Consider the following 140,304-nt stretch of genomic DNA (forward strand, 5'->3'; position numbering starts at 1 on the left):
TTGTCATTTAAACTGGTCGTTTGATTGACTTGAAGTGCAAATAAGTCGTTCAGATTTCATGTAAACACTGACCAACAAAGCAGCTGATATGCTAATCACCTAATTTACATGTCGCTTAACCAACTTGATAATGGACAATGGACTGCCTGGCTAGAACAATGGACTAGATTAAATGATTGATCAAACGACTTGTTGTTTGAACATCTATTAGTTGGACAAACTACTTATGCTGGGAATACACGGGTCGATCAGCCGCCAGATCGATTCCCGCTCGTCCCCGCCGGCGCTCATCACCCGCTCGCTTCGCGCTATTGTCCGCCTGCGGTGATCGAGCGTGGAATCGATCCCCACGGTGATCGGACGCGTCGGATATTATCAATCGAGCCATTAGGCTCGATTGATAATCCTCCCCTCGATGCCGAGTACGCCCAGCATAAAGGTCCATACACACGCCGGACTGCAGGAAACGACGGGTCTGTCGTCACCTCCTGCTGGGCGGGCATTCCAGCGACAGTCCGGCGTGTGTACAGTCTGTCGGCAGACTGCCAGGCGGATCGCTCAGCAACAGCCGTATCAGTCTGCCGACAGACTGTACACATGCCGGACTGTCTGCTGAAAACACGCCCAGCAGGAGGTGACGATGGACCCGTCGTTTCCTGCAGTCCGGCGTGTGTACGGACCTTAAGAGTCGTTTGTACACATGTACAGTCCTAATGCTAGGCATACACGGCGCCACTATGCCTTATCAATCGAGCCGCTGATGGCTCGAATTGATAATATCCGACAGGTCCAATGACCCGCCGGATAGATTCCCCGCTCGATCCCCACCAGCGGACAATAGCGGGGATTCGAGCGGCTGATAAGGAGCGCCAGCGGGAACGAGCCGGAATCAATCTGCGCGGACGAGCGGGGATGTGGCGGGAGTCGATCCGGTGGCTAATCGGCCACCGGATCGACCCGTGTAATCATAACAGTCATCTGAACGACAGTTGGTCCAACGAATCCGCTGAGCAGATCGGGCAAACCAGCTGTTATCAGTCGCTCGACTGCGCATACACACTTCCAACTTGTTGTTCAAACGACAAGTCAGAAGACAAAAGTTGGATGTGGGTACACACCTTTAGTAGTGAAAAAATTTGCACTGTGGGGCTTCAAATTTTTCTTGCAGAGCTGGCCATGTGTAGATACCTCTGGAGGTTACGAGATGCGTTATTTTGGTCAGGCCCTTGTCCTGCCACCAGGAAAATGCCGATGGGTTGTCCTAGCCTGGGGAGAAAAGAGGATTATAAATGATAGGCAGTAAGGGTAAATGGGGAGATTGTAGACTGGCTGAATATCGAATTGAATCCCAGACCTGGTGGGCATGCAACATGGGAGGGGGGCCTAAGTGCAGAGGGCCTTAAATTAGGGGGGAGCCAAAGGAGATTGCTGGGGAGGAGGGGGGCACACGTGGGCATTTCTAGAAATACCCCCTGGGAAGTATCTTGAGTTTGTGTAAGCTGGGTGATCCATGCAGCACGGTAGTACGGCGGGTCCAGTGGCTTTATATAGGACATGATCCCCACACATCGATTAGCCCAATCAGCTGTGACAGTGACAGGCATCCAATTGGGCCAATCGATGCCCTGGGTTCACATCCTAGAAAGTCACTGGACCCGCCGGGGCTGAGGGTGGGATGAGTGGAGCGGCCGTTAGTCACAAGGAGCACGCATAAGTTACCAGCACACGATACGCTGCACTACTGCAGTATAGCGTATGCTGAGCTCGCACTCCTCTCAGTAAGCTGCGCTGCTTGATGAATCAAAGCCATGCTTTGCAATTTTCACCCACTCCCATAGAGTACCACCTAAATGCAAGAAAACTATAGCAAGCACTGCAGTTGCATCCTCATGCAAAAAAACACATTTGTTTGTTTAGTATTCACTAAGATTTCACATACGCGGTAATATTTCGTTGATTTACCGAAAACATGGATTCATTTCATTAAAACCTACTTGGTAAATAATAGAAGTCTCAGCAGCTATGGAGTATGTATCTGTTCTGTGAAGGTAATGTTCTCCCACTTCTGTGCTGTGACAGCATTACAATAGTAAGAGGCATATCTTTAGATCAGCACTCAATTTCAGTGGCTCTCAATCTGTGTATAAATATTTGACATTTTTTTTCATAGCCTGAGTTTAGATTAACTTTTACTAAACATAAAACACACTATGCTTGGGTGATTTCACCAGTTGCTTTTCGGCATCTTGGAGCAGGAATCTAAAGGGTTACTGTCTCAAGGACAGCAGCAGAAACCTCTTCTGTGATAGCTCTCTTCTTTGCTGCCTGAGGGAGAGAAACTAGCCCCGCCCAGCAGTATATTAGCACCAATAGAGGGAGTAGCAGGACGGTAACTCCTATTGGCTGGCACCTTTGTTTGTAACATCTTATTGCAGGTCGGCCTGACATCATCGCCGGGGATCGGGAAGCTTCACAGGCGAACGGCTCACCGTGGAGCTGCAGCGAGGGACATGCTGGGAGCTTGGGGCTGGAGGAAGCCCCGGGTGAGTAGCACTTATTTTCCTTATAATAGCCTGATGACTTCTTTAATAACATTTCTGAGCAGCTTCTAGCATTATCAACATGGTAATAAGGCATGTAGTATTCACTAAACTGAGCAGACAGCTCAGAATGCTTCACTTTACATTGCAGTCTTTAATAACTCTCCACTTAAAGAGAGTCTGAAGCGAGAATAGATCTCGCTTCAGACCTCATATATAGCAGGGGCACTTGTGCCCCTGCTAAAATGCCGCCATCCCGCGGCTTAACAGGGGTCCCTGTCCCCCCAAATCCCCTCCGTAATGCGGGGGAGCGCTTCCGCATTGAGGCAGGGCTAGCCGCCTCAGCCCTGCCCCATGCGCGTCTGTCAGACGCGTATCTCCGCCTCTCCCCCGCCCCTCTCAGTCTTCCTTCACTGAGAGGGGCGGGGGAGAGGCGGTGATGCGCGTCTGATAGACGCGACTGGAGGCAGGGCTGCAGCCGTTAGCCCTGCCTCCGGGAAGGGCTAATCTACGACCAACCTAGCGACCAACTTTTGCGGGGGGTGGGTTGGGTGTGAAGGGACCCCCGTTTAGCCGCGGGATAGCGGCGTTTTAGCAGGGGCACACGTGCCCCTGCTATATATGAGAGCTGAAGCGAGATTTAGTCTTGCTTCAGTGTCTCTTTAAAGCGATCCTTAAGCCAAAAAATAAGTTTTACTCACCTGGGGCTTCCAATAGCCCCCTGCAGCTGTCCAGTGCCCTCGCAGTGTCCCTCCGATCCTCCTGTCCCCGCCGGCAGCCACTTCCGGTTACACCGTCAGGACCCGACAGGCTGGGAACGCAAGTGATTCTTCGCGTTCCCAGCCACAATAGCTCCCTGTATGCTGCTAGAGCTATTGTGGCTGGGAACGCGAAGAATCACTCGCGTTCCCAGCCTGACGGCGAAACCAGAAGTGGCCGCTGGCGGGGACAGGAGGATCGGAGGGACATGGCGAGGGCACCGGACAGCTGCAGGGGGCTATTGGAAGCCCCAGGTGAGTAAAACGCATTTTTTTTTTTGGCTTAAGGGTCACTTTAAAGTGTACCAGAGCTGAAAAAAAGTAAAAAGATTTATACATCCCTGGGGCTTCCTCCAGCCCCATCCGCTCAGGTTGCTCCAACCCCGCCATCCTCCTCTGTCCGCAGCTTTGGGAACTGGGTCCTGTCACTTATGTCAGTCGGAGCCAGTCTACGCAGGAGAAGTGCGCCCTCTACGTATCTCTCCTGCGGCTGCTAGAGAGATACGCAAATAGCGCACTTCTCCTGCGTAGACTGGCCCCAACTGACGTAAGTGATGGGAACCGGTTCCCGAAGCGGCAGGCAGAGGGGGACGGCAGCGTAGGAGTGATCCGAGTGTATCCATGATCATCCCCAATTAGTTTAGAGGGTCCAAGGAGTATGGGTAAAGTGAGCAAATCAAACAAAAATGTAGACTTCTTTTAATAAGCATTACTCAAAGTCTAAATAAATGGATAAAAACAACTTACATACGGGCCAGGGCCCGTCATTAAATGGATACCCCAGTAAAAAACCGTACTCAAAATGAGAAGTCCACAGGACAGGAAGCGGTAGAGGCACTGTCCTTCTATGGTAGAGGGCAGGTGGAACCTCTACGTCTTGTTGATGCAGTAGAGAGAAATAACTACCAGGGACTCTTCCTCAAAGAGGAACCATAACCAAGAATTGAACTCCATCCCAATCAGTAGCTGGTACCCCCTTTCCCATGAGAAATCTTTTCCTTTTCTCAAACGGATCATCTGGGGGCTCTGTATGGCTGATATTGTGTTGAAACCCCGCCTACAGCGTGATGTCAGCATCGGGGTGCTGACATCACACTGTGGGAGCCTTGTTGCATTGGGAAGTGCAACAAGGGGAAACAGCGGTTTCCAAATGCCAAAAATGCACCATCTCTTTCCACAGACATCAGCTGCCAGCAGTAAAGATGTCGCCATGTGATAAATGTCAGAATGTAAATCAGGGAGAGGAAACATTTTTACAATGGCCAAACATTTACTAAATCATTTATACATAATTATTGTAAAAATGAAGCACTTTGTCTTTCATTACGTTATTTTCACCGCAGGTGCTCTTTAAGAGAATTTGTGGCTTTATTTCCCAGATAACACAAAGCGATTACAGAGAGTGGGCAAAAAAGGAAAAACACAGATGCTTCCTATTTTTTTCATGTTTTTCATACAACAGAACAACAAGCCACAATAACACAACAAAAGTACACACAGCTTACGTTAAAAAGCAGGGGGGACCTAAAAACTTAAAACAGCTAAAAATGGACAATCCATACTATTTACTGAAGACGTTTGTTTATCTGTAGGTGAACCCCGTGAATGCTGTCATTTATTAGGATATGCATATTAAAGATTTTTTTGTTGACAGTATTTTTTTTCACATTTCCGAGAACAATCTTTCAACTTTTTTCATATTATCATATTTATACCTCCAAATGTTAGAACATAAAATCCTTGTTTGATCCTACACCCTCCTGGCCAACTCGGGCAGCCTTAAAGTGGATCCGAGATGAACATTTACTCATTGCATAATTGTGTTCCTTTCCTATTGTTTATAGGGCATTCCTCAAGTCAAATACTTTTTTGTTTTTGTTTTAATACTCTAATTCCCTATAAACTAAATAAACCACGCCCAAAGGTTTTCAGAGAGCCTTGGCAGTAGCAAAGGCTCATGGGAGCTCAGTCTAGGCAGGGGGAGTAGGAGGTGTTCCTAGTCATTGATTTCAGAGGCAGGGGGAGGAGGGGGGATTAGGTTTTTTCACAGTCTGAGTGCTAATGGTGCAGATAAGCCTGCCTCTGTGTAATGTTTACAAACAACATGGCTGCTGTCATTGTATCACAGGAAGAAATAATTATTTTCTATTAAATCTGTTTGCAGCTAGATTTATCTAAACTTTCGATAAGATATATAGACAAGTTACTTGTTATAGTTCGTGTTTCATCTCGGATCCGCTTTAAGGTGGCCATACACCTATAGATTGCCACCAGATCCACCATCAGATAGATCCCCCTCTGAATCTGATCAGATGTGAGGGATCTATTGGCTGCCCACACATTGCACACACATTTTCTATTGTTTTCAGCATGAAATCGATTGAAAATCTGTGGAGCCGCTACTTGCTGACTGCCCAGGTCTCCCCATCTGTGCTCCACTCAGCAGCAGAGTCCTCACCTGTCCCATCAGTGTGCCTCCTCCCGCGTCCGATGGTTTTACTTCATGCAGCGGGCCTCCTCTTTCCTGTGTCATGTGACAATAGCTATAGTTCAAACACTAGTGGTCTGGCAGCATACACGCTGGACCTCTAGTGTTTGAACTACAGCGTTTGTCACATGACAGGGAGAGAAAACACAGGGAGGAGGAGCTGCGTGGCATGAAGTAAAAACACCAGACACAGGAGGATGTGTGCTGGCGGGACAGTTCTGTGTCAGTCACCAATAATTGAGCGCGCTAGCGGTGCACTTTTTCAGTCCTGCACGATTGAACGAATCGATCTATTTCAGATGAATATCGATCAAGCATCATTTTTGGTTTTGATTACTAGCAGATCCGATCAGTAATATTGGTGTGTGAAATAGTCTAGTGCAGGCATGGGCAAACTTGGCCCTCCAGCTGTTACGAAACTACAAGTCCCACAATGCATTTGCCTTTATGAGTCATGACTGTGGCTGTCAGACTCCTGCAATGCATTGTGGGACTTGTAGTTCCGTAACAGCTGGAGGGCCAAGTTTGCCCATGCCTGGTCTAGTGTATGGCCACCTTTAAATCTGACCTGTTCTGATGCAATTACATTTTTTCCTATTCACAAAGCAAGACACACCCCAAAAAGAAAAAACAGGATCCCAGATGAGCCCCCAAAAATTAACTGGATAAGTAGTCTCAGCTTACCAAACCCTCAAATATAATACGAGGAATTAGAGATGACCAGCCTATTCTAAGGAATATGTCCTCTAGAAGAATGCACAAAAATGACACTGATCAGGTGATTCATTTGAAGTCTGATCTCACATCACTTCCTGCGCAACTTAAACAGGAAATTGAGACAAACCATGATCAAAGGATCACGACCAGCCAATCAGAGACTTACAGATAATTAGTCAAAATGATCACCTTGAAGAAAATTTCCATATAATACACGGATCATCTCTCCTACAGATCTCTAATAAGAACATAATGTGTAAGGGTAGGGGATTCATGACAACAGTTACTGAAATGAAAGACCCATAATGTAGTATTAGCTGCAGTGTCTAAAAAGTTCTACAGTGACCTCCAAAGAAGAAAACTGAAAAGCCTAGCTAAACCGAAAAGTAAACCAGGCAAATTCTTATAGCAGTTTTTTATGATAAGTGAATATAAACCATGTATGAGCCTAATGTGCTTCTCCCTGCAGTACAGCCTGCTTCCTCTCCTCTCAAGAGTCAGCTGGTGGGAGGGCCCATCAGGAGTGGCCACGTGACACCCAGTAGGATGTACAAAAATATACCAGGCTACATTACCCAGGATCCCAGCAATAAAGTCGACACAAAGGAAGTCGGATTTGTAGTTCACAAGAAATGATAGAAGTCTAATAAGATGGCTTTGAAAATTTAAATAGTTCAATTTTGCATTTTGTTGGGCTTCAAACAAATTAATGGGGCAAAATGACAGTCCAGCTGATAAGAGAATATAAACAGCAACTAGAATCAAAGTGGAGAAAATAATATGTTACATAGGCCAAACATGACCGGCTAAACCCTCATCCTCTCCCCTTTAAATGCAGCTGTTGCGCTAGAGGGCAGATCAATCAGGTGTGATCATGTGACACTCAAAGTAGAAACATCCAACAAATCCCAGAATTCCTTTCTCAGGGTATCTGCATTACAGTAAAAAAACAAAAAAAAAATAGCATACTCTAAAGGTCCGTACACACGTCGGACCGGGCGGATCGCTCAGAAACAGCCGTATCAGTCCGCCGACAGTGCGAACACACGCCGGACTGTCGTTGGAACACCCACCCAGCGGGAGGCAACGACGGACCCGTCGTTGCCTCCAGTCCGACGTGTGTACGGACCTTAAGTCCTCAGACTTGTAATCCACATGATGTAGGTTTTGAGCAATTGCAACCGTGATCTGCTCCATGGAAACCACTGACTCACTACTGGCCCTAAGCCTGCATGGAGAGAGGTGCACAGCTGTGGGCAAACACAGCTACACAATGGATCTTTGAACTGTTCAGATCCAAAAGCAATACTTAAAGGGAACCTGAGGCAAGAGTGATATGGAGGTTGCCATATTTATTTCCTTTTAAACAATACCAGTTGCCTGGCAGTCCTCCTGATCCTGTGTCTCTAATACTTTTACCCATAGACCCTGAACAAGTATATGCAGATCAGGTACTATGACTCAGCTGACTCGGGTTTTACTGGATTAGCCATATGCTTTTTCCAGGGTTTTAACTCAGACACTACGTATGGCAGAATAATAACAGAACTGCCAGGCAACTGGCATAGTTTACAAGGAAATACATATAGCAGTCTCCATATCCCTCTCACCTCGGGTTCCATTTAACACTAATCAACAAAACTGCTTTGAAAATTTGCTTTTTTTCAGTTTTCGGTTTAGTTGATTTCTGAAGAAACAAAATGAATGTTGTCCTTACTTTTTATACACCTATAATGCTTAGAAAAAAAAAAAGTCACAAAAAATGAAGTTATACAGTAATAATGATTTAAACAAAAATACTTTGACTAAACATGCAAATCACCCAGAACTAGCTAAATCCTGCTTACATAATAACTGAACACCACAACACTATCGTGAAGGGCTAGCTGATCCTAGATCCATGATTGACAAAGCAATCATGTACTTCTTCATCTCTTATTCCACAAGTCCGGCAAGGCTTATATTTAAATAGTCAGACTTTGACGATCGGAGTGGCACCTCTCAAAAGCGCCCATTAGGTGTGATTCCTCGCATAGTTCCTAAACGTTATTCATAGTAAAAGTACATTAGTTCATTCACGTCCGAACACACGCAAGACGGAGGTTGGGAAACCATTAGTGGATACGAGAAAACGGTTACGTAACATTCCTGCGAACAGCGTTCTCTCGAGAAAGCGGCACTCCATATCTTGCAAGTTTGTGAGAAAAAAAACACAAATTGATATAATTGCAAACACCTGTAATACTGCTGGTATTTTACATATATTTTCCTAGAAAATACTGGCAGATAATTGCACCGTGCACCACATTTTATAGAGCTCATCTACTTCAGGTAAAGTCTACAAAAGATAAAATCAGGGAGGTCCTCTTGGCTAAAGTAGTCTATCCTGATCACATTCCATTCTAGGAGAACTAACGACTCCCACATTCTTGATTCATCAGCACACATCGATATCAGTCTTATTATGTACGATTTCATAGTGTCTTTAGAACTCATCTGCTTCCCCGTATAAACTCTTCCAAACATGTCCACCTCCATGGGGGACTCTCTGGCCTTTGTCACCCATCTCCACATCTAGCCATTGTTAAGAGGAAGACTTGCGGCAAAGTTCAGGATAATATTCACAAAAGAAAAACTCGGAAATGACACGAAGGAGAGGAGAGGTAAATGGAGTCTTCATCATCTTCACAATGTCCATTACTATACAATAACCTCTCAGTGATGTTGGACTCCTAGTTGCCATTGGATATGTTGGGAGGGGTGTATACCTTCACTAAAATAAGTAACAAGGCTCCTCCCAAGTGTGAGATTTTGCCCAGGAAAATGACAGACCCCCAATTACCAAAGAGACTGGCTGAGTTTATAGCATCTCCCTAGTTTCATGAGTGTATGGGGGAGGGGGGGGGTGCAGACAGGACCCAACGGTTAGTGAAACTGGAGGAGTCTGCATAGACAGGGGCAACCTGAAGGGCTGCTTGTTGGCAGGACTTCCCTGTGATACTTAATGTGGGAGTTGAAGAAATATTCTAGGATGGGATCCACAGTGTTCTCTGTGTGGCAGCTAGAGGGCCGTTTGTGAACTGGGCTCCTCTGAGATCCTCTGTATGGGGGCTGGAGGGCTGTTTGTGAGAAGGGCCCCTCTGAAATTCTAACCATGGGGCTGCAGGGCTGTTTGTTAGCAGGGCCCCTTTTAAATTCTGTGTTTGGGGACTGGAGAGCTGTTTGTGGACAGAGTCCCTCCAGCTCAGGTTTGTGCTCAGTCCTCAGTCTCTCTCCGGGGATGGGGGGGCGACTTCAACTGTAGTCAGTGCTCATTCTGAAACTTGTCATTTCTGACAGCAAGGAAAGAGCATAGGGGCTGATTTATTAAACCTACCGCGCACAAGCAGCTAAGCTTGGTTCTGTCAGCGTAGTGTGCGCTGTTAACTTACGCGTGGTCCTTCTAACTGCAACAAACGCTGATAAAAAGAGTGGCACTCACTGGATACAGGGATAAGGGTGCCCAAGCCTCAAATGATCCTCACACCATCAGATCCAATCCATGTAATAAAAAGTGTTGGAGGCTGGCACTTCCAAAAGTAGAAAACGCTCTTTATTGAAGCATTAAAAACAGTGGTAACACAGCTGTGTTACCACTGTTTTTAATGCTTCAATAAAGAGCGTTTTCTACTTTTGGAAGTGCCAGCCTCCAACACTTTTTATTACAGTCCTTCTAACTGCAATGAGGTCGTAGAGCAACTGCGATACTTCACTATTACGGCCGCTACTACGTTAATTAGCGCTAAGAGCACATCACACAGCAGTGAGAAGAATCACATGTAAGTAAAGAGTGCATGCTACACTAAAGCATGCACGCGCTAATATTAATCTGCACTGTTTGAGCGCAGTAGGTTTTATAGACCAGCCCCATAGAGAGAAGAGAAAAATTCAGCAGGAGTAGCAACTCAACAATCATATAGAGGAGGAGTGGAGAGAGTCCTACAGACCTGCTTTCATAACCCATAAAACCAGACTAAGGGTATAAACACACTCAGGATTAGTCAGAGGGAATGGAGGTCAGGGCTAGTTAGAGGACAGGTAAATTGGTCAAGGTTAGTCAGAGGACAGGGAGAGAGGTCAGATTTAGTCAGAGGACAAGGGAGAGTGGTTAGGGTTAGAGGACGGTGAAAGGTCAGGGTTAGTCAAATGCAATGGAGAGGGGTCAAGGTTAGTAAGAGGTGAGGTAGAGAGAGATCAGGACTTGTCTTAGCACAGGGCGATAGATCAGTATTAGGTTAGGGGACAAGGTGAGAGGTCAGAATTAGGTTAGGGGACAAGGAGAGTGGTTAGGGTTAGGGGACAAGGAGAGTGGTTAGGGTTAGAGGACAGGGAGAGAGGTCAGAGTTAGGCAGAGGATGAGGAGGAGTGGTTGGGATTAAAGGACAGGGAGAGCTGTTAGGGTTAAGCAGAGGATGGGGGAGAGGTCAGGATTTGTCAGAGCACAGGGAGAGAGGTCAGAGCTAGGCAAAGTACAGAGAAAAAAGTCAGGGTTAGTCAGAGGACAAGGAGAGTGGTTAAACAAAAAGTCAAAGATCACAGAGTTTGGATGACACTAGATAAAATCATAATACAGGAGTTATAAATTTTTCCCTGCAATTAAAAACACATGCATCTCACCTCATATGAGCAGTATGGAAAGGATAGGGGGGGAGGGGGCACACAACTGCAGTGGTCTCTCTTCAGTCAGACATGTCTGATTCTGTGTGACCTCATGGACGTGAGCAAGTCAGGCTTCCCTACCCCAAATTTCTAATAACAGGGCAGCTAGCTAAACCGTGTTAAAATTAATTTCATCTAAAAACTTCAGTTACAAAAAGAAAACTGAACTCTCTTCTTTTTGTGGGTCAATTACGATGGTTTCTGGACATATTGTAGAGAATGGAAGGGAACATTCTGTGCAGGGGTCACCACTGAGAGCAGAACCGTCCAGAGTAGTCCAGGACAGAGCTAAGAAATGGCTGGGAGGAGCCTTTCACCACTGGAGATAAAAGACATCTTCAGGTGACTCCGCCCACCAGACTCCACTTGTAGATTAAATACAAAGAACACTTTCTTTGAGAAGACAAACGCCTCAACTCCTCCTCTCCATATTGTTTTCCTATTGACAGGGCAATTCTACTACATTAATGTCGCTGAATGAGAGCGCCAGCGTTTCCTCCAAGGAGCCAGGATTTTCTGAATATGGAAAAGGACCCTCCTCTGTCTGAGGTGTTGAGTGTAGGAGGGCAGCTTCCTGAATGGACTCTGAAATTAATTGGCGTTCACATACTTGATTTCGCTTGTGTTTGATATAGTGCCCCTTGTACATGAAGCATTTCCCACACTCAGAACAGGCAAACGGACGTTCGCCGGTGTGGATTCTTTGGTGCGTCAGGAGGTGCCCTTTGCACATGAAACACTTCCCACACTCTGTACAGGTAAAAGGACGCTCACCAGTATGAGTTCTCTGGTGCCTCTGGACACTTCCTTTCACAGTAAAACATTTCCCACACTCTGAACAAGAAAAAGGCCGCTCGCCTGTGTGGCTCCTCCAATGCGTGACAAGGTGTTCTTTCTTAATGAAGCACTTTCCACACTCTGTGCACAGGAAGGGACGTTCACCAGTGTGACTCCTGTGGTGCCTGAGAAGACTGCCTTTCACGCTAAAGCTTTTCCCGCACTCTGAACAAGTATAAGGCCGCTCGCCCGTATGAATTCTTTGATGCACGAGAAGGTGTTCTTTCTTAACGAAACATTTGCCGCAGTCTCCACAAGGATAAGGCCGCTCACCAGTGTGACTTCTCTGGTGTCTCATAAGCTGCCCTTTAGTAGTGTAACATTTCCCACACTCTGGACAGGAAAAGGGATGTTCGCCCGTGTGGCTTCTCTGGTGCGCTAGGAGGATCGATTTCATGGTGAAACATTTCCCACAAACGGAACATAAAAAGGGGAGCTTGCCGGCGTGCCTTTTCCTGTGTCGCACAAGGCTTCCTTTGGTGGAGAACCATTTCCTACACTCTGCACAATAGAACGGGGTTCGCTGATGGCGATTTCGAGTTTGGGGGTTTCCTGTGTGATACGGAGTGATGGCAATACCTTCAGAAGAGAAGATCTCTCCACCTTGGACGTAGCTTCCATCTGTTGGGAAAAGAACAATAACCAGTTCAGGCCCCTGGCAGTGATGACATTTCAGCCATGTGGCTAATGATACAACGTTCACTTTCATTGCTTAAAGGGAAGGTCCAAGCAAAAAAAAAAAATGAGTTTCACTTACCTGGGGCTTCTACCAGCCCCATGCAGCCATCCTGTGCCCTCATAGTCACTCACTGCTGCTCCAGTCCCCCGCTGGCAGCTTTCTGACCTCGGAGGTCAGGGCCGAATTGCGTACATTTTTACACTTTCCCGCTAGTGCAGGAAAATTAACACATACATTTTTAGGCGTTAGTGGTGCAACGCGTACATTTTTGTTCCTGCACTAGCTGGAATGCGTAAAAATGTACGCAATGCGGCCCTGACCTCCGAGGTCGGCAAGCTGCCAGCGGGGGACTGGAGCAGCAGTGAGTGACTATGAGGGCACAGGATGGCTGCATGGGGCTGGTAGAAGCCCCAGGTAAGTGAAACTCATTTTTTTTTTTTTTGCTTGGACCTTCCCTTTAAGTGATTCACACACTGGTTTTTTTTGGTTTTTTTTCCAGGAAAATCTCTGTTTTTAGAAAAATATACTTTTTTTTTCATTTTTCGGCATACCTTTATTTCACATGACAAGTGCCACTGCTATAAAACATTTTACGGTGTTATTATTGGTTCTTCCAAGTTAAAATGATGCCACACATGCCTTATTATTTGCTGGGCAGCTAGCAGAACATCATCCCCAGCCTGCGCACCTGTAGTAATCCAGGGGCCCCAATGCTGTACAGATGCAGATGAACAGTGATTCATCTGTACACCATCTACCACTTTTTTCAATGAGTTTTCTTCTAACTTTTGATTAATGATTGCTGCCTTTTGCTATAGCAGCAATCATTCACTTTTCAACGGGTGTACGAGCGCTGGCTTTGGGGGCATTCGGGTACAGAAGAATGCAGCAGCGCTTTTCATTCCTCGAAACAGAATCTACGTCCGAGGACGGGAAATGGTTTTTAACAGCACACTCGTCTCTTCATGAGTAGATGTCACAAGCAAAGAAATGACATCTTTCTACCTTGTTGAATTGTTTATTTTGTACGGTTATACCCTGTACGCTGTTGTAAAGCGCCACAGAAGATGCTGGCGCTATAAAAATCAATAATAATAATAATAATCTAATTTTTCATTTATCCAAACCTAATATAAAAAGCATCTGGTTTACATAAGCAAGCTCTAAAATTATTTAAATCTGACTTCAGTTGTAAAACAACAATAACCAACAGATTCCACTTGGTCATTATTATTATTTATTAGCGCCGACATCTTCCGCAACGATGTACAGAGTATATTGTCTTGCCACTTAACAAGGGGAACGAGGGGAGGATCAGACAACTCACACAGGTATTTGGACCCAGCATGAACATACCCCTTTGCTTACTTTAGGTAGTTTTGCCTCGGGTCAAGTGTGCTTTAAAGAGACACTGAAGCGAAAAAAAAATGATGATATAATGATTTGTATGTGTAGTACAGCTAAGAAATAAAACAATAGGATCAGAGGCATAAGTCTAATTGTTTCCAGTACAGGAAGAGTTAAGAAACTCCAGTTGTTATCGCTTTGCAAAAAAAGCCATTGAAGAGAACCCGAGGTGGGGTTCTAACAACGAAATCCCCATACAGAGGCTGGGTCTGCCTATAGAGCCCAGCCTCTGTTGCTATTCAGATTCCCCCTAAGCCCCCCCCCCTGCGCTCTGCGAGACCCCATAAATTACAGAAGCGCTGCCGACACAGAGCGGGCTGTGTTTACCTCCGTAATGCCAGTCTCGCCGCTTCCCCGCCTCCCGCATCGCTCCCGTCCCCGCCCACGTCCCTTCCCTCACCGCTGATTGGAGGGAAGGGACGCGGGCGGGGACCGGAGCGATGCAGGAGGCGGGGGGAGCGGCGAGACTGACAGGAGGAGGTAAACACAGCCCGCACAGCGCGGCTGTGATTTATGGGGTCTCGCAGAGCGCAGGGGGGGGGGGGGCTTAGGGGGAATCTGAATAGCAACAGAGGCTGGTCTCTATATGGGGATTTCGTTGTTAGAACCCCGCCTCGGGTTCTCTTTAAAGTGAACCTAAAGCCTGTTAAAAAAAATGAGATTAACTCACCTGGGGCTTCCCTCAGCCCCCTGCAGGCGATCGGTGCCCTCGCAGCTCCGCTCCGATGCCTCTGGACCCGCCGGCGACGACTTCCGGTTTCGCCGTCACCGGCCGACAGACATGGGAACGCGAGTGATTGTTCGCGTTCCCAGCCTGTATATCGCCCCCTATGCTGCTATTGCGGCCAGGAGGTCGCAATAGCAGCATAGGGGGCGATATACAGGCTGGGAACGCGAACAATCACTCGTGTTCCCATGCCTGTCGGCCGGTGACGGCCAAACCGGAAGTGTTCGCCGGCGGGTCCAGAAGCATCGGACCGGAGCTGCGAGGGCACTGATCGGCTTCAGGGGGCTGAGGGAAGCCCCAGGTGACTTCATCTCATTTTTTTTAACAGGCTTTAGGTTCACTTTAAGCTCTACACAAAGAGGGCTGTCTTCTGAAGTTTATCATTTCAATTGTCAGTGAAGAATTTTCTTTTTCTCTGCCAGAGGACAGGTCAATAGTTCACAAGACTGCTCTGAGAAAAATCATTTAGAATGCTGAGTAGTGTGTAAACTTCAGATATTAAAGAATGATGCAATGTTATAAAACACACTATATAACTGAAAATAAAAATAGGAGAATATTTTCTTTGTTACTAATCTTCTAGTAATTATCCGTACTACACAACCAATTCATTATATAATATTTTTTTTTTAGCTTCAGTGTCTCTAAGTACATATTTAGTTTAAGTGCAAAGCTGTTGAGGTCAAATTATTAACTTTTCAGATTCTAAATGATAAATCAAATACAAAACAAACCTGGGAGTCCATTTTAGTAAAAGCATAAGAAAATGCATGACAAACTTTTACACAGTGTTCCCAACTAAGGCAAGGGGGGGGAGGGGGGGGGAAATTCGAGAAATTCCTTATTTTTCAGACTATAAGAGGCTCCAGACTATAATACACACCTAGATTTAGAGGGCAAAAAGCAAGAAATACAATATGTTAAACCTGGTGGGCCCATGATCCAGGGGCGTCTTGTAGATATCCCCCCCCCCCCCCCCAATTATTGTGTCCTCATCCTGTCTCCATCGGTGTCCTCCTACTGTCCCCTCTTGGTATCCTCCTCCCATCCCCCCTCGGTGTCCTCCTCCTGTCCCCCCTCGGGGTCCTCCTCCTGTTCCCCCTCACACCTGCCCCCCCTCAGTGTCCTCCTCCTGTCCCCCCCTCACACCTGTCCCCCCTCAGTGTCCTACTCCTGTCCCCCCTCACACCTGTCCCCCCTCGGTGTTCTCCTCCTGTCCCCCTTCTGTGTCCTCCTCCTGTCCCCCCTCACACCTGTCCCCCCTCAGTGTCCTCCTCTTGTCCCCGCTCACACCTGTCCCCCCTCAGTGTCCTCCTCCTGTCCCCCCTCACACCTGTCCCCCCTCAGTGTCCTCCTCTTGTCCCCGCTCACACCTGTCCCCCCTCAGTGTCCTCCTCTTGTCCCCGCTCACACCTGTCCCCCCTCAGTGTCCTCCTCCTGTCCCCCCTCACACCTGTCCCCCCTCAGTGTCCTCCTCTTGTCCCCGCTCACACCTGTCCCCCCTCAGTGTCCTCCTCCTGTCCCCCCTCACACCTGTCCCCCCTCAGTGTCCTCCTCCTGTCCCCCCTCACACCTGTACCCCCTCAGTGTCCTCCTCCTGTCCCCCCTCACACCTGTCCCCCCTCAGTGTCCTCCTCCTGTCCCCCCTCACACCTGTCCCCCCTCACACCTGTCCCCCCTCACACCTGTCCCCCCTCAGTGTCCTCCTCCTGTCCCCCCTCACACCTGTCCCCCCTCAGTGTTCTCCTCCTTTCCCCCCTCAGTCTCCTCCTCCTTTCCCCCCTCAGTCTCCTCCTCCTTTCCCCCCTCAGTCTCCTCCTCCTTTCCCCCCTCAGTCTCCTCCTCCTTTCCCCCCTCAGTCTCCTCCTCCTTTCCCCCCTCAGTGCCCTCCTCCTGTCTCCCTCAGTGCCCTCCTCCTGTCTCCCTCAGTGCCCTCCTCCTGTCTCCCTCAGTGCCCTCCTCCTGTCTCCCTCAGTGCCCTCCTCCTGTCTCCCTCAGTGCCCTCCTCCTGTCTCCCTCAGTGCCCTCCTCCTGTCTCCCTCAGTGCCCTCCTCCTGTCTCCCTCAGTGCCCTCCTCCTGTCTCCCTCAGTGTCCTCCTCCTGTCTCCCTCAGTGTCCTCCTCCTGTCTCCCTCAGTGTCCTCCTCCTGTCTTCCTCAGTGTCCTCCTCCTGTCCCACTTGGGGTTCTCCTCCTGTCCCCACCAGTGTCCTCCTCCGCTCCCCGTGTATTGTAAGTAGTAGCAGCAGCCGCACGTATCACTCACCTGACCCGAGGGTGCCCATGGCAATCAGCTGCTTCTCCTCTCTCACTCACTCCTTCCCCCTAGTGCCAGTCAGGTGCGTAATGATGCAACCAAGAAATGCCAGCACTAGAGGGAAGGAGGGAGCGAGAGAGGAGAAGCAGCTAATCGCTGCAGGTACCCTCGTGTCAGGTGAGTGTTACACGTGGCTGCTGTTGCTACTTACAACACACACGGGGGCGGAGCAGGACACCAGGGAGTCCCCAACATTGTGGCAGATCAGCGGTTCATAACGGCAGGTGATAGTAAGTCGGAGAATCCCTGTATTTGGACTATCAGACACAGGGACTTTTTTTTCCCACTCTTGAGGTAGAAAAAGAAATGTTTTATACATACCTGGGGCTTCCTCCAGCCCCCTTCAGGCTAATCAGTCCCTCGCTGTCCTCCTCAGTCACCTGGATCTTCTGATATGAGTCCCGGTAATTCAGCCAGTCAGCGCAGTCCGGCCGTGTTCCGCTCCTACAGCCAGGAGCATTCTGCACCTGTGCAATAGTGCTGCGCAAGGTGTAGTACACTCCCAGCGGCAGAGTGTGTGCATGCCCACTATGCCCAAATGGCTCAAATACCTGGACTCATAGCAGAAGATCCAGGTGGTGGAGGAGGACAGTGAGGGACTGATAGGCCTGAAGGGGGCTAGAGAAAGCCCCAGGTATGTATAAAACTTCAATTTCATTTGTCTCAGGTTTACTTTGTTACACAGTAGTACTATACATATGCACTCCCCACAGAGCTGCAGGGAATCCACTGAGAATGTTGCACACATTGAACACACAGGTGTTGTCTATCACCCATAAACCTGGTTCAGATAGTACATGAAGAATGTGTAATAGAGGAAGAATTGCCTGATTCTCCTGCAGAGTACCTGCACATCACTCTTACATGTACCTACAGTTACATTGCCTAGGGCCTGATCCATGTTCAGATTGTGCATGAAGAATGTGTAATAGAGGAAGAATCCACTTATTCCACTGCAGAGTACCTGCACATTTCTCTTACATGTACCCACAGTTACATTGCCTATGGCCTGATAGATGTTCTTTGTTCCTGTCTGTACCTTCTACAAGTACTCTTACCAAGGACTAGTTTTAGTCTGTGACTAAAAGTATTAGAGGCAGAAGATCTGCCGGAAATCCAGGTAACTGATATTATTTAAAAGGGAATAAATATGGCAGCCCCCATAGCCCTCTCAGTTCAGTTGTCTTTTAAAATTCCTAAGCACTGGCAGTTAAGAGATGCATTTCATGTAACATACTTTCAATCAACAAGATTGTAATATGCAAATTAGAGGAGTCGGAATCGATGGAATCCTAACCTGGGGAGTCGGAGGATTTTTGTACCGACTCCACAGCCCTGGTTAGTACTATGATGTTATACTGAGAAATGGGGATGGACCTTTCATATGGTGTACAGTATCTCCTCCTCATTTGTTGGTACTATGATGGTATACTGAGAAATGGAGATGGACCTTTCATATGGTGTACAGTATCTCCTCCTCATTTGTTGGCACTATGATGTTATACTGAGGGATGGAGATGGGCCTTTCATATGGTGTACAGTATCTCCTCCTCATGTGTTGGTACTATGATGTTATACTGAGGAATAGAGAAGGACATTTTATATGGTGTACAGTACCTCCTCCTCATTTGTTGGTACTATGATGTTATACTGAGAAATGGAGATGGACCTTTCATATGGTGCACAGTATATCCTCCTCATTTGTTGGTACTATGATGTTATACTGAGAAATGGAGATGGACCTTTCATATGGTGCACAGTATATCCTCCTCATTTGTTGGTACTATGATGTTATACTGAGAAATGGGGATGGACCTTTCATATGGTGTACAGTATCTCCTCCTCATTTGTTGGTACTATGATGGTATACTGAGAAATGGAGATGGACCTTTCATATGGTGTACAGTATCTCCTCCTCATTTGTTGGCACTATGATGTTATACTGAGAAATGGAGATGGACCTTTCATATGGTGTACAGTATCTCCTCCTCATTTGTTGGTACTATGATGTTATACTGAGGGATGGAGATGGGCCTTTCATATGGTGTACAGTATCTCCTCATGTGTTGGTACTATGATGTTATACTGAGGAATAGAGAAGGACATTTTATATGGTGTACAGTACCTCCTCCTCATTAGTTGGTGCTGTGATGTTATACTGAGAAATGGAGATGGACCTTTCATATGGTGTACAGTATCTCCTCCTCACTTGTTGGTACTATGATGTTATACTGAGGAATGGAGATGGACCTTTCATATGGTGTACAGTATCTCCTCCTCATGTGTTGGTGCTATGATGTTATACTGAGGAATGGAGATGGGACTTTCATATGGTGTACTGTATCTCCTCCTCATTTGTTGGTACTATGATGTTATACTGAGGAATGGGGATGGGCCTTTCATATGGTGTACAGTATCGCCTCCTCATTTGTTGGTACTATGATGTTATACTGAGGAATGGGGATGGGCCTTTCATATGGTGTACAGTATCTCCTCCTCATTTGTTGGTACTGTGATGTTATACTGAGGAATGGAGATGGGCCTTTCATATGGTGTACAGTATCTCCTCCTCATTTGTTGGTACTATGATGTTATACTGAGGAATAGAGATGGACCTTTTATATGGTGTGCAATATCGCCTTATCCTTTATTGGTATTTTCAACCCACACACAGTCACAGTAGGGGGGATCACTAGTTGCAACCATGATCTCTACTTGCACAGTCTACAGTTCACAATCAAATCAAATGTATTGGATGCTATTATGGCCGTCTGAACCTTCCAACACTTCTCCATCAGTCCGTTAATCTAAAATTAGTAAAATGAAGATGAGGAAATGTCCTGCATTGTTCTTTTCTTACCTGTGTTGATACCAAGAGAAGGTTCTTCCACTTTAATGGTCATCATGTCACCCTCCTCCAGCAGCTGATCATCCATCAAATACATCCCTTCTTCCTCCTCTTTAATGGCACTCATCATATTATTGTGCTGAGTAGCCTGATCATGCCATATGCACGTCTCTTCTTCTTCCTCTTTTATTCTCATCATCATTGGTCTTTCCTCCAAAGACTGAAGATCACCCGTCACACGCCTCTCTTCTTGTTCCTGTTTAATGTCAACTTTCATGTGGCTCTGTTTCTCACCCTAAACCAACAAAGTAGTAGAAATTAACATCTTTAACATGCAGGGGCGTAACTAGAAATCACTGGGCCTCCCTGCGAAACGTAGGATGGGGCCCCCCTACCCCAGGTATAGGTGCCCCCAGTATAGATAGCCAGGTATAGGTGCCCGCCCCCAGTATAGCCAGGTATAGCTGCCCTCCCCTAGTATAGCAAGGTATAGGTGCCCTCCCCTAGTATAGCTAGGTATAGGTGCCCCAGTATAGCCAGTTATAGGTGCCCTCAGTAAAGCAAGGTATAGGTGCTTACAGTACAGACAGGCATGGGTGCCTACAGTATAACTAGGCATGGGTACACCTGATATAGGCAGGCATGGGTGCCCACAGTATAGCTAGGTATAGGTGCCCTCAGTTTAGCCAGGCATGGGTGCCCCCAGTATAGCCAGGAGGGGATGCAGAGAAGAACCTTCGGTGCTGACACAGAGAAAAAGCTCCGGCGTTTAACGTGGAAGTAAGTCTGTGTTCCCCTGTTCATGCTGCCGCCACTGCATGCAGGAGGAGGAAGCGCTGACGGGGGAGCCGAAGGTGAGAGAGGTGGGGAGTGGGCCCCCCTCCTCACCACTGTGTGCGGACATGCTCCCCCTCTTGCGCTGCATCCCCTCCTGGCTCCTGCCCCCCCCCCCCCCCCAAATGGCCCTGGTCGGGCCCCAGAGGTATGTGTATCCTACCTGATCATGCATCCTGCCCACATAATGTGAACTTAAATTATTGGGACTAACACCGCAGTGTATGATCTGGCATTGTGCGTCTCACTGCTTATTGCCTGTAGCTTGTTGTCTGCCACCTAGTATCATTGTCTGTAACGTTATTTATTGTCCAATTGTGTAACATGTTGATGCTTTATAATTCCAATATATATAATATGTATGTATGTATGTATGTATGTATGTATGTATGTATGTATGTATGTATGTATGTATGTATGTATGTATGTATGTATGTATGCATGCATGCATACATACATACATACATACATACATACACATACACACATATGACTCAACCTTCAAGCAAGAAGAAGTAGTGCCCTGCCCCCGGTATGTATGTATGTATGTATGTATGTATGTATGTATGTATGTATGTATGTATGTATGTATGCATGCATGCATACATACATACATATATATATACATACACACATATGACTCAACCTTCAAGCAAGAAGAAGTAGTGCCCTGCCCCCTGCCCCCGGGCCTAGACTTTTCGGCGCCCCCGCCCAGCCGTGGGTGGGGGGGGGCGCTGAGCTGGAGGGGTAGCGTGCAGGAAGGGGGTATTGGGCAGAGCGGCGGGGAGGGGGGAAGTCAGACCCCCTCTCCCTCATCCAGAGGCGTATCTAGAGGGGTGCAGGCATGGCTCCTGCCATGGGCGCCACAGCAACCAGGGCACCATACCTGCTCCTGTGTTGCACTGCTATGCCTGCCCCTGTGACTCAGATCAGATTAATTCTGTTATCTGGGGAACAAGGCTACTTAGTTTATATATGTTGGGCGCACTTGGCTTAGTGTTAAAAAAAAAAGAGGACAGAGAGGGAATAAGAGGAGATATTTCCAAAAACAGAACTTCAGCAATATCCCAAGCCAAAAAACATAGGCAACCATAACATATATAACACATTTACGTGAGAAAGGAGTCTGTTTTTAGAGGGGAGGGGGGTTCTGACTGGGGGGGGGGGGGGGGGCACAATTTTAGTGTTTTTCATGGGCTCTATATTACCCAGATACGCCCCTGCCCTCACCTGGGTCCCCCATCTGCGCTCCACCTCTAGCTTAACTTTAGCTGCAGCCGCCGCTATTAGTAAGAGGCATCGGGTGGGCATGACTCACCTCTTCCGTGTTCCAGCGTGCGTTCCACTGTCGTCACTTCCTGCAATGCTGTCCACTTATAATACATTGCAGGAAGTGACGACAGTGGAACGCACACGGGAACGCGGAAGGGGTGAGTTATCTCCGCCCGCTACCTCTTAATAATAGCGGCGGCTGCTGCTGAGCTTAAGCTGCAGGGGGAGCGCACGCTGGAACGCGGAAGAGGTGAGTCATCCCCGCCCACTGCCTCTTAGTAATAGCAGCGGCTGCAGCTGAGGTTAAGCTAGAGAGGGAGCACAGATGGGGACCCAGGTGAGGGAGGGGGGGGGGGGGGGTCTGACCCCCCTCCCCGCCGCTCTGCCCAATACCCCCTTCCTGCACGCTACCCCCTCCAGCTCGGCGGCCCACGACCCACAGCTGGGCGGTGGGAGAAGGGGGCGGCGAAAAAGTCTAGCACTGGCTCTGGGGGCAGGGCACTACTTCTTAGATAGATAGATACGGCTGCAGCTGAAGTTAAGCTAGAGGGGGAGCGCAGATGGGGGACCCAGGTGAGAGGAGGGGGGGTTTGACGCCCCTCCCTGCCGCTCTACCCAATACCCCCTTCATGCACGCTACCCACTTATGCGGCATATGGTACGCCGTGGGTCGGCTATTATTAACAAATATGAAAAAAAATAAACCCTCTTCTTGCACTCAGAAAACCTTTATATAGGGCTTGATTCATCAAGCAGCTCTGCTAAAGCAGTGCAGCTTAATGAGCCATAGTGTAAGGAGTGTGCCTTCCTTAGGTACGCGCATTGCATCCTTAGCTACCGCGATACTTCTCTCACGGCCGCTACTGTATTAATTTACATAGCAATGCATCCTTAGCAATGCGCGTAACTAAGGAAGGCACACTCCTTACATGGCAGCACCCACTGCTATGTAAGCTGTGCATAGCGTGCGGTACGGGTCATTAAGCCATGCTGCTTGATGAATCAAGCCCATAGTTTCAAACAGGTTCTCATTATACAAAAAAGGAACAGAAGGTAATATGCCCGAGAGGAACAAGAACTGAATCAAAAACATTGCTATAATTGTATAAATAAATTGCTTTATTTGAAATGGTTAATGCATATAAGTGAAAAAGCTTTATGCTGTGTTACATACACTGAAATGGTTCCTAACACTACTCTAAAGGCGGGTTATTTCTTTCAAAAACAGGCAAAAAAGTAAGCCCACATATCTGCTGGTGGCCACAAAGTAAGTTCAGAAACACCAGGTAGAGAGAAAGGCAATAAAGAGTTGTTTTAAAACACTCACCAGTGTTCTCCACAGGCCCTTTTAGCTGGGTGCTTCACCCAGCTAATTTTGGAGAGCACCCGGCTGTCATCGGCTTGCCTCCTCATCCTCTTCCCATGCTGTAAGCAGTGGTGCCCCAGCCCTGCATTTCCCCGGTTGCACTCCACCCGGCTACTTTTTCATGCTACCCAGCTAGAATAAAATTCTGGGGAGTCCACTGCTCACTGTTCTGTACTAATAGAGCAATGCGGTGTAGCACTTGTATGGGTTCGTTTACACTGACATCTAGAGATTTTGGCGGCCGATCGACCAAGAGACAGATCACTCTCTGAGAGACAGATCTGTTGGCCGCCATAAACCGCAGGATGATTCCTGATCAATTTCAGTACAAAATCTTCCGGGAATCAGCCTTGTGACGCCACCACGGTGCCCCTGGCTGCTGTCCCTCCTAACGCCTTAGTGCCCCGTGCAGTTATACTTTACCTGTCATGCCGCCCTCCGAGTGTCCACGCTGTACGTCTGTATTTGCGCCCCCATATGGTTGCCAGCATATAGCACGAGGTGTGTGTGTGTGTGTGTGTGTGTAGGTGTGTGTGTGTGTGTGTGTGTGTGTGTGTATATAGTGTGTGTGTGTGTGTGTGTGTGTGTGTGTGTGTGTAGGTGTGTGTGTGTGTGTAGGTGTGTGTGTGTGTGTAGGTGTGTGTGTAGGTGTGTGTGTGTGTAGGTGTGTGTGTGTGTAGGTGTGTGTGTGTGTGTGTGTGTGTGTGTGTGTGTGTGTGTGTGTGTGTGTGTGTGTGTGTGTGTGTGTGTGTGTGTGTGTGTGTAGGTGTGTGTGTAGGTGTGTGTGTAGGTGTGTGTGTAGGTGTGTGTGTAGGTGTGTGTGTAGGTGTGTGTAGAGGTGTGTAGAGGTGTGTGTGTGTGTAGGTGTGTGTGTGTAGGTGTGTGTGTGTAGGTGTGTGTGTGTGTGTAGGTGTGTGTGTGTAGGTGTGTGTAGGTGTGTGTGTGTAGGTGTGTGTGTGTGTAGGGTTGTGTGTGTGTGTGTAGAGGTGTGTGTAGGGGTGTGTGTGTAGGGGTGTGTGTGTAGGGGTGTGTGTGTGTAGGGGTGTGTGTGTGTGTAGGTGTGTGTAGGGGTGTAGGTGTGTGTAGGGGTGTAGGTGTGTGTAGGGGTGTGTGTGTGTGTGTAGGGGTGTGTGTGTGTGTGTGTGTGTGTAGGGGTGTGTGTGTGTGTGTGTGTAGGGGTGTGTGTGTGTAGGGGTGTGTGTGTAGGGGTGTGTGTGTGTAGGGGTGTGTGTGTAGGGGTGTAGGTGTGTGTGTGTAGGTGTGTGTGTGTGTAGGTGTGTGTAGGGGTGTAGGTGTGTGTAGGTGTGTGTAGGGGTGTAGGTGTGTGTAGGGGTGTAGGTGTGTGTGTGTGTGTGTGTGTGTGTGTGTGTGTGTGTGTGTGTGTGTGTGTGTGTGTAGGTGTGTGTGTAGGTGTGTGTGTAGGTGTGTGTGTAGGTGTGTGTAGAGGTGTGTAGAGGTGTGTAGAGGTGTGTGTGTGTGTAGGTGTGTGTGTGTAGGTGTGTGTGTGTGTGTAGGTGTGTGTGTGTAGGTGTGTGTGTGTAGGTGTGTGTAGGTGTGTGTGTGTGTAGGGTTGTGTGTGTGTGTGTAGAGGTGTGTGTAGGGGTGTGTGTGTAGGGGTGTGTGTGTAGGGGTGTGTGTGTGTAGGGGTGTGTGTGTGTGTAGGTGTGTGTAGGGGTGTAGGTGTGTGTAGGGGTGTAGGTGTGTGTAGGGGTGTGTGTGTGTGTGTAGGGGGGTGTGTGTGTGTGTGTGTGTGTGTGTAGGGGTGTGTGTGTGTGTGTGTGTGTAGGGGTGTGTGTGTGTGTGTAGGGGTGTGTGTGTAGGGGTGTGTGTGTGTAGGGGTGTGTGTGTAGGGGTGTAGGTGTGTGTGTGTAGGTGTGTGTGTGTGTAGGTGTGTGTAGGGGTGTAGGTGTGTGTAGGTGTGTGTAGGGGTGTAGGTGTGTGTAGGGGTGTAGGTGTGTGTGTGTGTGTGTGTGTGTGTGTGTGTGTGTGTGTGTGTGTAGGTGTGTGTGTAGGTGTGTAGGTGTGTAGGTGTGTGTGTAGGTGTGTGTGTGTGTGTAGGTGTGTGTAGGTGTGTGTAGGTGTGTGTAGGTGTGTGTAGAGGTGTGTGTGTGTGTAGGTGTGTGTGTGTGTAGGTGTGTGTGTAGGTGTAGGTGTGTGTGTGTAGGTGTGTGTGTGTAGGTGTGTAGGTGTGTGTGTGTAGGTGTGTGTGTGTGTGTAGGTGTGTGTAGGGGTGTGTGTGTGTGTGTAGAGGTGTGTGTAGGGGTGTGTGTGTGTAGGGGTGTGTGTGTGTAGGTGTGTGTAGGGGTGTAGGTGTGTGTAGGGGTGTAGGTGTGTGTAGGGGTGTAGGTGTGTGTAGGGGTGTAGGTGTGTGTAGGGGTGTGTGTGTGTGTAGGGGTGTAGGTGTGTGTAGGGGTGTAGGTGTGTGTAGGGGTGTAGGTGTGTGTAGGGGTGTGTGTGTGTGTGTGTGTAGGGGTGTGTGTGTGTGTGTGTGTGTGTGTGTGTGTGTGTGTGTGTGTGTGTGTGTGTGTGTGTAGGGGTGTGTGTGTAGGGGTGTGTGTGTGTGTGTAGGGGTGTGTGTGTGTGTAGGGGTGTGTGTGTGTGTGTAGGTGTGTGTGTGTGTAGGTGTGTGTGTGTAGGTGTGTGTGTGTAGGGGTGTGTGTGTAGGGGTGTAGGTGTGTGTAGGGGTGTAGGTGTGTGTAGGGGTGTAGGTGTGTGTAGGGGGTGTGTGTGTGTGTGTGTGTGTGTGTGTGTGTGTGTGTGTGTGGTGTGTGTGTGTACACACGCGCCTCATATGCAATATTCCGCAGAAATCACTCGGTGTTGACAGCATGGGTATCACATGCCATTTTTGTCACGCCCCAGATCGCGCATGTCGGCCCTGAGATTTTCCAGCATGTCCGATTGATACGTGCTACCAATTTCAGCCCAATATTGGTCACATCGTCGATTGGGCATGCTCTTCGCGGCACCAATTTTATTCCAATTTGATTATAATTATCATTTTGGGGGAACTTACTCTGTGCTTATCAACAGATATGGGATTCCTTTTGGCGCTATAAAAGAAACAACCATTAATTGTATGTGACATGGCCTTAAGCTTTTTAAAGGGAACCTTAACTAAAAAAAAATGAGTTTCACTTACCTGGGGCATCTACCAGCCCCACATGCAGCCATCCTGTGCCCTCGCAGTCACTTGTGGCTCCTCCGGTTCTCCACCGCCAGCTAGTTTCATTTTTCCCAATGGTGCAGGAAGCTATCGCAGACATTAACACCGCCAATGCGTAAAAATGTGCGTGTTAATGTCCGCGATAGCTTCCTGCATCAGCGGGAATACGTGCAAAGGTACACGTGGTGGCCCGCCGACTCCAACTTGGCAAAAATGAAACTAGCTGGCGGCGGCGAACTGGGAGGAGCCACGTGTGACTGCAAGGGCTGGTAGATGCCCCAGGTAAGTGAAACTTATTTTTTTTTTTGTTTAGAGTTAAAGTGGATCCGAGATTAACTTTTACTCATTGCATAATTGTGTTCCTTTCTTATTGTTTATATGGCATTCCTCAAGCCAAATACTTTGTTTTTGTTTTAATACTCTAATTCCCTGTAAACTAAACAAGCCTCGCCCACAGCTTTTCAGAGAGCCTTGGCAGTAGCAAGGGCTCATGGGAGCTCAGTCTGAGCAGGGGAAGGAGGTATTACTAGCCAGAGATTTCAGAGGCTGAGGGGAGGAGGAGGGGGGGTTATGTTTTTTTCACAGCAGATGCAGATAAGCTTGCCTGTTTGTAATGTTTACAAACAACATGGCTGCTGTCATTGTATCACAGGAAGAAATAATCATATTCTATTGAAGAGGTTTGCTGCTAGATTTGCTTTGTAAACTATCTAAACTTTAGATAAGATATATAGACAAGTTACTTGTTATAGTTAGTTTTTCATCTCGGATCCACTTTAAGGTTCGCTTTAACTTCTATGTATTAAAAGTGACCTGAGCAGCATTTTTTTTTTTAAATTAATCTTCCCATAAGGGAGGTTAGCAATAGTGTGCCATTGAGGGGGGCGGGGGTTGGGGTGAGAGACCTTCTGGCAGCTCTGTTGGCTATGCAACCCAGCCGGGAGTCAGGCGCAACTGCGCATGTGCTGCCCATCCACGGGCCTGTCATCCTGAGCATTCTGTATATGCGTGGTTCATTCTTTTGAGAACTGCACATGTGTAGAATGCTCACAGCAATGGGTGCGTAATTGAGACGGACATGCGGATGGGCTGCGCATGCGCATGACTCCCAGCCGGGTTGTGCAGCTAGCAGAGCTGCCAGCGGGACAAGGGAGGACACCCAGAAGACACCAAGGGACCTCGTGGGCAACTGAGGGCTGGAGAAAGCCCCAGGTAAAATCAGTGTTCTATTTTTCAAGTCTGGAAAAGGTGGGGGGGAAGGCTGCGCATCCCTAAACACATGTTGCAATTGAATAGTTAATCGCACAGGCATACACCGCCTCTGTCAGACTGAAAAATGCACGCCCTGCATCCAAGACAAGTGCTAACATTTATTAAAGTGAATGTTTACCAGATTCAAAAAGAAAAAGTCAGATACTCACCTAAGGAGAGGGAAGGCTCGGTCCTAATGAGCCTTCCCCCTCCTCTCCCGGTGCCCGGTCCCGTGCAGGATCCCCCGTGGCAGTATTCGACCAGTTCGGTCAAACACTGCCACTTCCGCATGCCTTCGGGAGCTTTCGGAAGCCTTCGGGAGCACTCGGGCTCCCGATGACGCGGCCGCTCCATGCTACGCATGCGCGAGCGCCCTCTATGATGCACTCGCGCGTACGTAGTATGGAGCGGCCCGTCTTCGGAAGCTCGAGTGCTCCCGAAGACCTCCGAAGTCCCTGCGGCGGCGGACGCGAACGGGAGAGCCAGCGCAGCACCGAGGGCACCGGGAGAGGAGAGGGAAGGCTCATTAGGACCGAGCCTTCCCTCTCCTTAGGTGAGTATCTGACTTTTTCTTTTTGAATCCGGTACCCATTGGCTTTATACTAGGAGGAACTTTAGCTTCCAATATGGTTTGCATGCAAAGTATATTATACTAGACACTTGCACCACGGTGAGGCAAACCTCCGGGCAAGTGACCTAACCTAAATTTAAAACCTTGGGAGCAGCTAAGCAAAAAAATGTGTAACTTACATTTTGTTGAGCAGCGAGGAGAACGCCAGCGCATACCACTAAGGCTGCATCTGAAATGGCCACCAGCTCAGTGTGCAGCACCTAAATAGATTTTCTGCACACTTCGCATTCAATTCAGATGCAAATCATATGCAAATCTGCTACTACTTATCCCAAGGTTTTAAATTTAGGTTAGGTCACTTGCCCGGAGGTTTGCCTCACCACGGCGCAAGTCTCTAGTATAATATACTTTGCATGCAAACCATATTGGAAGCTAAAGTTCCTCCTAGCTTAATAAATGTTAGCACTTGTCTTGGATGCAGGGCGTGCATTTTTCAGTCTGACAGAGGCGGTGTATGCCTGTGCGATTAACCATTCAATTGCAACATGTGTTTAGGGATGCCCAGCCTTTCCCCCCCATCTTTCCTTAACTTTGTAACTATGTAACTATCAGGTTAGCTGCTCCCAGCCCCTCCTCCTGAGTTTCCTGTTTGCATAATAAGTAGTAGCAGATTTGCATATGATTTGCATCTGAATTGAATGTGAAGTGTGCAGAAAATCTATTTAGGTGCTGCACACTGAGCTGGTGGCCATTTCAGATGCAGCCTTAGTGGTATGCGCTGACGTTCTCCTTGCTATTTTTAAAGTCTGTTCAGGTTTCCTTTAAAATGGAAGGTCTAGGGTAAAAAACAAACAAAAATCAACTTACCTCTGGCTTCCTCCAGCCCCTGGCAGCCGTCCTGTGCCCTCGACGAAGCTCCGGTGGCTCCCGGTCTCCTACGGTGCAGATGCCGACTTCGGTAGGTCGGCATCTACTTGCGCTCCAGTGTTCGGATTGTACTGCGCTGTACAGTCCGGATGACATCAGTGCGACTATGTGAGACACACGGTGGAGCACAACTAGGCCTCTGATACCGGAGGGGAGCCTGGGCCACCGGCAATGTGCTGAGCTGCAGCTAGGGCACAGGATGGCTGCCAGGGAATGGAGGAAGCCCGAGGTAATTTGATTTTTGTTTATTTTTTATCCTGGGTGTGTCCCTTAAAAAATTTAATTAAATAGAGCAGCTCAGTTCGCTTTACAATAAAGAAGTTTATATAGTTAAACAATAATAGCATCTTTGATCCATGTCTTGTTACACACTTTTTTTTAATAATTCTATATATTTGACTCCACTTACCTGATTATGTAGAAGGATGGGGTGATCTTTTTGAGTATCGTGGGAATCAGTGACAATTGTACATCCCTCTGGTGGGTTTCTGTTACTGGATCCATCTGTAGGAAACACACACCGACTGAGTACATTGTCTCTGTTGATTATCAGATGATGGGGGATCTAGGTGGACCTTCCATACTCTCTCCTCTACAAGAAATTAAAGTCTCCTCTTACCCGGTGATGTGAGGGGCGGCTGATTCTCCATCATAATGTCCTTGTAGAGGTCCTTGTGTCCTAAATACTGTCCCTCAAGGATGAAGAAACATATGGTGACATCCTGACACCTTATGGGAACCTGACGCACACAATGATACAGTCACAACACCGACACACCCTTGCAGTTACTGGATATTGTCCCATAATCCCTTGCACCGCTCACCTCTCCTGTCAGCAGAACAGAACTCTTCTTGGGCACTTCTGGAATCTTCTGCTTGTTGTTTATTTGAAAAGGAAGATGGAGGAACTGTGATGGAACCAATCAGGAGAGTTCACAAGAGCACATTCTATATAGAAAGTAATGTGATTAGTGCCAAGATGCAGACAGAGGAGCTGAAGAGATCTGTTAAAGCAAACTTTTTTTCTCTTTAATTTTTTTTTAATAGCGTGTTTTTAAGCCCATTACTGTCACAAATGTCTCCGTTACTTGGACTCTTTAACTTTCTGTCCCAGTATGTAGTCATTGGTCACATAATTGTGGAATCACCATGATGATCCAGTGACATATTTCCACGGTTTATCGGACTGGTCTATGTGCAATGTTATGATGTCAACAGAATGAAAAAATACAAGCGCTTCCAGAACAATCCGTAGCTGCCAGAGGCTCCTTTTATCCACAAAGGCCAAAGTGACATATTCCTCAGTGCTCCTTCACAGTGATCTGCAGCCACCCAGTGTATGATAACTGACAGGAGGCTGCCACCCGATAAAAATATACAGTGGATCGGATAATGGCAATAAAACAATGTATATTCAACTTAAAATCAGCATCGCAATCTTAAAGGACAGCTGTAGTGAGAGGGATATGGAGGCTGCCATATTTATTTCCTTTTAAACAATACAAGTTGCCTGGCAGTCCTGCTGATGCTATTTAGCTGCAGTAGTGTCTGAACAACACCTAAAACAAGCACACAGCTAATCCAGTCAGATCTGACAATAATGTCAGAAACACCTGATCTGCAGTATGCTTGTTCAGCCTCTATAGCTAAAAGTATTAGAGGCAAAGGATTAGCGATAGCCAGGCAACCGGTATTGTTTAAAAGGAAGGAAATATGGCAGGATCCATATCCCTCCCATTACAGTTGTCCTTTAAAAACTGATACTTACATTGTGGGTCCATGCAGACAGATGCATAGAATTGAATTAATCACATACAAAGTGCTTTGTGCAATACAGTCTCCAAAGTTTGCCCACATCTCCACCAGGGCTGTGGAGTCGGTACAAAAATCAGCCGACTCTGACTCCTCAGTTTATGAAACCACCGACTCTAACTCCGACTCTAGGTATTTACCAAGGCTGTGGATTTGGTACAAAAATCATCCGACTCCAGGTACCCAAAATTGCTCAGACTCCTCGACTCCAACTTCACAGCCCTGGTCTCCACACCCGACCAGGTTTCGGCCAGCACTGTGGTCAGGGTTTATGGGCAAATTCTGGAGCCGGTATTCCACAAAGGAATTATTTCTAATGTGATTCTATGCGAGTCTGTGTCTTGTATGCAAGAACCCCGATGTACGTATCAGTTTTTAAAGGGGAACTGAAGTAAGGTATACAGAGGCTGCCATATTTATTTCCTTTTAATCCATACCAGTTGCCTGGCAGCCCTGCTGGTCTATTTCTCTGCAATAGTATCTGAATAACTCCAGAAACAAGCATGCAGCTAGTCTTGTCAGATCTGACTTTAAAGTCTGAAACACCTGATCTGCTGCATGCTTGTTCAGGGGCTTGCTGCATGCTTGTTCAGGGGCTATGGCTAATAGTATTAGAGGCAGAGGATCAGCAGGGCTGCCAGGCAACTGGTATTGCTTAAAAGGAAATAAACATGGCAGCCTCCATATACCTCTCTCTTCAATTCCCCTTTAAGATTGTGGTGCGGATTTTAGGTTGAATAAACATTGTTTTATTTCTGTGATCCAATCCACAATATATTTTTATCGGGTGGTGGTCACCTGTCAGTTATCATACAGTGGGTGGCTGCAGATCACTGTGAAGGAGTGCTGAGGAATATATGTGTGTAATGTTAATGATGTCACCACACTGGACTTCAGAAACATGGCTACTTTAGACAGAAGGGGACATGGTTCTCTAAAAGCAGATCTGTACACAATGAGCTTCAGCAAAGCCTATGTCAGATAAGTTATCCGGTACCTTTCTGTAACTACTCTACATGCTTCCCAAAGCTTCGAGATCTGCCTATGTGCACCCTGTGAACCCTTATATTTTGTCCATGGAAGTTGTTTTGGAAAAGTGTCGGAGCAGAGCACCTGTCATTCCTCCAAGCAGTCACTCCCATTGCTGAGGTTCATTGTGGACCTTATGGGGCAATGGCCTCTTCCCCTTTTACTCTGAGGTATGTCCCCTCTTACAGCAGAAGCGGGAAAAGACCAATCACATAATGTTCACATATTGAGTTATTACATTTCCTAGGAAACGCATTGTGGGACAGGTACTCTTCTCCTTCTACTCTATCCTGAGTACTCCTACCTCTGTAAGCCTGATAGCGAAGAGTCTTCATCCCCTCCTCCTCTATCCTGTGTTACCTCACTTCATAGGTTGTAAGCCTGATGGGACAGGTCATCTTCCCCTACTGTAGCCTGTGTTCCCTCACCTCTAATATGGTAAGCCTTATGAGACAGGTCCTCTTCCCTCCTACTGTATCCTGTGTCCCCTCACCTCTTATAGTGTAAGCCTATTGAGACAGGTCCTCTTCCCCTCTTACTGTAGCCTGTGTTCCTTCACTTCTTAGATTGCAAGCCTGATGGGACAGGTTCTCTTTTCTCCATCTGTATTATTATTATTTAGTATTTATACAGCACCAACATCTTCTGCAGCGCTGTACAGAGTATATTGTCTTGCCACTTAACGGTCCCTCAGAGGGGCTCACAATCTAATCCCTACCACAGTCATATGTCTGTATCACACATGTATCATAGTCTAGGGCCCATTTAGGACAAACCAGTTAACTTATCTGTATGTATTTGGGATGTGGTAGGAAATCTGAGTGCTGGAGGAAATGCACAAAAAAATGGTAGAACTTACAAACTCTGTGCAGATAGTGCCCTAGCTGAAATTGGAACCGGATACCCAGTGCTGCAAAATGAGAGTGCTAACTGTATACTACATGTTCCTACTCCTCTTAGATTGAAAGCCTGATGGGACAGGTCCTCTTCCCCTCCTACTGTACCATTTATTCCTGTACCTCTTTGTTTGTAAGTCTACTGGGGCCTAGTCCTCCTGTATCACTTTTTTTGTGATTGCTTGACTTGTATTAACAGTGAAATGCCCACTTTTGATATCCACTGCTAGTGTCCTGTGTTCCCCTCACCCTGGCCCTCAGTCTACCTGCAAAATCTTTCTGTCACCCTGTGGGGACAAAACACCCAGCCCACAGCTAGGGATGTGGAGTCGTTACAAAAATCTACAGACTCCGACTCCTCAGGTTAGGATTCCATCGATTCCGACTCCTCTAATTTGCTTATTACAATCTTGTTGATTGAAAGTATGTAACATGAAATGCATCTCTTAATGTTAGAAATGTAATGTTTACGCCGTCTCTTGCGGCCGAATTGATGACAACTTGCTTAATTTAATAAAATATAGCCGGCGGCAATGTAATAGATGAAGCCGCCGGCTTTCGCACTGCCTCTCTCCTCCCCCCCCCCCCCCATACAATAAGTAGCAGCCGGCGGGGACACGCGTGTCCCGAGAGTCGTTCGTCGCGGCAGGGGAATCCTGCCGTTCCTGCAGAGCGGGTGCTGGCAGAAGCAATGTCTGCAGCCTCCCCGCTCTGCTGCCCTGCTGCGACGAACGACTCTCCGGCTGCATGTCCCCGGCTGCTACGTATATTGTATGGGAGGCGGGAAGAGGAGAGGGGGGGGGGGGGGGGAGGGGAGGGGGGAGAGGAGAGAGGCAGTGCGAAAGCCGGCGGCTTCATCTATTACATTGCCGCCGGCTATATTTCATTAAATTAAGCAAGTTGTCATCAATTTGGACGCAGCGAGACGGCGTAAACATTACATTTCTAACATTGGCTGCTGCGCTGCGGCCACTTCGCACATTGGCCGGCCAGAACCCGAAGTGGCTGGCCAGAACGCGAAGTAGCCACACTTCGGGTTCTGGCCGTAACATATATATATATATAAGAGATTCCTGTGTACAGATCATATATACAGTCACAATCAGATGTGTATATCTGACTTTAAAAATACGGGGACTGCTTTATTGAAGCAGCACAAATAACTATTTTTTGATTGTTTTTTTCATTTTTGTGGACTAAGCACAGCTATTACTGTATATATAAATTATTTATGATGACTATTATCTGAGGAATAGAACATTTTATCATATTTTCTACTTTAATTACAGTTTAAATTCATTAGGAGTCAGAGTCGGTGCATTTTTTCCCGACTCCAGGTACCCAAAAATTGCTTCGACTTCGACTCCACAGCCCTGCTCACAGCCCAGGATGATTGATGTGCAGCTCACAGATGTTAACCATAGTGCTGTAATTTCTATTCACCACTGCAGAGTTTGGCATGCAGAAGGAGCTGGGAATATGCTTGATATCCCTGTCACTATGCTCAGGAGTGCTCAGGCTGCCTCCTCTTACATGTCCTGAGTGCTCTGGAGTGATGACATCACGGAGGGAACAGATCAGAGCAGATGTAGCAGGAGGGAGGAGGCAGCCTAAGCACTCATGAGTACAGTGAAAGCAGCTTACCATGTGCCCTGTGTGCTCTGGAGTGATGACATCACGCAGGGAATATATCAGAACAGATGCAGCAGGAGGGAGGAGGCAGCCTAAGTTCTCATGAGTACAGTGACATCAGCTTTAGGAGAAGAGGAATAGGAGAGGTAAAGTATATTACCAGCACCTTCTCTGTACCACACTCTGCAAAGAGTGAGCATGCCAGGATACTATACCAGAGGGGACTATCCTAGGCCAGTTCACTGGGATGGCTACACTGCCGCCTAGCTACATAGTTCAGTCACTGATCTGCAGGGAATAAGGTGTAATGCAACCGATGTCAGTAGTTGATATGCGGTGTGGTTGCTGACTGGTATAAATTCACCGCATTTAGCAGGTGGCTGCCCACCCACTCAAATGTACATGCTTGGTATAGGCATCGACCTTCCACCCATGCTGAATGCTTGCAGATGCCTGTAAGTGCCCAGCAGGGTCACAGGAGCAGTTGAAAAACAGTGCACTGTAACTGGGGGTAGTATATCTGGGAAAGCTATCATTGTCATAGGGGCAGCACGGTGGCGTAGTGGTTAGCTCTCTCGCCTTGCAGCGCTGGGTCCCTGGTTCGAGTCCCAGCCAGGGCACTATCTGCAAAGAGTTTGTATGTTCTCTCCGTGTCTGCGTGGGTTTCCTCCGGGCACTCCGGTTTCCTCCCACATTCCAAAAACATACGGATAAGTTAATTGGCTCCCCCTAAAAAAAAAAAAAAAAAAAAAAAAAATTGTCCCTAGACCACAGTACTTACACTACATAATATAGACATATGGCAATGGTAGGGATTAGATTGTGAGTTCCTTTGAGGGACAGTTAGTGACAAGATATATATATATATATATATATATATATATATATATATATACACACTGTACAGCGCTGCGTAATATGTCGGCGCTATATAAATACTAAATAATAATAATAATAATAATAATAATAAAAATTGTCTGGTGGCACTATAACTGGGGGATATATCTTGGGGCACTGTAACTAAAGGTTGTTTATCAGAGAAGACTATAATTGACTGGTGGCACTTTTTACTGGGGAATGAGAGGATATAACAGTAACCCGTTATGGGCAGCACAGTTGCATAGTGGATAGCACTCTCGCTTTGCAGCAATGGGTTCCCAGTTTGATTTCCAGCCATGGCACTATTTGCATATAGTTTGTATGTTCTCTGTGTCTTTGTGGGTTTCCTCTGGGGACTCCAGTTTCCTCCCACATCCCAAAAACATACAGGGAAGTTAAATGACACCCCCCTCTCAATTTGGCCCAACACTGCCATGGACATATGACTATGATAAGGATTAAATTGTGAGCTCCTATGAGAGATGGTTAGTGACAAGGCTATATAATCTGTGAAGAGATATATAAATACATAATAATAACTATGTGTACTACAACTTACTATGGGCAGCACAATGCCATAGTGGATAGCATTGCCTTGCAGGGCTGCGTCCCAAGTGTTCGATTCCCAGCCAGGGAACTATCTGCACAGAGTTTGCATGTTCTCCCCATCTGGCTTTCCCTAAAATTAGCCCTAGATTATGGTGGATCTATGACTACGATACAGATTAGATTGTGAGCCCCACCAGGGGACAGTTAGCGACAATACTATTTGCATGTGGTCCGGTGTTCGTCATGGAAAGAATCCGAAGAGATAACAACAAAAGTTATTTAGGTGATAGCTTTAATGACTGTACAAGATTTTTCTGCAAGCTTTCAAAACTTTACGCTTTTTTTTTTTCAGGCAAGCGATTCTGATCCAGTTCTGTAACATGCCTGAAGAAAACACTTAAAGAGACTCTGAAGCGAGAATAAATCTCGCTTCAGAGCTCATAGTTAGTAGGGGCATGTGTGCCCCTGCTAAACCGCCGCTATCGCGCCCTTCACCCCCAAACCCACCCCCGCAAAAGTTGGTCACGAACTTGGTCGTAAAATTCTCTTCATGGAGGCAGGGCTAACGGTTGCAGCCCTGCCTATCAGACGCGCATCGCCGCCTCTCCCCCGCCCCTCTCAGTGAAGGAAGACTGAGAGGGGCGGGGGAGAGGCGGAGATACGCGTCTGACAGACGCGCGTGGGGCAGGGCTGTGGCGCTTAGCCCTGCCCCAATGCGGAAGCGCTCCCCCACTGTACGGAGGGGATTTGGGGGTGAAGGGACCCCCGTTAAGCCGCGGGATAGCGGCGGTTTAGCAGGGGCGCGCATGTCCCTGCTATCTATGAGGTCTGATGCGAGATTTATTCTCGCTTCAGACTCTCTTTAAAGGACACCTGAAATGAGAGGGATATGGAGGCTGCAATATTTATTTCCTTATAAGCAATACCAGTTGCCTGGCGGTCTGGCTTATCCTCTGCATCTAATACTATTAGCTATAGACCCAGAACAAGCATGCAGCAGATCAGGTGTTTCTGACACTGTCAGATCTGACAAGATTAGCTGCATGCTTGTTTCTGGTGTGATTCAGACACTACAGCAGCCAAATAGATCAGCAGGGCTGCCAGGCAACTAGTATTGTTTACATGGAATATGGCAGCCTCCATATACTTCTCACTTTAGGTTCCTTTTAAAGTTTCAAAAGCGTGCAAACAAATCTTGTACAGTTAGGCCTCTTGCACACTGCAAGCGATTCCGATTCAGATTCCGCTTTTTAATCAGTTTTTACATCCGATTCAGATTCCGATTTGCAGTGTGCAGGGAGCAAACTGAAAATCGGAATCTGAATCGGATGTAAAAACTGATTAAAAAGCGGAATCTGAATCGGAATCAGTTGCAGTGTGCAAGAGGCCTCATTAAAGGTATCACCTGAACAACTTTAGTTGTTATCTCTTTGGATTGACAACACAATATAAACTCAGTGAAGTGCTGCAGAAGATGCCAGTGCTATACAAATACTAAATAATAATTATAGTGGAAACCATAACTATGAGCGCACGGTAAATGAGGGTCATTATACATCAGACACCTGTAACTAGAAGTGCTATAACTTGCAGCACTGTAACTACAGTGGACTATAAAATGAGAGGACTGCAACTGGGGTGGATCAAAATAAAGTTATTTGCAGAAAGATAGGACAGTTATGATATGTAAAAAATCTCAGGAAAGCAAAGGGCCCAAACAGTTCCTCACGGTATTGTGAAAATAAATGCAACTTTGTCAGAATTCTTGTCCTATGGGGTACACATTCTGACAGGTTGCAGAAAATGTTACCTGTAGTGAAAATATTTGCAACTTTATCAGAATTTGCGACCTCTACCATTTCTCCGCCTCACATGAACCTTCCAACCTGTCTGCCTAATACTAATCTGCCCTAACCTGTGCTTAAGACTCCACCCATCTCAAGCCTAACCTGCCCTATCCAGTAAAACTACCCATCCCATCCCTAACTTACCCTATCCTGTACCTAAAACTACCCTTTACCCATCCCATGCCTAACCTACCCTATCCTGTACCTAAAACTACCCTTTACCCATCCCATGCCTAACTTACTCTATCCTGTGCCTAAAACTACCCTTCACCCATCCCTAACTTACCCTATCCTGTACCTAAAACTACCCTTCACCCATCCCATGCCATGCCTAACTTACCCTATCCTGTGCCTAAAACTACCCTTTACCCATCCCATGCCTAACTTACCCTATCCTGTGCCTAAAACTACCCTTCACCCATCCCATGCCTAACTTACCCTATCCTGTACCTAAAGCTACCCTTCACCCATCCCATGCCATGCCTAACTTACCCTATTCTGTGCCTTAAACTACCCTCCACCCATCCCATGCCTAACCTGCCCTATTCTGTGCCTAAAACTATCATCTGCCTAACACTAATCTGTCATCCCCTTTGCCTAACACTAATCTTCTCCAATAGGATGCAAATTCTCATATGTTGCAAAATAAGTTAACACATTGGCAGCGGGATCATATATATGTGTATGTGTGTGTTTTTTAAGTATTGTTCTACCAGCTGAGCTTCCATGTGCCCCACCCCCACCCCATGTGTAGGTGGGTCCCCATGGATGCCCACCAGACTATTACCCCTGCATGATAAACCCCACCTGATCTCCCAGCCCCCCATGTGAGTGTGCCTGAAGGGCTGTGGGGGAGACATTAGAGCGTTAATAGAGTATAAGCTTCTCTGCAGCAGAGCCTGGTGGGAATGTCTCATTGTTCTCAGTATAGTGCTATGGGTCATGCTATTACCCTCTAAATGAGATCCATCCATCTATTACTGTTCTTTATGTTTAGTAGCAGCGGCTGGTGATCGGAGATGGGACATGGACGGCCTAACGGGTGTAAAAAAAATATAGTAAGATCTTATTACCTCCTCTGCTCTGCCAGTCCCAACAATGTCTCTTCTCCATTTCCTCCCTCTTCTTGACCTCTAACTTCCTGCCTCTGCGTTCCACCACTTGTTGTCTGTGCGTTCCACTTGATATAAGTGAGGTTGCCACCTTGTGGTGAATAGAGGGACAGCTTTTATTTAATCTTGTACTCATCACACACATCTCTATTAGTTTTCAAATATCTCTTTATTCTAAAGCCTTAGAAAACAGTATTACAAAATATGGCAACAGTCAAAAGCTGCTCAATATAACAACAGACAAGTGAAGTTAAAGCAAACATCAGATGCACACATATCTCTATTCAGAACAAACGAGAGCGATGCTGAAAGGGGCTGACCCCTTCATAGGCTTACATAGAAAATAACATTACTATTCACATTATTTTATGGGTTGGTTCTCTCTTCCTCCCATCTACTGTTTCAAGACATTTAAAGTGAACCTAAAGCCTAGAAAAAAAAATGAGATTAACTCACCTGGGGCTTCCCTCAGCCCCCTGCAGCCGAACGGTGCCCTCGCAGCCCCGCTCTGACGCTCCAGGACCCACCGGCGAACACTTCCGGTTTGGCTGTCATCGGCCGACAGGCATGGGAACGCAAATGATTGTTCGCGTTCCCAGCCTGTATATCGCCCCCTAGCAGCATAGGGGGCGATATACAGGCTGGGAATGCGAACAATCACTCGCGTTCCCATGCCTGTCGGCCGGTGACGGCGAAACCGGAAGTCGTCGACCGGCGGGTCCAGAGGCATCGGACCGGAGCTGCGAGGGCACCGATCGGCTGCAGGGGGCTGAGGGAAGCCCCAGGTGAGTTAATCTAATTTTTTTTTCTAGGCTTTAGGTTCACTTTAAAGGGTGTCTACAGCCTTTTTTAAAATAAAAAAAGATATACTTACCTAAAGAGAGGGAAGGCTCTGGGTCCTAATGAGGTTTCCCGTTCTCCTCCCGGTGTCCGCGTTGCCCCGCAGGCTCCCATGTTTGGTCATAGACTGCTCTCTTCCGGGATTGGGAGACTTCGACAGCCCTTGGAAGCACTCGGGCCTCCGAAGACGGGCCGCTCCGTACTGTGAACGCAGGATTAACACTTGAAAATTAGGAATATATAAATTTAATGGATGGAAATAAAATTGATTGTCAGTTAAACACAGTTTGAGGAGAAAAATACATATATTTACACAGAACTGCGCATCTGTCCTGAAAGAGGAACAAATAGGGAGGAAAGAGGGACAGAGGGACTGGGTTCCCAAAGAGGGACTGTTGGGAGCTATCCGGGAGGCTGGCTAGGATGTGCATTGTGCAGCTCTCCTGGCCTATAATCAACAAAGTAAAGAGCTGGCACATCCAAAGTTAATCTTTATTAGTCAGGGCTGAACCGAGGCAGAGGCGAGAGAGTGTAAGAGGGGACACACAACTCACTCAACTTTCATTCCCCCGTTGTGTTTAAAGCAGAGAGAAATAAGAAAAATGGATATGTGGCAGTGACTGCAAGCCAGATAACTAGAGATTAAGGTGTTGGGGGGGGGGGGGGGGGATTGGGGGCCCTGGGGCATCTCTTAGTCTATTGGCAATCAGTGTGTGACGGCTGGGGTGGGAGGGATGGAGGGGCGCACTTTGGTGTCTCAGCCTTGGGTGCTGCAGGACCTTGTCCCTGCTCTGTTATTAGTTCCATGTAAAAGCATATGGCCAATGTTTGGAGCCATGTAGGGCCCCTTTATCAAGGCAAGGTTTGCTCTGAGGCAAAAATATGTCTGCTGCTGTACAAAGATTCCTGTGGAGGAAGTGGAAGTCTGGCTCCTCTAGACACTTGCAGAGAAGCGATATGTATTCATCTGGGATCAGCAGCAGCCCCTGGGCTATAAGGAAGGCTAGCTGGGACGTGTAGTGCTCTTGGGGTACAGGGAAGGCTGGCTGGGACGTGTAGTGCTCCTGGGGTACAGGGGAGGCTAGCTGGGACATGTAGTGCTCCTGGGGTACAGGGGAGGCTGGCTGGGATGTGTAGCACTCCTGGGGTACAGGGGAGGCTGGCTGGGACGTGTAGTGCTCCTGGGGTACAGGGGAGGCTGGCTGGGACGTGTAGTGCTCCTGGGGTATAGGGGAGGCTGGCTGGGATGTGTAGAGCTCTTGGGGTATAGGGGAGGCTGGCTGGGACGTGTAGTGCTCCTGGGGTACAGGAGAAACTAGCTAGGGCGTGTAGCGCTCCTGGGTATAGGGGAGGCTGGCTGGGATATGTAGAGCTCCTGGGGTACAGGGGAGGCTGGCTGGGGCGTGTAGTGCTCCTGGGTACAGGGGAGGCTGGCTTGGACGTGTAATGCTCCTGGGGTACAGGGGAGACTAGCTGGGGCGTGTAGCGCTCCTGGGGTACAGGGGAGGCTGCCTGGGACGTGTAATGCTCCTGGGGTACAGGGGGGCTGGCTGGGGCGTGTAGTGCTCCTGGGTACAGGGGAGGCTGGCTGGGACGTGTAATGCTCCTGGGGTACAGGGGAGGCTGGCTGGGGCGTGTAGCGCTCCTGGGGTACAGGGGAGGCTGGCTGGGGCGTGTAATGCTCCTGGGGTACAGGGGAGGCTGGCTGGGGCGTGTAGCGCTCCTGGGGTACAGGGGAGGCTGGCTGGGATGTGTAGTGCTCCTGGGGTACAGGGGAGGCTGGCTGGGACGTGTAGCGCTCCTGGGGTACAGGGGGGCTGGCTGGGGCGTGTAGCACTCCTGGGGTACAGGGGAGGATGGCTGGGACGTGTAGTGCTCCTGGGGAATAGGGGAGGCTGGCTGGAGCGTGTAGTTCTCCTGGGGTACAGGGGAGGCTGGCTAGGACGTATAGCGTTCCTGGGGTACAGGGGAGGCTGGCTAGGACGTATAGCATTCCTGGGGTACAGGGGAGGCTGGCTAGGACGTATAGCATTCCTGGGGTACAGGGGAGGCTGGCTGGGACGTGTAGCGTTCCTGACGTACAGGGGGAGGCTGGCTGGGACGTGTAGTGCTCCTGGGGCACAGGGGAGGCTGGCTGGGACGTGTAGTGCTCCTGGGGTACAGGGGAGGCTGGCTGGGACGTGTAGCGCTCCTGGCGTACAGGGGAGGCTGGCTGGGGCGTGTAGTTCTCCTTGGGTACAGGGGAGGCAGGCTGGGACATGTAGAGCTCCTGGGGTACAGGGGAGGCTGGCTGGGGCGTGTAGCGTTCCTGGGGTACAGAGGAGGCTGGCTAGGACGTGTAGCGTTCCTGAGGTACAGGGGGAGGCTGGCTGGGGCGTAGCGCTCCTGGGGTATATGGGAGGCTGGCTTGGGCGTGTAGTGCTCCTGGGGTACAGGGGAAGCTGGCTGGGGCGTGCAGTGCTCCTGGGGTACAGGGAAGGCTGGCTGAGACGTGTAATGCTCCTGGGGTACAGGGAAGGCTGGCTGGAATGTGTAGCACTCCTGGGGTACAGGGGAGGCTGGCTGGTATGTGAAGTGCTCCTGGGGTACAGGGGAGACTGGCTGGGATGTGAAGTGCTCCTGGGGTACAGGGGAGACTGGCTGGGATGTGAAGTGCTCCTGGGGTACAGGGGAGGCTGCCTGGGATGTGAAGTGCTCCTGGGGTACAGGGGAGGCTGCCTGGGATGTGAAGTGCTCCTGGGGTACAGGGGAGGCTGCCTGGGATGTAAAGTGCTCCTGGGGTACAGGGGAGGCTGCCTGGGATGTAAAGTGCTCCTGGGGTACAGGGGAGGCTGCCTGGGATGTTACATAGTTACATAGTTATTTTGGTTGAAAAAAGACATACGTCCATCGAGTTCAACCAGTACAAGGGGAGGCTGGCTGAGACGTGTAGTGCTCCTGGGGTACAGGGGAGGCTGGCTGGGATGTGTAGTGCTCCTGGGGTACAGGGGAGGCTGGCTGGGGCGTGTAGTGCTCCTGGGGTACAGGGGAGGCTGGCTGGGATGTGAACTGCTCCTGGGGTACAGGGGAGACTAGCTGGGACGTGTCCTGCTTCTGGGGTACAGGGGAGGCATGCTGGGACGAGTAATTCTCCTGGGGTATGGGGGAGGCTGGCTGGGGCGTGTAGCGCTCCTGGGTACAGGGGAGGCTGGCTGGGACGTGTAGCGCTCCTAGGGTACAGGAGAGGCATGCTGGGACGAGTAATGCTCCTGGGGTATGGGGGAGGCTGGCTGGGGCGTGTAGCGCTCCTGGGTACAGGGGAGGCTGGCTGGGATGTGTAGTGCTCCTGGGGAATAGGGGAGGCTGGCTGGAGCGTGTAGTTCTCCTGGGGTACAGGGGAGGCAGGCTGGGGCGTGTAGCGCTCATGGGGTATAGGGGAAGCTGGCTGGGGCGTGTAGCGCTCCTGGGGTACAGGGGAGGCTAGCTGGGACGTCTAGTGCTCCTGGGGTACAGGGGAGGCTGGCTGGAGCGTGTAGTTCTCCTGGGGTACAGGGAAGGCTAGCTGGGACGTCTAGTGCTCCTGGGGTACAGGGGAGGCTGGCTGGAGTGTGTAGTTCTCCCGGGGTACAGGGGAGGCAGGCTGGGGCGTGTAGCGCTCCTGGGGTACAGGGGAGGCTGGCTGAAACGTGTAGCACTCCTGGGGTACAGGGGAGGCTGGCTGGGGGGGGGTGTAGCGCTCGTGGGGTACAGGGGAGGCTGGCTGGGGCATGTAGCGCTCGGGCAGTACAGGGGAGGGGTACAGGGGAGGCTGGCTGGGGCGTGTAGCAGTCCTGGGGAATAGGGGAGGCTGGCTGGAGTGTGTAGTTCTCCTGGGGTACAGGAGAGGCAGGCTGGGGCGTGTAGCGCTCCTGGGGTACAGGGAAGGCTGGCTGGGACTTGTAGTACTCCTGGGGTATAGAGGAGGCTGGCTGGAGCAAGTAGTTCTCCTGGGGTACAGGGAAGGCTGGCTGGGACGTGTAGCGCTCCTGGGGTACAGGGGAGGGGTACAGAGGAGGCTGGCTGGGGCGTGTAGCACTCCTGGGGTACAGGGGAGGATGGCTGGGACGTGTAGTGCTCCTGGGGAATAGGGGAGGCTGGTTGGAGCGTGTAGTTCTCCTGGGGTACAGGGGAGGCTGGCTGGGACATGTAGTGCTCCTGGGGAATAGGGGAGGCTGGCTGCAGCGTGTAGTTCTCCTGGGGTACAGGGGAGGCTGGCTAGGACGTATAGCGTTCCTGGGGTACAGGGGAGGCTGGCTAGGACGTATAGCATTCCTGGGGTGCAGGGGAGGCTGGCTGGGACGTGTAGCGTTCCTGAGGTACAGGGGGAGGCTGGCTGGGGCGTGTAGCGCTCCTGGGAGGCTGGCTGGGACGTGTAGTGCTCCTGGGGTACAGGGGAGGCTGGCTGGGGCGTGTAGCGCTCCTGGGGTACAGGGGAGGCTGGCTGGGACGTGTAGCGCTCCTGGGGTACAGGGGGGCTGGCTGGGGCGTGTAGCGCTCCTGGGGTACAGGGGAGGCTGGCTGGGATATGTAGTGCTCCTGGGATGGTCGTGGAGAAGTATCAGGATGTGAAGAAGTGCACAAGATGCAGTGTACGCTGCTGCCCCTCATTTTGCGCGCTAGACAATACATAGCAGTATGGACATGGGATAGCAGCTCCCCTTGTGGGGATTGGAAAAGGAATACATACATAACAGAGGGCGCGGTGTATTCCAACTCTGCCCCGCCTCTACGCCTCCCTTTTTGTAGTCAACGTTCCAGACTCCACCCAAAACCCCTCCCTATCACCTTGCAGGGCAGAGACGAAGTGGGCGGAAGTAGAGAGAAGTCATTGCAGAGACTGGCGACAGAGGAGGTAATATAGAATGTTATTTTATATTTACACCCAGTAATGGAATAAACCCACTTAGTAAGAGGGGCCAACCCCTAATGTACTCCCATCACTATTATTACCTGTTGGTGGTCAGGAGACCCTCTGAGGGGTAATATGGGCTGAAAATGAGCCTGAAAATGCCCTACCTTTCTAGGCAAGGAGTGAAGGGTCAGCATGTGCCCTGTTTAGATTGGATTGTGAGCTTCTGTGAAGTAAGTGACAAAACTGTCTATGTACTCTGTAAAGTGCTGCTGAAGATGTCAGTGCTATATAAATTCATAATGATAATATGGTAGGACATTAGACTGTGCTTATGGCAGGGATTAGAGTGTGAGTTCGTCTGAGGACAGTCAGTGACATGACTATGTACTATGTAAAGTGCTGCAGAAGCTGTCAGTACTATATAGCTACATAATAATAATATTGTAGGACTTTAGACTATGACTATGGTAGGATTAAAGTGTGAGCTCCTCTGAGGGCAATCAGTGACATGACTACGTACTGTGAAGTGCTGAAGAAGATGTAAGTACTATATAAATACATAATAATAATATGGTAGGACATATGAATAAGGTAGGGATTAGATGGGGAGCTCCTCTGAGGACAGTCAGTGACATGACTATGTACTCTATAAAGTGCTGCAGAAGATGTCAGTGCTATATAACTACATAAAAATAATAATATTGTAGGACATTAGACTATGACTATGATAGGATTAGATTGGGAGCTCCTCTAATGACAACATGATAGGCAGCGATGACAGTGAGCAGAGGGGACCAGCAGTGACACCCGGAGAAGGTAACAAATAGTGGCAACAGCAGAAGAGAAGACGAGCAGCAACATCAGTGGGAAGAGATGACAAGCAGCGATGTCAGGGGGAAGAGGTGACAAACAGTGTAGACAGGGGAAAGAGGCGACAGAGAGTGATGACAGCCGGAGGAGGCGATGAGCAGCAGTGACAGCGGGAGGAGGCATTGAGCAGCAGGTACAGCAGGAGGAGGCAACAACAGCAGTTACTGCGGAAGGAGGTGACGGGCAGCAGTGACAGTGGGAGGAGGTGACAGCAGCAGTGATAGCGGGAAGAGGCGACGAGCAGCAGGGACAGCAGGAGGAGGAGAAGAGCAGCAGTGAGAGCAGGAGGAGAAAAGCAGCAGTGAGAGCAGGTGGAGGAGACGAGCAGCAGGGACAGCGGGAGGAGGCGATAAGCAGCAGGGACAGCGGGAAAAGGCGATGAGCAGCAGGGACAGTGGGAAGAGGCGACGAGCAGCAGTGAATGTAGGTGGAGGTGACGAGCAGCAAGGACAATGAGAGGAGGGGGCGAGCAGCAGTGAGAGCAGGAGGAGGTGACAAGCAGCAATGACAGCGGGAGGAGGCAACGAGCAGCAGCGACAGCAAGAGGAGGCGGCGAGCAGCAGTTACAGCAGGGGGAGTTGATGAGCAGCAGGGCCAGCAGTAGGAGGGGACGAGCAGCAGGGACAGTGGGAGGAGGGGACGAGCAACAGAGAGAGCAGGAGGAGGCAACAAGCAGCGGTGACAGCGGGAGGCGGGGACAAGCAGCAGAGAGAGCAAGGGGAGGTGGGGATGAGCAGCAGTGAGAGCAGGAGGAGGCGACAAGCACCAGTGACAGCGGGAGGCGCGGACGAGCAGCAGGAAGAGAGGACAAGTATTGAGGACAGCAGGAAGGGGTTAAAAGATAAATGAAAACCGCATGGGCAGGGTTAGAGATCTTACTTTTTCAAAGGACAGATCTTTAGGACTCACTAATGGTCAGATTCCATGGGGTAAGTAAGATAGCAGTATTGCAGAGGCTCCGTCCTCCTTGCACTGCTCTGTGTCAGGTAAAAAGGGTGCAAGTTTCGGTTACCTCCAAGGTAAACTATAAAGGCAGGTGGGGAGAATGAACACAACCCCACTCGGGTATTAGGAAGTCGCTCTCTGTCGTGATAGATGGAGTACCCCCCCTCCACACAAGGTGGACAACCAAACATACGTAGAACTGGTACTATAACAGAGGCTCCAGCAGATATAAAATATATTAAAAAAGAAAAAGGAGGCAGTGGTAAACTTGCCTGCTGGTTGATGACTGAAATTCAGTCAGTTACAAAAGGACTTTTTATTTAGTAATTTGCAAAACTCCAACATGTGATCAGTTTCGTGCAGCCCACTTCTTCAGGCAAAAAGGGAGTATCTGAACCAGAAGATCCTCCATGAGTGGAGCTGCTGGTGCCTTTAATAGTACTAGTTGTAATGTTGGTTACTGTTTATTACATAGGTTTATGAAAATGTGAAGATGACTGCTAGTGACTGGGATTATTTAGAAAGACACAACGATCTCACAGGACATCATCATGGAGAATCAGCAGCCCCTTGACATCACAAGGTAAGAGGAGACTTTCATTCCTTGTAAAGGAGAAAGCAGTACAGAGGATCCACCTAGATCTCCCCCCCATCATCTGATAAATGCATTTGGGAAAGCAGAAAACAGCTGATTTTACTGAATATTTTGTCAAATGGCAAGGGCTGGGACCCACTAGGGTGATTTTGGCAGCATTTTGGGATCGCTGACAATCACTGGCAATTCCCCTCAAAAAATAAAGTGAGTGTTGGCGAGCCCATTAGTGCGATTGCAATTAGAGGTAATTGCAGTCGCAGCACATGCAGCATTTTGAGAGCATTTGTGCTCAAGGCTAAGTATATAAGCGCTGCAAAATTGCTTTGAAAATGCATTTGCAACACTTCAGGGAGGGGGGGCGGGGATTTCCTGATTCCGTCAGTAGCCCCGCCCACTACAGGAAGAGGTTACAGGCACTTCTCTGATTGGTCCTAGAGAGAGAAGCACCTATGGGCGGCACGGTGGCATAGTGGTTAGCGCTCTCGCCTTGCAGCTCTGGGTCCCCGGTTCGAATCCCAGCCAGGTCAACATCTGCAAGGAGTTTGTATGTTCTCCCCGTGTCTGCATGGGTTTCCTCCGGGCACTCTAGTTTCCTCCTACATCCCAAAAACATACAGATAAGTTAATTGGCTCCCTCCTAAAAATTGACCCATACACTACACAATACATACATAGACATAGGACTCTGGTAGGGATTAGATTGTGAGCTCCTTTGAGGGACAGTTAGTGACTAGACTATATACTATGTACAGCGCTGCGGAAGATGTCAGCGCTATATAAATACTAAAATAATAATGACCTCTTCCTTTAGGGGACTGGGCTATGGATGTATGCTATTGTACCGGGAAATGCTATCGTAATCGCAATAGGAATCGCTGCACACAGCACTGTTGCGATTTTAAAGTGCTGCAGCGATTCCTAGTGGGTCCCAGGCCTAAGGCTGTTACTGAATGGAAAAGTAAAATTACCGAATTGTGGGATAAATACCTCAATATACACTCACCTAAAGGATTATTAGGAACACCATACTAATACGGTGTTTGACCCCCTTTCACCTTCAAAACTGCCTTAATTCCATGTGGCATTGATTCAACGAGGTGCTGACAGCATTCTTTAGAAATGTTGGCCCATATTGATAGGGTAGCATCTTGCAGTTGATGGAGATTTGTTGGATGCACATCCAGGGCACGAAGCTTCCGTTCCATCACATCCCAAAGATGCTCTATTGGGTTGAGATCTGGTGACTGTGGGGGTCATTTTAGTACAGTGAACTCATTGTCATGTTCAAGAAACCAATTTGAAATTATTTGAGCTTTGTGACGTGGTGCATTATCCTGCTGGAAGTGGCCATCAGAGGATGGGTATATGGTGGTCATGAAGGGATGGATGTGGTCAGAAACAATGCTCAGGTAGCCAAAGGCACTTAAACAATGCACAATTAGCACTAGGGGGCCTAAAGTGTGTCAAGGAAATATCCCCCACACCATTACACCACCACCACCAGCCTGCACAGTGGTAACAAGGCATGATGGATCCATGTTCTCATTCTGTTTACGCCAAATTCTGACTCTATCCAGACTCATCAGACCAGGCAATATTTTCCCAGTCTTCAACTGTCCAATTTTGGTGAGCTTATGCAAATTGCAGCCTCTTTTTTTCTATTTGTAATGGAGATGAGTGGTACCCGGTGGGGCCTTCTGCTGTTGTAGCCCATCCGCCTCAAGGTTGCGCGTGTTATGGCTTCACAAATGCTTTGCTGCATACCTCGGTTGTAACGAGTGGTTATTTCAGTCAACGTTGCTCTTCTATAAACTTGAATCAGTCAGCCCATTGTCCTCTGACCTGTAGCATCAACAAGGCATTTCCGCCCACAGGACTGCCGCATACTGGATGTTTTTCCCTTTTCACACCACACTTTGTAAACCCTAGAAATGGTATTGCGTGAAAATCCCAGTAACTGAGCAGATTGGGAAATACTCAGACTGGCCCATCTGGCACCAACAACCATGTCACGCTCAAAATTGGTGAAATCACCTTTCTTTCCCATTCTGACATTCAGTTTGGAGTTCAGGAGATTTTCTTGATCAGGACCACACCCCTAAATGCATTGAAGCAACTGCCATGTGATTGGTTAATTAGATAATTGCATTAATGAGAAATTGAACAGGTGTTCCTAATAATCCTTTAGGTGTGTGTATGTCAATTTACAAAGATTAGAGCATGCGATAAAACAAGTGAGATGTTCAGTATTCATATCCAGCCTGGAGCTGTCAGCATTCGGTAAAATAGAAAGGCAAAGGAGCCGGCCAATAGGAGGAGCCACCCTGTCTAACTACTCCCCTCACTGACAGTGATGTACTGTAGGCAGGACCTTAGAACATTTACAAATCACAAAGGCGCAGGAGCAGGGCACATTCATAGAGGCTTGCCTGTAACCCTTTAGACGTGAACAGGGAAAGACTGATACAGAGAATAAGAGGAATTAGAAGTGGCATGCAGATCTAAAGGGACACCGGGGATGCATTTTACTGTTGTACACTGTCACAGGACAGACGCACCGAATTTGCACAGCAATGGCTCATGTTTTAGGCAGACCACTAGGCAGAATAACCACAACTCTGGCCAGAGGTGGGAGAACATCACCATAGCAGAACACAACTTGCTGCAGACATTACTCTACAGCTGGGTAGACTTCTACGTCTTAGTGATTTGAAGCTTATGTATTCAGTCAGTGTGTGTGTTTCCTACAGACGGATCCAATAACAGAAACCCGCCAAAGAGATGTACAGGTCCTCTTTATTCCCAGGATAGTCCACCTAGACCCCCCCCCCCCCCCGTCATCTGATAATCACATAGAGACAATGTATTCTATCAGTGTGTGTGTTTCCTACAGATGGATCCAGTAACAGAAACCCACCAGAGAAATGTACAGGTCCTCTTTATTCCCAGCATTTTACACAGGAATGTCCAATCACCCCCACCATTATCATGTAGGTGGGACAGAAGGTTGAGAACTTGGTTCCATAAACCAGTAAACATATTCTGTGCAGTCTCAGTCTATAGAAGTGTTTCCTTTTGTTTTGTAGGTTTAAAGTGAAGAGGAGATTGATGAAAAGGCTGATGCTAAAGAACAAGAAGAAAAGACCTATATGAGGTGTGATCAACAGTGCACAGAGGAGGGTGACATGATGAGGACAATTAAACGAGAACCAGAGACTTTTGTTAGGAGTGATCAGCAGTCTATGGTAGAGAGTGAAACTAGGGGGACATTTAAAGAGGAAGAAGAGATGTATGTGAGGAGTGATCAGCAGTCCATGGAGGAGGATGTAATGATGAGGACAATTAAAGAGGAAGAAGAAGAGAAGTATGTGAGAAGTGATCAGCAGGCTATGGAGGAAAGAGACATGATGGGGACAACTAAAGAAAAAAAATGTTCTCTGGAGATTAACACAGGTCAGTAGCAGAAAACATGATCATTAGTAGTTTTCTAACTAGTTTTACTTCTAAAATTTTAAATTAAAAAGAGAAAATCAACAGATCTTTACATTGCCTCGATAGGAAGAAAATTAGGAGATACTGTACACCATATGAAAGGCCCATCTCCATTCCTCAGTATAACATCATAGTACCAACAAATGAGGAGGGGATACTGTACACCATATGAAAGGCCCATCTCCATTCCTCAGTATAACATCACAGCACCAACAAATGAGGAGTAGATACTGTACACCATATGAAAGGCCCATCTCCATTCCTCGGTATAACATCATAGTACCAACAAATGAGGAGGAGATACTGTACACCATATGAAAGGTCCATCTCCATTCCTCAATATAACATCATAGTGCCAACAAATGAGGAGGAGATACTGTACACCATATGAAAGGCCCATCACTATTCCTCAGTATAACATCATAGCACCAACAAATGGGGAGGAGATACTGTACACCATATGAAAGGTCCATCTCCATTCCTCAGTATAACATCATAGTACCAACAAATGAGGAGGAGATACTGTACACCATATGAAAGGTCCATCTCCATTCCTCAATATAACATCATAGTGCCAACAAATGAGGAGGAGATACTGTACACCATATGAAAGGCCCATCTCCATTCCTCAGTATAACATCATAGCACCAACAAATGGGGAGGAGATACTGTACACCATATGAAAGGTCCATCTCCATTCCTCAATATAACATCATAGTGCCAACAAATGAGGAGGAGATACTGTACACCATATGAAAGGCCCATCTCCATTCCTCAGTATAACATCATAGCACCAACAAATGGGGAGGAGATACTGTACACCATATGAAAGGTCCATCTCCATTCCTCAATATAACATCATAGTGCCAACAAATGAGGAGGAGATACTGTACACCATATGAAAGGCCCATCTCCATTCCTCAGTATAACATCATAGTACCAACAAATGAGGAGGAGATACTGTACACCATATGAAAGGTCCATCTCCATTCCTCAATATAACATCATAGTGCCAACAAATGAGGAGGAGATACTGTACACCATATGAAAGGCCCATCTCCATTCCTCAGTATAACATCATAGTACCAACAAATGAGGAGGAGATACTGTACACCATATGAAAGGTCCATCTCCATTCCTCAATATAACATCATAGTACCAACAAATGGGGAGGAGATACTGTACACCATATGAAATGCCCATCTCCATTCCTCAATATAACATCATAGTACCAACAAATGAGGAGGAGATACTGTACACCTGATGAAAGGCCCATCTCCATTCCTCAGTATAACATCATAGCACCAACAAATGGGGAGGAGACACTGTACGCCATATGAAAGGCCCATCTCCATTCCTCAGTATAACATCATAGCACCAACAAATGGGGAGGAGAGGAAATACTCTACACCATATGATATGCCCATCTCCATTCTTTCAAATGTCTTAGTGATTAGTTGTATTGGTGCTAGTTGCTTTACCAACATACATTAATACAAAGTAAATACAAATTAGTCCACTAATAATATTATTTCCCATATTACTCCACAGATGGGCGCTATGTTCAGAACACCCTGCAGGAACATTCTTCATCATTTCCCAGCTGTACTGCAGAAGATAATGGCGTCACACAATGTTCTCCAGGAGCAAACCCCATTACTAAAAATACACATCAAATACTGTACCATGAGGAGAGATCACCGGATCCCTCTAATCCTGAGGAATCTTCTGACAGATCCCATCCTGTTACCCCAAATATCCAGATAATATTTATCTGTGTAGATGCATCAAATAATCCTCCTAATCCTGAGGAATCTTCTGGTAAATCTCACATTGTTAGAGATGAAGGAGAGAAGAGATTTTCCTGTTCTGAGTGTGAGAAAACTTTCAGACTGAAAAGAAGTCTACGCTTACATCAGAGTGTCCACACAGGGGAATCGCCGTTTTCATGTCCAGAGTGTGGGAAAGGGTTCAATAATAAACTATACCTTGACGTACACATCAGAAGCCACACAGGCGAGCGCCCTTTTGTGTGTCCAGAGTGTGGGAAATCATTTGCTGATAAAGGTAAACTGGCTCTGCACCAGAAGAAACACACCGGCGAGCGTCCTTTTTCATGCTCTGAGTGCGGGAAGAGTTTCACTGAGAAAAGATACTTCATCATGCACCAGCGAATTCACACTGGCGAGCAGCCCTTTTCATGTTCAGAGTGTGGGAAAGGCTTCACCGAGAAGCGATACCTTCTTGCCCATTGTACAAGTCACACAGGCAATCTTCCGTTTATCTGCTCAGAGTGTGGGAAAGGCTTCTCAATGAAACGATACCTTATTGTGCATCAAAGAAGTCACACAGGCGAGCGGCCGTTTTCATGTTCCGAGTGTGGGAAAGAGTTCTATATGAAACAATGCCTTACCAGTCATCTTAGAAGTCATAAGAACGAGCATCCTTTTTCATGTTCAGAGTGTGGGAAGAGGTTTACAGCTAAAAGCAGCCTCGTAAGACATCAGAGTCTGCATGCTTAGTAATAATGGTTACGGATGTGCGGAAGCTTTTATGAATTTGAAAGTGAATTTGAAAGTGAAGATCTTGTGTCTAGCGATGTGCTACATTGCTATGGAGAGGCGGAGGGAGTGGGAGGGGTGAGAAGGTGAACAGTAGCCTCAGTCTTGCTTAGATGAGATCTGGAAGTGTGACAGATCCAGGCCGCTATACACACACTAGATGTTCGGCAGAGGCGAGATCAACAAGCCGCGTTAACCAAGAACCATGTAGTGTGTGTACAAGGTCTAAGGAAGCGAGGGATCAGAATCCATGCCTAGCTGTGTTAGCAGTAAGCAATCCTTGATATTAGACACACACATCATCACCAAGAGGGTCACACATATCACCCTACTCAGCCATCAGCCTCATCAGTAAAGCCTTTTAGTGTTTTGTTTTTTTCACCAAACTAACTAAAGTTGCATATAATGAATTTGGCACACCCTACTATTTATAGTGAACCTGAAATGGAAATAACATTATGTGATAATGTATTTTATGTATAGTAAATAAAACATTAGCAACATAGAAATTAGTCTCATATTTATCTTATTCTGCTTATGGTTTTATTTTTAAGATTGGTTTAGATTGTCACAGCTGATGTTCAGAATTCCCATTTTGTTAAGCTGAAAAGTAGTAGCAAAATAATTTCTGTACTGTTAGCCAATACAATTATGTAGGTAGACAAAAAACAAAGTTTTGCAAAAGTAATTCCTTTAATGTCTAAGGGCCTATTTCCACTAGTTCTGCATCAGTTTTTCTGCATCCAGATTTCTGGATGTGGCTGCTTAGCGCCTGTTTCCACTACACGCGGATTCTGGATGCAGAAAAACTGACTCCAATGAATGCCTATGGGCTTGTTTCCACTAAACGTGATTTGCGATCTTTCGTTTCCCAATGAACTCAATAGTGGAATCTGTCCGTTTTTTCAGTTTTCCTGAATCCAGAATCCGCGTGTAGTGGAGATGGGCCCCAAGTTTATTTGTGCAAGCTTTCAGGGAACTAGTCCCCTTCTTCAGGAATATGTCACCCTCCAGAAATGCTCCCTTCCCAATGCCATCATGCTTTGCCATGTAACAGCAAGTCTGACTTCACCATTAGAGCCCAGGTAAATCACAAACTGAGCAAGGCACATTCTGATGGCAGTCAGAATGATAAGTGAATGTAATCAGTGTACAGTATAGACACAAAGTCCTGGACAGAATACTGTCATGGCTGAAATTGTTGGCACCCCAAGAAATTTTTCCAGAAAATCAAATATTTCTCACAGAAAAGTAGCGCAGTAACACATGATATATATATATATATATATATATATATATATATATATTGCCTTTGTGTGTATTTCAACAAAAAAAGAGGGGGGAAAATCAAATTGGACATTTTAAGGTCACACAAAACTCCAAAAATGGGGTGGACAAATGTATTGGCACCCTTAGCATAATATTTGGTTGCAGACCCTGCAGGAAAAATAACTGAAATCCTTTGCTTCCTATAACCACCCTTTGCTTCCTATAATCAATAAGCTTCTTACACCTCTCAAATAAAATAAATACCAGTACCCTTAGGCTGCGCTTCACAATCCCTTCGGACAAAAAGCTGTTACACAATCCAATAGTTCAAGTCTCAGGTGGTGCGCACTATTTAGACAACCACGTCCATATACTTCAATATTCCCTATAGTTGCGCTCAGTCCCTTGATCCTTACATCCAGATTCCAGGGGCCAATCAAATATTGCACCTTAATGAACAAAAGATATATATAGTGTAATATGTTCTGACAAAAGAGATTAGCACCCTTTTCGTGACAGTCACACTCTGGGAGCAGTGTATATGTATAAATCAAGGTAAGATGCCCGACACCACCTATATCAAGCACTCCCCCCCTAGTTATCCCTGCTCACCAGCAGCAAAACACAGCAGGTATCACATCCAGTTCACCACACTGCTAAAAGCTCAATGTTGCCGTCATCAAGGTTAATATGCTTTGGACATAATCTAGGGCTCAAACAAGAAGGATCATGTGTAAAACCGTATTATTTAATACAACCTTTAAAACCAGTAATGCCCGTACATGAGAAAACAAGTAAACAGCATAAATATCACCATCTCTGGATCAGGAAGATAGCAGCGTCCCGCATCCCCTCTCCGTATGCTCCTCTTGGTGTGTAGGCCTTGGCTCCGCCCTACCGGTTTCGTCATACAATGACTCATCAGGGGCTGATATGTTCTTTTGTCAGAACATATTACACTATATATTTCTTACACCTCTCACCTGGAATGTTGGACCACTCTTCCTTTGCAACAGCTCCAGGTCTCTCTTATTGGAAGAGCGCCTTTTCCCAACAGCAATTTTAAGATTTATTTACGTGTTTAATGGGATTTAGGTCTGGACTCATTGCTGGCCACTTTAGAACTCTCCAGTGCTTTGTTGCCATCTATTTCTGGGTGCTTTTTGACGTATGTTTTGGGGTCATCGTCCTGCTGGAACACCCAAGAACTCGGGCACAAACCCAGCTTTCTGACACCTGGCTCTACAGTGCAACCCACAATCCTTTGGTAATCCTCAGATTTCATGATGCCTTGCACACATTCGAGACACCCAGTGCCAGAGGCAGCAAAAATAACCCCAAAACATCATTGAACCTTCACCATATTTCACTGTAGGTACTGTTACTTTCTTTGTAGACCTCATTACATTTTCGGTGAACAGAATGATGTGCCTTACCAAAAAACTCTATCTTGGTCTCATCTGGCCTCAAGATGTTTCCCGGAAGGATTTTGGCTTACTCAAGTATATTTTGGCAAACTGTAATCTTGCTTTTTTATGTCTATGTGTCAGCAGTGGGGTCCTCCTGGTTCTGCCATAGCGTTTAATCTTATAGTTTGCACTGACACTGATACTCCCTGAGCCTGTTGGACAGCTTGACTTTCTTTGCAACTTGTTTGGAGCTGCTTATTCACCATCCAGACTATCCTGTTTTGCAAACTTTTCATCAATTTTTCTCTTCTGTGCACGCCCAGGGAGATTAGCTACAGTGCCATGGGTTGCAAACGTCTTGATAATGTTGCACACTGTGGACAAATGCAAATCTAGATCTGGCACTTTGTAGCTCCCTGGATGTACATGGTGAGCTTTCTTAAACTGAAGTGAGCGGGATTTAGAAGCTGCCATATTTATTTTAAACAATACCAGTTACCTGGCTGACTTGCTGATCCTCTGCCTCATACTTCTAGCCACAAACCACCCTGAACAAGCATGCAGCAGATCAGTTGATTCTGACAAGGGCAGGTGGGCTCAGCACTGGCTGCATATAATACAGTGTATAAAATGCTGTCAATATAAAACAACATTGCATGTGATCCTTAAGTGCTCAAGTCTGCAAAACATTGCTTATAAGGCACTTTTGTATTGACCTGAGGAAGCAGGCCTGCACCTGTGAAACGCATTGTCTGTTGTGCATCAAATAAACATATACTTACCTTTTTGTGGTTTTGTCTTTGGAGGTAACATTATTTACTCCTAGATATTCACATTAAGTAATCAGATACTTAGGGCGCCTCCAACAGAGTACCTAGTCTAGCCTAACCCTTCGGGGTCATATATTGTAAACAGTGTTTCCAATAAATCGAAGGAGCGCGACCAACTAGAGCCTTCCCGGCAGACCTGGAATACTGAGTGAGGACGGTTAACTTCTCGCAAGTTTGAATGGGGAACCTATCCTTGTGAGTATAATTCATACTTCTAACTTTTTTCTACTTGTACAAACGGTACTGCACCATTGGGCTCCTGGTCTCTCTTATTTAGATACTTGGAGATGATTACGATCACCAGGGATCACACGATCACCAGGGATCACACCAGTCTTCTCGACAATGTGATCATTCAGCCACTCACACCACCAGAAGAAGCGATCCACATGTGCAGGGCCATTTTGGAGCCCCAGGCAAAGCATATTTTTACAGTTCAAGTAAAATGCGCAATAAATGCACTTGGACAGCGTCCAGCTTTCTCTCTCTCTTTTTTAAAAACCAGGTTCAGGTTCCCTTTAACCCTACCCACTCTTTCCTAGACCTGGTCCACACTAGCTCCGGAAACATATCCGTGGCTGCGTTTTTCAAACCTGATGAAAAACGGAGTCCCGGTCCCGGATACTAATGTTCAAAATAGCAGCCAGCCTCACCCAAGTAAAAAACGAACCCGTCTGCGTTTGCGGGGACCCCTTTTCAAAACCTGAACGGAAGGTCCGGATCTGCTGCATTTTCACGCAACGGATCAGGACCACGGATACACGCAGGGGTAGTGAAAGCAATGAGAAAACGCATCTCCAGCTCCACAGGCAAAAAACTGATGTGAAAACGGATAGCCTGAGCTTTATGATTGGCCCAAAAAAATCCTCCCACTCCTTCCTAATGATGGAGACGTTTTCTGTCAGGGAAAAACTGAACGGAAACTGATGCACTTTCATCAGTTTGCAGTACGGTGGGTACTTCCCCTAATCTTCCCCTGATCCGGACTGCAGTGTCCGTCCTGCAACTGTGTCTAGTGTGGACCCAGCCTCTGTTTGTGAAAGCCATGTGTCCATCTCGCCTTGCTCTTCCAGCAATGAGAAACCATTCAGTATATTTGTTCAGCCCTTTTATAAATATGATAGGTAGGGTGTGTTAATCTCCTTGGCTTTCTGATTAGCTCTGGGTTTTAGGGTCTAAAAGCAGGACAATGTTTTCTGCTTTTAGATCCAAAATTCTGAACTAATCACACACCAGAGAACATCCTCCCCCCACCCCACAGTGCTGGCTCCCCCTGGACAGAACTCACCTCCCTGGGATCTAGCACTGAATTTCTTCCTCCTGTCCTCCAGGGGGTGCCCTATCTATGGTGAGATCGCCGTCTGTTGTCGTGTGATAGACGGCGATCTCACCCAGGAAACTTGGAGGACACATGGAGACCGGATATTATCAGGGAGAGGAGTTTTAAGTGCTGCTCCACTGCCTTCTCTATAATAAACCGTCCAATAGTTACCCTCAGGAGTACCGCTACCAGCATGTTTTTTTTTTTTTCACCCAGAGTCTGATTCGGGAATACTGATACAAAGGTAAATGCTTTTTGACAATGAGCAGGAAAAGGAGATAAGATTCTGCTGAACTGCACTACTGGCCACAAAGAGTTAATCTGTTAACAGCAGAAAGAGTAGGTTGGCACTGTCAGGTGACTGGCACTAAAAGGTAAGGACTTGCTGGCGCCCTCTTCCAGCTCTTCCCTGACTACTTTATGTAGATGATGATGGAATAAGTCTGGGTGGGGGGGGGGGGGTCGGAATGGCAACCAGAAACCTGGTCTGTCCAATAAAAATGCACCATCACCTCAACAGGAAGTGGAATTATACTAAAAAAAAATGATAATGGGCTTTATTCACAATCATTTTCCGCATGCGGTAAACTACTTGCAGGAAATTTGCGACCAAAATAAGACCATGTTGTCATTCACAAAACTTTCCGCATGTCTTTTCTTGCAAGCAGAAAATGTGCAAAGGATGCTGAAAATTACCGCAAAAGTCGGTAATTTGCGCAAAAGATCCAAATTCACAATGAAAATTAGGCGCATTATTTCTGCCTTAAGTACCGATTTTTTTATCACCTACAAGTAACAGTTGATATATTTTGCTTCCCATTGACTGTGTTTGCAGGACTTAGAACATTTTTTTGGGGGACAATTTTTTAATGCTACTTTTTTTTCTGCATGTTTATCGCACGTTTAATGTCAGTTTACACCTGTTACCGCACTTTTTTTCTGCAAAAATTTTTAGTGAATGTGGGAAAAATGCGGAGATTACCGCTAGCGGTAATTTAGCGGTAATAAATTCTTTACCGCATGCCTGATTGTGAATAGAGCCCACTAGGGCAATGAAACAAACACTCTTATATGCAACAGTAGTCTTTATTTTTGCAGTATTGTGGTGTTCAGTTTTACACCAAATGAAAACTGATTTAATAAGCAAGAGGTCTGGTTAGTTTATCTTTTTTTTTTATTTAGACCTGAGAGGCACTGCAAAAATTATATACAAACATAGATGGTTCAAACATAAGCATTTTTTTTTCTTGGGAATTTCACAGGCTGCAGTTTGCATATTGACCACAAGATGGCAGTATTCGCAATAAAAAAAAATGATACTACAACACGGGTCACGCGGAAAGCACTGAAGGGTGGAGCGTACAGAGACAGGAGGTTGGAGGATGTAGGCTATAGAAGGTACTAGACACATTACTAGGACTGGCAGCAGATGAGGTAATTAGTCCCTGTACCCCCTGACTGTGCTTTGGTAGAGCACTGCACTAGTACAAGACCTGCGTCTCTCTCATCCCATTTTTCTCCCAGGTATGTGATAACCCGAGCACTGGCCTCCACCCACTGATCTCCATGCTGTCTGCATCTGAATGTACATTTACTAATTCTGTGTGACTGCCAGTTCCTATGATGTTCTTTACATACCAGTCAGCCGCCCGCTTTGGCTGCTTCCTCTCCAATCTGATATGCTGATGACATTCTCACCTGCAGCTCTTTCCTTGTTCAGAACTTGTGAGGAAATTCCCAATTTGGGTACTTACCTTGCAAGAGAGAAGCCTCTGGATCATCTGGGGGCTTTCCCCATCCGCCTTGCCGTACCAGCGCTGAGACCCCCAAAGCTCGCGGCCGCGCTCCCGTACGTACCCAGCCGCACTGCACAGGATGGCCCAGCCACGCAGGTTCAGCTGCATGCTAGTGTACAGGTGTGAGCTGTCTGCACCTGCACAGTGCGCCGTGCTCTGTTGGCGGGTTTGTCGGGGTCCTGGCACAGCTATGGCGAGGCAGACGGGGAAGTCTCTGAAGGATCCTGAAGCTTCCCTCTCCCGAGGTAAGTACCCAATTTCCTCACAAGGTCTCTTTAAATGATACCTGAAGTGAGAGGAATACGGAGGCTGCCATATTTACCATTGCCTGGGGGCAGTCCTGCAGATCATGAGGCATCAGTAGTGTCTGAATCATACAGCTGAAACAAGCATGTGGTAAATCCACTCAAACATCTGATCTGCATGCTTTTTAGGGTCTATCGTAAAAAGGAGAAGGGTTAGTTCACCCTGGGTGCTTTTTCAGTGCTTTTGCCAGCGATCAGCAAAGCGCTGCTACTAATGTATCCCTATGGATACATTCACACTGCAGCGTTTGCTTCAATCAATCGCTCTGCATGCGGCGTCTTTGGGGTGATTGTGCTGTGATTCTCGTTCTAATGACAGGAATCACAAGCGCAAATCGCACTGAATCGCGAGATTTTGCCTGCAAATTGTTCTTCACACTGCAATCCCATTGCGCAGCCTGCAGCAAGATGCTTGGGGTATTGGAAGTCAGTGGGCAATGCAGTAAGTTTGAACGACAGAAAGCTGTGTGCATGTACGGACTGACAGGAATCACGGTAACGTACTTCCTGTCTAGCAGGGAGTACGTCACGGAGCAGCGCTATGCATATGACCCTGTTCTCTGTAGTAACCCCGAGAAGGGGGGGAGATAGAGAGAAACTGCTCTCTCAAAAGGAATCGACCTGGATCTCGAGGACTGACGCAATGGGCCCATTGGGGTTCAATGACAGAAATGAACTTAATGTTTTTCTGCAAAAATACTAGTATGCTCTAATATTAGAATGTTTATAGCTTATATTCTCCTTGCCTGTACCTGGTTTTCGGGTGTCACTCTCTGGTGTATCTTTCTCTCTAATCCTTTAAAAATACAATTAACCCTAAAGATATGCATAAAATCCTGTACCTTGGTTGTGGGATCTTTCCCTTTAAGCGATGCATTGATGTCTTCACATTCAAGGTTCCCCCTGACCATTACGCTCTGTGCGGTCTGGATATCCGTCCTCTCCTGCCCGTGTTGAGCCCATTGCATGGTACACATTGCAGCGTCCGACGGGGGCGGTCTTACGACTGGCTTCCGGGTGGATGCAGCATAACTAGGAAACTAGTAGGTTGCCATGACTGCGACGCTTGAATAGCGCCGCGGAGCGTGGTGACGTGACCAAGATTGCCGCCAGCGTGAGGCTGCACTCAGTGATGACGCGCGCTTACGCTGGAGGCCATGGGCTTACCATTGGCTCGGGAGGACATAGTGGGCGTGCGCAACATGGCGTATTTTAGGCGCTCACCTGGTCTGCGGCGTTTGAGCCTTATCCCCGCCGCGGAGAGCAGCGGTCCACGAGGAAGCTACTTTAGCGAAACAATTGTCGACCGGACAGATCTCTGTGGGTGGTATTATCCGATGGAATGGTGATGTATTGCGATTGGATACATTCTATTGTACAGCATTGTCCTTCATATTGCAAACCTTGCCAATAAATGTGGCAGTTTAATATCAGCTGGTGCCCATGTGAAGACCTTGTTTTTTGTTGACATGCATATGACCCTGTTGGCGCATTCTGCCGTAGAGTCGTAAGTGACATGTCTTGTGTTACGGCAGGAGCATGGCATCACACCGCAATGCAAAAATCAGGTGTAAAATTTAGAACCCTACAATTTCTAACTCTTCCCCACTCCCCGGCCCTTAAATGAAGAACCCTACAGTATCTACATCATGGCCATTTGCACCACTTGCAAATATTCATCTTGTTCCTCTGTTGGTCTGTGGAATGCCAGGTCTGTCTGCAACAAACTAACTGGGATCCAGAATCTTTCCTGAGCTAAATCTGAGTATTTGCTTTGCGGCATTGTATATTTTAAATGTCCAGCCACTCCTAGTCTTCTCCATTGTCTCCTCTGAGCACCGCCAGGCACGTGTGTAACATCACACAAGTGCCGCTGGGTGTGACTGCGGCGTTTAGGGGAGTCGGCTGAGGAGACCAGGAGACGGTGCAGGTGAGATTACAATGCACCTGGGGATACATTAAGATTTGACGGGCTGAACCGACGGAAGCTGCCTGGCGGAATCAGCGGCATTGCGAGGCCGATCCCTCAGACATTTTATGCTGAAATTGATTAGGAATCGGCCTACATATATGGGAGGATATTGGGAATGTTTTATGTCATCATTCTCATCTCTACTAGTTAAATGACCACTATCGCGAAATTTCGAAAAAACGAAACTAAAAAAAGATCTATTCTGAAAATAATGCTAGTAGAAGGGATAGTGAAGGGTTAAGGATTAGTTAAAAAATAAATCACCCTGCTGTTTACACATTCACGGCAGCGTGACTGTGACAGCTCTTCCGATGGACAGCTCCTATCTGCTGGCTAACAGCACACCTGATGAAGGGCTCCGCCCGAAACATGTAGTGTACTGTCTGCTTCACTACAGCTTGTCGCTGCACACAGCTCCTGAGTGCCGTGTCTTCCTTTTTCGTTGTTGCCTAACAGCACAGGAGGAGACAGTTGGAGGGCTCGTTCGCATCCTGGGGGCGTTTTCGGCATTTTTTCAAGCACAGGTGTTTTTCAAAAATCGCCCACAAAACGCTTGTGCAATGAATCTCTATAAGAAGGTTCATATCAGCACGTTTCATCCGCTTTGCGCTTTCCAAAGCGGTGCCTGTACCATTTTTTGGGGGCAATTTTGGGTCAATGGAAGGTATAGGAAGAGTGCTAAGCGCTAATAAAATCGATTTATGCTGCGATTGCGGTTTTAAGAATAAATACATTGTATTTATTATTTTCCGGGTCAAAGAGTTCACACGGAATCGCTCTGCAAAAGTGCTTACAAAAGCGCTTTGCATAAAATTGTTCCACGCAGTGGAGTGCCACGAGGGGGGGGGGAATAAAAACGCACAAAAAAAAATCGATTTTAGATGTGAACAAGGCCTAACTGTTTGAAAAGCCGTTAGCAGCCCGCAGTACAGTCTAACAATCTTAGGCAGCAGATAGGAGCTGTCTGTAAGAAGAGCTGTCACAGTCACGCTGCCGTGAATTGTGTAAACAGCAGGGTGATTTATTTTTTAAATAATTCTTAACCCTTCACTATCCCTTCTACTTGCATTATTTTCAGAATAGATCTTTTTTAGTTTTATTTTTTAGAAATTTTGCGATAGTGGTCCTTTAACCTCCTTGCCGGTTATCCTGAGCTCAGCTCTGGGTAACCTGCGCAGGAGGATTTCTCAGGCCACACTGGGCCGATTTGCATAATTCTTTTTTTTCCTACACGCAGCTAGCACTTAGTACGCGATCGCCGCCGCTACCCGCCGCGCTGAGCCGCCCCCCCGCCCCAGACCCCTGCGCAGCCTGGCCAATCAGTGCCAGGCAGCGCTGAGGGGCGGATCGGGATTCCCTGTGACGTCCATGACGTCGGTGACGTCATCCCGCCCCGTCGCCATGGCGACCGGGGAAGCCCTGCAGGAAATCCCGTTCTGAACGGGATTTCCTGCTTACTCTGATCGCCGAAGGCGATCGGAGTGGGTGGGGGGATGCCGCAGCTCAGCGGCTATCATGTAGCGAGCCCTGGGCTCGCTACATGATTTAAAAAAAAAAAAAAAAAAAAAAAAAAAGTTCTGCGCTGCCTCCTTGCCGGTGGGAATTAGACCGGCAAGGAGTTTAAACTAGAGGTGAGGAGGATTCTGGGAGGTCACATATCACACTTATCTCTGTTAATAAAACACACACCTGACTGGAGAGGCGAGGAGGATTCTGGGAGGTCACATGACATCACACTTATCTATGTTAATAAAACACACACCTGCCTGGAGAGGTGAGGAGGATTCTGGGAGGTCACATGACATCACACTTATCTCTGTTAATAAAGCACACACCTGCCTGGAGAGGTGAGGAGGATTCTGGGAGGTCACATGACATCACTCTTATTTCTATTAGTAAAACACACTTCTGGCCATAGAGGTGAGGACAGTACATAATGTTAGGCCTTTTACAGCTGTTCCTTTTCCTGCAACACCTCACACTAACCTCCCTGCACATCCAGCCCCTTGCAGAAAGCCCCATGATATTCATATAATGAAGGAGTCTTAACACCAAAGTCCCCAGCACTAAACAAAGAGGACCAAGACCACACAAACGAGTAATAGCCGGCCTGAGGTTGTCTGGCCTTGGCAGTAGCCAACTTCTAAATGAGGAAGATGATTCGCGGGTCACATTATGTAACTCTTATCTCTGTTAATATAAAACACACCTGAAGAGAGAGCGGTGAGAAGGATTTGGGGAATGGACTTAGTAATATTATCTACTTTATGTTATTACACAGAAACATGGAGTGGGGAAATGGTGACTATTTAGAAGGACACAAGAACCTTCACAAGAAATGATGGAGAATCAGCCGCCTTTCACATCATCTGGTAAGAGGAGACTTCCATTTCTTGTAGAGGAGAGAGCAGTATGGAGTCGGGTCCACCTACACCCCCCATCATCTGTATTCAGTCAGTGTGTGTGTGTGTGTGTTTCCTATAGATGGATCCAGTATCAGAAACCCACCAGAGAGATGTTCAGGACCTCTTTGACCCAACCAGGAAGGTGAAGGCTAAAGCTGTGACTACACGGGTCGATTCTGGCGCTCAATTCTGCGCCCGATCCTTTTGCCCGTTCAATTCTCTTATCACCCGCTCGCTTTTCTTATCTTTTTTCAATTCACTTCAATGACAAATTGAACAGCAAAACGATCGAATGGCGATCAGACATGTCGGAAATGATCTATCTAACCAACTTATCAGCTCAGAATCACCCGTGTATTCTCAGCATAAGACCTCAAAAAGTAATTTCAACCTGTATAAATTGGATTCTTCTGTGCAATCTTAGTGTAAAAGGTTTGTTCTCTTATACATGTTCCATTGTTTTAGGGTGAAGAAAAGATTGATAACAAAGCTGAAGCTAAACAACAAGAAGATAAGTACTTGAGGAGTGATCTGCAATCTCTCGAGGAGGGTGACATGATAGGGACAGGTAATAAGGAAGAAAAGAATATGTTTGTGAGGAGTAACCAGCAGTCTACTGAGGAGGGTGGGATGGTGACGACAATTAAAGAGGAAGAAGAGATATATGTGAGGAGCTATCAGAAGTCTATGGAAGAGGGTGACATGATGAGGACAAGTAAAGAGGAAGAAGAAGAGATGTATGTGAGGAGTGATCAGCAGTCTTTTGAGGAGGAAAAAACAATGACGACCGTTAAAGAAGAGGAATGCTCTCTAAAGATTAACACCGGTTAGTAACAGCAAATATAACAATTAGCATTGGTTCACAATTTCATTTTACTTTTGTGAATGAAAATTAGAAAGAGCGATTGAGAATGGGCAGATCTTTACATCATCTCATAAGGTAAAATTCCAGTAGAAATGATTGATTAGCAAAAATGTTGTTTTCATTTGTTTCTTTGAGCTGAAAAGATATTTAAAATAAAAATAAATGTAAGTTGGCTATTTATCAATCAAATTGAACTGTTGCTAATGTGAATATAAATATGATTTGTACTTTATATTACCAGTTTGGAGATACTGCACTTCAGTAAATCTCCAAGTCCATTCCTCAGTATAACATCATAGCACCAACACATGAGGGGGAGATACCGTACACCATATGAAAGGCCAATCTCCATTCCTCAGTATAACATCATAGTACCAACAAATGAGGGAGAGATACTGTACACCATATGAAAGGCCCATCTCCATTCCTCAGTATAACATCATAGCACCAACAAATGAGGAGGAGATACTGTACACCATATGAAAGGCCCATCTCCATTCCTCAGTATAACATCACAGCACCTGCAAATGAGGAGGAGATACTGTACACCATATGAAAGGCCCATCTCCATTCCTCAGTATAACATCATAGTACCAACAAATGAGGAGGAGATACTGTACACCATATGAAAGGCCCATCTCCATTCCTCAGTATAACATCACAGCACCTGCAAATGAGGAGGAGATACTGTACATCATATGAAAGGCCCATCTCCATTCCTCAGTATAACATCATAGTACCAACACATGAGGAGGAGATACTGTTCACCATATGAAAGGCCCATCTCCATTCCTCAGTATAACATCATAGCGCCAACACATGAGGAGGAGATACTGTACATCATATGAAAGGCCCATCTCCATTCCTCAGTATAACATCATAGCACCAACAAATGAGGAGGGGATACTGTACACCATATGAAAGGCCCCTCTCCATTCCTCAGTATAACATCATAGTACCAACACATGAGGGGGAGATGCTGTACACCATATGAAAGGCCTATCTCCATTCCTCAATATAACATCATAGTACCAACACATGAGGGGGAGATGCTGTACACCATATGAAAGGCCTATCTCCATTCCTCAGTATAACATAATAGTACCAACACATGAGGGGGAGATGCTGTACACCATATGAAAGGCCCATCTCCATTCCTCAGTATAACATCATAGTACCAACACATGAGGAGGAGATACTGTACACCATATGAAAGGCTCATCTCCATTCCTCAGTATAACATCATAGCACCAACACATTAGGGGGAGATGATGTACACCATATGAAAGGCCCATCTCCATTCCTCAGTATAACATCATAGTACCAACAAATGGGGAGGAGACACTGTACACCATATGAAAGGCCCATCTCCATTCCTCAGTATAACATCATAGTACCAACAAATGAGGAGGAGATACTGTACACCATATGAAAGGCCCATCTCCATTCCTCAATATAACATCATAGTACCAACACATGAGGAGGAGATACTGTACACCATATGAAATGCCCATCTCCATTCCTCAGTATAACATCATAGTACCAACAAATGGGGAGGAGACACTGTACACCATATGAAAGGCCCATCTCCATTCCTCAGTATAACATCATAGTACCAACAAATGAGGAGGCGGTACTGCACACCATATGAAAGGCCCATCTCCATTCCTCAGTATAACATCATAGTACCAACAAATGGGGAAGAGATACTGTACACCATATGGAAGGCTCATCTCCATTCCTCAGTATAACATCATAGCACCAACACATGAGGAGGAGATACTGTACACCATATGAAAGGCACATCTCCATTCCTCAGTATAACATCATAGCACCAACAAATAAGGAGGAGATACTGTACACCATATGAAAGGCCCATCTCCATTCCTCAGTAGACACATTACCAACAAATGAGGAGGGGATACTGTATACCATATGAAAGGCACATCTCCATTCCTCAGCATAACATATTACTAACTAATGAGGAGTTACTGTACACCATATGAAAGGCCCATCACTATTCCTCAGTATAACATCATAGTACCAACAAATGAGGAGGAGATACTGTACACCAAATGAAAGGTCCATCCCCATTCCTCAGTATAACATCATAGCACCAACAAATGAGGAGGAGATACTGTACACCATATGAAAGGCCCATCTCCATTCCTCAGTATAACATTATAGTACCAACAAATGAGGAGGAGATACTGTACACCATTATTATTATTATTATTATTTTTTATTTATATAGCGCCAACATATTCCGCAGCGCTTTACAAAGCACAATAAGACGACAAGGGGAACATAGATACAACTAACAAATATACAGCAGAGTTCCAAGCAGCACAAATATTGTTACAAAAACAGTAAACATTAGGAGGATGACCCTGCCCTTGCGAGCTTACAATCTAATGGGTAGTGGGGGACACACTAGGTAAGGGGGTGGAGGATGGATGAGGCAGTGATTCTTTGCCTCTGATTACATTGTGACAAATAAGTAAATAAAGGGCTATAGAATGTTATAAGCTTGTCTGAAAAGGTGTGTTTTAAGAGTGCGTTTGAAGATGTCCAGGTTTGGAGCATGACGTACAGGCTGTGGAAGAGAGTTCCAGATAAGGGCTGATGCTCGTGTAAAGTCCTGGATGCGAGCATGAGAGGAGGTGATCAGCTTAGAGGCCAGGAGAATTTCTTGGGAGGAGCGAAGGTTGCGGGAGGGACAATATCTTGAGATTAGTGAGGAGATGTATGGAGGAGACAACTCGTGGAGGGCTTTGTATGTTAGAGTCAGGAGTTTGAACTGGATCCTCTTGGTAATGGGTAACCAGTGGAGAGAATGGCACCATATGAAAGACCCATCCCCATTCCTCAGTATAACATTATAGTACCAACAAATGAGGAGGATATACTGTACACCAAATGAAAGGCACATCTCCATTCCTCAGTATAACATAATAACAAATGAGGAGGAGATATTGTATACCATATGAAAGGCCCATCTCCATTCCTCAGTATAACATCATAGTACCAACAAATGAGGAGGAGATACTGTACACCATATGAAAGGCCCACCCCCATTCCTCAGTATAACATCATAGCTCCAACAAATGAGGAGGAGATACTGTATACCATATGAAAGGCCCATCTCCATTCCTCAGTATAACATCATAGTACCAACAAATGAGGAGGAGATACTGTACACCATATGAAAGGCACATCTCCATTCCTCAGTATAACATCATAGCACCAACAAATGAGGAGGAGATACTGTACACCATATGAAAGGCCCATCTCCATTCCTCAGTATAACATCATAGTACCAACAAATGAGGAGGAGATACTGTACACCATATGAAAGGCACATCTCCATTCCTCAGTATAACATCATAGCACCAACAAATGAGGAGGAGATACTGTACACCATATGAAAGGCCCACCCCCATTCCTCAGTATAACATCATAGCACCAACAAATGAGGAGGAGATCCTGTACACCATATGCAAGGTCCATCTCCATTCTTCAGTTTAATGGCAACAAATGAGCAGGAGTTGTATTCCATTTGAAAAATCTATCTTTTTTCTTCTAAATGTCTTCTTTGTATTGGTGCTGGTATTTTACTTACTTTTCCCTTTCAGAACAATGTGAAACTTTTGATTGCTGGACCAACATACATTAATACAATGTAAATAAAAAAAGGCGGCATTAATAATATTATGTCCCATATTTCTCCACAGATGGGCACTATGTTCAGAACACCCTGCAGGAACATTCTTCATCATTTCCCAGCTGTACTGCAGAAGATAATGGCGTCACACAATGTTCTCCAGGAGGAAACCCCATTACTGGAAATACACATCACAGACTTTACCATGAGGAGAGATCACCGGATCCCTCTAATCCTGCTGAATCGTCCGACAGATCCCATCCTGTTACGCCAAATATCCAAATAATATTTCTCTGTGTAGATGGATCAAATAATCATTCTAATCCTGAGGAATCTTTGGGTAAATCTCATGTTGTTAGAGATGAAAGAGAGAAGAGATTTTCATGTTCTGAGTGTGAAAAAACGTTCAGTCTGAAGAGAAGTTTACGCTTACATGAGAGTTCACTCAGGGAAATCACCCTTTTCATGCTCAGAGTGTGGGATAGGTTTCATTAATAAACAACACCTTGACGTACACATCAGAAGTCACACAGGTGAGCGTCCCTTTGTATGTCCAGAGTGTGGGAAATCCTTTACTGAAAAAGGAAAACTACTTCTACACCACAGAAGACACACAGGTGAACGTCCATTTTCATGTTCAACGTGTGGGAAAAATTTCACTGAGAAACGATACTTTATCATGCACCAGAAAATCCACACTGGTGAGCGGCTGTGGTCATGTGCAGAATGTGGGAAAGGTTTCTTTTACAAAAGAGAACTTGTTAATCACCAAGGAAATCATACGGGGGTGTTTCCCTTTTCTTGTTCAGAGTGTGGGAAAGGCTATACTGAGAAACGCCACCTCATTCTACATCACAGGAGTCACACAGGGGAGCGTCCTTTTTCTTGTTCAGAGTGTGGGAAAAGCTTCCCAATGAAGCAAACTCTTACTAGACACCTGATGAGTCACAAGGGTGAGCGCCCTTATTCGTGTTCAGAGTGTGGGAAATTGTTCACAGCAAAAAGCAGCCTCACTAGACATCGGAATATGCACACCCAGCAATGACAGTGACAGATGTGTGGGGGCATCTGACAGATTTAATTGTCCACGGATTAAATGTATAATGAATACAAGTTTATCTTTCTGTCACAGCTGATAAGGCGAACATATTGAAATTTGCAGAATTGTGAAATCTCAACTTTTTTGTTGTACCACTTTTCCTGTCCCAGTGTCTCCAAGGTTCACAGTAAAGCCAGGATAGTCCCAGGGAACAGGGAACCCCCCCCCCCCCCCCTCCATGTTGTGCTGGAAAGAAAGTTTACATTATGGACTGTGTAAGAGGTCTGATAGATCTCGCCCCCAGGAGGAATGAGTAGAAGAACTCTTAACATACAGGTCTACACTGACCCATATAAAGAGTCAATCTGACACATGGACCACAAAGCAAATGTACCTGAGACGAATGAAGTATCAGGATTTATACTTGAGGCTTCCTCCAGTCTCCTTGAGGCCAGTCGTTGCATCTCCATCTCTCCGGGCAGATCCAGTCCCCCGCTGGGAGGCCCGGAACACCGACAAAGATGCGCTTCATCATGCATGGCTGGGAGCGGTCTGCACATGCGGAATTAAGTGCAACTCTGCCAGTGTTCCAGGCCATCCAGCGAGGGACCTGAGCGGCCCGGAGAGATGGCGAGGGACAGAATGGCCTCAAGAGGGCTGGAGGAAGCCCCAGGTAAGTATAAATCCTGAGACTTAATTCCTTTTTAGGTTTCCTTTAACCTTTTGCCAACCGCATCACGCAGACGGGTGTAAACACAGCGGCAGCCCCAGGACCACCTAACGCCGATCGGCGTAAGGTCCTTTGGGGCATGGTTTGCGGGCGATTGCACACGCTAATGCGTGCGCATCCCCACTCTGATGGCAGAGCTCCGCTCCGTCTTCAGTCTGTTAGAAGCGAAACCGCCGACTTTTATTGCTGTACAGCACTGTGATGTAAGGCAGCGCTGTACTGGAGACAGCCGCGTGACACTGCTGTCCCCTCCAAAAGCAGGGAAGTGATCGGCTGTCATAGGCTGAAGCCTATGACAGGTGATCACGCTCATTGGCTGGAGGGGGAAGGGAAGAAGTGGGGAGTATTAAAAAATAGGTATAGTTAATCAAAAATAAAAACAAATATTTATAAAAAAATAAATAAACATCTGGGGGGTGATCAGACCCTACCAACAGAAAGCTCTGTTTGGGGGGGGGGAGAAATCACTTGTGTGCTGAGTTGGACAGCCCTGCAGCAAGGCCTTAAAGCTGCAGTGGCCTATTAAGTGAGAAATGGCCTTGTCTTTAGGGGGGTTTAACACTGCTGTCCTCAAGGGGTAACATTTTACACAGGGGCCATTATCTAATCATTCTGGTCCCTTTCATTTTTTCAGGAGAGGTAAGAATACATTCCTGTCCTTTTTCATTTTGTATAGCAGTTACTTTATAAGTAGGGCGCCTCCAAACTACCTTGTTTGTATGAGGTCACATCAAGTGCATCCACATACCTCACCTTCCAGGAAGCCTGAAAGAGAACAGCCTCTGAGTGCAGGAGATAGATTAGAATGGTCAATAAAACATTAAATCTACTCTTTTGAAGCTTCAATCATAACATTAAACAGGTGAATATGTAAAAAATGTATTTTTGGAGTAGGAGAATAGATACAATCTCATCAGTATATGTTTACGTAAGTAAATATGTTTCATATCTTCTGTAAATAAAACTTTGTTATACTCCAGCCTTGGAATATGTGTCTGTGTTCATTATTTTGTGTTTTAGCAGCCAACTAGTTCAGACTTACAGTAACAAAGGATCTCACTTGGTTTTGGGTTCACTTATTCACTACACTCCCCAGGCCAGGCATGATCAAGTTTGGGTAGAGGAGCACTCGCTATGCTGTGCATAGCGAGTGCTAGTAACTCTGATTGGCCCAATATGCTGTTTGTCACTTGACAGGAAGCCTATTGGGCCAATCAGAAGGCAGGGATCTCATCCTTTGAAACCACTGGACCCGAAGTAGTTTAGGGTGGGACAAGCAGCAGAGTGCCCATTATTGAGATGTAGCCAACGTAAGTTACTAGCACTCACTATGCACAGCATAGCGACCGCTCCTCTAACCTAAACTTGATTGATTACGCACGCTATGCTGCCATTAGCTGAAAACACTATACTAAGTATAATTTTGCCTTCATATAACCAGTTTAGGACCACAGGCTTACACCCCCTAGTGACCAGGCTATTTTTTTTTACAATTTAGTGCTCTGCAGCTTTAACTTGTGCTGCACGGCCATACAACTTAGCACACACATGAATCTTCCCCCCCCCCCCTTTCTGCCCAGCAACAGAGCTTTCTGTTGCTGGGCTCTGATCGCTTCTGCTGTTTGTTGCTGTTGTTTTTTTTTTTTTTTTTTACTGTCCTTTTTTTAATTAAAAATAACTTTTTTATTAAGCCAGTGACAGCAATCGGCTGTCATAGACATCAGCCTTTGAGATGGGATCACTATCGGAGCCTCTCTAGGGGACAGACGAGTGACACGGCTGTCCCACAATACAGCGTTGCCATATATCCCAGCACTGTACAATGGAAATAGACGGCGGTTTCACTGTCTAACAGTCTCCTAGTGGCGATTGCCTGCAAAACCCCACCACCAGGACTTAACACCTTTCGGCTTTCGGCGGTCCTGGGCCTGCCACCTTCCTAACGCCTTTCAACGTTAGGCATGAGGGATGTAGGAGCAGGCATGGTGCTGTGGCACCCATGGCATGAGTCATGCTTGCACCCCTCTAGATATCCCCAGTAGAGGCCTTTCATATGGTGTACAGTCCTTCGTCTAATCTGGGCTGCGTGTGCGTTCCAATGTACTTTTAACCCCCCACACATTGCAGTTATCTTTATTTTCAGCTGTGGTATCCTTTAAAGGGAAATCGATATGACAGGCAGCCTCTATCTACCAGCCATCATAAAAGCAAGACCCCTGATTATTCTGCTAGATTCCCTGTAGGGGTGTAACTAGAAATCACTGGTCCCCCCCTGCGAAACTTTGGATGGGGCCCCTCCCCCCCCCCCTCGCTTTCTGCACAGGTAAACTAAGAACCAGTGTTTTTAAATTGGCTAGTGGCACACTTGAATGTGTTTTCCCCATGCAGATAAAAACAGGCAGCAATGAAGCAATGCAGTCATTCTCTCTATAAGTTACAATAACTTCTGTGATACAATGTGCATGTTTGCACACATACAGACACACATAGTGTGCAGAAAAAGCATACAGAAAGCCGACAGACAAGTGTGCTCCCAGCCTCAGCTTATTACACTCTGTCCACCTCTGATGGAGCAGAACTGGCTCTGCAGACTTCTCCAACATCACTACAGTACACAGCACTTGGAGAGGGGGTGGAGAGGCTTGGGTCTGCGCCCTGTACACAAGACCCTGCTGCACACTGAATAGGGACTGTCTACCAATCTGTGTCTGCAAAACTTTGTATGATTCCTAGAACAATTGTGCAGAGAGCAGAATTTTTTTTCTCTTAGTTGTCAGTCTCTCAGGCCAGGGAAAATAAACATTTACCCTCATGGGGCCCCCCATTGCTTCTGGGCCCCCCTGCAGCTGCATCCCTTGCAGTGTCTATTGTTATGCCCCTGATTCCCTCAAAGCATCCCAATTACATCCAAGTAACTCTCCACAGCAGTTCATAAGGAAGGGCATCTGCTTCTTTTGGGCACCTCAAATATAGGCACAGGTCCCCACCCATCCACGCCCCTCGACTTACTACATGTAATACAAGGCCCATCTCCTGTGCAGCCGATGACCATTTAATGTGGTTATAATGCCTCTTTTCCATGGATAGTTGAGCTGTGTGCTCAGCAAGCAGTTACTAGGTGGCAATGAGCAGTTTGAGAGGCATTTTACTGCCTATGCTGCTTCAACTGCTCGTGGAAAAGAGGCCTGAGAAAACGGGTATCTACTGTTGGAGTTTTCCACAAATTGCATGTGAAGTGCAAAGGCTGCAGTTTGTATATTGACCACAAGATGGCAATCTATGTTATAGAAAAATAATACTATAGCACGGGGAAAGCACATACAAGGAAGGGTGGAGAGGTTAGAGGTGAGGTGGACGGAAGTGCAAAGGAAACGCTGTTGGGACTAATCAGAGGGGAAGAAACTCCCTAGTCCTACAGATCTCTCCTCAGGTATGCACTCTCCACCCATAACTGGCACTAACGCTCAGTCTTCCAAGTTCTGGTTGCCTGCATCCCACCGAGAGTTGGCATTACCCCTTCAGCCTTCCATGCTCTGCCTGCATGCACTCCACCCATAACTGGCATTGCCCCTCAGCCTTCCATGCTCTGCCTGCATGCAATCCACCCATAACTGGCATTACCCCTCAGCTTCCCATGCTCTGTCTGCTTGCCTGCTCTTCGCCCATAGCTGGCATTTCTCCTCAGCCTTCCATGTTCTGCCTGAACTCCACCCATAACTGGCATTACCCCTAAGGCCCGGTTCACATTAGCGGTTGTTTGCCAAACGGACCGGATGACCGGACCGGATCCGGATCGGAACCGTACGGTTCTGATCCGGATCCGATCCGGATCCGGTCAGGTTGCATCAGGTGGCAATCAGGATGCGATCCGGATCCGTTTGGCAAAATATACGTAAAAAAAAAAAAAAATGTTGGGGTCTGGGAGGTCAGCAGAAGGGGGACCTGTGGAATCAGGCCCTCTGCTGTTTAGCACTCACCTCCACCTCCGACATGCTGCCAACATCCTGCCAACACCTCCAGCTCGTGCTGCTCCACTCCAAAATGCTTGCCCATGTGTCCCCAGCCAATATCGCCGCAAAAATCCGCATAGGAAGTGGGGTAGAAGATCCGGATTTCTCAGCCAGTGTGTTGTGCGGCCTCCGGTTCCCATTTGTTTGTATTGGCCGGATGGTGCAGTCCGGCTCCGCCCCGGATACGGCTGCCGGAGGGGCCGGATGAAAAAATAGCGCATGTTGGAACGGAGGCCGGAGTCCGGATCCGGCCCGGATCCGGTCCGGCTCCGGTTCTGCAGAACGGACCCATGTGAACGGACGCATAGGCTTTAATTGCTATGCCGTGCGTCCGTTCCGTCCGTTCTGCAGGCGGTGCGGCTCCGGCACGGCGATTCCGGAGGGCCACCGCAAGTGTGAACCGGGCCTTAGGCTTCCATGCTCTGCCTGCACTCTATCCATAACTGGCTTTAGTCCCTTATTATTCCATGCTCTGCCTGCCTGCACTCCACCCATAACTGGCATTACCCCCCTCAGCCTTCCATGCTCTGCCTGAACTCCACCCATACCTCCCAACTTTTTGAGGTAAGAAAGAGGGACACTTAAGCCACACAGCTAGTCATGCCCCTAATCACGCCCCCAACACACCCCTGGTCATGCATACCATAAAAAGTTCATAAGAAAAATATGGTATTTTATCATTTAAACCACACCGATCCTTTTCTTTCTTTGTAACATTTGAAAATAAGAAACATATCAATTTAAAGGATGGGAATAAAGTTTAAAGTCAATAAAATGCATTTTTCAGTTGAAAAAATACATATATTAACACAGATATGTACATCAGTCCTGAAAGAGGCACAAATGAGGAGGAAAGAGGGACTGTCCCTCCAAAAGAGTGACAGTTGGGTGCTATGCCATAACTGGCATTTCCCCTCAGCCTTCCATGCTCTGCCTGCCTGCACTCCACTTATAACTGGAATTACCCCTCAGCCTTTCATGCTCTGCCTGCTTGCACTTCACTTATGACTGGCATTAATCTCAGGCCTCTATGCTCTGCTTCCTGCACTCCACCCATAACTGCCATTACCCCTAAGCCATCATTGTTCTGCCTGCTGGCACTCCACTTATTACTGGCATTACCCTTCAGCCTTCCAAGTTCTGCCTGCTCTTTACCCAAAGTTGGATTTCTCTTCTTCCATGCTCTGCCTGCCTACACTCCTCCCATAACGGGCATTTCCCCTCAGCCTTCCATACTCTGCCTGCCTACACTCCACCCATACCTAGCATTACCTCTCAGCCTTACATGCTCTGCCTGCCTGCACTCCACCCATAACTGGCATTGCCCCTCAGCCTTCCATGCTCTGCCTGCCTGCCTGCACTCCACCCATAACTGGCATTACATCTTAGCCTTCCATGCTCTGCCTGCCTGCCTGCGCTCTACCCAGAAGTGGCATTACCCCTCAGCCTTCCATGCTCTGTGTGCCTACATGCACTCCACCCATAACTGGCATTGCCCCTCAGCCTTCCATGCTCTGCCTGCACTCCACCCATAACTGGCATTACATCTCAGCCTTCCATGCTCTGCCTGCCTGCCTACACTCCTCCCATAACGGGCATTTCCCCCTCAGCCTTCCATACTCTGCCTGCCTACACTCCACCCATACCTAGCATTACCTCTCAGCCTTCCATGCTCTGCCTGCCTGCCTACACTCCTCCCATAACGGGCATTGCCCCTCAGCCTTCCATGCTCTGCCTGCCTGCACTCTACCCAGAACTGGCATTACCCCTCAGCCTTCCATGCTCTGCCTACATGCACTCCACCCATAACTGGCATTGCCCTTCAGCCTTCCATGTTCTGCCTGCCTGCACTCCACCCATAACTGGCATTACCCCTCAGCCTTCCATGCTCTGTCTGCCTGCATGCACTCCTCCCATAACTGGCATTACCCCTCAGCCTTCCATGCTCTGTCTGCCTACATGCACTCCACCCATAACTGGCATTACCCCTCAGCCTTCCATGCTCTGTCTGCCTGCTCTCCACCCATAACTGACATTAGCCGCCTGCTGTCTCAGAATATAGGTTTGCACTGCTTTCACTCTCAGCATTGCCTGTATGATTCTTTGAAATAATTTGCTGATTTTTATTTGCCTATTTGGCCACCTCTTGTTCACTTTAATGCTGATAATATTCTCTCCTGCAGCTTGATGTGTTCGTTGGGAACCTGAAGTGAGAGGGATATGGAGGCAGCCATATTTATTTCCTTTTAAACCATACCAGTTGCCTGGTAGCCCTGCTGCCCATTCTCACTGCAATACTATCTGAATCACACACCCGAAATAAGCATGTGGCTGATCTTGTCAGAAACATCTGCATTCCGGGGATCAGCAGGACTGCCAGGCAACTAGTATCCTGTAAAAGGAAGTAGTCAGAGGGATACGAAGGCTGCCATATTTATTACAATGCAGATTGCCTGGCTGTCCTGCTGATCCTCTGCCTCTAATACCCTTAGCCATAGACCAGGGATGTTAAACTCAACTACACAGTGGGCCACAATTGAAATTGGGACCCAGTCGCAGGCCAACTACAATGTCTAGTGGTCACCTCCCTCCCCTATACAGTCCCCTGTTATGTAATGGCCCCTCTTCCTCCCCTATACAGTTCCCTGGTGTTTAGTACCCCTCCCTCCCCTATACAGTTCCCTGTTATGTAATGGCCCCTCTTCCTCGGAGCAGTGCTTTTCAGCGCTGCTAGATTTGGGCGCAGCCGGCGCCTCCATTGACTTCGATAGGAATCATTCCTATTGAATCGCTCAGTGAGTAACGTCGGCTCCGTCAGAAGACGGAGCCGAGGTTGCTTAAAAACATAATAATTCGGCCTCCAGCAATCGCTGGAAGCCGAATTATTTCATTCCCCCACTATCCATGGCTGCCTGGAGGGGGAATAGTAATTAAATCAGCCCAGACTTGTGCAGAAGCAGGACCAGCCATATACCGGCTGTATCCTGCGCCCAAGTCTACCGGCGCCGATTTCAAATGTACTCCCTCTTCCTCCCCTATACAGTTCCCTGGTGTTTAGCACCCCTCCCTCCCCTATACAGTTCCCTGGTGTTTAACACCCCTCCCTCCCCTATACAGTTCCCTGGTGTTTAGTACCCCTCCCTCCCCTATACAGTTCCCTGGTGTCTAGTACCGCTCCCTTCCTCTATACAGTTCCCTGTTGTGTAATGGCCCCTCTTCCTCCCCTATACAGTTCCCTGGTGTCTAGCGGCCAATAATCGCTTCTCTAGAGGAAGTGAGAGGTAGTGATGGCACAAACCAGGTGGTTTCAGTGCTTGAGCTGGGCGCCGTTATAGCAGTAATGCTATAGTGCGCACACTGTATAAGGGTGTGACTCGGAGGGGTAATAGTATTTACCACCGCTGGGAATTAAAGCTGCAGCAGGGTGAGCCGTCATTCGCCGCCAGTCGTTGTTTGCGACACTTGTATGGAGTGGACACCGCTACATCCCACCAAAATCCACGACAGTGCACGACCTGGTTAGCAAGTCCAAAAGTCACAAGAAGGAGAAATGGTCCGCACTTGTCAGTGAAGATTTCCTTTATTTAATGGACATATCCAAGAACATCCAGGGCAAACATCACATAGCTGACATGTTTCGGACTAACCGTCCTTAATCATAGCTAACAAACAAATGACCATCTAGACATATATGTAGGAGTATGTGTGTAGGATGCCCGCCCATGATCCCGCCCTGCCGGGGAGGAGTCAATTTGGGCTTGAATGCAAAATTAAAACACATATACAAATATACAAGAATAAAAAATGCATAAAATGCAGAATAAAAACAGTGAACGGCGTTCTCAAATGCTGACCTATAAGGACTAATTCTACAAAGTCAAAAACAATTTCTCATAAGAATAGAGATAGGAATTAAGTAATAGTGGCAAGGTCCCATCTGGCATTTAAACCATATGGAGTTCTAGTATTTAATACGAAAATCCACATGGCTTCCCTTCGCAATAATCTTTTATGTAGATCTTCACCTCTATAAGATGGAGTGACTCTCTCGATACCACAAAAAGAAAAGCTAGTCATATCTCCCCCATGGACCTCTCGGAAATGTTTCGCCACATTGCTGATTTTTGAGGTATGCCAGCCCGCACCCAGATAGTGTTCCGCTATCCTCTCTCTCAAGGGCCGGATAGTGCACCCCACATACTGCAGGGAACATATCCCGCAAGTAATGAGGTACACAACATGTTTAGTGCCGCAATTAATAAATTGTTTAATGTTAAAGCTGCGGCCCACTGAGAGAGAGACAGCAACCTTGGTTTTGCTGTGTACTCGGCAATATTTGCAGGTCGAGATGCCACACTTGCGAGAACCAACAGTCGACAACCAAGTCTTATCTACTGGCCTGGAATTGAATAAACTAGGGGACAAGACCTGTCCCAAAGTTGGGGCTCTTCTGCTTGAGAACCTAACACCATCTTTCAAAACTGGCATGAGACCGCCATCCGCCTGCAGGACTGGAAGATACCTGGTGATAATGTCAATAACTTTCTTATATTCGGATGAGTACATGGTCACAAAGGTTGGTCTAGGGGGTTCTTGTTGGCGGGGTTCTGGCGGATTTACGAGGTCCATTCTGGACCTTCTAGTTACCCTAGTTCTACCCCGCTTGATACACCAACCTGGATACCCCCTCGCCTTAAGGCGAGCCTCTACCATATCCAGTTCTTGCTTTAATTCGCATGGGTCAGAGCAATTTCGCTTAGCCCTTACGAACTCGCCCACAGGTATACCGGGTATGGTATGACCGGGATGGCAACTATCTGCCCTCAAAAGAGTGTTGCCACTACATGGTTTCCTATAGGTGGAGGTTACAATAATGCCCCGACTGGGATCGCCCCTCAGAGTGAGATCTAGATAACTAATGGACTCTTTACTGGTAGAATGGGTGAACTGGAGGTTCTGGTTGTTACTATCAAAGTAATCAACCAGAGATCTTACCCCCGAAGTGTCACCACTCCAAATGAGTAACAGGTCGTCAATGTACCTCCCGTACCACACAACGTCATCCAGCAGACGGCAGGTTCCTCCAAAGACATAGCGCTCCTCCCACCACCCCATGTAGAGATTGGCAAGGGATGGTGAGAATTTAGCGCCCATGGAGGCACCGCGCCTCTGGAGGAAGAACCTGCCGTCAAACATGAAATAGTTGTGGGCCAGGAGGTACTCGACGGCCATCAAGATGAACATACAGAGGTTACCGGAATAGTCTGAGTAGCGGGTAAGGTGAAAATCCAATGCTTGTAGCGCCAAGTTATGGGGAATGCAGGAATTCAAAGATTTAACATCTATGGTGATCCATGAGTGTTTTTCTTGCCACTGGAATGCTTCCAAGCTAGCTAACAAGTGTTTGGTGTCCTTTACATAACCCGGTAACCGTTTGACTAGGGGCTGTAACAAGGAATCCACCCAACAACCCAGACGTTCCCCTAGTGAACCGATGCCTGCCAAAATGGGCCTCCCCTCGGGAGGGGAGCCCGACTTATGAATTTTAGGCAAGTGGTGAAAGATGGGCACAACAGGGGATTTTACCCCCAAATAGTCCTTCATCTTGTGATCTAAAATGCCCATACTTTCACCACAAGACAGAAGGCTCAATCATTTCTGCTGGAAATCCATAGTGGGATCGGTCCTCAAGACCATGTAAGTATCACTATCCCCCAGCTGTCTAAGAGCCTCATTTCTGTACATATCACTATCGAGAACGACCACCGATCCCCCCTTGTCTGCGTTTCTGATGACAATTTTGTCATTATTCCGCAGACTCCTCAGGGCTAATCGCTCAGCAGCAGTGATATTAGATGGACAGGCACCGTCCAAACTACCGGCCAACTTGAGAAGATCTTTCTCTACCAGTTCCTGAAAGTTTTCAACATGTAAAGTCCTCTCCATAATTGGATAAAAATCCGGATTTTTTGTGCAGAACAATTTGGCATCATTCAGGGTTACTATACCCGTGCTATCAGACGACAAAGCGTCCAATGTCCACCTAGCACGGGTATCACTGAAGTCCCCAATATTGGGTATGTCAAAAGTCTGCAAAGGAGATCTGACCTGTGGGGTGTTAACTCCTTGGTCAAAATGTTTCTTTAATAAGAGTGACCTAACAAATTTATTAACATCCAGGAGAGTCTCAAAAACGTTTAAATGACAAGTAGGTGCAAATGACAAACCTTTGGAAAGGATTTTTATTTCTGCATCACTTAAAACATATTTAGACAAATTGACAACATTGTTCATTAATTCACCATTATGAGAGGGTACAGTGTGCTTATTGTGGTTTCTTACACCTGCCCTCCGCGTTTTCCTCCTCGGCCGCCCCCCCTCTTCCTGTAGTATCTGTGTCTCCTGTAATAGGATGGCTGACCTGGCAAGTTTTTTGACTCAGCTTGCTGCTCCAAATGGTTGCCCCCAGTTAGTGGTTGAACCCCTGTCTGGGAATTATCCACAGCAGTCACAGATGTTTCTTGAACATCCGTAACCTCTGGGGAACTGAAACTAACCCTGCGCCTATTGCGTTTGTCGCGGGACCGCGACCTTGGGCGGTGCAACCCGGGCGACTTGGGTGCACCCTCCCAACGTCCCCACTCATAAACAACCTTTTTGGCATAATCATCAGTATCTCTGATATATTTAGTGCGTTTCATATCCGTAATCATGATTTCCATTTTCATTATATTATCTAGCATTTGCTTGTTTAGTGTGTCATACATTTCTATATTATGCGATTTACAAATAGTACTCTTAACCACCTTAGCGGTATGGACGAGCTCAGCTCGTCCATTACCGCCAGAGGGTGCCGCTCAGGCCCTGCTGGGCCGATTTTGACCAAATAAAAAGCAGCACACGCAGCCGGCACTTTGCCAGCCGCGTGTGCTGCCTGATCGCCGCCGCTCTGCGGCGATCCGCCGCGAGCAGCGGCGAAAGAGGGTCCCCCCAGCCGCCTGAGCCCTGCGCAGCCGGAACAAATAGTTCCGGCCAGCGCTAAGGGCTGGATCGGAGGCGGCTGACGTCAGGACGTCGGCTGACGTCCATGACGTCACTCCGCTCGTCGCCATGGCGACGAAGTAAGCAAAACACGGAAGGCCGCTCATTGCGGCCTTCCGTGTTACTTTTGGCCGCCGGAGGCGATCAGAAGAACGCCTCCGGAGCGCCATCTAGTGGGCTTTCATGCAGCCAACTTTCAGTTGGCTGCATGAAATAGTTTTTTTTTTATTTAAAAAAAACCCTCCCGCAGCCGCCCTGGCGATCTTAATAGAACGCCAGGGTGGTTAATATCATCTACTTTCAATTTTAGTTCAATGAGTTTACTTTCCTCATAGGATATAATAAGGCGCATCAATTTTAAAGAACAATCAGTCAATATTTCATTCCATTCGATGACAAATTGGTCAGAATATACTGTGGTTGGGACTTTTTTGATGCGACGTCCCCGAGGAATTATCCCTTCCGCCACATACTGTTTTAGGCTGGACAAGTCCCACCACACTTTGGTTTCTTTTGCCAAAATATCCTCCAATCGCAGAAAGGCAGTCCTCATATTTAAATCAGGGTCTAAAGCTGATACATTCAAGTTCCTAGAGAAAACTGTAGCAAATTTGTGGCAACGGTCCTGATCATATGCAAGGCTCCCCAAGGGGATAATATGTTTCTCCCTGGTACCAATATCTGTGTTTGTGCTGCTAGTGCACGAGGTAGCAGCACAATCTGGGCCAGAGAGTAGTCCCACAGTATGCGGGCCTATGTCCTTAACAAGGGATAGTTCCAAATTCCCCTGAGTCGAGGACCCATCCCCCATAGATACACCAGTTTCAGGGGGTACATGGGAGGGAGGCGCACATGCTGCGCTGGCAGAGTTCGAAATGACTGCGTGGAGAGTGGCAGGGGCAATGTCTGAGTGATTTAGAAGATCTCTTACCATCTCCCTGTAATGCGGTCTAGGTTGTCCTGAAATCTCTCCAGACGCTGTCGACATGCCACCAGCCGGATAGGAGCGGTCCTGTGCGCATGTCCCGAAGTTAGACGTCACTTCCCCCCATGCTGAGCGGCCGGACCAGGAACCAATGGAATGTCGGCGGTTCCCTTCCGCTCCGGCACCGCTGCACCGCAATCCACTCTCCTCCAGTAGCCGGGGCCAAGCTCTCATGACGACAGACGATCCGGTCTGCGTCTCCGTGGACCCGCTCGCAGCAGCGCCCCCACTACGATCCTCAACCAGGTAATGCAGTTGGACAGGCTGGATGACAGGCTGGGTGGCAACAGGGATGGTTGTTGGTAGATCGTTAGCTTTCACATCTTTGTGTGCCAGAGTGTCCTTGATGACATCAATATGCCGCAGGACTGGTTCCTTGTTCACTTTGGAAAGTCCTTTGTCAGTGACATTAGTCAAGGCAGATGCAGGAGTGTTACTCCTAAGGGAACGCTGTTCCTTAGTGGCCATAGATAGACCAGAAGTAAAGCCCCAATAAGATGTAGGAAGTCCTTCAGGAGGGTGGGAGAGCAGGTGGAAGCCGAATTATTTCATTCCCCCACTATCCATGGCTGCCTGGAGGGGGAATAGTAATTAAATCAGCCCAGACTTGTGCAGAAGCAGGACCAGCCATATACCGGCTGTATCCTGCGCCCAAGTCTACCGGTGCCGATTTCAAATGTACTCCCTCTTCCTCCCCTATACAGTTCCCTGGTGTTTAGCACCCCTCCCTCCCCTATACAGTTCCCTGGTGTTTAACACCCCTCCCTCCCCTATACAGTTCCCTGGTGTTTAGTATCCCTCCCTCCCCTATACAGTTCCCTGGTGTCTAGTACCGCTCCCTTCCTCTATACAGTTCCCTGTTGTGTAATGGCCCCTCTTCCTCCTCTATACAGTTCCCTGGTGTCTAGCGGCCAATAATCGCTTCTCTAGAGGAAGTGAGAGGTAGTGATGGCACAAACCAGGTGGTTTCAGTGCTTGAGCTGGGCGCCGTTATAGCAGTAATGCTATAGTGCGCACACTGTATAAGGGTGTGACTCGGAGGGGTAATAGTATTTACCACCGCTGGGAATTAAAGCTGCAGCAGGGTGAGCCGTCATTCGCCGCCAGTCGTTGTTTGCGTTGTGGTGGGAAGCGCCAGGAGCATTGCAACGCAACACAAAAAACAAATGTAAAACCAGCCTCAGAGGGAAGTTAAGGCTACTTACACACCAAGACGTTGCGTTTTAGGGGACGTTATGGTCGCATAACGTGCCCCTAACGCAACGCCTGGTGCTCTTGGATGTGGACGTCAGAGTGAGCCGCTTTGTGCAGCTCACTCTGGCTGCCGTGATGCGTACTCTTACATCACGTGGTCCCGCCGGCCAATCGCCGCACAGAGCGGCGCTCAAGGAAGTAAACACTGCACGTCACACCGTGCAGTGAATATTAATTAGCCATGTGCCTGGCCGTGGAGGAGGGGGAGACCTACTGAGTATGTGCAAACAGTCTAACACGGCTTAGCCGCGTAGAACGCACAGCATGCAGCACTTTGAAATAACGTAAAGTGCTACAATGTAACGCAACGTGGGCACTGTGAACAGCCCATTGATTATTCATTGCTATGCGGTGGGCTGCGTTACAGGCTGCACTAACGTGCGCCTGTAACGTCCCACTGTGAAAGCAGCCTAAAAGAACAAAACTTCAAACTCCCAACTGAGGTGTGTTTCAACTTTACAAAAAGCACTTTTGGAGGTACCAAATGTGTATAAAAAGGTTCAAAAGGAGAGGTAGTGTCCTGAAGAACTAGGAAGGTGCTCACTCTCATTCAACAAGGCTAAATACAGAAAACAAAATTCAGAATAGCACAATAGCACAGTATCCCTATACATCTGAACAGTGTCCCTTCAGCATTATAAACATCAACAGAGTCCACAAACACTCTCCTAAAATGTCCTCCAGTATACTTGACGGTATCTTTAGTTTATTCCGCAGTCTCTCATGCATCAAATAGTAATTTAGTACGCTCACCAGATTGTGTGGGTGACCAGATTAAGATCAGCAATCTGTGCCTATGGCCTTGCCAGTATACCAGGAATCCTGCAGCTATTCCTCCTCCAATCTTCAAAACTCCATGCATGCAAAACAGAATTAAAATGGCAATAGTGTAACACTGTATGACTTGAGCATATGAACTATCACCGGTGCTCCCGGATTTTACTGCAAGAGCCCAGTGATCCTCCACCAAGCAATAGCTCAAGCCTCTCACCAGATCCTTCTGCCAACCCAGTACAGATCAGCAAACAGCGCTTGTATACGAGTCACGATCATTTCTTGCAGCAGATCACTTCCTAAACTCAATCAGGCTTAACATAGTGTAAATGCGTCTTTATTTAAAAGGTTAAAAAGTTGTGCACTTACACATTTCCAATTTCTATGCGCATATATAAAAAGTCTTTCCCGGGCTCATCCTAGCATCTCCTCACTCCTTTGGCTCACTCTCATTGGCCAAAACTGCAAGGCACTGTGGTCAGATTGGCCAGAGGAAGCTGGTAAGATCCCGGAAAACGTCTATTTTAATACTTGAATAAACTCGTTTCCAGTCAACACTGGCCTAGTTCTTCAGGAAAAGTAAGACAAACACTACCTCTCCTTACAGCTCACCTGAATGGAGAGGGATATGGAGGCTGCCCTATTTCTGCCTATGAAAGCCGATCGCTCCCAAGTGCCCCAGGGGGACAGCCGTGTCACACGGCTGTCCCCAGTGCAGTGCTGCTGCTGATCGCAGTGCTGTATGTGTAAATAGACGGCGATTACGCCGTCTAACAGTCTCCCGAGCTGAAGGCGGGGCGGAGCTCCGCCCCCGAGCAGGAGATGCGCGTGCATCCTGCGCGCGATCTCCTGCAAACTGCAGCCCCAGGACTTGATGCCAATCGGCGTTAGGCGGTCCTGGGGCTGCCACAGTGGCTATCGCCCATTGGCGTGAGGCGGTCCTGGGGAAGTTAAGCAACACCAGTTACCTGGTTGTTCTGCTGATCTCTGTGGCTGCAGTGATGTCTGAAACAAGCATGCAGATAATCCAGTCAGACTTCAGTCAAAGCACCTGATCTGCATGCTTGTTCAGGGTCTATGGCTAAACGTATTAGAGGCAGGATAGCCAGGCAATGTGCATTGTTTAAAAGGAACTATATACACAATAAGATAAGTAGTTCTGTTCTACCCCAAAGTACAGCAGCGATCACTTTTCACTAAACAAGAAGCACGCGGTTTTATATGAACAAATTCTCTGTTTATTCTTCAGTCAAAATATCTTTAGAGTTGCGGACAATGCGTATGGACATAATTTCAGGATTCCAAATCACATAAAAGACTGCCTGACACAGACTCAGAGGCACGCTGTATACAAACATCAACTATGGACCATAAGAAATATGCATCCGCATCTGTGCTATGAAGAGAGTGAGCCCTCCTTTCCACGGACTGTCGATAGGCAGTGAAATGCCTCTCAAACTCTCTCAACTGCTCACTGCTGCCTGGTAACTGCTTGTTGCTGCATGATGACTGCTTACTGCTGCCTGGTAACTGCTTGCTGAGCACACAGCTCAACAGTTCGTGGAAAGGAGGCCTAAGTGTTCAACTCCATGTGCGGTATACGCGTCCATGGACTGAGAGGAGTGGCCATATAAAACCCCGTGCTTCATGTTTGGTGAAAATTGTTTAAAAGGAACTTGTCAGTAGGGATGATCAATGAGATGCAAATTGTTCTGAAATTATGCTAATTTGTATGCAAATGTATGCAGTTTGAAAATGGACCAATCAATTTAAACCCAGGTTTAAATTGATTGTTCCATTTTCAAGCTACATATATTTGCATAAGCAATTGCATAGATTTGCATCAACTTGGAACAATTTGCATATCTGTGATCATCCCTACTTGTCAGCCTCCATATCCCTTTCAGTTCAGGTATGATTTAAAGTGGGCCAGAGATGAAAATAAACTAATGAGATAAACAATTGGATCTGTCCTCCTACTCCTAAAAATGACTCTTAGATATCTCAAGGTTTTATTTTATGTATAAACATTTATAGAGCATATTCAATGTCCTATAGTCTCTGCTCAATTGCAGTTTCTTAAGAGTCCCAGAGTGAAAATACTTGAACTATTGACCTTTTTATTGTTTCCTCTCACAGTAAAAAGCCCAGGTATCTGCTTAGGGAAGTGTTTTATAGCTGTAATTTGTTATCAGTGAGCCGACTGGGTCCTAACTGGAGAAAAACTGTCAGTTCCAGAGCTAATTATAAACCCAGGTAGGGAAAAAAGAAAAGGAGAACAGCGTAAGTGTCTGTCTGCTTGCCACTGTATATGCATATCTCACCATGTCACATGTCAGCTCTGGTACACTATTTATATATCACAGGAGCCTCCAAAAGTAAAGATATTCTATAAAGATGCTCCCAAATAACCACTTTTGCTTATAAAGATGGATAATAAGCAGCCATCATTTTCCAAATACCTGGTCACCACTTTTGTGGAGGATCAGCAGAAGTAGTGACCCATGGCTTTGCGGTGACCTATACTGCTGGACCTTTGTAGAGACCTTAGTATACATTTGGTAGAAATTAGCATAACATTGCATCATCTCTTATTATTAGAACCACAGGCTCAGAATCACAGAACATTTATATCCTCCTGGCGGACTCTAACCGCCAGAGCTGCAGCCACTAGGACAAGCTCAGTGTGAACAGCGGTGTTATGGAGTCTTGCCCAAAGTCTCCTAACTGAACAGGAACAGCTGAGATTCCAACCCTGGTCACCTGTGTCAGAGGCAGAGCCCTTAACCAGTACACTATCCAGCTGCTGCTATTAGCATTGACCATGGTTAGTGGCCAGTGTCACACTCCTTCTTCTCTTACACCTTTCGTTTTCTTTTGACACTGTCGATCAGACTGTTCCATTTTAGACCATGCACTGCGACAGTATTTATAACACTGCCCTGTAATGATCCGCTCAGCTGTCTGCACAGGCAGACAGCTGTTTGACCATTCTTTAGGTCTGAGTGTTGCAGGTCTCTGGAAAAGAGACCTGTCTTCGCTTTGCAACTTTCAGAGTTGCTCTGCTGCTGAGGAATTTGCTTATACTTGTCATGCAAATTGCCTAGCTTACTCCTTTGATGGCTTGCAGTATAAATACATTTTGCTCCCAGAATCCCTTGCTGGTCATAGAGGTTTGTTCCTGCTGAACTCACCTGGAGTGTCAGCCATTGCTATCTTAGTATAGCTAATTCTTGGGGAGTGCTCCTTGCATTCCTATTTAGTGCAGTCAGTTTGTGTATAATTTGTACTGTCTATTCTGTCTTGTCTTGTCTGTGCGATTGTACGGTCGCCATCGGTTGGCGATAGTGAATCGTTCTGTCTGTTGGGATCGCACTCGCCCTAGCGGTAGCGGTGGTGGTTCCTTCTGTACTCTGCCTGGGAGTGTAGGCCAGAGCTGCGGTTGCAACTGGCTACTCCTTCTGTCTTGCGATTGTCTTGTCGCCAGCGGCGGTCGACAGGAAATCGTTCTGTCTGTTGGGATCGCACTTGCCCTAGCGGTATCGGCGGTGGTTCCTTCTGAACTCAGCCTGGGAGTGTAGGCCAGAGCTGCGGTTGCTACTGGCTGCTCCTTCTGTCTGTCTTGTCTGGTACGAACGCTTGCTGTAGGCTCAGTGAGGAAACCGTTTAGCAAGCGTCCGCGTTCTCTATTTCGTGTTTGTGTTTCATTGGTTAGTTAGGGTGGCACGCTTATCACTGGGCGCCTAACGCGCGGTGATCGTGCTTAAACGCGTTCGCTGTTGCGAATGAGTGCGGCGTTCGCGTTTAGCTAGCGTTTGTTATTTTCCTTGATGTTCTGATCTTGGTTATTTGCTGTGTCTTTGCTACCCTTGTGCTCTGTCCTGCTCAGTCTTGTGTCACTATTGGCAATCGCCATTCTTGCGATTGCGTTCCCACTTGGTTTCCGCTGTTGTGTGTTCACCGTCGCTGGGTGACGACTAGATTGGTGGACACACATACATTCTATCTCTGTGCTCTTTCAGTCTTGTGTCGCTGTTGGCAATCGCCACTCTTGCGATTTCGTTCCCACTTGGTTTCCGCTGTTGTGTGTTCACCGTCGCTGGGTGGCGACTAGATTGGTGGACACACACACATTCTGTCTCTGTGCTTACTTTTCCCTCTACAGGTTCATTGCACCAAATCTGGGTTCTATCGTTTAATACGCTTGTGGAGGACTTCCGCAGTGTCAGCGCACATCTTGTGTGCTGACCACAGAGATATCCCACAATTGTCACATGCCCTCTATTTGTCCATCTATGCAGCCTCTACTTTCAGATCTTTTTCAAAGCTAACACTTCCTCTACCCCTTCTTGTCGATGTTCCCCAAGGCTTAGTATTTGGACCTGCTCTTCTCTCTTTAAATACACAGAGCAATACAAAAGGTCCACCTATATTTCTCTCCATCTTCTGTAAACACATAGAAACAATGTATTCAGTCAATGTGTGTTTCCTACAGATGGTTCCAGTCACATAAACCAACAAGAGCGAATACAAGTCTTCTTTATGCCCAGGATTGGACCTGGAAGATTATACCACCTCTCACCATGATCAGGTAGGTGGAACTTGTTTTTTGAGGACTCAAAACTAATTCCAAGCTGTAAAATTGATATTTTTATGTGCCCTCTTAATTTATATAATGATAATACATAATATATTTTTCACTTTTTTTATGGGTTCAGGGTGTAAAAGAAGTTGGTAAGAAATTTGAAGCTAAACAAGAAGAGGAGACGAATGTTAGAGAACTTCAGATGAGGGAGATATGAAGACCATTAAAGTGGAGGAAAAAGAAGAGACAGATGTCAGATATGATCAGAAGTCTGCAGAGACGGGTAAAATAATGGGTCCAATCAAAAAAGAAGATGAGGAGACTTATGTGAGGAGTGATCAGCAGTCTGCTGAGGAAGGTGGCATCAGGACAATTAAAGAGGAAGAAGAAGAGACATATGTGAGGAGTGATCAGCAGTCTATTGAGGAAGGTGACAGGATGGGGACAATTAAGATGGAAGAAGAGACACATGTGAAGGTTGATCAGCAGTCTATGGAGGAGGGTATGATGATGACGAGGACAATTAAAAAAGAAAAAGAAGAGACATATGTAAGTGATGATCTGCAAATTACAGAGCAAGGTGACATGATGAGGACTATGAAAGATGAAAAGGAGGAGAACCAGGTGGGGTATAATCAGCAGACTTCAGAGGAGGGTGAAACAATGGAAATAATTCAAGAGGACAGATGTTCTCTGGAGATGAATAAAGGTTAGTAGCAACTAACATGGTAATTACAAATGATCTAGATGAACTAGCAGATCTTCAGAACACATAGGCTATCATTCATAAAAGCATGTACGGTAAGAAAAAAAATCTGGGAGGGAAAATACAGCATGCAGTATTTTAGACTTCTGTGTGCTAATTCATAACAATCTTGACCAGTGCGGTAGAAATGCGGTGTTTTACCGAACTAAAGTGTCTGTAATGAGAGCAGTAGCTGGCTGAGTTGATACATTAATGAGTAGCTGGCTGAGTTGATACATTTTCTTGTGCAGAGCCAGAGACAGCATTACAATAAGAGGCATCCCCAACGTCCTTTAATAATAATAATAATAATAATCCGAACATTTGTATAGCGCTTTTCTCCTGTCAGACTCAAAGCGCTCAAGAGCTGCAGCCACTGGGACGCGCTCAAGAGGCCACCCTGCAGTATTAGGGAGTCTTGCCTTGAACTCCTTACTGAATAGGTACTTGACCTAGCCAGGATTCGAACCCTGGTCTCCCATGTCAAAGGCAGAGCCCTTAACCAGTACTCTATCCAGCCACCTTTTTTAGATGTGCATGTTTTGTTATACTGCTTCTGAATGCCCTGAATCTGTTTATTAGTCTTTCTAAACAATCTATTTAATTGCCACAGCATAGAGGAATTCCAGAAACTTTACACAAGCAGGCTTTCTGATGTGAAATACACATTTGAAAACAGGTGCCCAAGAGGTTAAAAACACAGCCCGGGGTATTTATGGGAAGCCTTGTTTGTTCTGATCACTCTGCTGCTGCCTGGGAGATCTGTCTCCATTAACTTTGCTGTTATTGCTCTCTTATCTCCTCTTCAAAGCAGGCGGTATTGTATGTCCCAGTACTTCCTGCTCTAATGATAATCTTTATGAATTGACATTTACTGACGTGTTAGGATAATTACCGCACAACGCTAACTGCTTTTATGAATTGACATTTTGCTAAGAGCTTGGTAAAGTTAGCTGTTTTCTACATTACCGCATGCGGTAATGCTTTATGAATGATAGCCATAGTAAGGTATACATAGTAAAGAATAAAGTAATTTTTTTAGTTGCTTGTTTGAGCTGAAAATGTTTTTACAGGATATTTAGTAATTTTAAACTGACTATTAGCCAACTTTAAGTTTTCTCAGCGGTGAATAGATAGTACTCACCACACTGCCAAAGGTTCTCATCCTGTTTAGGAGATATCAAACACAATGTCAATATTCGATCTCTGATCTTTCTTAAACAACAAATGAGGAGGAGATACTGTACACCATATGAAAGGCCCATCTCCATTCCTCAGTATAACATCATAGTACCAACAAATGAGGGGGAGATACTGTACACCATATGAAAGGCCCATCTCCATTCCTCAGTATAACATCATAGCACCAACAAATGAGGAGGAGATACTGTACACCATATGAAAGGCCCATCTCCATTCCTCAGTATAACATCATAGCACCAACAAATGAGGAGGAGATACTGTACACCATATGAAAGGCCCATCTCCATTCCTCAGTATAACATCATAGTACCAACAAATGAGGAGGAGATACTGTACACCATATGAAAGGCCCATCTCCATTCCTCAGTATAACATCATAGTACCAACAAATGAGGAGGAGATACTGTACACCATATGAAAGGTCCACCTCCATTCCTCAGTATAACATCATAGTACCAACGAATGAGGAGGAGATACTGTACACCATATGAGAGGTCCATCTCCTTTCTTAAACAGCTCATGGCTGAATTAGTTGTATTTGGTATGCTAGGATAGCACAACACTTTTGTCTACTGTACCAGCATTCATTAAAAGGTGAATTTAATATTATTTGCATCATTACTTCCCCACAGATGGACGCTGTGTTCAGGACACCCTGCAGGAACCCCCTCCGTTATTTCTGAGTTATACAGAAGATAAGGGCATCACACAGTGTCCTCCGGGAGGAGCCCTTGTTACAGGAAATATCCAACAAAGACTTTCCCACCAGGTTATATCCCTGGATCCTTCTAATTCTGGGCAGTCTTCTGATAAATTACATCTTGTCACCCCAAGTATCCAACTCCTATTTCTCTGTGTAGATGGATCCAGTAGTCCTTCTAATTCTGTAGAATCTTCCGGGAAATCTGAAGCGGCTAGAGAGGGAGATACGAAGAGATTTCCATGTTCTGAGTGTGATAAAAGTTTCAGGATGAAGAGGAGTTTGCTTTTACATCAGAGAGTTCACTCAGGGGAGGCGCTGTTTTCGTGTTCAGTGTGTGGGAAATGTTTTACCCGGCAAGCCAATCTGAATATACACCTCAAGAGCCACTCGGGCAAGCTTCCCTTTTCCTGTTCAGAGTGTGGGAAAAGTTTCCTTGAGAAACGACACCTTATTTTACATCACAGAAGTCACACGGGCGAGCGCCCATTTTCCTGCTCGGAGTGTGGGAAAGGGTTCACCGAGAAACGATACCTTCTCGCACACTTCAGGAGTCACACGGGGGAGCGCCCGTTTTCATGTTCAGAGTGCGGGAGAGGTTTCTCCGTGAAACGATACCTTATTGTACATAAGAGAAAGCACACAGGCGAGCGTCCTTTTTGCTGTCTAGAGTGTGGGAAAGATTTTAGATCTAAAAACGGGCTGACTAAACATCAGAATATGCATATCCGGTGATGAGGATTGCACGTTGGTGAAGATATCTGCCAGATTTAATTTGTACAATAGTTATAAGTGTATTTTGTCCTTGCAGCTGACCACACAAATATCTCGCCATTTGCCACTTTGAAATTATCTACAACAGTGAAATCTCTGCTGCAGTTCTGAAACAAACTCTGGACAGAGTAGATTTTCAGTTTTTTTCATTGCTGTCTGTGTCTTTAAAGGACAACTATCAATTAACGTTTTTTTAAGCAGGGATGGGAATAGCTTGTCTAGGTGTTCCTAAGTACGGCTGTATATCTTTCCCTGTTTATCTATTCATTCCATGTTATCAAATTCCTTTCACAATTCACTGACAGAGGGTGCCGGACCAGGTTGTTTAACCAGCGAATCATGAGGGGACGGGGGAATCCCTCTTCCCACATCTGTTAACCCTGTGTGTACTCTCTTTTGCAGATGACAGGTCTCACTAGCTTAAAGGGACTCCGAGCAGTGCAGAAACTATGGAAAGATGCATATCATTTTAAAGCTCTCTTTATCCTCTTTACAATGATATATAAACCACCACCCTACGTCTTTTAGTTTTCGTTATTTTCGCGATTGAAATTGCCGCGGCCGCGATTTCGATCGCGAAAATAGAGAAAACTAAAAGGCGTAGGGCAACGATTTAGGTGTCGTCAGAAAGAGGAGAAAGAGAGCTTTAAAATGATATCCATCAAGCCATAGTTATATTGTATTACACAGGGCGACACTTTCCCCAGTGTCAGCAGCTCCATTCTGCTGAATGCAGCTGCTGACTTTGACAAAAAGTCGCCCTGTGTAATACAATATAACTATGGAAAGATGGATATCATTTTAAAGCTCTCTTTCTCCTCTTTCTGACGACACCTAAATCGTTGCCCTACGCCTTTTAGTTTTCTCTATTTTCGCGATCGAAATCGCGGCCGCGGCAATTTCAATCGCTAAAATAGCGAAAACTAAAAGGCGTAGGGTGGCGGTTTATATATCATTGGAAAGAGGAGAAAGAGAGCTTTAAAATGATGTGCATCTTTCCATAGTTTCTGCACTGCTCGGAGTCCCTTTAAACTGCAGCTGCTTGTCTCTCTGAGTGAGCTGTCCAGACAGGGATGGAAGGGATAACATAAGATTTAACTCACCTTTGCTAATGGATCTTCCAAATGCAGCTACAACATACACACAAAGAATTGCAGCTTTTGCCTCTGATATTTAACATGAAAAGTAGGAAAATGTTTATACAGCAACATAGACATTGTTTGTACATTGTCATTTTAGAACACTTGGTTATTGATAGTTGACCTTTACGCCTGGGGAACACATCCAATTTTGATTGGTTAATTTTACCACTTCTATGTAGTATAAGTAACAGACTTTGAATACTATGAACAGATTGCATAGGTAAGCTCTCATACTACATGGAGGTGATAAAATGAGACAGACATTGGCCAATTAGAATTATATGTGTCTACACACCATATACAGGAGCATTTTATTCACTTCTCTACTGAGAAGACATACGGTATGTAATCACATGAGCCAGGACACAGAGCTTTCCATGGACAGCCTATTAGGCAGGCAGTATTTTCTATGTAGGTTGGAGGTGAGGGTGGAGGCAGGCAGGGAGTACTGGAGGTAGGGAGGAGGCAGGCAGGGAGTACTGGAGGTGGGGAGGAAGCAGGCAGGGAGTACTGGAGGTGGGGAGGAGGCAGGCAGGGAGTACTGGAGGTGGGGAGGAGGCAGGCAGGGTGTACTGGAGGTGGGGGAGGAGGCAGGCAGGGAGTACTGGAGGTAGGGAGGAGGCAGGCAGGGAGTACTGGAGGTGGGGAGGAGACAGGCAGGGAGTACTGGAGGTGGGGAGGAGGCAGGCAAGGTGTACTGGAGGAGAGGGTGGAGGCAGGCAGGGTGTACTGGAGGTGGGGAGGAGGCAGGCAGGGTGTACTGGAGGTGGGAGTGGAGGCAGGCAGGGTGTATTGGAGGTGGGGGTGGAGAAAGGCAAGGTGTACTGGAGGTGGGGGTGGAGGCAGGCAGGGAGTACTGCAGGTGGGGTGGAGGCAGTAGGGAGTATTGGAGGTGGGGGAGGAGGCAGGCAGGGAGTACTGGAGGTGGGGGAGGAGGCAGGCAGGGAGTACTGGAGGTGGGGAGGAGGCAGGCAGGGAGTACTGGAGGTGGGGAGGAGGCAGGCAGTGTGTACTGGAGGTGAGGGTGGAGGCAGGTAGGGAGTATTGGAGGTGGAGGAGGAGGCAGGCAGGGAGTACTGGAGGTGGGGGAGGAGGCAGGCAGGATGTACTGGAGGCGGGGTGGAGACAGCTAGATAGTACTGGAGGTGGGGGGTGGAGGCATGCAGGAAGTACTGTAGGTGGGGGTGGAGGCAAGCAGGGGTGTACTGTAGGTGGGGGTGGAGGCAAGCAGGGGTGTACTGGAGGTGCTGGTGGATGCAGGCAAGGTGTGCTGGAGGTGGGAGTAGGGGCAGGCAGGGGATACTGGAGGTGAAGGTGGGAGGCAGGCACAGGTAGGGTGTACTGTAGGTTAGAGAGGTGGCAGGCAGGATGTACTGAAGATGGAATTGTACACATGCTGACCTTAATAGACACCTGAAGTGAGAGGGATATGGAGGCTGCCATATTTATTTCCTTTTAAACAATAGCAGGTGCCTGGCAGCCCTGCTGATTTCTTTGGCTGCAATAGTGTCTAAATCACACACCTGAAACAAGCATGCAGCTAAGATTTTTGTCTGAAACACCTGAACTGCATGCTTCTTGTCTATGGCAGCCTTCATATCCCTGTCTCCTCAGGTTCCCTTTTAACACATTTGCTTCTTTCTATTCACATGATGCCATCTGGGTGCAGAGAGTGTTTGTGCAGGCATTTTATCTGCTTCAGGCTGGGAATAGAGCGGGGTTCTGAGCACTGCTCTCTGTGTGGAGTTTCTGAACTTTGGATCATAAGGAACTGCCCACTGCCCTAGGTAGTCAGCTCCCTGCATGCTTTGCAACATAATAACAGCACATCTAACAGTGGTGTAGTGACCTCAGCAGCCATTATTAAAGGGGCATTACAGCGAAAAACTGTAAAATTGAAAATATGTTCAAACATATACAAATAAGAAGTACATTTTTTTTCAGAGTAAAATGAGCCATACATTACTTTTCTCCTATGTTGCTGTCACTTACAGTAGGTAGTAGAAATCTGACAGAAGTGACAGGTTTTGGACTAGTCCCATCTCTTCATAGGGGATTCTCAGCTAGGCTTTTATTCTTTATAAAGATATTCCTGAAAAAGGATTTAAACAATGATGCTGGCCAGCTTCCCTGCTCGCTACACAGTTTTTTGGCAGTTGGACAGAGCAACTGCCATCCACTAAGTGGTTTTGAAAATAAATGTATCCCTGAGAATCCCCTATAAAGAGTTGGACAAGTCCAAAACCTGTCACTTCTTCAGATTTCTACTACCTACTGTAAGCGACAGGGACATAGGAGAAAAATAATTTGTCACATTTTACTCTGGAAAAAAATGTACTTCTTATTTGTATATGTTTGCACATATTTTAAATTATACAATTTTTCGCTGTAGTGCCCCTTTAACTGGTGTTGGAGGTATGGACCAGGTAACATATAAGACATCAGAGGAACTTATTACTTATAACTTATTACTTAGCAATGATGACCAACAAGAGATGAATTAACATTTCAGCTTCTAAGTTGTGTGCACATTCAAGACAGCTGCTCTGTGTGTTCATTGCTTTCCAAAACGGAGTATGGCCCAGTGCACACCAAAAACCTCTATCAGATCTGCAAAATGCTAGAGGTTTTTGAAGCAGATTTCAGAGCGATTCTAGGCATGTTTAGAGAGGTTCTCTAAGGCTAGTTTCACAGTGGGACGTTACAGGTGCACGTTAGAGCACAGCAATGAAAAATCAATGGGCTGTTCACAGTGCCCATGTTGCGTTACAGTGTAACGCTGCGCCATAATATAACGTACTGCATGCAGTACTTTGGTAAGCGGCAGAGCCGCGTTAGACTGTTTGCACATGCTCAGTAACGTTGGGGAGGAGCGGAGAGCGGCCGGGAACATGGCTAATTAATATTCACTGCACTCAGTGACGTGCAGTGTTTACTTCCTGGAGCGGCCTCTCTGTGCGGCTATTGGCCGGCGGGACCACGTGATGCCGCATGCGTCCAAGAGTGCGCATCACGGCATCACGGACGCCAGAGTGAGCTGCACAATGCGGCTCACTCTGACGTCCAAAGCAGGGAGCACCAGGCGTTGCATTAGGGGCACGTTATGCGACCATAATGTCCCCTAAAACGCAACGTCCTGGTGTGAAACCTGCCTAAACATGCCTAGCTGTTTTTGGAGCGTTTTTGTGTAGCAGATTACAAATATTGTTACAGTAAAGCTGTTACTGAACAGCTTCTGTAACAAAAACGCCTGGAAAACCTTCCTGATGTAGCGTTTTTCAGAGCTGTTTGAGCTTTTCCTATACTTTACACTGAGGCAGAAACACATCTGTAAAACGCAAAAATGCTGCAGGAGCCACGTTTGCAGTTTGCTAAAAACCTCAAACCGCTGGTGTGCACCATCCTATTGAGATACATTAGCAAAGCGGTTTCATAGGCGGCAGCGGTTTTAAGAAAACGCTACCAAAAACCCCTGGTGTGCACCAGGCCTATGAGAAAGTGTAGGTGTGATTTTAAATAGTTTGTCTTTCTTTCCAGAGATGTCAGTGTGGCTGGAAGGACTTCTCAGGGGCTGTCTTGTTTTCTGCCTGATTTTTATGTTTCTGCCAGTTGTGATGGAAAAAAATAAATTACTTGCAATGTTTTTTTTTTTTTTTAATCCAATCTAAGTTGATGCTAATTTTATGGAGATATATGCAGCTTGAAAATGGACTGATCGGGTGCAGTTCTTGCGGCGATTCACTGAGCAGTGTAAATTTCCATAAAAGTAATGTAAACATTTGCATTATCTCTGAATTATTTACTAGACCCTGCTGAACATACGCTGTAATAAATGATTGTAGGGGCTTTGTATTTAGATTGCGGCTCTCCCTGGATTTGCTATGCAGGAATACAGAATGTGGACTTTTCTACTGGGCTGTGGCACCCCCTGCAGACAGCGCAATGTGGTGACCTTATGTAAATATGTTTCATACATTTTGGAAATAAACATATATTTTTCTACTCCAACCTTGGAAGTTGTGTCTGCATTCATCATTTTGTTTTTTAGCATCAAAGGACTGACTTAAAGTGAACCTGACGCGAGAAGTACACGGAGGCTGCCATACTTATTTCCAGTTAAACAATACTAGTTGCCTGGCAGCCCTGCTGATCAATTTGGCTGCAGTAGTGTTTGAATAACACCAGTAACAGGTATGCAGCTAATATTGTCGGATCTGGCAATAATGTCAGAAACATCTGATCTGCTGCATGCTTGTTTGGGGTCTATGGCTAAAAGTACAAGAGGAAAAGAATCAGCAGGACAGCCAGGCAACTGGTATTGCTTAAAGGGAAATAAATATAGCAGCCTCCATATGCCTCTAACTTCAGGTGCACTTTAACAACAGATCTTTCACCTGGCCCTTTAACTACCTTACTAAACCCCTCCCCCCATTAGTGGATGATTGGTGTCAGGACACCTTCTGGGGAAAAGGCACAGGAAACAAAAAACACGGGAGCCCAATAGTGTAATATGTTTAGTCAAAATTGTCAATGTAGAAGATAAGAATCTACTCACAAGAGTGGGTTGCAAGGGGGCAACCGACCACAGGAAGCAGGTGGAGACAATTAACCCGACTCCACTCGGGGAGGTCACTAAGGACCTGGATGCGGTCGCTCTCCTTGGAAAAAAAGAAGGGAGGCAGATGTCCACCGTGGTGTAAACCACATATGTTCTGCCTCCACCCCTCACACGGGTATCGTATGGGGGTTAGGGATGCACTAAATGGTTTAAAGAGGCGCCCTGGTGGTATATAAAAGCGTTTAAAAGCAGTTTAAAACCGAGAAAGGTTTGAGGTTGCTTACCTCAAGGACGACAAATCTTTGTAGGGTCAAAAGATTTTATTGGTAGCACAGGCCTGTGCTACCAATAAAATCTTTTAATCTGGAGGTTAGAGATCATCAATAATCGGGTATATATCTGCATTCTCGGTGATACTGCAGATCACCGGTAATCAGATCCTCTCTGTGTTACACCGATCGTTACAGGATACTGGGGAATTATTGTGTTTTTTAAGCAACTTTGACTCCGTCTTCTGACGGCGCTGACGTTACTCACTGAGCGCTGCTCAGTATTGTAGCCTATGGTGGCGCCGGCTACACCCAAATCTAGCAGCGCCGAGAAGCACTGCTCCGCCTCCACCATACATTTGAGTTTAGGCCTCTAGCTGTACTTGGTCAGTCCGGCACCTTTACACTCTTGGATGTGTGTTTTGGGTCAGTGGTGTAATTGTAAATCATGGGGCCCCCCAGCAAAACCTTGACGGGCCCCCTAATGCTCACATCCTTCCCAACCCCTGGTGACCCTCACAGCCTGGGGGCCCATCTCACACCCCTCCCCCTGGTGACTCTCACAGCCTGGGGGCCCATCTCACACCCCTCCCCCTGGTGACCCTCACAGCCTGGGGGCCCATCTCACACCCCTTCCCCTGGTGCCCCTCACAGCCTGGGGGCCCATCTTAAAAGAGTCATAAAAAGTGTGGATATCATAATCTTCAACCCCATAACAAGTGTAGCCACAAAAATACCTGATTGGAAGGATGGAAGCCCTTTGTCGGAGGGAGTGGAGAAGTAGTTAGGGCCCCCTTACTGCTATGGGCCCCACCTGCAGTCGCCGGGACTGCTCCATTCTAGTTACGCCCCTGGTTGTGGTCGTTATCATGTTGGATTACAGCTGCCTTGAGTCCAGTTTCCAAAGGGAGGGGATTATGCACTGATTCAGTATGTCACAGTACATATTGGTATTCATGGTTCCCTCCATGGACTGTAGCTCCCCAGTGCTGCCAGCACTCATGCAGCTCCAAACCATGACACTTCCACCACTGTACATGACCATCGCAAGACATACTTGTCTTGGTACTCTACTCCTGGTTGCCGAATTACAAGCTTGACACCATCTGAACCAAATAAGTTTATCTTAGTCAGATCAGACCACAGGACATCATTTTTTTATTATTAGGGAAAAGAATCCAATGCTAAGATAATGGTACCGTTGCGGTTCAAAGTGAGTCCTCCTTTGAGTGTAGGACCTGTTTGGTTTTTTTGTATACATTTGTGCATTGCAGCCATATATCCACAATTGGGCACCTCCTACCTACTGATTGACTTGTGATTATTAGCATGACCTGGCTGGCACCTGCTCACAGTGCCAAAATCACTGGTAAATGGTTTACTGACCATGGTATTACTGTGCTCAATTGGCCTGCCAACTCTCCTGACCTGAACCCCATAGAGAATCTGTGGGATATTGAGAAGACAAAGTTGAGAGACGCAAGACCCAACACTCTGGATGAGCTTAAGGCCGCTATCGAAGCATCCTGGGCCTCCATAACACCTGAGCAGTGCCATAGGCTGATTGCCTCCATGCCACGCCACATTGAAGCAGTCATTTCTGCAAAAGGATTCCCGACCAAGTATTGAGTGCATAACTGAACATAATTATTTGAAGGTTGACTTTTTTGTTTTAAAAACACTTTTATTTTATTGGTTGTATGAAATATGCTAATTTTTTGAGATATGAAATTTGGGTTTTCATGAGCAGTATGCCAAAATCATCAATATTAAAACAATAAAAGGCTTGAACTACTTCAGTTGTGTGTATTTGAATCTAAAATATATGAAAGTCTAATGTTTATCAGTACATTACAGAAAATAATGAACTTTATCACAATATGCTAATTTTTTTAGAAGATCCTGTGTGTATGTATATATATATATATATATATATATATATATATATATATATATATATATATTTTGTTGCTCTACATAAAGATGGCCTGCCCTAGGCCATAAGAAGATTGCCATCATCCCGAAACTGAGCTGCAGTATGGTGGCCAAGATCAGACAGAGCCTTAACAGGACAGCAGGTTTTCACTCAGAACAGGCCTCACCAAAGTCGAGATGAGTTAGCATGCTCAGCGTCATAAACAGAGGTTGTCTTTTGCATAGATGTATGAATGTTAGCAGCATTGCTGCAGAGGATGAAGGGGTGGAGGGTCAGTCTGTCAGTGCTCAGACCATATGCATACCTCCCAACTTTTTGAGATGAGAAAGAGAGACACTTAAAGTGAATGGGAACCACATTTAAAAAAATGAGACAGATACTTACCCAAGGAGAGGGAAGGCTCTGGGTCCTATCGAGCCTTCCCGCTCCTCTCCTGGTCCCCTCGTTCCAGTGCTGGCTCGCCCGGTAGCAGCATTTGACTAATTTAGTCAAACACTGCTTTACCCGGCCGAAGGAGGCTTCAGAAGTCTTCAGGGAGCCCGAGTGCTCCTGAAGAAGGGCGGCCCTGTACTGCACCTGCACAAGCACGCTCTCTTGCACGCTCACGCCTGTGCAGTATGGAGCTGCACGTCTTCAGGAGGACACGGCTCCCGAATACTTCCAAATACCCTTTCGGTGGGGGATTGAAATGGGGGGGAGCCAGCACAGGATATAGGGCACCGAGAGAGGAGACGGCAGGCTCTATACGACCCAGAGCCTTCCCTCTCCTTAGGTAAGTATTTGCTTCATTTTTTTTTTAAATGCAGTTCTCATTCACTTTAAGCCATGCCTCTGCCACACCCCTAGTCATGCATACCATGAAGATTTCATAATAAAAAAATATGTTGTTTTATAATTCAAACCACACTAATCGTTTCTATCCTGGTTCATTTTCCTTCATATTAACATTTTAAAATTTATAATTGTAATATATCAATTTAAAGGACGGGAATAAAGTTTAGAGTCAATCAAACATTTTTTAGTAGAGAAATATTCTTTTTTTAAGATCACCAGAGAGTTATCTGCCATGATGAACTTCCAGTGACAAGATCTGATACCTTGTAATACTGAATAGCATGATCTTGGGTTGGGATAATGTTGAACTGGACAGACTTTTGACATTCTTCAGTAATGACTGTGTGATGATTTTTTTATGATGGGTCAGCAAATTTATACTGTTACACAAACTGCACACTTACTACTTTGTATTGTATCAAAGTGTTGTTCCATGAAAGAAAATATTTACAAATATTTTTAAAAAGCTGATATCCGGGAGCAATTCTACATACTGACTTCCAGGGTAGTACTCTTGTAGAAAGGTACAGACTAACCAGCAAGCTCATGGTGAACCAGAACGCACTGGAGTGTGTAAGGGGCTACAATGGTCCTAAAAGCCCCCTTACTAAAATGATAAGAAAAACAAAAGTTTACGGTTCTGGAGGTGTGTTTAGCTTCTAAGGGTAACAATGGTTAATTTGCATATATTCAGCAGTGATGCCCTGGGAGACATCTCAAGCTCGCTCCAACCTGAATTATCGCAAATTCTTTCTGTTTTAAGAAAGCAAACTTTTGTTACTCTTGTAGAAAAAAAAATCCTATCTGTAAAGCAGCAGTTCCGCTGTTGAACACAGGGTGGCGGTGTTGTTCTCTTCTAAATAGACTGTATAGATGGGAAGAGCTGGAACGCACAGAGGACAAGTGGTGGAACGCATAGACAGGAAGTGATGTAAATAGAGGAAGTAGAGAGGAAATGTTGCTGCTGGAACCTTGCTAGGACTGGCACCAAAGAAGGTAGTAATATATTATTTTGTATTTACCCCTTTTTGGCGCCCTTTCCATGATTAGCTGGGCATTCTGATATACAGGAGATCTCATAATATAGCACATGTCTACTGGACTCTCCTTCATCCTATCTCAGACAGATCTGAATAATCCAACAGCTCCTGAATGTCAGCAGAGACATCTGCAGCTAACCACCTTCGTGATCACATGGCCTGAATGAGCTAACAGCAGGCTCTGTGGACAGGGATCCTGGTTCAACATCTTCCTGCTGTTCAGGGTGAGAGTAGGCGGGTCACAGACAGAGGTGACTGACAAGATCACAGCCTGAAGCTGTGCAGTCCACAGAGTAGAAGTGACTGTCAAAGGGGTTCCTGATCATTGGTGGCTGATAAGCTATGCCACTGAGGTCCTATAACTGACTTAGGGAAAATATGTTTGCTTATAGTTGAGCTTTAGGGGACATCTGTGGCAGCTGCCATCTTGACTCGCTGTGTTCTAGCTCACACGTTGATGCTATGGCTGTAATAGCTTAGACACCACTAAGGGGGAGGAAGTACACAGATCTGCATTGTTTTAACTGACTTAGGGAAAATATGTTTGCTTATAGTTGAGCTTTAGGGGACATCTGTGGCAGCTGCCATCTTGACTCGCTGTGTTCTAGCTCACACGTTGATGCTATGGCTGTAATAGCTTAGACACCACTAAGGGGGAGGAAGTACACAGATCTGCATTGTTTTTGTTTTCTTTGGACACACCCTAATCTGGAAAAATTAGGACTTTTCAGAGATAAAGATTGGGTGTTGTGATGTTCTCCTCCTTCTTCCTCCTCCTCATTCATTTAGTTGAGTATGACTCTTTATGACTATATGCACACAAAATGTGTCTATCAATCACTGCTTCTTTCAGCTGTTGCATAGGCATGTTCATTGCTTCACATATGCTGTCTATTCATCTTAGCCTATTCATCCTTTTTTCCTCAGTTTTTCCAAGCATCGAAGATTTCTCCAAAGAATCCAGTGTTCTCATTACATGACCAAAGATTCTGAGTTCCAAGGCCTCTTTAAAGCGGATCCGAGATGAAAAACTAACTATAACAAGTAATTTGTCTATATATGTTACCTAAAGTTTACACAGCATAACTATCTGCACACAGCTTCAACAGAATATGATTATTTCTTCCTGTGATACAGTCATGTTCTGTTTCTCACAGGCTGCTATCAGGAGATGCTATCAGCTTGCCTCTGTGTAAATTCAGTCCCCTCTCCTCCTCCCTTCTCCCCTTTGCCTCTGAAATCTCAGGCTAGTAACGCCTCCCCCTCCTCCTGCCCAGACTGAGCTCCCATAAGACCTTGCTACTGTCTGAAAATGCCAAGGCACTGTGAAAAGCTGTGGGTGAGGCTTGTTTAGTTAATAGGGAATTAGAGTATTAAAACAAAATAAAAAAAAGTATTTGGCTTGAGGAATGCCCTATAAACTATATGAAAGGAACACAATTATGTAATGAGTAAAATTTTATCTCGGATCTACTTTAAGGCAGGCAGCTGATAGTGAATTCACCACTGTCACCACCTTCAGTGGATTCAGTACCCGTCAAATCTAAGCGCAGCCATGCTCAGACAGCATATGTCTCGGTCCTCTACCTCAGGGTAACACCGCTGCGTGTCAGCGCTTGACAAGCATGGTGCTATATCCGCTGCAATTTGGCTGCGGATGGGACGTTGTACTGCTCAGCAAGTGCACAGTGGTGCCTCCCGTCTGAAAGAGGCCTTAGTATTGACTAGTTGGAACTTCTCCTGGCAGTCCAGGGAAATCTCCAGGGAAATCTCATTCAAAAATATCACTTTTTCTACACATGACCTTATTTATAGTCCAACTTTCACACCATATGTTACTACATGGAAGCCCACGGCTCTAACTATCCTGATCTTTGTTGGTAAGGGGACATCTCTATCCTGTAGCAACTTGTCCAAAATTGCAATAGCTTTCCTCCCAAGCAACAAGCATCTCTTAATCTCATGGCTGCAGTCACCATCTGCAGAGATCTTCCATCCCAGAAAGATGAAATCTGTTACCATTTCTACTTTTCCCCATCTATTTGATGATGGTCCATTGGAGCTGATGACATGACTTCAGTTTTCTTGATGTTAAAGCGGATCCGAGATGAAAAACTAACTATAACAAGTAATTTGTCTATACATCTTCTCTAAAGTTTAGATTTATACAGCAAGTTTAGAGTTTATACAGCAAATCTAGCTGAAAACAGCTTCAGTAGAATATGATTATTTCTTCCTGTGATACAATGACAGCAGCCATGTTGTTTGTAAACATTACACACAGCACTCAGCCTGTGAAAAAAAAAAAACTAATCCTTCCTCCTCCCCTCTGCCTCTGAAATCTCTGGCTAGTAATACCCCCCCTTCCTCCTGCCCAGACTGAGCTCCCATGAGCCCTTGCTACTGCCAAGGCTCTCTGAAAACCTGTGGGCGAGGCTTGTTCAGTTTATAGGGAATTAGAGTATTAAAACAAAAAAGTATTTGGCTTGAGGAATGCCCTATAAACAATAGGAAAGAACACAATTATGCAATGAGTAAAAGTTCATTCAGATCCACTTTAAGCGGCAGACCAGCTTTGGCACTTTCTTGTTTGACATTGACAATTCTAAATGGTGACTGTATCATTATGTCAACATTTAGGATATCATGAAAAAATGACGCAGGGTGAAACTGAAAAACGGCTTACCGTACGCGTGCATTAGTCCCAGTGGCATTCATTACTATTCCCTGTACAGGCCAGCATGGACTCAGCGGAAAGATGCAATTCAGCTGCCAGCTGTTGCTAGCGGCCCAATTACACTGTTCTCTTCGTAATTTGGGCTCTGTCTTTTGCCGGGTCCCAAATTAACCTCTGAGCGCCGCTGTAGCCGTAATTCACAATACAGCCTATGGGGGTGCCTTTTTTGTCTGCCTCGGCGTATAGAGAGTCACATTGTCTGATCTATTTCTCCATGCAGGAGTGGCAGTATTTAGAAGGACCCCTACAAGGACACCATGATGGAGAATCTGCTGCCCCTCACATCATTGGGTAAGAGGAGACTTCCATTTCTTGTAATGGAGTGACCAGTATGGAGGGTCCACCTAGATCCCCCATCATCTGATAATCACATAGAGACAATATATTCAGTAAATGTGTGTGTTTCCTACAGATGGATCCAGTAACAGAAACCAACCAAAGAGCTGTACAGGTCCTCTTTATTCCCAGGATTGCCCACAGGAAGATTACGTTATCCCCCACCATGATCAGGTAGGTGGATATGAGGGTCTGGGGTGCAGAAGCGTATTTTTTAAAGTGGGATGGAACACACTTATATCTTTTGTTAGAAACAAGAGTAGTTGCTTACCATAAATCTCCCCTTTTTTATCTGTTTAAACTACCTGGCTGTTCTCCTTATGGGACAATAGCACAGAGTGCTCAGCAGAAGGATTTTCTCCCTGCCTCTTCCTTCAGTGATGCATCATCGTACCAATGGCTGATGCTTCACTCGTAAGTGGACCTAAACTGCATGACTTTCCATGGACTTACATGCCAGTCACAGTGACATCAGGGCAAAGGCGTAACTAGACTTAATAGGGCCCACCTGCAAAAATTGTAGCATGGGACCCCTTGGTCCCTAAACCCCATACAGGTCACATGACTGGGAGTCAGCGACTGGCAGCAGAGAGTGTTCTGCTGTGAAGAAGCATCTGCAAGCAGGAAAAATTTCAGCTGCTGCCGCTACTTACTACTCTGCATGGTGGGAGGAGGTGGCAGGGACTTTTTTTGTGAGCGAACAGGAAGGTTTTTTAATAATAATTGGCTGCACTTGCGGTTAGGGAGAGGGAGGAGGAGGGCCTCCCAAAGCCTCCAGCCCCCCAGCGATGGCTGGTGTCACAGGGGTGATTGTTACACCCATGAATCAGGGTGTTTTGGCCAGTGGGGAAGCTGGGCAGTTCAGGACCACCCATGAGTCACATCAGCTGTTGCCACGGTGACATGTCGCTACGAAGGATGAGGTGGGGGTTTGTGCATGTGCTTTTATAACTTCCGCTCAGCGCTCTCTGCTATGATCACACTTAGGGATCATCCAGGTAATTATTAATATCTACGTATCTATACAGATAAAAAAATGGGGAGATATGTTGAACCAATGCCCTTGTACCTAACAATAGGTACTAGCTTTTATAAAGTGAGTTTTAACCCACTTTAAAGAGGAACTGCAGTGAAAACAAAGAAATGAACATAAATGCTTTTTTTGTTTTTATAATATTCATTTCTTAAAGGGATCCTGAGCAGAGGTAAAATAAAAAAAGGAAATCTGTACTTACTTGGGGCTTCCTCCAGCCCTACCGTAGACCTAGCGGTCCCTCAGCATCCTCTGGCTCCTCTCCGTGGTCCGGCTGGCAGCTTTGTAAACCTAACGACTTTGGATGATGGCGCGCCATCGTGCCCATCGCTATAAGGGTCCTGTGCATGCACGGTACTGGAAAGACTGACCCGCGCATGCACAGGACCCTTACAGTGACGGCCGCAATGATGTGCTGGTTGCCTGAACGAGACACGCATGCACAACTTCAGCCAAAGTCGTCCTGTCAGGTAATCTCTGCGAAAAAATTTTAATGAAAGGTCTGATGGCATTACAAAATATACCTGGTCTCCCAGAATGCTTTGGAGGGGGGGGGGGGGGGGGGGGAGAATTCCATATAGCTAGCCTAGGCAAATTATCACTGGGGGGCGGGGTAAATATCATTATACAGCCATATATAGATATAGGAAGTGTTTCTGATGCTGAAACCAGGATAATTACTGTAAAACTGGGTAACTGGAATTATTTGCTTATCTTGAATATATTCTTAACCTCCCTGGCGGTAATCCCGAACTGAGTTCAGGCTAGCCGCCGGAGGCTCAATACAAGTCAATGGAGGGCAGTGGGAGCTTTTACTCACCTCCCGGAGGATCCAGACGTCGGCAGCTGTTCTTCTTCCTGTCCTTGGGGGCTCTGAATCACTCTGGTGAGATCGCCGTCATTGATCTCTCCAAAGTCTTACAGCACCACCCGGAGGACAGAGGTAAAATTGCAGCGCTGGAGCCCAGGGAGGTGAGTAAGTGCTGGGGCTGCTGCTGGCTTTCTGGCACCATGATTGTTTCCTGATTTTAGGTTCTGAAATGTTCAAAAAAGACCCTAAAATCTGGAAGTAATCATACTGCCAGGGAGGTTAATTATACCCTCAGTTTATCAATGCTCTATTCTATTGGGTTTACAGAAAGATCACATCATCCCTTCTAATCATTAGGTAGATGAAACTGAAGGTCTGTATATCTCAGATATGTTGTCCTCCGCCGTGTTTCTTGAAACATAAGTCTATTTATTGAAATATCATTTTCTGTGGTTTTCTGGCTTTAGGATAAAGAACAGATTGAAGTGAAAGTTGAGTATAAAGTTGATGAAGAAGAGGAAGCTGAGGAGACGTATATGATGGGTGATCAGCAGAATATGGAGGAGGGTGACATGATGAGGACGGCTAAAGAAGAAAAAGAAGAAGAAGAGATGTTTAAGAGATCGGATCAGCTGTCGACAGAAGAGCATGTTGTAATGGTGAAAATTAAAGAAGAGGAAGAAGAGACGGATGTGAGGGGTGATCAGCAGACTATAGAGGACGGTGTCATGATGAGAACAATTAAAGATGAAGATGTTTCTCTAGACATTGGCACAGGTAAGGAAAAACACTACATACTTGAGGTGATAAAATGATGTAACAAATTGACCAATGTACTTATTTATGAAACTGAGAGGTTAGTTTTAAGCAGAGGGGAGGGGAGGTTAGTGTTAAGCAGAGGAGAGGGTGGGTTAGTGTTAGGCAGAGGAGAGGGGAGGTTAGTGTTAGGCAGAGGAGAGGGGAGGTTAGTGTTAGGCAGAGGGGAGGGGAGGTTAGTGTTAGGCAGAGGAGAGGGGAGGTTAGTGTTAGGCAGAGGAGAGGGGAGGTTAGTGTTAGGCAGAGGAGAGGGGAGGTTAGTGTTAGGCAGAGGGGAGGGGAGGTTAGTGTTAGGCAGAGGAGAGGGGAGGATAGTGTTAGGCAGAGGGGAGGGGAGGTTAGTGTTAGGCAGAGGGGAGGTTGGTGTTAGGCAGAGGAGAGGGGAGGTTAGTGTTAGGCAGAGGGGAGGGGAGGTTAGTGTTAGGCAGAGGAGAGGGGAGGATAGTGTTAGGCAGAGGGGAGGGGAGGTTAGTGTTAGGCAGAGGGGAGGTTGGTGTTAGGCAGAGGAGAGGGGAGGTTAGTGTTAGGCAGAGGAGAGGGGAGGTTAGTGTTAGGCAGAGGGCAGGGGAGGTTAGTGTTAGGCAGAGGGGAGGTTGGTGTTAGGCAGAGGAGAGGGGAGGTTAGTGTTAGGCAGAGGGGAGGGGAGGTTAGTGTTAGGCAGAGGGGAGGGGAGGTTAGTGTTAGGCAGAGGAGAGGGGTGGTTAGTGTTAGGCAGAGGAGAGGGAAGGTTAGTGTTAGGCAGAGGAGAGGGAAGGTTAGTGTTAGGCAGAGGAGAGGGGAGGTTAGTGTTAGGCAGAGGAGAGGGGGGGTTAGTGTTAGGCAGAGGAGAGGGGAGGTTAGTGTTAGGCAGAGGAGAGGGGAGGTTAGTTTTAAGCAGAGGGGAGGTAGGATAGTGTTAGGCAGAGGGGAGGTTAGTGTTAGGCAGAGGAGAGGGGAGGTTAGTGTTAGGCAGAGGAGAGGGGAGGTTAGTGTTAGGCAGAGGGTAGGGGAGGTTAGTGTTAGGCAGAGGAGAGGTTGGTGTTAGGCAGAGGAGAGGGGAGGTTAGTGTTAGGCAGAGGAGAGGGGAGGTTAGTTTTAAGCAGAGGGGAGGGAGGATAGTGTTAGACAGAGGGGAGGGGAGGTTAGTGTTAGGCAGAGGAGAGGGGAGGTTAGTGTTAGGCAGAGGGGAGGGGAGGTTAGTGTTAGGCAGAGGGAAGGGGAGGTTAGTGTTAGGCAGAGGGGAGGTTGGTGTTAGGCAGAGGAGAGGGGAGGTTAGTGTTAGGCAGAGTAGAGGTTAGTGTTAGGCAGAGGGGAGGGGAGGTTAGTGTTAGGCAGAGGGGAGGGGAGGTTAGTGTTAGGCAGAGGGGGGGGGGGGAGGTTAGTGTTAGGCAGAAGGGAGGGGAGGTTAGTTTTAGGCAGAGGGGAGGTTGGTGTTAGGCAGAGGAGAGGGAAGGTTAGTGTTAGGCAGAGGGGAGGGGAGGTTAGTGTTAGGCAGAAGGGAGGGGAGGTTAGTGTTAGGCAGAGGAGAGGAGAAGTTAGTGTTAAGCAGAGGAGAGGGGAGGTTAGTGTTAAACAGAGGAGAGGGGAGGTTGGTGTTAGGCAGAGGGGAGGGAAGGTTAGTGTTAGGCAGAGGAGAGGGGAAGTTAGTGTTAAGCAGAGGAGAGGGGAGGTTAGTGTTAGGCAGAGGAGAGGGGAAGTTAGTGTTAAGCAGAGGAGAGGGGAGGTTAGTGTTAGGCAGAGGAGAGGGAAAGTTAGTGTTAAGCAGAGGAGAGGGGAGGTTAGTGTTAAACAGAGGAGAGGGGAGGTTGGTGTTAGGCAGAGGAGAGGGGAGGTTGGTGTTAGGCAGAGGAGAGGGGTGGTTAGTGTTAGGCAGAGGAGAGGAGAGGTTAGTGTTAGGCAGAGGAGAGGGGAAGTTAGTGTTAAGCAGAAGGGAGGGGAGGTTAGTGTTAGGCAGAGGAGAGGGGAAGTTAGTGTTAAGCAGAGGAGAGGGGAGGTTAATGTTAGGCAGAGGAGAGGGGAAGTTAGTGTTAAGCAGAGGAGAGGGGAGGTTAGTGTTAGGCAGAGGAGAGGGTGGGTTAGTGTTAGGCAGAGGAGAGGGGAGGTTAGTGTTAGGCAGAGGAGAGGGGAGGTTAGTGTTAGGCAGAGGAGAGGGGGGGGTTAGTGTTAGGCAGAGGAGAGGGGGGGTTAGTGTTAGGCAGAGGAGAGGGGAGGTTAGTGTTAGGCAGAGGAGAGGGGAGGTTAGTGTTAGGCAGAGGGTAGGGGAGGTTAGTGTTAGGCAGAGGAGAGGTTGGTGTTAGGCAGAGGAGAGGGGAGGTTAGTGTTAGGCAGAGGGGAGGTTGGTGTTAGGCAGAGGAGAGGGGAGGTTAGTGTTAGGCAGAGGAGAGGGGAGGTTAGTTTTAAGCAGAGGGGAGGGAGGATAGTGTTAGACAGAGGGGAGAGGAGGTTAGTGTTAGGCAGAGGAGAGGAGAGGTTAGTGTTAGGCAGAGGGGAGGGGAGGTTAGTGTTAGGCAGAGGGAAGGGGAGGTTAGTGTTAGGCAGAGGGGAGGTTGGTGTTAGGCAGAGGAGAGGGGAGGTTAGTGTTAGGCAGAGTAGAGGTTAGTGTTAGGCAGAGGAGAGGGGAGGTTAGTGTTAGGCAGAGGGGAGGGGAGGTTAGTGTTAGGCAGAGGGGAGGGGAGGGGAGGTTAGTGTTAGGCGGGGGGGGGGGGGAGGTTAGTGTTAGGCAGAGGGGAGGGGAGGTTAGTTTTAGGCAGAGGGGAGGTTGGTGTTAGGCAGAGGAGAGGGAAGGTTAGTGTTAGGCAGAGGGGAGGGGAGATTAGTGTTAGGCAGAAGGGAGGGGAGGTTAGTGTTAGGCAGAGGAGAGGGGAAGTTAGTGTTAAGCAGAGGAGAGGGGAGGTTAGTGTTAAACAGAGGAGAGGGGAGGTTGGTGTTAGGCAGAGGGGAGGGAAGGTTAGTGTTAGGCAGAGGAGAGGGGAAGTTAGTGTTAGGCAGAGGAGAGGGGAAGTTAGTGTTAGGCAGAGGAGAGGGGAAGTTAGTGTTAAGCAGAGGGGAGGGGAGGTTAGTGTTAGGCAGAGGAGAGGGGAAGTTAGTGTTAAGCAGAGGAGAGGGGAGGTTAATGTTAGGCAGAGGAGAGGGGAAGTTAGTGTTAAGCAGAGGAGAGGGGAGGTTAGTGTTAGGCAGAGGAGAGGGTGGGTTAGTGTTAGGCAGAGGAGAGGGGAGGTTAGTGTTAGGCAGAGGGGAGGGGAGGTTAGTGTTAGGCAGAGGAGAGGGGAGGTTAGTGTTAGGCAGAGGAGAGGGGAGGATAGTGTTAGGCAGAAGGGAGGGGAGGATAGTGTTAGGCAGAGGGGAGGGGAGGATAGTGTTAGGCAGAGGGGAGGGGAGGTTAGTGTTAGGCAGAGGAGAGGGGAGGTTAGTGTTAGGCAGAGGGGAGGGGAGGTTAGTGTTAGGCAGAGGAGAGGGGAGTTTAGTGTTAGGCAGAGGGGAGGGGAGGTTAGTGTTAGGCAGAGGAGAGGGGAGGATAGTGTTAGGCAGAGGGGAGGTTAGTGTTAGGCAGAGGGGAGGGGAGGTTAGTGTTAGGCAGAGGGGAGGATAGTGTTAGGCAGAGGGGAGGGGAGGTTAGTGTTAGGCAGAGGAGAGGGGAGGTTAGTGTTAGGCAGAGGGGAGGGGAGGTTAGTGTTAGGCAGAGGGGAGGGGAGGTTAGTGTTAGGCAGAGGGGAGGGGAGGTTAGTGTTAGGCAGAGGGGAGGGGAGGTTAGTGTTAGGCAGAGGAGAGGGGAGGTTAGTGTTAGGCAGAGGAGAGGGGAAGTTAGTGTTAAGCAGAGGGGAGGTTAGTGTTAGGCAGAGGAGAGGGGAAGTCAGTGTTAAGCAGAGGAGAGGGGAGGTTAGTGTTAGGCAGAGGAGAGGGGAAGTCAGTGTTAAGCAGAGGAGAGGGGAGGTTAGTGTTAGGCAGAGGAGAGGGGAGGTTAGAGTTAAGCAGAGGAGAGGGGAGGTTAATGTTAGGCAGAGGAGAGGGGAGGTTAGTGTTAGGCAGAGGAGAGGGGAGGTTAGTGTTAAGCAGAGGAGAGGGGAGGATAGTGTTAGGCAGAGGAGAGGGGAAATTAGTGTTAAGCAGAGGAGAGGGGAGGTTAGTGTTAGGCAGAGGGGAGGGGAGGTTAGTGTTAGACAGAGGGGTGGTTGGTGTTAGGCAGAGGAGAGGGGAGGTTAGTGTTAGGCAGAGGGGAGGGGAGGGGAGGTTATTGTTAGGCAGAGGGGAGGGGAGGTTAGTGTTAGGCAGAGGGGAGGTTGGTGTTAGGCAGAGGAGAGGGGAGGTTAGTGTTAGGCAGAGGAGAGGTTGGTGTTAGGCAGAGAAGAGGGGAGGTTAGTGTTAGGCAGAGGGGAGGGGAGGTTAGTGTTAGGCAGAGGGGAGGGGAGGTTAGTGTTAGGCAGAGGAGAGGGGAGGTTAGTGTTAGGCAGAGGAGAGGGGAAGTTAGTGTTAAGCAGAGGGGAGGTTGGTGTTAGGCAGAGAAGAGGGGAGGTTAGTGTTAGGCAGAGGGGAGGGGAGGTTAGTGTTAGGCAGAGGGGAGGGGAGGTTAGTGTTAAGCAGAGGAGAGGGGAGGTTAGTGTTAGGCAGAGGAGAGGGGAAGTCAGTGCTAAGCAGAGGAGAGGGGAGGTTAGTGTTAGGCAGAGGAGAGGGGAGGCTAGTGTTAGGCAGAGGAGAGGGGAGGTTAGTGTTAGGCAGAGGAGAGGGGAGGTTAGTGTTAGGCAGAGGAGAGGGGAGGTTAGAGTTAAGCAGAGGAGAGGGGAGGTTAATGTTAGGCAGAGGAGAGGGGAGGTTAGTGTTAGGCAGAGGAGAGGGGAGGTTAGTGTTAAGCAGAGGAGAGGGGAGGATAGTGTTAGGCAGAGGAGAGGGGAAGTTAGTGTTAAGCAGAGGAGAGGGGAGGTTAGTGTTAGGCAGAGGAGAGGGGAGGTTAGTGTTAGGCAGAGGAGAGGGGAGGTTAGTGTTAGGCAGAGGAGAGGGGAGGTTAGTGTTAGGCAGAGGGGAGGGGAGGTTAGTGTTAGGCAGAGGAGAGGGGAGGTTAGTGTTAGGCAGAGGAGAGGGGAGGATAGTGTTAGGCAGAGGGGAGGGGAGGATAGTGTTAGGCAGAGGGGAGGGGAGGTTAGTGTTAGGCAGAGGAGAGGGGAGGTTAGTGTTAGGCAGAGGGGAGGGGAGGTTAGTGTTAGGCAGAGGAGAGGGGAGGTTAGTGTTAGGCAGAGGGGAGGGGAGGTTAGTGTTAGGCAGAGGAGAGGGGAGGATAGTGTTAGGCAGAGGGGAGGTTGGTGTTAGGCAGAGGAGAGGGGAGGTTAGTGTTAGGCAGAGGGGAGGGGAGGTTAGTGTTAGGCAAAGGGGAGGGGAGGTTAGTGTTAGGCAGAGGGGAGGATAGTGTTAGGCAGAGGGGAGGGGAGGTTAGTGTTAGGCAGAGGAGAGGGGAGGTTAGTGTTAGGCAGAGGGGAGGTTGGTGTTAGGCAGAGGAGAGGGGAGGTTAGTGTTAGGCAGAGGGGAGGTTGGTGTTAGGCAGAGGAGAGGAGAGGTTAGTGTTAGGCAGAGGGGAGGGGAGGTTAGTGTTAGGCAGAGGGGAGGGGAGGTTAGTGTTAGGCAGAGGGGAGGGGAGGTTAGTGTTAGGCAGAGGGGAGGGGAGGTTAGTGTTAGGCAGAGGGGAGGGGAGGTTAGTGTTAGACAGAGGGGAGGTTGGTGTTAGGCAGAGGAGAGGGGAGGGGAGGTTATTGTTAGGCAGAGGGGAGGGGAGGTTAGTGTTAGGCAGAGGGGAGGTTGGTGTTAGGCAGAGGAGAGGGGAGGTTAGTGTTAGGCAGAGGAGAGGTTGGTGCTAGGCAGAGGAGAGGGGAGGTTAGTGTTAGGCAGAGGGGAGGGGAGGTTAGTGTTAGGCAGAGGGGAGGGGAGGTTAGTGTTAGGCAGAGGGGAGGGGAGGTTAGTGTTAGGCAGAGGAGAGGGGAGGTTAGTGTTAGGCAGAGGAGAGGGGAAGTTAGTGTTAAGCAGAGGGGAGGTTAGTGTTAGGCAGAGGAGAGGGGAAGTCAGTGTTAAGCAGAGGAGAGGGGAGGTTAGTGTTAGGCAGAGGAGAGGGGAGGCTAGTGTTAGGCAGAGGAGAGGGGAGGTTAGTGTTAGGCAGAGGAGAGGGGAGGTTAGTGTTAGGCAGAGGAGAGGGGAGGTTAGAGTTAAGCAGAGGAGAGGGGAGGTTAATGTTAGGCAGAGGAGAGGGGAGGGTAATGTTAGGCAGAGGAGAGGGGTGGTTGGTGTTAGGCAGAGGAGAGGGGAGGTTAGTGTTAGGCAGAGGGGAGGGGAGGGGAGGTTATTGTTAGGCAGAGGGGAGGGGAGGTTAGTGTTAGGCAGAGGGGAGGTTGGTGTTAGGCAGAGGAGAGGGGAGGTTAGTGTTAGGCAGAGGAGAGGTTGGTGTTAGGCAGAGGGGAGGGGAGGTTAGTGTTAGGCAGAGGGGAGGGGAGGTTAGTGTTAGGCAGAGGGGAGGGGAGGTTAGTGTTAGGCAGAGGAGAGGGGAGGTTAGTGTTAGGCAGAGGAGAGGGGAAGTTAGTGTTAAGCAGAGGGAAGGTTAGTGTTAGGCAGAGGAGAGGGGAAGTCAGTGTTAAGCAGAGGAGAGGGGAGGTTAGTGTTAGGCAGAGGAGAGGGGAGGCTAGTGTTAGGCAGAGGAGAGGGGAGGTTAGTGTTAGGCAGAGGAGAGGGGAGGTTAGTGTTAGGCAGAGGAGAGGGGAGGTTAGAGTTAAGCAGAGGAGAGGGGAGGTTAATGTTAGGCAGAGGAGAGGGGAGGTTAGTGTTAGGCAGAGGAGAGGGGAGGTTAGTGTTAAGCAGAGGAGAGGGGAGGATAGTGTTAGGCAGAGGAGAGGGGAAGTTAGTGTTAAGCAGAGGAGAGGGGAAGTTAGTGTTAAGCAGAGGGGAGGGGAGGTTAGTGTTAGGCAGAGGAGAGGGGAGGTTAGTGTTAGGCAGAGGAGAGGGAAGGATAGTGTTAGGCAGAAGGGAGGGGAGGATAGTGTTAGGCAGAGGGGAGGGGAGGTTAGTGTTAGGCAGAGGAGAGGGGAGGTTAGTGTTAGGCAGAGGGGAGGGGAGGTTAGTGTTAGGCAGAGGAGAGGGGAGGTTAGTGTTAGGCAGAGGGGAGGGGAGGTTAGTGTTAGGCAGAGGAGAGGGGAGGATAGTGTTAGGCAGAGGGGAGGTTGGTGTTAGGCAGAGGAGAGGGGAGGTTAGTGTTAGGCAGAGGGGAGGGGAGGTTAGTGTTAGGCAAAGGGGAGGGGAGGTTAGTGTTAGGCAGAGGGGAGGATATTGTTAGGCAGAGGGGAGGGGAGGTTAGTGTTAGGCAGAGGAGAGGGGAGGTTAGTGTTAGGCAGAGGGGAGGTTGGTGTTAGGCAGAGGAGAGGGGAGGTTAGTGTTAGGCAGAGGGGAGGTTGGTGTTAGGCAGAGGAGAGGAGAGGTTAGTGTTAGGCAGAGGGGAGGGGAGGTTAGTGTTAGGCAGAGGGGAGGGGAGGTTAGTGTTAGGCAGAGGGGAGGGGAGGTTAGTGTTAGGCAGAGGGGAGGGGAGGTTAGTGTTAGACAGAGGGGAGGTTGGTGTTAGGCAGAGGAGAGGGGTGGTTAGTGTTAGGCAGAGGGGAGGGGAGGTTATTGTTAGGCAGAGGGGAGGGGAGGTTAGTGTTAGGCAGAGGGGAGGTTGGTGTTAGGCAGAGGAGAGGGGAGGTTAGTGTTAGGCAGAGGAGAGGTTGGTGTTAGGCAGAGGAGAGGGGAGGTTAGTGTTAGGCAGAGGGGAGGGGAGGTTAGTGTTAGGCAGAGGGGAGGGGTGGTTAGTGTTAGGCAGAGGGGAGGGGAGGTTAGTGTTAGGCAGAGGAGAGGGGAAGTTAGTGTTAAGCAGAGGGGAGGTTAGTGTTAGGCAGAGGAGAGGGGAAGTCAGTGTTAAGCAGAGGAGAGGGGAGGTTAGTGTTAGGCAGAGGAGAGGGGAGGCTAGTGTTAGGCAGAGGAGAGGGGAGGTTAGTGTTAGGCAGAGGAGAGGGGAGGTTAGTGTTAGGCAGAGGAGAGGGGAGGTTAGAGTTAAGCAGAGGAGAGGGGAGGTTAATGTTAGGCAGAGGAGAGGGGAGGTTAGTGTTAGGCAGAGGAGAGGGGAGGTTAGTGTTAAGCAGAGGAGAGGGGAGGTTAGTGTTAGGCAGAGGAGAGGAGAAGTTAGTGTTAGGCAGAGGAGAGGGGAGGTTAGTGTTAGGCAGAGGAGAGGGGAGGTTAGTGTTAGGCAGAGGAGAGGGGAGGTTAGTGTTAGGCAGAGGGGAGGGGAGGTTAATGTTAGGCAGAGGGGAGGGGAGGTTAATGTTAGGCAGAGGGGAGGGGAGGTTAGTGTTAGGCAGAGGAGAGGGGAGGTTAGTGTTAGGCAGAGGAGAGGGGAGGATAGTGTTAGGCAGAGGGGAGGGGAGGTTAGTGTTAGGCAGAGGAGAGGGGAGGTTAGTGTTAGGCAGAGGGGAGGGGAGGTTAGTGTTAGGCAGAGGAGAGGGGAGGATAGTGTTAGGCAGAGGGGAGGGGAGTTTAGTGTTAGGCAGAGGAGAGGGGAGGTTAGTGTTAGGCAGAGGGGAGGGGAGGTTAGTGTTAGGCAGAGGAGAGGGGAGGTTAGTGTTAGGCAGAGGAGAGGGGAGGTTAGTGTTAGGAAGAGGGGAGGGGAGGTTAGTGTTAGGCAGAGGAGAGGGGAGGTTAGTGTTAGGCAGAGGGGAGGGGAGGTTAGTGTTAGGCAGAGGGGAGGTTGGTGTTAGGCAGAGGAGAGGAGAGGTTGGTGTTAGGCAGAGGAGAGGGGAGGTTAGTGTTAGGCAGAGGGGAGGGGAGGTTAGTGTTAGGCAGAGGAGAGGGGAGGTTAGTGTTAGGCAGAGGGGAGGGGAGGTTAGTGTTAGGCAGAGGAGAGGGGAGGATAGTGTTAGGCAGAGGGGAGGGGAGGTTAGTGTTAGGCAGAGGGGAGGTTGGTGTTAGGCAGAGGAGAGGGGAGGTTAGTGTTAGGCAGAGGGGAGGTTGGTGTTAGGCAGAGGAGAGGGGAGGTTAGTGTTAGGCAGAGGGGAGGGGAGGTTAGTGTTAGGCAGAGGGGAGGTTGGTGTTAGGCAGAGGAGAGGGGAGGTTAGTGTTAGGCAGAGTAGAGGTTTGTGTTCGACAGAGGAGAGGGGAGGTTAGTGTTAGGTAGAGGGGAGGGGAGGTTATTGTTAGGCAGAGGGGAGGGGAGGTTAGTGTTAGGCAGAGGGGAGGTTGGTGTTAGGCAGAGGAGAGGGGAGGTTAGTGTTAGGCAGAGGGGAGGTTGGTGTTAGGCAGAGGAGAGGGGAGGTTAGTGTTAAGCAGAGGAGAAGGGAGGTTAGTGTTAGGCAGAGGGGAGGGGAGGTTAGTGTTAGGCAGATGAGAGGGGAGGTTAGTGTTAGGCAGAGGAGAGGGGAGGTTAGAGTTAAGCAGAGGAGAGGGGAGGTTAGTGTTAGGCAGAGGAGAGGGGAGGTTAGTGTTAGGCAGAGGAGAGGGGAGGTTAGTGTTAAGCAGAGGAGAGGGGAGGTTAGTGTTAGGCAGAGGAGAGGGGAGGTTAATGTTAGGCAGAGGGGAGGGGAGGTTAGTGTTAGGCAGAGGAGAGGGGAGGTTAGAGTTAGGCAGAGGTGAGGAGAGTTTAGAGTTAGGCAGAGGAGAGGGGAGGTTAGTGTTAGGCAGAGGAGAGGGATGGTTAGTGTTAGGCAGAGGAGAGGTTAGTGTTCAGAAGAGGAGGGTCTAGTGTTATGCAGAGGAGGGGGGCTTAGTGTTACGCAGAGGAGATGGATGGTTAGAGTTAGGCAGAGAAGAGGGGAGGTTTAGGATAGGCAAAAGAAAGGGGGGGTTAGTGTTAGGCAGAGGAGAGGTTAGTGTTAGGCAGAGGGGAGGTTTGTGTTAGGCAGAGTAGAGGGGGGGTTAGGGTTAGGCAGAGGAGAGGAGGGGTTATTGTTAGGCAGAGGAGAGGAGGGGTTATTGTTAGGCAGAGGAGAGGAGGGGTTAGTGTTAGGCAGAGGAGAGGAGGGGTTAGTGTCAGGCAGAGGAGAGGGGAGGTTAGTGTCAGGCAAAGGAGAGGGGAGGTTAGTGTCGGTTAGAAGAAAGGTTAGTGTTAAGCAGAGGAGGGGGGCTTAGTGTTACGCAGTGGAGATGGATGGTTAGAGTTAGGCAGAGGAGAGGGGAGGTTTAGGTTAGGCAAAAGAAAGGGGGGGGGGGGTTAGTGTTAGGCAGAGTAGAGGTTAGTGTTCGGCAGAGGGGAGGTTTGTGTTAGGCAGAGGAGAGGGGGGTTAGTGTCAGGCAGAGGAGAGGGGAGGTTAGTGTCAGGCAGAGGAGGGGCTATAGTTAAGCAGAGGAGGAGGGTTTAGTGTTACGCATAGGGGATGGATGGTTAGAATTAGGCAGAGTATAGGGGAGGTTAGTGTCAGGCAGAGGAGAGGGGAGGTTAGTGTCAGGCAGAGGAGGGGCTAGTGTTAGGAAGAGGAGGGGCTAGTGTTAAGCAGAGGAATGGGGCTTAGTGTTATGCAGAGGAGATGGATGATTAGAATTAGGCAGAGTATAGGGGAGGTTTAGGATAGGCAAAAGAAAGGGGGATTCGTTTTAGGCAGAGGAGAGGTTTGTGTTAGCCAGAGGAGAGGGGGAGGTAAGTGTTGAGCAGGCAGAGGACAGGGGAGGTTAGTGTCAACCTTAGCAGTAATGCCGAGTCAGACTCAGGATTGAAATCCACAGCTCAGAGTGGTAATCCCGTGCTGAGTGAGTTATATGCAGGAGCTGCTGCAGATCTCTCTGTGGTATGTTTTTTTCCCATGTTTTTATGGTCTAAAAGCTTGTGAAAAAATTGCATGGCTTTTAGAAGTAATCATAACGGCAGGGAGATTAAGAGAGGAGTGGGGAGTAGAGGTAAGTGTTAGGCAGTGGATAGGGGATTGAAGTTAGTGCTGGTGAGGGGAGGAGAGGTTAGTGTTAAGCAAAGAAGTGGGAGAGGTTAGTGTTAGGAGAGGGTAGGGAGTTAAGAGTTAGGAGGACAGGTTACAGTTAGGCATCATAGTGTGAGGAAGGGAAAGCGTGTAGATATTACCAATATTTTAAATATTAGTGCCCAAAAAAGCGGTGACTGGTCTAAATGCATCCACTTACTTTACTTTTGAATGTGAAAGTAGAAGAGTAACGTTGTGTGTTAATTGTTTTTACCCATCAGATGGACAGTATGTCGGGGATGCCTCAGAGGGAAATCACCTCTTACCTTCAGGTTATAATGCAGAAGATAACGCAGTCACGCAGTATTCCTCACAAACACCAACACCAGGGTGTGGAACGAGCAGACGTCCGTTTTCTTGCCCGCAGTGCACAGCTTGCTTCAGCCAGAAGTGTTCCCTTGCCCAGCATTTAAAACGCCATGTAAACGAGAAATTGCTGTCCTGTCCAGAGTGTGGGAAACATTGCAGAACCAAATCCGAACTGTCCATACACCAACGGTTGCACTCTGACGAGAAGCCCTTTGCCTGCTCACATTGCAAGAAGTCCTTCAAACTGAAGTCGCAGCTTGTTCAGCACCAGATAGTCCACACCGGAGAAAAACCCTTTTCATGTTCAGAGTGTGGGAAACGGTTTTCACGAAAGACAAACCTTAATGAACACTTGAAACTGCACATAGGAGACAAGCCATTTTCCTGCTCGCAGTGTGGGAAGTCGTTCACTTTGAAAGGTGCCTTTCTTATACATCAAAGGATACACACAGGCGAGCGCCCTTTTGCATGTTTAGAGTGTGGGAAAACGTTTGTTTCCATAGGACACCTTCTCACACACCAGCGACGTCACACAGGCGAGCGGCCTTTCTTGTGTTCAGTTTGTGGGAAGGGATTTATTCAGAAAGGAGACCTTTTTACACACCAGAAAAGTCACACTGGGGAGCGACCTTTTACCTGTTCAGAGTGTGGGAAAGGGTTTATTCAGAAAACAGACCTCCTCAGACACCACAGGATTCATACCGGGGAGCGCCCTTTCTCTTGTTCAGAGTGTGGGAAGAGCTTTGTTCAAAAAGAATCCCTCCTCAGACACCAGAGAAGTCACACGGGCGAGCGGCCATTTTCATGTTCAGAGTGTGGCAAGGGTTTCATCCAAAAGGGAGGTCTTCTTAAGCACCAGAGAATACACACAGGCGAGCGTCCCTACTCATGTTCAGAGTGTGGGAAAAGCTTCACTCAGAAGGGCAACCTCCTTAAACATCAGAGAGGTCACACCAGCGATCATCCTTTGATATGAGTGTATGAAATGTTCCCTATATACAGAAGCAATTCTTAAAGGACAACTGAAGCAAGAGGTATATGGAAGCTGCCATATTTATTTCATTTTAAGCAATACCAGTTGCCTCTAATACTTTCAGCCATAGACCCTGAACAAGCATGCATCAGATCAGGTGTTTCTGACATTGTTAGAAATTACAAGATTAGCTGCATGCTTGTTTCAGGTGTGATTCAGACACTACTGCAGCCAAATAGATCAGCAGGGCTGCCAGGCAACTGGTATTGTTTAAAAGGAAATAGATATGGCAGCCTCCATATTCTTCTCGCTTCAGTTGTCCTTTAAAGTAACCCGGTAGTAAGAGTGATATGGAGGCTGCCATATTTAATTCCTTCAAACACAGCCAATTTCTGAGCATACTGCTTATCCTCTGCCTCCACTCCGGTACTTTTAAGCTAGTGATCCAGAACAAGGATACATATCAGTATGACAACACTAGTCTTATGCTGTGTGATTCAGTCACAACTGAAGTCAGCATGATCAGCAGGGTGTCCAGGCAACAAGCATTGTTTAAATGGGGTACTCACTTCAAGAGGGGGGCGAGCCTTTGGATCCTAAAAATGCTTCCTCCGTCCTCCTCCTCCAGTCCATTACAGCATGAGGACCTCCGAAGAATCACTTGTGGCATGCTCACTAGCATGGACCCCCTCAACTTGTAAATGCCGAGCCCAATAGGATCCACAGTGCTTCCGGAGTCTCAGTACTAGATCAAGCCGGTGGCGGAGGATGGGAAGCCCTCCCGAGGTGAGTATTCTTTTTGGGTATTGCAAACCTCCCAGGTTAGCTTTAAAGCGCACCTGAAAGGATGACTGACCAGAGAGGGATATGGAGGCTGCCATATTTATTTCCTTTTTACGCAATACCAGTTGCCTGGCTATTATGCTGATCCTCAGCCTCTTATGCTTCTAGCCATAGCCCCTGAACAAGCATGCAGCAGATCAGGTGTTTCTGACATTATTGTCATACCTGACACGATTAGCTGCATGCTTATTTCTGGTGGTATTCAGACACTACTGCAGTCAAATAAACTAGCAGGGCTGCCAGGCATCAGGTATTGTTTATAAGGAAATAAATATGTCTACCTCTACATTCTTCTCACTTTAGTTGTCCTTGAAGTGAGAGGGGTATGTAGGTTGACATAATTATTTTCTTTTAAAGGGGAACTGAAGAGAGAGGTATATGGAGGCTGTCATGTTTATTTCCTTTTAATCAATACCAGTTGCCTGGCAGCCCTGCTGGTCTATTTCTCTGCAGTAGTATCTTATTAAAACCAGAAACAAGCATGCAGCTAGTCTTGTCAGATCAGACTTATAAGTCTGAACCACTGAAACACCTGATCTGCTGAATGCTTGTTCAGGGGCTATGGCTAATAGTATTAGAGGCAGAGGATCAGCAGGGCTGCCAGGCAACTGGTATTGTCTAAAAGGAAATAAACATGACAGCCTCCATATACCTCTCTCTTCAGTTCCCCTTTAAGCAATGCAGATTGCCTGGCTTTCCTGCTGATCCTGGCTCTAAAGACTGGTACACACATCCAGTTTTGATTGGCCAATTTTATTATTTCCATGTTGTATGAGCTCCCGCCTACACAATCTGTTCATAGTATTTAAAGTCTGTTGATCCCTATGCTACATGGAGGAGGTAAAATTGGTCAGAGATTGGCCTATCAAAATTGGATGTGTGTATGCACCTTAATACTTTTACTGCAGCTATATACTCTGAACAAGCATGCAGATCAGGTGTTTCTGACTGAAGTATGATTGGATTAGTTGCATGCTTGTCTCATGTGTGTTATTCAGACACCACTGCAGCCACAGAGATCAGCAGGGCTGCCAGGCAACTGAAATAAATATGGCAGCCGCCATTTACGTCTCGCTTCAGATTCCCATTAAAAAGAAATAAATATGGCAGCCTCCATATCCTTCTCACCACAGTCAGTTTAGGCATCACAGTAGCAAAGCCGGGCTACAGACTGTTATGTGGATTAACATTGATCTGCAAGAAAAGAGTATTGTAGTGGCTGGAAAAGGTGATAAGACTGTTTTAGGATTTTCTTGCTATCTGGGTTCCTACCAGGGAGGTTTCCCTGACTTCCTCTGTAGGACCATCATTGATGTTGTTGTTGGCGGGAAATAAAGGCAGCATTATGTCTAAAAAAAAATCTCCATCCAGCCAATAAAACCCAAGATAGGTTCCATTTCCTTTCCACACTGTCCAAAACCAAACACTTTTTTTTTTTTTATTGAGTTGGACTTAAACGTGGCAGCATTTACCAGACATGGCCTGTTGGATCTTAGCTGAAATGTTATACAATATTTATCATTTGTTTTACTTTTCATTGTATTATAATAATGTAATGTGTCTGTCTGGTTCGACCAGGACCACCGATAACAATCAGCCCTCCAGACACAGAATCACAACAGGATCCAACCTACTAACAGTTCTGTTGGATCACAGGTGGTTCACAATAATAACTATGCCAGTTACACTTACCCCTCCCCAGCAGGACAGTCACCCAGAGCTTGCACGCAGGTTGGTTATATCCGCTATTATGCTAGGATTTTGCCCTTGAAGCTATACTGCTAACGGCAGTCCTAGCAATCGTTCGCAACACCAGGTAAATCCGCCCTCAAATAGAGCTTAAACATATTAAACTGCTTAAGAATACCTGAGGTGAGATATGGAGGCTGCCATATTTATTTCCTTGTAAACAATGCCAGTTGCCTGGCAGCCCTGTTGATCTTCTGGCATAAAAACCCTTACTAATCCAGTAAAACTTGAGTGAGAGTACCTGATCTGCTGCATGCTTGTTCAAGGTCTATGGCCAAAAGTATTAGAGGCACAGGATCAGCAGGGCTGCCAGGCAACTGGTATTGTTTAAAACTGAATAACTATGGCAGCATCCATATCCCTCTCACCTCGGGTTCTCCGTATAAAGGTGGTGAACAGAGCAGCCACCTTCCAACAGGCCAAAAACAACACAAGAAAGGCGCTCCTGCTAATCGTGGCCACGTATTACCGGCACAACATAGACCTGAGGAAGCAAGGAACGCTCACGAAACCTGTTTTCTGGAATGTACTCTAATAAAGTTTAATAAATTTAGTATTGTTTAGGGCTTGTTGAGAGGTAAGTACAACAGTCAACATATTCTTAAATGGTTACTTCTTGTTTTTACTTCACACTTGGCCTCCTTGGCTTGGCCTCCTGGTCCTCCTCCCCTGTTATTTCAGAGATCTTCCTGATTTCCCTAAAAGGTCATGCTAGGTCACACATGTGTGCCATCTAGTGTTACTTCCTGGGAAGGCAGTCTTACTTCTTGGGAAGGTAGGGACTCCTCCTCCCACTCCCTGGAAGTGGGAGGAGGCCACACACCCATTGTGGCATAGAGTAGTGAGCATTGCAGGGAGGTGCTGAACAGTCAGCGCTTACTCTGCAGTGCACATTTTATTTCATTGTAGTTGAGCTTTTGTGGTTGGGCTCTTGGTAGCTGTATATCCAGATGGCTGATAGAGGCCAGAGTGTTACTCACTGTGGAAGGATGTTGGCGTGTTCTGGTGATAAGTCCATGTGAAGGGGGAAGGGCAGAGGGGTCCTGGAGCCAATAAGGAATCATCCGTAGGACTGATACCCGGCACCCGCAGGAAATGGAGGTGGCTTTGCTGTCATGAGTAAAATGTGATCAAGATGAACTTTTGCCAAGAGGAACGTCTTACATTTTATTTTGGCCGAAAAAAGAGATGATCATGATTGTTGACAAACAAACAAACAAACAAAAAACCTCCACATTTTAACCTAGCCACGCTGATTATTGCTGTTTGATTTATATCTCGTGCTTAGTGGTTTATGATGTGCGGAAACAATAGATCAGTCACCCAATCTTTTTTTTTCTTTTTTTTTTTTCCTTTTTTTTTTCTGTCCACATTTAGTGAAATTGTCAAAAATGCTGCTGAGTTTAATAAAAAAAATAAATAAAATGAGAAGCTATAATAGTATTAGGGCAGATCTGTGTTCTTTCGTGTTTGAGTTCTGTCATCACTCCACTGTGTCCTCTGGGGAATAATCCCACCAATCCCTTCAAGGAAGAGACCTCGATGTTCTTGATTGGCGGTCATATGCTCCACCCCTGGTTATAAACCTCCCCCTTCTTTATGTCACATTTTATAACTTAAGCCTGGTACACACATCTAATTTTGATTGTCATGTTTTACCACTTTCATGTGGCATGAAGGCACACATACTTTGAATACTATGAGCAGATTGTTTAGATAAACATTGACTGGAGGTTGCTGGTGGAGTCCAGTGTAATGGGGGCATGGACTGGAGGTTGAGGGGGGAGTCCAGTGTAATGGGGGGCATGGACTGAAGGTTGAGAGTAGAGTCCAGTGTAATGAGGGCATGGACTGGAGGTTGAGGGAGAGTCCAGTGTAAAGGGGGCATGGACTAGAGGTTGAGGGGGGAGTCCAGTGTAATGGGGGCATGGACTGGAGGTTGAGGGTAGAGTCCAGTGGGATGGAGGCATGGAGGTTGAAGGTAGAGTCCAGTGTAATGAGTGGCATGGCCTGGTGGTTGAGGGTGGAGTCCAGTGTAATGGGGCATGGCCTGGAGGTTGAGGGTGGAGTCCAGTGTAATGGGGGCATGGCCTGGAGGTTGAGGGCAGAGTCCAGTGTAGTGAGTGGCATGGCCTGGTGGTTGAGGGTGGAGTCCAGTGTAATGGGGTATGGCCTGAAGGTTGAGGGTGGAGTCCAGTGTAATGGGAGCATGGCCTGGAGGTTGAGAGTGGAGTCCAGTGTAATGGGGGCATGGCCTGGAACTTGATGGTGGAGTCCATTGTAATGGGGGGAATGGCCTGGAGGTTGAGGGTGAGTTTGAAATAATTGGGGGGGGGGGGGCATGGCGTGGAGGTTGAGGGTGAGTCTGGTGTAATTGAGGGACATGGTGTGGAAGTTGAGCATGGCCTGGATGTTGAGGGTGGAGTACAGTGTAAAGGGGCACGGCCTGAAGGGTTGAAGCCCAGTGTAAGGGAGTGGTCTGGTGTACCACACGTAGGGGGAGGAAGTGGGAATAGGACCCTGGAAGCTGAGGCACATTTTGTGAATTACAGTACACCTAGGACATTGCTGTCCTAGAATTCTTTTTCCCATTTCCCCTTTGCAGTTTATCCCCCAGGGTTAAAACCATTTCTATTTACAGCGTTGCTTTATGTGCTTGAAAGAGAGATTGTCGGCCACAAAATCAAATTTTATTTACCCACTACTCTGTGTTCATTATGCAGCCTGGAACCTCACCCTGCAGTGCAAGCACTCCAATCTATTTAGGAATGTTACTGCTGTAATAAATCTTATCCCAGTCTGCCTGGCTCTATCCTCGTCATCGCCAAGGAGAAGGGAACGTGTCATTACCCCTCTTACATTTCTGCTCCTCACTGATTGGCCAAGGGCAGTTCAGTGAACTGCTGAGCTGAAATCTGGTCAGAGAGGAAATGACGACAGGATTGGCTTCAGTCAGAGGAAACCAAAATGGCAAATGCCAGGAACAGAATTATCTTTTTTTTACTATATAAAATTCACTAAAATCAAAACATGGACAATATACAATACATATGTTATGTAAGTAGACAGGGCCGGCGCTACCATTAAGGCAAAGTAGGCAGCTGCCCCAGGGCCCCAGAGCTTGTAGGGGCCCCCAGTGGCTACAAGAGGAAAAAAAATCTCAAATCGGCCTTATAGTTTTTGAGAAAATCGCTTTTAAAGTTTCAAAGGAAAAAAAAAATACACATTTAAAAACCTGCCGACTTTAATGGTTAATAGCAAATCCACCTTAAATGCTAGAAACCCTAAATTTGCAGGATATGTTAAGGAGATCGTTAGGAATAAGAGGAAAAAACAATTTTTCAAAAAGACCTTCTAGTTTTTGAGAAAATCGATTTTAAAGTTTCGAAGAAAAAAAGTATACTTTTAAATGTGGTAAATGTCACTTTTAGTAGCAAACCTAATGGTAGTGTAATTTTACATGCATCAAACGAAAGCGCAATAAATTTCCTGACGGGGTTTCCAGGGGGTCTATACGCAGCCGCAGCGCTTTGGCCAGGGATCGCTATACAGCCGCAATATGGCTGTATGAAGATCCCTGGCATTTTTTTCCTATTTTCCCAATTTTTTTTTTTATGTTTAGAGTGTGAGAATTTTTTTTTTTTTTTAAATTATGTGGGGTCCCCCCTCCTGAAACTTTTTAACCCCTTGTCCCCCATGCAAGCTGGGATAGCCAGAATGTGGAGCTCCGACCGATTGGGACTTCACACCCTGTTATACCAGCTGCAAAAAAGGTCCCCTAATGCCGATTTTTGTTCCGGGGTATATGTTGGGGGGGCCCCTCAGGTTTATTTTGCCCTGGGGCCCCATTGTTGCTTAAACCGGCCCTGTAAGTAGAGCAAGTATTTGTCTACTTATATATATGTGTTGTTGTTTTTTCCTGGCATAATATGGCTATCCTTGCTGCTACAAAGTGTAAGTGCAGTAATAAATCCAGGTTGTGTACAATACTTCACTCATCAATGAACCATCCTGAATTTCTATTGTTGCGTTATGTACGGTACGGTACGGTAGTTTTGAATGTTAGCAGAGGGCTTTGCATTGCTCAGACAGGTGCAGTGCTCATATTCTCCACTAGATGGTGGGCTTACTCATACCAAGTGAAACGCAGAAGTCATAGATGCTGGAACGCAGAATCAGTGAGGAGATAAGACCTAAAGTACAGGAACTTCCGGGTTAGCAGGGAGGCGGGAGGAATAGAGAGGAGACATTACTAGAACTGGCAGCAGCAGAGGAGGTAAAAATATGTTATTTCTGCTGATCAGAGATTCCAGTAAGCAGGCATTTGGATACATATGGCAGTCTGGGGTGTATGAATAGGGCTGAAGACTTGAGTCAGCTTTCATTTTTATTTTTTAAATCCATCTTTATAAACACATCTTATCTTTGAGTGGTATAGTAAGGGGTTAAAATCACTAGGAGGTTTTTATTGCTGTCTCTGACCTCATCTAAAGAAATTTCCCATACTTCCTGCCCTGATGGGAAGTGGGCAGATGTTTCCCTCAAGCAGCAGAGTGGATCAGATAATTTAGGTGCAGCTCCTGTCTGATAATTCAGGTGCTGCCATAGGACTGCTATAGAAGATGCCGGGGTGGTGTCGATATATGCCTCTAATCGATGCATGATAAAACCCCAACTGCGCATGCTCAGTAGAGTCCTCATATCCCTCCACTGGCTTGTCGATAGGCATCCTATAGGAGCAGGTTAATGTTATGAGAGTGGAGGTTAGTGTTAGCAGTGCGGAGGGTAGAGATAGGAGTGAGAATGGGGAAGAGGTTAGCTCAGGTAGAGGTTGTTGGTAAATTATTGTAAGTGAGACCACTAGACCACCTAGCTATACCCCTCAGTTCATCCATCTAGTAGTACAACCCAATAAAGTATAGACCAGGTAGAACAACTTGACAAAAAAAGAAGGACTCATATAAATATCAATAATATTTTTATAGCTGGTTTCTCCAATGTGAGGATTAAATGTTAGGACTCAACACCATACTGGGAAGGTAATGGTGGTAGTCTATGGGACCAAGATGGAAACTCCATTAATGTAACTGGGCAAACAGCACCCTCTCAAACTGCTAGGTCTCAAATAGGTTGTAGTCAACTACGCCCAGGCTACTCGGCCAATAACAATGCTTTGTGCTGTAGAGGGACCTGCGATTGGAGAATTGTTCCCTATGAGGTTTCCTGCAGGGTCCCCTAAACTAGACTACTGCAAGAAATTGTTTTGCTGTCCCCAGGACCACCAGGAAGGTTGAACATTACATCCCTCGGGGTCCTGGAGATGTGTGATGGGGGATCTGTACAACAGGGAAACCCCAGAACTTTCCATAACTAGGTAAAATATTACTCTGGTGGGAAGAAAGAGCAGAGCTCAGACCAGGCAGCCAGCAGCTTCTCAGCGAAGCCACACACTGAGCTATGACTCTCAGTCCTCATTTCTGCAGCCAGGCTTGGTTTATTCTGATCATATGAGGTTATTGTCTTCAGATAGGTGGTGTCTTCTACCATTCCTCTTTGTCTATAACCAGGAAAGTCTCTTTTGGTTAACTGTGTCTTTTTCCACATGATGGTGTTAATATTAATGTTTACTTTTTTTTTTATATTTACTGTTTGATTAATGTTAACCTTTTTGACTGGATCTGATATATAAAACTTTTTAGACACCATCTTCTGATTATTAGTGCTTGGTTGGGTGTTGTTTAAAGGGTACTTCCAGTATGAAAAGACAGAGCCTGTTGTGTGAGGCTCTGTTTTAATGCTGCGGGATCTGGGGTGTCTCTGGGTCAATAACTCACCTGCTTGCATGTAATTAATTAGACAGGGGAAGCTCTAGCGGGAAGACAGCGTGGTCATTTTTCCAAAGTCTTCTGAATCTCTGTGGCCACTTCCATGGGGGGGGAGGGGTGTAGTAGCTTCCCCTGTCTAATGAAGAATGACCGAGCAGGTGAGTTATAAACCCTGATAGCCCCTGATCCTGGCAGCATTGGGACAGCCTGACATGACAAGTGTCTATTACACTTGCCCTGCTCATACACTGGCAGGCTTTCTCCCAACCTGCCAACCTCGACATTTGATCAGAGAGGGAGCTATTGCAGCCACACACTGCATATCTGCATGAAATCTATTAAAAATCAATTACCGGTGATCCAGGAGGAGTTTGTATAGCTGTCTCTGCAATAAGTTAGTACTGTCATCACAACAGGAAATGGAGCGACAGGCACCAGTCAGCCAGGTATTCCAAATATATTGCAGCTACTACAGATGTCTAAAGCTCAAAACTTAGTGAACTTTTAATTAATACAAATTTACTATCAATACACATTTCAAAACACGAGTCTAACAAATATGAGGCTGAGCTAGGGAGTTATTGTACTGCTTCAAAGTATATGTTTGGGCTTTATAAACAAAGGTTAATACTAATATTAACATATCTTTTTCTTTGGCAGGTTCTTATAAGGTGTCAGGATGTAACCGTCTATTTCTCCATGCTGTAGTGGCAGTATATAGAAGGACACAAGGACACCATGATGGAGAATCAGCCGCCCCTCACATCACCGGGTAAGAGGAGATTTTCTTGTAGAGAAGAGAGAGCAGTACAGAGGGTCCTCCCGGTCCCCACCATCTGTGTGTGTTTCTTACAGATGGATCCAGTAACAGAAATCAACCAGAGAGGTGTACAGGTCCTTCCCAGGATTATACACAGGAAGATCACACCATCCCCCACCATTATCAGGTAGGCAAGACTCAGATTCCACAAAACAGACCTCACACTGCAGTGTTCTCCCCAGATTTTTTTCCTGACGGTTGCCATGAAAAAGTAGCTGGTTGAGCTGTGACGGGGAGTGCAGGGTCGATGCAACTTACAGCATTGGTGGAGGATGAGGAGGAGAGGCGGGTGACAGCCGGGTGCTCACCAAAATTAGCCGGGTGGAGCACCTGGCTAAGAGAGTCTGGGGAGAACACTGAATTGTATTATAATACAGTATATGATTTCTTACCTTTTTCGTGGATTTAGGCTGAAGAACAGATTTATATGAAAGCTGACATCAAAGAGGAAGAAGAAGAGATGTATGCGAGGAGCAATCAGCATTCTCTGGAGGAAGATGAAATAAGGATAATTAAAGAGGAACAAGAAGAAACCGATGTGTGGGGTGATCAGCAGTCAAGCAGTGAGGGTAAAACTACAGGGGCCGCTAAACAAAAAGAAGATAAAATATATGCATGGAGTGACCAGCCTTCAAACAGCGAGGGTGAAATGATGGTGGCAATTAAAGAAGAAGAAGAAGAAGAGATGTATGTGGGGGGAGAACAGCAGACATCAGAGGAGGGCATCATAATGGTGACAATTAAAGAAGAGGACTCTTCTTTAGACATTAGTGCAGGTATGTAGTGACCTTAAAATGTAGAGATTCTTTCCATTCTTGTGCTTTATCTGCGGGGCTAAAATATCCACATGAAGGTAGATTATTAGAATCGCCAAGTCTTTAGTTTCAAAGGGGTTTTTATTGTTAGATAAAACAATAAAATAATACATTAATATAGCAAACGTAGTAGCCCACATAGGGGTTCTAATACAATGACAAAGACTGAGCGGTCAAAAAGAGCTACTAACATTTTCCAATGCAATATCAGCAGTAATGTCTTCTGAGTTGAAGAGGATAAGGGAAGGGAAAGGGGCAGCTCAAGAGTGGTACACACATCTTCCAACTGAGCCGAGTAGAGGGGATAGGGATAGCGGTACAAATAAAAAAGAAATATATGAACAATGTATCTTAACTAGAACAGTGCTAGCTCCAAAATCCAGTTCCACCACTCCTTCCAGATCAAAGACCTCATCTATAATAAACAGAATCCACCTCGTAAAGCATAAAATGCACCAGGGGAAAAAAAATCTGTCTAAATTCATCAAAAGGAGTGTAAAACATGTGAGGCCTGCATTGTCTTGCCAATCTATCCACATCTCCCAAGTTTAAAAACGTTTGTAAAGGGGTGGTTCATTACCTTAACAGACTCTGGGGTAAGGAGATTTGCCAAGTCTTTACATCATTGGGTAATGTGATATTGGAATCTTGTTGGTAGAACAGGTTGAGTAAAAATTGTATACTAATCATCAACACAATTCACCAACAGTTATGTAGTGTGAGTTTATGACTATTGATATAATTGAAATAAAAGGTTTACCCATGCCCCAATACTTTGTAGCTGCTTGTAACTGTTTTCCAAATCAAATAAATCACAACACGCCAACAAATGAGGAGGAGATACTGTACACCATATGAAAGGTCCATCTCCATTCCTCAGTATAACATCATAGTACCAACAAATGAGGGGGAGATACTGTACACCATATGAAAGGTCCATCTCCATTCCTCAGTATAACATCATAGTACCAACAAATGAGGGGGAGATACTGTACACCATATGAAAGGCCCATCTCCATTCCTCAGTATAACATCATAGTACCAACAAATGAGGAGGAGATACTGTACACAATATGAAAGGCCCATCTCCATTCCTTGGTATAACATCATAGCACCAACAAATGAGGAGGAGATACTGTACACCATATGAAAGGCCCATCTCCATTCCTCAGTATAACATCATAGTACCAACAAATGAGGAGGAGATACTGTACACCATATGAAAGGCCCATCTCCATTCCTCGGTATAACATCATAGCACCAACAAATGAGAAGGAGATACTGTACACCATATGAAAGGCCCATCTCCATTCCTCAGTATAACATCATAGTACCATCAAATGAGGAGGAGATACTGTACACCATATGAAAGGTCCATCTCCATTCCTCAGTATAACATCACAGTACCAACAAATGAGGAGGAGATACTGTACACCATATGAAAGGCCCATCTCCATTCCTCGGTATAACACCATAGCACCAACAAATGAGAAGGAGATACTGTACACCATATGAAAGGCCCATCTCCATTCCTCAGTATAACATCATAGTACCAACAAATGAGGAGGAGATACTGTACACCATATGAAAGGTCCATCTCCATTCCTCAGTATAACATCACAGTACCAACAAACGAGGAGGAGATACTGTACACCATATGAAAGGCCCATCTCCATTCCTCAGTATAATATCATAGCACCAACAAATGAGGAGGAGATACTGTACACCATATGAAAGGTCCATCTCCATTCCTCAGTATAACATCATAGTACCAACAAATGAGGAGGGGATATTGTACACCATATGAAAGGCCCATCTCCATGCCTCAGTATAACATCATAGCACTACAAATGAGGAGGAGATACTGTACACCATATGAAAGGCCCATCTCCATTCCTCAGTATGACATCATAGTACCAACAAATGAGGAGGAGATACTGTACTCCATATGAAAGGTCCATCTCCATTCCTCAGTATGACATCATAGTGCCAACAAATGAGGAGGAGATACTGTACACCATATGAAAGGCCCATCTCCATTCCTCAGTATAACATCATAGTACCAACAAATGAGGAGGAGATACTGTACACCATATGAAAGGCCCATCTCCATTCCTCAGTATAACATCATAGCACCAACAAATGAGGAGGAGATACTGTACACCATATGAAAGGTCCATCTCCATTCCTCAGTAGAGTTGGGCCGAACCTCCGATTTTAGGTTCGCGAACCGGGTTCGCAAACTTCCGCGGAAGGTTCGGTTCGCGTTAAAGTTCGCGAACCGCAATAGACTTCAATGGGGATGCGAACTTTGAAAAAAAAAATAATTATGCTGGCCTCAAAAGTGATGGAAAAGATATTTCAAGGGGTCTAACACCTGGAGGGGGGCATGACGGGGTGGGATATACGCCAAAAGTCCCCAGGAAAAATCTGGATTTGACGCAAAGCAGCGTTTTAAGGACAGAAATCATATGGAATGCTAAATGACAGGCCTAAAGTGCTTTAAAACATCTTGCATGTGTATACATCAATCAGGTAGTGTAATTAAGGTACTGCTTCACACTGACACACCAAACTGTTCACTGAACAGAACAGGTATGCAGTGGCGGGTCCACTGAACAGAACAGGTATGCAGTGGTGGGTTCACAGAACAGGTATGCAGTGGCAGGATCACTGAATAGGTATGCAGTGGTGGGTGGGTTCACAGAACAGGTATGCAGTGGCAGGATCACTGAACAGGTATGCAGTGGTGGGTGGGTTCACAGAACAGGTATGCAGTGGTGGGTTCACAGAACAGGTATGCAGTGGCAGGATCACTGAACAGGTATGCAGTGGTGGGTGGGTTCACAGAACAGGTATGCAGTGGCAGGATCACTGAACAGGTATGCAGTGGTGGGTGGGTTCACAGAACAGGTATGCAGTGGTGGGTTCACAGAACAGGTATGCAGTGGCAGGATCACTGAACAGGTATGCAGTGGTGGGTGGGTTCACAGAACAGGTATGCAGTGGCAGGATCACTGAACAGGTATGCAGTGGTGGGTGGGTTCACAGAACAGGTATGCAGTGGTGGGTTCACAGAACAGGTATGCAGTGGCAGGATCACTGAACAGGTATGCAGTGGTGGGTGGGTTCACAGAACAGGTATGCAGTGGTGGGTTCACAGAACAGGTATGCAGTGGCAGGATCACTGAACAGGTATGCAGTGGTGGGTGGGTTCACAGAACAGGTATGCAGTGGCAGGATCACTGAACAGGTATGCAGTGGTGGGTGGGTTCACAGAACAGGAATGCAGTGGCAGGATCACTGAACAGGTATGCAGTGGTGGGTGGGTTCACAGAACAGGTATGCAGTGGCAGGATCACTGAACAGGTATGCAGCCAGGAAAAGCTAAGCCTAACTAATCTTTCCCTATGAGAGACAGCAGCTCGCCCTACTCTCTCTAATGCAGGCACACGAGTGGCCGTAATGGCCGCCGCTGCCTGCCTTATATAAGGGGGGTGGGGCTCCAGGGGCTAGTGTAGCCTAATTGGCTACACTGGGCCTGCTGACTGTGATGTAGAGGGTCAAAGTTGACCCTCATAGTGCATTGTGGGGCGAACCGAACTTCCGGAAACGTTCGCCTGCGGGAGGCGAACGCGAAGTTCGCCGGGAACCGTTCGCCGGCGAACCGCTCTGCCCATCTCTGTTCCTCAGTATAACATCATAGTACCAACAAATGAGGAGGAGATACTGTACACCATATGAAAGGCCCATCTCCATTCCTCAGTATAACATCATAGTACCAACAAATGAGGAGGGGATATTGTACACCATATGAAAGGCCCATCTCCATGCCTCAGTATAACATCATAGCACTACAAATGAGGAGGAGATACTGTACACCATATGAAAGGCCCATTTCCATTCCTCAGTATAACATCATAGTACAAACAAATGAGGAGGAGATACTGTACACCATATGAAAGGCACATCTCCATTCCTCAGTATAACATCATAGCACCAACAAATGAGGAGATACTGTACACCATATGAAAGGCACATCTCCATTCCTCAGTATAACATCATAGTACCCACAAATGAGGAAGAGATACAGTATAACATTATAGTACCAACAAATCAACATCATTTCCATGCTGTCCATATTATCTGCAGACTTCAGAGCCAGAAAGTGAATGTATTTCATGTTGAATTTTTCCCAACAGATAACATTGGACACCGTTTTGGAAGCTCCTTTTCGTCTTTGGACTATAACCCAGAAGATAATTGTGCTCTAGAGACAACCCTGCCCCAGTCCACAGAAGGAGAAGATCCATTTTCTTGTCCACAGTGTAGCGTTTGCTTCAGTCAGGAGTCTGCACTTGCCCAACATTTGAAGCATCATGCAGCTGGGAGCTTACTATGTTCTGGGTGTGGGAAACATTTTAATACAAAATCTGAACTCTCCGCCCATCAGAGGGTTCACACTGGCGAGAAGCCCTTTTCATGTTCCGAGTGTGGGAAGTATTTTACACGTAAATCAAACCTCAACGAGCACCTAAAGATTCACATTGGCATCAAGCCATTTTTTTGCTCAGAGTGTGGGAAATGTTTTACAACGAAAGGAAGCCTTTCTCAGCACCAGAAAATTCACTCTTCTGATCATCCTTTCTCATGTTCAGAATGTGGGAAAGGTTTCACCTCGGAAAGACAACTTCTTGAGCACCAGAGAAATCACATGGGCGAGCGGCCTTTTTCCTGTTCAGAGTGTGGGAAGAGTTTCACTCAAAAAGGAACCCTTCTTCTGCACCAGAAAATACATGCAGGGGATCTCCCTTTTAACTGTTCAGAATGCGGGACATGTTATACTCAGAAAGAAGATTTTCTTAAACACCAGAAGATTCATATAGGTGAGCGTCCTTTCTCCTGTTCAGAGTGTGGGAAATGCTTTACCCGGAAAGCACACCTGCGCACACATCAGAGTACACACACAGGCGAGCGCCCTTTTTCATGTTCAGACTGTGGTAAAGGCTTTATTCTTAAAGGAGACCTTATTAAACACCAGAGACGACACTCAGGTGAGCGACCTTTTTCTTGCTCAGAGTGTGGGAAATGTTTTGCAGAGCCGAGAGCCCTGCTTAGTCACCAGGGCATACATACCGGTGAACGTCCTTTCCCTTGTTTGGAATGTGGAAAATGTTTCGCCAAGAGAGGACAGCTTCTTAAACATGAGAAAATTCACACAGGGGAGCGTCCCTTTTCATGTTCAGTGTGTGGGAGATGCTTTACTCTGAAAGGAGACCTTCGCAAACACGAGAGGAGACACACGGGAGAGCGTCCTTTTTCTTGCACCGAGTGTGGGAAATCATTCAGCCAGAGAGGAAACCTCATTGTACACCAGAGAAGGCACACGGGTGAGCGGCCATTTTCATGTTCCGAGTGTGGGAAGTCATTCAGTCAGGAGAGTGACCTCCTTGTACATCAGAAAAGACACACGGGTGAACGTCCCTTTCCATGTTCCCTGTGTGGGAAATGTTTCACTTGGAAGGCACACCTGCTCGTCCACCTGAGAAGACACACTGGGGAGCGTCCCTTTTCATGTGCTCAGTGTGGGAAATGTTTCACCCGGAATGCAGAGCTCCTTAAGCATGAAAGGGTGCACACTGGTGAGCGCCCTTTTACGTGCACAGAGTGTGGGAAATCATTCACTCAGAAGGGAACCCTTCTAATTCACCAGCGGAGGCACGCAGGCGATCGTCCTTATTCTTGTTCAGAGTGCGACAAGTGCTTCACTCAGAAAGGGGACCTGGTTGCCCACCAGAGGGGTCACACGGGGGAGCGTCCCTTCATATGCTTAGATTGTGGGAAAACTTTTGCCCAAAAAGGACACCTGATTAACCACCAGAGGAGTCACACGGGAGAGCGTCCCTTCACGTGTTCCGAGTGTGGGAAATGCTTCACTCGGAAGGGGCACCTTATTCTTCACCAGAAAAGGCAACACAGCCACTGATGATGTACAAATGAAGTTCATAGGTCAAAGCATTTTAAGAACAAAATATTATGTTTTAGGTAGAGCGAGTTACTGTACAACAATCCCTTTAGGAGTACTGTATATAAGTGTGATACAGACACCAGAGGAGATAAGTCAAGCCAACACCACTATCGTCAAACAGCCCTTGCACTACACACACCCACAGGACCGCATGCAGCTCTCTCACAGGACTGAACACACATACAGACACACAGTAACCTCCTTAGCCGTATGATTCTTCTAAAAGTGGAAAATGTCTTCTCTGGAAAGAATCTGACCGCTAAGTACAGGCAGCCATAGAGTGACCCCAGTACAAGTACCCAGAGTGTTACCCTCATTACTGGTAACCAGAGTGCCCTCCTCCCACAGTATAGATATCCAAAGGCATCCTCAAAGTGTACGTAGCCAGGCAGTCCCCCCCCGCCCAGTTCAAATAACTAACTAAGGAGCCCACCCCCCAGAAAGTGCCCCCCTTCCTCAGAGCCCCCCCTTCCCCTATGCAGTGTGCACAGCACAGCCCATAAATCAGTCACCTTCCCCAGCCACATGCTGCAAGTCTTCATCCTGTCCTGCAGGGGTTCCTCTATCTCTGTGCTGAGATCACCCTCTGTCGTCATGTGACAGACTGCATTCTCAGCCTAGAGATGGGGAGCCACGGAAAAGACGGGCTACTGCCGCTGGGTTTAAGAGCTGCAGTACATACTCGGCACCCGGTCCTCCTAGCAATATTCACAAGTGTAGCTCGGGGGTTACCGCTAATTGTAGGGAAAAGTAACCCTGAGCTACACTCATGAATACCGCCAAGGGGGTCAACTCACACAACATACATACACACAGACACACTGGTATCCTGCATTAAAGACTGACAACTGCACTGACACCCCACCTCCTCCCTGCAGACAGGCTTTGCAGGATTGGGGTTGGAAGTTCTCTCTTCCTTTTTACTGTAATCTATTTGTGTATTTTTTTTCTTTCTTATTCATTTAATTTTTAATGTACTGTTGTTTGAAAAATATTAAAAAGACAATATAAAACCAAATTAATAAAACATTAGGAAAGAGTTCTGTGTTCTCTGTGCCTGAATTCTTTTATTTTCTCCTCCACAGTTTCATACATGCTGCCTCTGTCCCACAATAGTACTGCTCTTCCACTTCCCTCTCCATAGTACAGTACATGCTGCTCTTCCACTTCCCTCTCTGTAATACAGCACATGCTGCTCCTCCCACTCCTCTCTGCACTGTAGAATACATGCTGCTCCTACCACTACTCCTCTCTCCACAATACAGTGCATGCTGCTCCTCTTCCCTCCCCTTTCCATAGTACAGTACATGCTGTTCTGCTCCCCTCCACCCTCCACAGTACAGTACATGCTGCCCCTCTCTTCATAGTACTGTACATACTACTCCTACCCCTCTCCACAGTACAGCAGGTGCTGATCCTCTCTTTCCATACTACAGAACATACTACTCTCCCTCCCCTCTCCATAGTACAATGAACGCTGCTCCCCTCTCCCTAGCACAGTACATACTGCTTTTCTCTCCTTCTCCTTAGTACAGCACATACTGCTTCTCTCCCCTCATAGTACAGTACATGTTGCTTCTCTCCCCTCGTGGTACAGAACATGCTACTTTTCTCTCCTCCATAGTACAGTACACGCTCCTCCTCTCACTTCTCCATAGTTCAGTACATGCTGCTCCTACCACTTCCCTCTCCACAGTACAATACATCCTGCTACCCTCTCCATAGTACAGTACATGCTGCTCCTCCACCTCTCCATAGTACAGTACATGCTCCTCTCATTTCTCCATAGTTCAGTACATGCTGCTCCTACCACTCCCCTCTCCACAGTAAATGCTGCTCCTCTACCTCTCCATAGTACAGTACATGCTGCTCCTCTATCCCTCCCTCTCCATAGTACAGTACATGCTACTCCTCTACCTCTCCATAGTACAGTACATGCTCCTCTCACTTCTCCATAGTTCAGTACATGCTGCTCCTACCACTCCCCTCTCCACAGTACAGTACATGCTGCTCCTCCACCTCTCCATAGTACAGTACATGCTCCTCTCACTTCTCCATAGTTCAGTACATGCTGATCCTACCACTCCCCTCTCCACAGTACAGTACATGCTGCTCCTCCACCTCTCCATAGTACAGTACATGCTCCTCTCACTTCTCCATAGTTCAGTAAATGCTGATCCTACCACTCCCCTCTCCACAGTACAGTACATGCTGCTCCTCCACTTCTCCATAGTACAGTACATGCTACTTCTCTACCTCTCCATAGTACAGTACATGCTACTCCTCTACCTCTCCATAGTACAGTACATGCTGCTCCTCCACCCCTCCCTCTCCATAGTACAGTACATGCTACTCCTCTACCTCTCCATAGTACAGTACATGCTGCTCCTCTATCCCTCCCTCTCCATAGTACAGTACATGCTACTCCTCTACCTCTCCATAGTACAGTACATGCTGCTCCTACCACTCCCCTCTCCATAGTACAGTACATGCTGCTCCTCCACCCCTCCCTCTCCATAGTACAGTACATGCTACTCCTCTACCTCTCCATAGTACAGTACATGCTGCTCCTCTATCCCTCCTCTCCATAGTACACTACATGCTGCTCTTCTACCTCTCCATAGTACAGTACATGCTCCTCTACACCTCCCTCTCCATAGTACAGTACATGCTCCTCTACCTCTCCATAGTACAGTATATAAATGATTCAGCCCAGGATTGCTGGATTGAGCAGGTCAGTCGCATGCTAATAAATTCAGCTTGCATGCCAATTGTATGCATCTTGGGTGTTGATATTTATGATTTTCTATTTCTATCAAGATAATGTCAACTAATCTACCCACACCAACGTCTTTCATGCGAAAAATAAATAAGAGAGAAGCAGTTGGTGGATGTAAAAAAAATTGATTGGAAAGTGTTGGAATAATGGCTGCAGTTCCTCTATTCTCCACAAGATGGTACTCTTACTTTTGCACCTAAAGGAAAGGGTGGAGCACACAGACAATAGAGCTGTGGTTAGAGGTGAAATGGGAGGATGTACACAGAAGACATTATTGGAACTGGCAGCATTAGAGTTAGTCTTTAGTCCTATAAGGTAAAGACATTGAAATAGGTTCAGTATGCCTTCTCTTCTCTAAAAGAACTACACTTTAAAAACAAAACAAAGAAAGTTTTACTTTTATAATTTTAGTTGGATGTTGCCCATCTTTTAAGCTCCTGTTTAGCTGGTCAGTTGCAGCTCTCCTTGGCACAATGTTTTCTTTTTATCCATATAGAAGCTCACTGATCAGCTGAAATTAGATGTCAGTTAATAAACATACTTTGTCAGGAGTTATTTTACCAGAAACTACCTGCAGCACAGACATCTAGAGCTTCAGTCTGTGATCATCTCAGGCAGCTGACCTACCCCTTTGTTTGTGAATTGCATTATATTTCTCGACCGAGCAGCAGCTCTTCTGACATAGCCTAGTATTTGTATGCATATAGATGC

General features: G+C 47.0%; 5 protein-coding genes across 6 annotated transcripts; 4 read left to right on the forward strand and 1 right to left on the reverse strand.

The window, feature by feature from the left end:
- Positions 1-10,239: 10,239 nt before the first annotated feature.
- On the reverse strand, positions 10,240-39,172 carry LOC137535134 (gastrula zinc finger protein XlCGF57.1-like). Its single transcript, XM_068256950.1, has 6 exons — positions 39,119-39,172; positions 30,226-30,349; positions 30,021-30,141; positions 29,811-29,905; positions 20,027-20,309; positions 10,240-12,659 (listed from the first exon to the last, which is right to left on the reverse strand). Exons 3-6 carry the CDS (start codon positions 30,052-30,054, stop codon positions 11,641-11,643), a joined length of 1,431 nt encoding a protein of 476 aa, XP_068113051.1. The 5' UTR covers positions 30,055-30,141; positions 30,226-30,349; positions 39,119-39,172; the 3' UTR covers positions 10,240-11,640.
- A 5,631-nt stretch (positions 39,173-44,803) lies between these two features.
- On the forward strand, positions 44,804-53,817 carry LOC137535139 (zinc finger protein OZF-like). Its single transcript, XM_068256955.1, has 4 exons — positions 44,804-44,867; positions 47,158-47,265; positions 50,364-50,730; positions 52,321-53,817. The coding sequence occupies exons 3-4, from the start codon at positions 50,427-50,429 to the stop codon at positions 53,289-53,291; spliced, it is 1,275 nt and encodes a 424-aa protein (XP_068113056.1). The 5' UTR covers positions 44,804-44,867; positions 47,158-47,265; positions 50,364-50,426; the 3' UTR covers positions 53,292-53,817.
- Positions 53,818-59,511: 5,694 nt separating this feature from the next.
- LOC137535156 (gastrula zinc finger protein XlCGF8.2DB-like) lies at positions 59,512-70,279 on the forward strand. The gene is made up of 4 exons (XM_068256972.1): positions 59,512-59,593; positions 64,514-64,604; positions 65,103-65,463; positions 69,237-70,279. Exon 4 carries the CDS (start codon positions 69,600-69,602, stop codon positions 70,209-70,211), a length of 612 nt encoding a protein of 203 aa, XP_068113073.1. The 5' UTR covers positions 59,512-59,593; positions 64,514-64,604; positions 65,103-65,463; positions 69,237-69,599; the 3' UTR covers positions 70,212-70,279.
- Positions 70,280-74,289: 4,010 nt separating this feature from the next.
- LOC137535137 (zinc finger protein 614-like) lies at positions 74,290-93,425 on the forward strand. Of its 2 annotated transcripts, none has more exons than XM_068256953.1 (4): positions 74,290-74,365; positions 89,495-89,590; positions 89,718-90,293; positions 92,165-93,425. In XM_068256953.1, exons 3-4 carry the CDS (start codon positions 89,798-89,800, stop codon positions 92,965-92,967), a joined length of 1,299 nt encoding a protein of 432 aa, XP_068113054.1. In that variant the 5' UTR covers positions 74,290-74,365; positions 89,495-89,590; positions 89,718-89,797; the 3' UTR covers positions 92,968-93,425. The 2 variants fall into 2 exon arrangements, with proteins under 2 accessions (XP_068113054.1, XP_068113055.1); XM_068256954.1 differs by lacking the exon at positions 74,290-74,365 and adding an exon at positions 87,172-87,255.
- A 9,259-nt stretch (positions 93,426-102,684) lies between these two features.
- Positions 102,685-137,822, forward strand: LOC137537046 (zinc finger protein 585A-like). The gene is made up of 10 exons (XM_068259195.1): positions 102,685-102,741; positions 103,713-103,829; positions 105,743-105,813; positions 105,935-106,032; positions 108,170-108,479; positions 119,674-120,725; positions 129,812-129,832; positions 129,946-130,098; positions 130,381-130,747; positions 134,989-137,822. Exons 3-10 carry the CDS (start codon positions 105,780-105,782, stop codon positions 136,770-136,772), a joined length of 3,819 nt encoding a protein of 1,272 aa, XP_068115296.1. The 5' UTR covers positions 102,685-102,741; positions 103,713-103,829; positions 105,743-105,779; the 3' UTR covers positions 136,773-137,822.
- The last annotated feature ends 2,482 nt before the right edge of the window (positions 137,823-140,304 follow it).

Source organism: Hyperolius riggenbachi, chromosome 10, assembly GCF_040937935.1.
Source record: "Hyperolius riggenbachi isolate aHypRig1 chromosome 10, aHypRig1.pri, whole genome shotgun sequence".
Lineage (NCBI taxonomy): Eukaryota > Metazoa > Chordata > Amphibia > Anura > Hyperoliidae > Hyperolius > Hyperolius riggenbachi.

What these genes read in the sequence shown, in the direction of transcription:
- LOC137535134 (XM_068256950.1), bottom strand. Translation starts at nt 30,054, where the DNA reads ATGATGGAGAATCAGCCGCCCCTCACATCACCGG. An exon ending in GCCGCCCCTCACATCACCGG is followed by an intron (nt 29,906 to 30,020) that starts GTAAGAGGAGAC and finishes TGTTTCCTACAG; the next exon opens with ATGGATCCAGTAACAGAAAC. An exon ending in CCATCCTTCTACATAATCAG is followed by an intron (nt 20,310 to 29,810) that starts GTAAGTGGAGTC and finishes TTGTTGGTTTAG; the next exon opens with GGTGAGAAACAGAGCCACAT.
- LOC137535139 (XM_068256955.1), top strand. Translation starts at nt 50,427, where the DNA reads ATGAGGTGTGATCAACAGTGCACAGAGGAGGGTGACATGATGAGGACA. An exon ending in TTCTCTGGAGATTAACACAG is followed by an intron (nt 50,731 to 52,320) that starts GTCAGTAGCAGA and finishes ATTACTCCACAG; the next exon opens with ATGGGCGCTATGTTCAGAAC.
- LOC137535156 (XM_068256972.1), top strand. Translation starts at nt 69,600, where the DNA reads ATGAGAGTTCACTCAGGGAAATCACCCTTTTCATGCTCAGAGTGTGGG.
- LOC137535137 (XM_068256953.1), top strand. Translation starts at nt 89,798, where the DNA reads ATGAAGACCATTAAAGTGGAGGAAAAAGAAGAGACAGATGTCAGATAT. An exon ending in TTCTCTGGAGATGAATAAAG is followed by an intron (nt 90,294 to 92,164) that starts GTTAGTAGCAAC and finishes ACTTCCCCACAG; the next exon opens with ATGGACGCTGTGTTCAGGAC.
- LOC137537046 (XM_068259195.1), top strand. Translation starts at nt 105,780, where the DNA reads ATGATGGAGAATCTGCTGCCCCTCACATCATTGG. An exon ending in GAGGTCACACCAGCGATCAT is followed by an intron (nt 120,726 to 129,811) that starts CCTTTGATATGA and finishes TTTCTTTGGCAG; the next exon opens with GTTCTTATAAGGTGTCAGGA. An exon ending in TTCTTATAAGGTGTCAGGAT is followed by an intron (nt 129,833 to 129,945) that starts GTAACCGTCTAT and finishes ATTTTCTTGTAG; the next exon opens with AGAAGAGAGAGCAGTACAGA.